The following is a 101,263-nucleotide window of genomic DNA, read 5'->3' as shown; positions in this document are numbered from 1 at the left end:
GATGGAAATTTAAAGGTACGTAGACCTAAAGGTAAACGCTTAGATCCTAAATACACAAGAGGAACAATCAAGCATGATGATGGAAAAAGTCCAATGATTTGGGGTTGTTTTTCTGGTTTTAGTGGAGTTGGACCTATTTACCGAATAAATGTCGTTATGGATCAGTATGTTTATCGTAATATTCTCAAGGAAAAAGTGGTTCCTCATACTGATAATAGCATGCCTCTTTTATGGACATTTCAACAAGACAACGACCCCAAACACACCTCTAAACTCGTTAAAGAATGGTTTGAAACAAATCAAATTAAAGTAATCAAATGGCTAGCTCATTCACCTGATCTCAATCCAATTGAAAATTTATGGTACCAAGTTGAACTCTCCCTAAAACACAAAGGACCCTTTAAAAACGTCGATGAGCTATGTAAAGCTATTGAAACCACATGGAATGAGATTACACAAGAAAAAGTTAATAAACTCGTAAAGTCTATGCCGAGAAGATGTTCCTTGATCCTAAAAAGTAAAGGATATGCCATTAACTATTGATATTAACATTTTTTAGGGTAGTTTTAAAAAAGTTGCTAATGTTTTGGAGGACCACGTTTTTGCGTTAAAATACCAATTCAAACAAAAATTCACGTTTATTTTTTTTCAAGTAGTCTTAATATGTTAAAATCTTTTTTCTCATATGTAACATTAACCATTTTTTTCATTTAAAGCGTGATTAAAAAAAGAAAATTGCTGTTATAAGTAATCAAAGTAGAAATTTTTTTAAACTTTATTTGGTTGCTAATGTTTTGGAGAACAGTGTATATATATATATATATATATATATATATATATATATATATATATATATATATATATATATATATATATATATATATATATATATATATATATATATATATATATATATATATATATATATATATATATATATATATTAGGGCCCTGCGAATCGCTTCGATTCGATTCGATTTGCGAATCAAATGCCGCTTCGATTCGAGATTCGATTCGAAAAAAATGATTCGAGTTTTTCGAATCATTTTTTTATTTAAATTACTTTATGTTTTCATACAAACGGCGTTAAAAAGTTTTCAAAATATCAATATTTATGTTATCAGAAAATTCAGCGGTAGAGTAATTTTGGAACGTAAACATACTTTTCATTACAATTAATTGTCGATTAGGGATTTAAACAGAGCGGAACGCAAATTAGTAACGCAAAAGTTAGGTTTTATTTTTTGCGTCGTTAATGTTTGACTTCGCTTTCACTAAAGTAATTTTAAATTCGATACTTTTTGTTTGTGCTACATCAAGCTATTTTTGCATCAAGCTATAAAATGACTTCTAAAAAATTGGCAGTTAAAGAATTCTTTGAAAAAAAAAGGAGTATTCTGGCAATGCAAACAAGAAAAATGCAACAAAAAGTATTCTGTTTAGAAAACTGGAACTTTATCTCATCTATGGAACCATTTAAAACGTGACCATAAAAAACTACTCGTAGAAGCAACAAAAAAGCGCACATCTGCTACTAAAAGAAAAAAGAATTCCAATAACACAATCGAGCAATCATCAAGTTCCTCGTTAAATTCGAATTTTATTCGACTATATTTATTTCAATAGATACAGTTATTAAAAAAAACTACGACCGTGCAGTGCTTAGACTTGTAATTGAAGATGGAAGATCATTTGAGACAACTTCTGGATCTAGCTTTATTTATCTGTGCTCGGTGCTTACTCAAGGGCAATATCATCCACCACACCCGACCACTTTATCTCGAAATTTAGGTGACATGGTCGATGATTTATATATTAACTTCCAACAAAGTATAAAAAGCCAATTAATCTCCAAACCTAGCATCACTTTTGATCACTTTAAAGCCGACAATGGCGATAACTTTCTTGTTTCTACTTGCCACTTTATTTCATCCTGTTGGTTGTTGATTCTATAGAGATTGCTCTAGCTGAGTGTTCACAAAAAAAAAACTGAATGAAACTGCCACCGACTTGTCTAACTGAAACACAAGTGCAATTGTTAACAACAGTCGCTCCTATTTATAACTAGCCATTTTTTAACTGTGTACATTTTCTTACACCAGTATATGTAAAAAATGTAATAAAGACAACTTGCATTCTTCTACATGGAAGTTCAATAGTACATTACAACAATTTACAGTTTCGAATAATTTCTAAAATCAAAATTAAGAGTTATTACAATATTTTCATAATCTGGGAGTATTTGCAAATATAAATTAGCACCCGTTTAGGCGTTAAGCTCCACAACATATGAGTATAAGCACACCTTTAGTGGCAATGTAACATTTCTTTTCATGCTTTTTAAAATTCGATTCTCTAAGATATTTATTGTAACATTTCAGACAGGTAAATTTAGTTATTAAGCGTTTTTCTGTTTTTTTCAGCATTTTGGTTTCTTCTGCAATCAGCTTCTCTGTAGGAATTGCTGGTGGTATGAGCTCCAATTCAAAATCCTCTGATAACAATTCCGCCAACTCTTCAAGATCTATCTCAATAAAATCATCCACAACTAATTCAATTTGGTTATCAATATTTTCAAGCAAAAAAGAATAATCTTGATTAATAGCAAAGTTTTCTGTCATACTCATTTTATGTATCGATGCTCAGTAAAATACTTTAAAAAATATTTTTATTGGATAGTCGAGACCAACTTTTTCCGACGTCGAAAAAAATAAAAATACTCCCCGGTTTCGCAATTATCACCTATTGTTTCGCTTTTGTTATCTAAACAATACCGTAACACGCATATCTTTTTTATAAAACAATGCGTTGAACGTCCATCTATTAATACGTCCTTGGTAAAACTAAAAAAAAATCTTGAATATCTGACGTTCAATGATATCATTTGGTTACGTTTATTATAACTTTTTAAACGGTTTTATTAGTTCGATCAAGGACGTATTAATAGATGGACGTTCAACGCATTGTTTTATAAAAAAGATATGCGTGTTACGGTATTGTTTAGATAACAAAAGCGAAACAATAGGTGATAATTGCGAAACCGGGGAGTATTTTTATTTTTTTCGACGTCGGAAAAAGTTGGTCTCGACTATCCAATAAAAATATTTTTTAAAGTATTTTACTGAGCATCGATACATAAAATGAGTATGACAGAAAACTTTGCTATTAATCAAGATTATTCTTTTTTGCTTGAAAATATTGATAACCAAATTGAATTAGTTGTGGATGATTTTATTGAGATAGATCTTGAAGAGTTGGCGGAATTGTTATCAGAGGATTTTGAATTGGAGCTCATACCACCAGCAATTCCTACAGAGAAGCTGATTGCAGAAGAAACCAAAATGCTGAAAAAAACAGAAAAACGCTTAATAACTAAATTTACCTGTCTGAAATGTTACAATAAATATCTTAGAGAATCGAATTTTAAAAAGCATGAAAAGAAATGTTACATTGCCACTAAAGGTGTGCTTATACTCATATGTTGTGGAGCTTAACGCCTAAACGGGTGCTAATTTATATTTGCAAATACTCCCAGATTATGAAAATATTGTAATAACTCTTAATTTTGATTTTAGAAATTATTCGAAACTGTAAATTGTTGTAATGTACTATTGAACTTCCATGTAGAAGAATGCAAGTTGTCTTTATTACATTTTTTACATATACTGGTGTAAGAAAATGTACACAGTTAAAAAATGGCTAGTTAAAGGTAATAGATGATTGACATTTCTCTTTAACCTGGGTTCCATTACAGCCAAGTTAGTATGGTAGATGGTGCTAAAATCACAACAGACTTCTAAACATATTAATGAACAACCTTTATGTCTAATAACTTTCAAGTTTTCAACTGTATTACCTTCTCTCGTTTCAATTATTCCAACATCCTCATTTGATGTGCTTCGGAAATTTTTAAAATCAGAAAATTTATTTCTGATTACAAAAAAAGATATTATTTGAAGTCATTATTACATTTACAGATGTTTATGCATGAAATGTTGGAGAATATAATATTAGCAGATTGAAGATTTAGTTGATCTGGAAGAGATTTGTTAATGTTAATGGATAATGGCACTTCACGATTTAAAACAATTAGTCTCCACATACCATTTGATTGGCGATAACTATTGATTTTAACTATTACAAAATAATTTTTATTATTTTCATTGTAACAGTCAAAACCATGTTTTGATGCAAATGCTTTTAAATGTTGATGAATACTTATCGCATGTACTTTTTTATTTCTTCCAACTCTTGTGAGTGTGTTACATACATAACAGGTTTTTGTGTGTTCAGAAAAAGTAAAGAATTTATCATTCCTCTCAACTTCAAAGCCTTTTTTTAATTTTAAATCTAACCTGTATAAGACCATATAACATGGTTTGCATAATTATTCAGGATGAACTTTTTGATAGTCTGAGGTTGTATCCAGCTTGTAAAAGCTAAGAATTGCTTGTTTATAGATAACAACAGGTTTTATTTGATAGTGACTATCCTGCTTTATTATGCAGCCACACTTTCTACATAAATGTTTTAAATATTCCTCATGAAGACTCATTTATCCTGTAATGAGATAATAAATATGAATATAAAATTACTTCTTTTGATATAATATTTAGAAAAGGTTAAAAATAAGGCTATACATCACTTGTAGAAGGCTCAAGAATATGCAACTAAAAGTATGGTCTTATCATTTTTATTATTTCTGTTGTTACTATTAGTAACAACAGTAATAATTAAAAAAATAAGATCATTATAACTTAAAGTAGCTCTACATGACAGTTTAAAAATGCTTAAACAAAAATGCTCATTAAAAATACATACTTTATATATCTTTCCAACTCCTGAAACGAAGAGTATTTTATGAACTTTAAGATGCTTTTAGTTACAATACCTTTAGACAAAATGCAGTTTAGGTATCGAAAGTAAGAAGTTTTTTAACTAGGTCGTTCACGAAAAAAAAATCACAAATTCATGAGAAAAAAAAAAGCGAGGCAAATAAGTTCGACATTTCCGACAAAAATAAGAAATACTCTCTGATTTGAACCTTAAAGTGGGAAGCATAATCTGAGAGTGGGGTAAAAAGAGCATTAAAAATATCTTTTTCGACCTTTAAACTATATCATAGCAGGTTCAATTTAATAAGGAAAATTTGTTTCACTTTACTCTATCCATTCTAGTAAACCAAACATAGCCTTTTTGCAAAAGCCTAGTTTTAGACGTCAAAGTTTAAACACAGCTAAATTTTTATTAAGCAAAGTTCATAGCTCAAATCAACCTTTTTCAGATTTGTGAACTATTCTTGATTAATTTTTTTGTCTTTTATAACCATAAGCTTCAGTAAATGCATAATTAAAATGGGTTTACTGAGGAAGGTTTTTTGACGGAAATTTGACGAGTAGAAGTCGGAGTATCTGTATCATGAATTTAGAAAATTGACGGTAACAAGCATAGTTTTTGGCTAATTGGCGGCACCTTTGATCTATAACAATGCGTTGAAAGTCCATCTATTATACGTCCTTGGTTTTACAAAAAACGGTTTCCAATGGTGAGTCATCACCAAATTGCCATTGTCGCGAACTAAAATGTTTTCTCTAGGTTTTGTGCTTTGTATACGTTGTATTTCAATGGCCTCGCGAATTTTCCTAGTGTAGTTGTTTGAAGCTATAGAAAGTGTTTTAGGGTTCTCCCAGTTTATTTTACCATTACAATGTTGTGAATGTTCCATTATTCCAGATGTTTCCCAGTTGGCTTTTGTAACGTTATTTTTGTGTTCTTGAACTCGTGTAGAAATCTTTTTTCTTGTTTCCCCAATATAACATGCGCCACATGTGCAATTAAGTTGGTACACTCCTGGATAACGATTCGGAGGCAGTTTAGATTTGTTTCGGCAAAGTATATTGACTAAGGGATTACCAAAACGAAAGACCGTTTTAATAGTCTTTGGTTACGTTTATCATAATTTTTTAAACGGTTTTTTTAATGATTTTATTAGTTTGATAATGGCTCTCACCATATGAGCCGAAATATTACATAAAAAAGAAAAAGAAATAATAGTATGATACCGTATATGATGTTTTAATAATTATAATACTTTTACACGTAGTATTAAAGATGTCACTTAAATAATATATATATATATATTATTTAAGTGACATCTTTAATACTATTATATATATATATATATATATATATATATATAAATAATATATATATATATATATATATATATATATATATATATATATATATATATATATATATATATATATATATTCAATTTGCCTTAAATTTAAGAGAAAAATGATTTTAATGATTTTTAAGTGAATTTTTGATCGATTTTGATAAAAAATGCGGGGTTTAAATTTTGATGATAAAAAGTTCATATTGCTTACAGCAAAAAAATTCTTATTTTCCAATGGCTGGTTAAGGAAAAAACACTGAATACTTGAATCTACTGCAGTCAATTTATATCGTAAAAAACTTATTGAACAATTCCGTTTCATATCTTTGTTAAAACTTAAAATCTTGTTATCCAAATACAACCTATCCCAACATAGTGAATTATTATTTATTCGTTACAAGTCCTCTTTTTTAAAGATCAACTTAAAACAAATAAAGCTCTTGATTCTTATAATCAATTCATCTCAGATAAACTTTAAAGGTGGAGTAAAAGTATTTCAGAAGTATGTTTTTATTAACTGCAGAAACGATAGATGTAATTTTTATTTCCAAATTAAAGTTAGAGAGCTTTTTTATGCTATTTCTTGAAGTTTAAATGTTTTAGGTGAGGTATTTACAAAGCATAGATAATATTCTGCAGAGCTGGGCAACCGCTACTTTTTTTTGAGTCCGATATCTGATAATCTGATAGTTTGAGTTCCTAATCCGCTATCGATAGTCCGGTAGTTGTCCTATATAGCCCGTACGATGATCGATATTCTGATACTCCGATATCTTAAAAAAAATTTAAATGCTTTTTTTGATTTTCTTTACCAGCTTGCCACAGGCAACTTGCACAGGCTGACTACGTTGCTGACTGAGTTCGAGGCCTTATAGTGCTATCATAGGAAGACTGGCCATCTCCCTGGCTGGAGGTATCCAGCATAATTATCTCTCTTTATCACTCCTCTGGCTCATTTCACTATTAGGCCGGCTTGACATATCACTGTGGCTTATAGCGCTAGATGTCCGACTTGACGTAAATGTTAAATACTTGTCCATTTTAACTTGGCATGATATTTAGCTGTAATTGTTTACAGAAATTTTTTTAAAAGGTATAAAACCCATCAATGATTGTTTTTTAAGTAATTAATGATTTATTAATACTTAAATATTGCTTAGTCGCAAAACTGGAACTGGGGGTAAATAACAAGTTGCGGTTGCTACAGTTTTTTGAGAGGAAGTATTTTGTTTTTCGAATTTACTGTAGTAGATTTTACAGCTATCATAGAGCTTCATTGTAGCGCAACTTGTAACTTAGGCAACTGAGCTCAATGTGTTTTGGGACTCTAAGGATAAAGAGGATAACGATCTTATCCGAAATCTTACAGAGCTGTTGAGATAAGAATCTAACAGAGCTGACGGACACTTTGACTTAATGCAGCAGTTAAAGTAGAGAATGACGTGTCCCCGGTCGGGTAGGCGAAGAGCAACACTTAAAAAAAAAATATGGAGATATGCGCGATCATGAATTTGAATCTGCACTTGTTCAAAAAAAAAATTATTTATTTCATATATAAAAAACCAAGAAGACGGAAATACAAAATTCGGACGGTCCGATAGTCCACTACTGCTTAGTCCGTTAGTTATTGGAATATCAGATATCTAATATCGCCGATCCGAAAGTCGAAGTCCGTTACATATATTAGTCCGATAATCTGTACGATACTAGCGGAATATAGGAACTTTTATTGGAAGTGCCCACCTCTGGTAAATACCTCTTATTATGTAATAAACATATAATCTATACATTTACTTACTAATACTTTAATACTTACTAATATGCATGCACTATATTATGACAGATTGTAGTTGATATTTACTAAACTTTTACATATTTTAGGGCTCTTTGTCTAAAAGCAGTTGCCTACATGTTGATGATAAAATTATACAGCTTAACCCAGCGGATAAGACAGATATCAATTTAGAAATACTTCAGTTGATGTTTTAAAGTAACTTGTTACAAATTACAAAACAGCAAGCAATATGTTTCACAAAATAGCTTTTGGTAAAATCAATCAATAATTATTTTTAATGTAATTATACACGTTTTGTATGTCCTTCTACTGAACCAGACATTCTCATGCTTAAGAAATTCACTGATAAAAAGTCTGAAGTGAACCGAGATAAGCCAAAAGAATGCCAGGCTTAATTGATGAATATATCAAAAAAACTAAAAGAATTGAATGCAAACCACTTTCTGCTCAATTATGCAAGAAATGACTATAATGAGTTTTTTCTCCTGGAATCTTTTACTGTTGGTCTAGAAACAAACATGATCCAAAAGCCTGATGTCCTGCATTGAGCTTGTTGGATGACATAGGCCCTTTACTCGCTGAAGATAGAATTAGCTGATGATGTCATTGAAAACAAACTTAATGAAGCTTAATGTTTATAAATTAAAAGGAATTTAAAGATTTGTTGTCTGTGTTTACATCTATTCACAAATTACTAGTAGATCAGAGCACAGATGCTCCCATAAATGATACTCTGCTGATCCAGCAAATTCGAGAGTGTAAAGTCAGCTGGCTTAATTATGATGACTTTATATGGTTAAATGTAGTGATATATTAGTCCGGAATTGGCAGCTCTTGTTTTGTTTTTACCACTATCTTCAAGTAATAAAACACAGCTTGTAATTTCAGCCTAATCTGATTGAGGGAATATTTATTGAAAGCACTGCCTTACAATTTGGTAGAATCAACCATACCATGCACTTGCTTTCACACTATAGGTTGTGCAGAGCTAAGCACGTTGATCAATGCAGTTTGATCAATGCCACATTTACTTATGATGAAGTCAGAAACAACATCTGCAGCAAGTTGTAGAGCAATATTGGAAACTGTTTAGTTATGCCTTGTAGATACAGTTGTTTCTTGATATCTTTAATACTTGATATCTTGAACTTTTTTTTGTGTCCCTTGGACACTACTTACTCCTTTGAGCCAAAATCCTTTTGATATTTCAGACGCAAAAATATGTCAGTCATTAATCGAAAACTGAGAAACAAATCTGTAATTTATTTTGTTGAAAAATTGTGCGCCTGTGTATCAACAAAAACAAAACAATAAACTGTCAAGCTTTCAACAAAAACAAACCAATGCTAAAAATTTCTATCCTTCAAGCAATGAATCCTTTGCACTGAATCTTGAAGATCTAATGAAGATGGAAAAGATTTTTTAAACAATGCCAGGTTACAGATTTTTCCCAAAAATTATTTCCTGATGTTGCTTATTAGACAAAATGTTCATTTGTCACGAATCCGAATGTTACAAAAATAATGCACTTATTCATTTGTCTGGGATCAACAACACGGTCTTCTTCCTTCCATATTTCGTAACTACTTTAACAGTAGGACGTGTGGGCATAACCTAAGATCAGTCACTTTTAACAACTTAACCATCCCACAAAAACAGACAACTATACATGGAATAAAATCCATTACATATCAGTGTATCCTATCTTGGAACACCCTTCCGTACACCCTAAAAACAGATTTTATCCTTAGATCCAAGAATCTGTTCTTAAAGTCACTCCATCATTTTTATCTAAAAAGTTACGCTTAACTTTATTCTTAACCTCTAACTTTTTTCTTTATGTTTATGTACATTTCATAATTTCTTATTTGTGTATATGCGTATATATGTATGTATATGTGAATACATTATAATAACTATTTGACCTATATTTTAATTCTTTTAAAAGTCTGTTTTATAAGTGTTACTTATAAATTTTTGTAAAGTTCTATTTTTACTGTGACTAGTTTATTTCTTATGTTTTTCTCTTATCTTTTCTTTATATTATTTAGGTCATTGCGTTTTATTAGTGAATTACTATTTGCAATGACCTGTGTTTTTTTGTAACATCCTTAACAAGAATTATATATATTGATTGATATTGATTGATTGTTACACACTGATATTAGAGAGCTTACGATCTGAATACTGCAACGGCAACGGAGACGACAAAGGTCTGGATCGAGCGGTTGCGGTATTCCAAAAAAAATAGTTACGAATTTCCGCTTCAAAAAAAAGAAAACATCTCACGCTGGTAAATCTGAGTTAAAAATCTCCCACATAGTCCAAAAGAACGTACTTTCCGCAAAAATTTGCTTGAATTTAGTAAAAACAAGTACACTTTAAAACGTTATTTATGCAAAAGAATAACGTATTTTGTTGTGGATTTTTTAGAAGATTTTCAGGAAAGAGATAAAAAAAACATTTTAATTAAAAAACACATAATAAAAAGTGTTTTTAAGCGTAAATTTTACTTTTCAATTGTGCTGTATCAATTTTGGAATCAAAAGTGGTATTCGTTGAGGAGATTGCTTCAACGAAAAAGTTAAAAAACTAGATATTGCAATGATTGCTATAAAGTTACGTGTTTTGAGTTTGCAACTTTTGTTTTAAAATGTTAGTAAGAAGCTAAAAGTTTGTTCGTAAGAAGCTAAAAGTTTGTTTGAAAGAAGCTAAAAGTTTGTTTGAAAATGTGTCAAAAAAGCAAGTATTTTTTGAGCTTTTAATGTTAAAATATGCAATTTGAAAGCAATAAAAAAAGTTGTAAAGACAAAATGTAGTTTTAAGTATATACAAGTCATTCCCTAAGTATTTAAGGAAATGGTTGAAAGCCTATCTACTACGAATATGCATTTTGATTCTCACTATTTGTGTTTCATGTTAATTTGACTTTGCGCCCATTATGGATTTTCGTATCTTTTTATATAAACAATAACAACGATTTTTGTTAACAAATCAAAATAAAAAACTCTATAGTTTAATAACTAAGAGTTTAATATTTTTAAATGCAATTTTTGAGAATGGCTCAAGCATCAAATCAACAAACGACTAGTGCAAAGTATGTATTATGTTTAATAATTTTTTTTTAATATATTGGTTATTTATTTGTTGAAAAAAATGTGTATACAAACTAAGCTTTAGGTTATGTATAAAGAAAAAGAACTGCTCTAAATTTCACATGCATTCTGGGTCATGTGATAAACATCGACCCCCGTTCATGTTTTTGGAAAACCTCCTCTGCTCAAAGATTTCATCAGAAAAAAAATGTTGATGTTAAAAAAAACAAACTTAAATAAACACTCTGCCTTTGAAAGTAAGGCGTTTAATTTTTTTTTTGTGATATACTATGTCATATATAGGTTATTTTATTTATATAGATTACTTTATAATAGTAATAATATAATATAATATATATAAAAAATAAATTAAATTAGTTTAAAAAAATTTACTATATTTTATTCATATTGGTTAGTTGATGTTTTATAAAATTCAAAAATTATTAATATTGACATATGAACTTATTTATTTCTATGGAAGTTTTAAACAAGTTCACATATATATGAATATGTGAACTTACGTAAAACTTTCATAGAAAATCCATTTCTCGAACTGAATTTCAGCTTGCGCTATGTTTTTTTTTGAAGTTATTTTCCTCTTTATTTCAGAAAGTAAGAACAGAAGAACCAAGAGGGGATCACTTCAGCATAATTAGTAAATTTAAATGATGCTTCATAAAAACAGTTATTTTCATAGCCACAAATCTTAATAAAAACATATTATGATATAAGAACATTTAACCAGTTAAGAAGAAAAAGAATTCAAAAATGCATTATTTTATACCTCGAAGAATTGGTTAAGTATATTTTTATTTATTTTTGCTTTAAATTATTTTGTTAATCATCAAAATAAAATTTATATAAATTTATTTGCTCATCAAAATAACAAATTACTTTCACATAAAAATATAATTACCTCAATATCCACATTCGCATCCACACAATTTTGAAATTGCTTTTTTCATATTATTATTTATTTTATGCCTATTAATGCTTTTAAAAGCTTTTGTGACTATGAAAATAACCGTTTTTGAATCACCATTCAGGTATTATTGAACTCTTTGTTGACAAGAGATTGAACAGCAGTATCAACAACAAAGCCTTCAGCAGTATATCTTTGTATATAAAAGGAAACTTTGAGATGATTTATATTATGAAAGTATTTCATACGTATTGGGGTATTTATGCTGACAACAACATTTGATTCCCCAACATAAGATAATTTTGTTTTTGATATACCATGATCTTTTATTTTAGAATAATTTCTTTTTTTAAGGTAATTTATTCCATTAAATCTTGATGGATTAAACAGTTGAACTGCTGTATCTTGTTTTTCTATTAAAAAAAGAAGGTTTTTCATGTTATTTCTTGGTGTTAGTAACTCTATGCGTCCTCCATAGCTCTCTAAAATAGCTGCCATAAACCTCATTATTTGCCATGGAATTTATAATTTAATTGATGAAACAAGACCTGTTAAATGACTTCTGGTGAGTTTGGAGAGCATTGCAATTCCTATTTCTTTTAAATAGCCATCTAGCATCGGCCCAACCAATACCAGGTGATTTCCAACATTCTTTTCAATTTCTGAGTCCATTTCACTTCCCATTGAGTAGTCTTTCGGAAATTTTATTTCGTTTTGCAACCACGGTCGCTCAAATAATGAAAGTCTCAGCTCAGTCTTTATCCAGAATTTACTACTTCTTTCAGTTTGGGAGGACGCCATTTTGAATGAAAAACTATGATGGTGTTGCGTTAAAAAAGTTAGTCGTTAAAAAAGTTAACAAATAGTTCTGCGCATGCTTTACGCATGCGCAGTATGGTCAAAGAAGGTTCGTTAGGGAATGAAATTAGACGTTAAAAAAGTTGCATTGTTTCATTAGGGTATGTAAAATAATAAAAATTAGTGTATACTTTATATTAAAAATGGCTGTCCATGTTTACTCAGTATATGAAATTATTTTATACTTTATGTTAAAAATGGCTGTCCATGTTTACTCAGTTGCTGAATTTATAAGCTTTACTACTGATATATGGACCAGTAGTTCAAATGAAAGCTTCATGAGCCTGACAGGTCACTGTTTAGACAATACATTTAATCAGAAAACTGTTGTACTTAGAGTAGTTCCATTTCCTGAGAGGCATACAGCAGCAAATATTGCTGAATTGATTGAAGATATTATGGCTAAATTTAAAATATCACCTTCAAAAATTCATTTAATAGCTAGAGATAATGGTACAAATATTGTTAAGGCTATTAAAGATAGCCCATATGATAGTATGCCTTGTTTTTTACACACACTGCAACTAGTAATTAATGAGTGTATTTTTGAACAAACAGTTGTCAAGAATGTCATTGCAAACTGGCATTCAATTGTTGGGCATTTTAGCCATTCTCCCCAAGCCTGCCCTAAACTTAAAGCTCTTCAAGAAGCAAACAATGTTCCTAAGCACAAACTTATTCAAAATGTTCCAACAAGGTGGAATAGTACCTGTCATATGTTAGAACTAATTTATGAACAAAGGAAACCTCTAACCATATATGCACTTGAAAATGGTAAGCTTCCTTTATTAAATGCAAACAAATGGATGATTATTGGACAGTTTTGTGTTTTGCTAAAAGATTTTCCCAAAACAAGAGTTCGCTTGAGTGAAAGAAATTCTATTGTCTCAGATATTATACCACAAACACAGTTTTTGAAACATTTCATTAATAAAGCTTTAATTGATGACAACTAATTCAATGGAGAATAGTTTCAAACAATATACTAATAACTATAACATCATCTTGTCAATATTTCTTGATCCCAGATTCAAATTAAAAATGTTCAAAAATGAAAACACCTTTTCAGCTGCTAAAACAAGTACTGAGAACATAACCATTCAGCTTATTAAAACCCATGAAAATATAAAAAACATCAAAGTTACTGAAAATGATCAGTCTGCAGCTTGTGACATTGAAAATATTGACTCAAAATATGAAAATAATGGTACAGTACTAAATGAATAGAAAGATATAGTAGAAATGGATTTTGACAATTGCTTCGAAGAACTTGTAGGATTTAATTCTAAATAAATCGGTCAACCACAAACTTTAATTTCAAATGAAACTTTATTAAACAAAATTCAGCTCTACTCAAATGAAGACCTTATTGATAAAGAAAGCAATCTTTTGTTGTGGTGGAAATCACAGAAAACCAAAATGCGACTATTAGCAAAGCTTGCTTTAAAGTATTTAAGCTGCCCACTATCTTCTGTGGAGAGTGAAAGACTTTTTAGTATTGGTGAAAATGTATATACTGCAAAGAGAAATAGCTTAACAGGAGCTCACGGTGAAATGTTTTTAGAATTAGAAAATTTCGGGGAAAAAAATTTGGAAAAAATAATTGAAACTTTCTTTGAGAGCTTTTGCTCAAAAATAAAAAAAAATCCCTCCCAATGTCTTAATCAAAATTTCAAAGCATATTCTGTTGTGGATTTGAGGGTTGCGCAAATAAAGAGTATCGTCAGCCAGGGTAACTTTGGTCAGTTTTGGCAGTTTTTCTTAAACATCTCTGAATCTTATTAATTTTTTACAGTTTTCTCTTGTGGTAATAACATTATAGGTCTTGGCTATAGGCCTCTATATTTATTTTTTTAATTTTTTTATTACAAATATTTATTTTTAAACGCCGAAAAGTGACCAATGTTACCCCAGGTTTTTATCATGTTTGATCAATAATACCCCTGGTATGGGGTAACATTGGTCACTTTTTGGAGTTTTAAAAAATCATCAGTCTTTAAACACTTAGAGAAACATGAAAAGAACATTTAAATAGACAAAAAATTTTGCAACTAGCTCCCTGTTATTGTGCAAAAGTCATTAAAAGTCATTTTCTAGTAGGTCATTACCGTAATCTGAGGATGATGACACTTGTTCAACTCTTGCCCTTTTCTTGTTATTCTTGGTGTTACTGTTGTTCTTGGTGTTATTGTTATTCTTTGATGTGGTAGGAGTTGTGTTATTCACCAGATCTTGCGGTGTTATCGCTTTGCCAGGTGTGATCTATTTCCCTCTGGTGCGATTTGTTTTCCCATCCTGTCCACAATGTTTCACTAATAGACCTTCTATATCTTCATTGAATACTTCCTTAACAGTACTACCGGTACCTCCTCCAATGCCTTTGTTAACCTGTGGCAAACGCTTCATGACCATTTCTTTATCGAAGGGAAATATTCCACTAGCCTTGAAGTCAGATCTCAAATTATCGCTTTTCAATTGACGTTGCAGTAGAGCAAGAAGACCGAGGAACTGATTTTTTGGTATTGATTTTTTGATGCGCGTTTCTATCTTTAGCGAACGGAAAACAGCAACGTCCAGCGGTTGAAGCAAATGGGAAGCGTATATTCCGAACTGTCGACTAGCCTTTCTCACGCTTATTCTTCCAGTTAAACATTCTTTTATAGTATTGGACAACGTTTCTTGACTGTATGAAGTTGCATATGCTCTTGAACCACGCTTTCGCTTATATTTCCACGGCATTTTCACCGGCTAAGAATTCAAATGGTTCAATAAATGTATCAGAAGTTTCAAAAAATGCCAAAATAAACTCAATGTAGTCTACGAAGTAACTGTGCTATATTCACAAAAACTGTTGATATACCAAAATTGTTGATAAAATAGTCGATATATATTGTTGGTATTTCTAACAAAATTAAAACATGTTATCTTTGTTAAATTTTAGGAATTTAAAAAAAATCAACAATTGACCCCGGTCAACAAAGTCACCCCGGCGACCAAAGTTACCCCGGTTGACGGTACCATTTTGAATACTTTTTTAACGGGCAAACTTTTTTAACGCCGTAAGGCGTTAAAAAAGTTTTAATGATTTTGCGCATGCGCAGATTTCACATTTAATAAACTTTTTTAACGACTAACTTTTTTAACGCAACAATGGCATAAATATGCGGGAATTTTTTTTAACCCAAATTGCTAATTTCCATATTCTTAAACTACCAAATACTAAAATTGACGGAAACGATATAATTATTTTATATCAAATGTTTAGCTAAATTTAAATGCTAGATTATCGACAACCGGTTCTTTTTTCAAATAAATCCGCAAGTGGGAGAAATCAGCTGTACAACTTCAAAACACAGTATCTGTATTTTTCATAATCAATGATATATTATATATACTAGATGTCTAACTTGCGGGATTTTATTGGACAAAAAGTGAATCCGCTTTTTTTGTTTACAAATTGAATCCGCCATTTGTAATAAGGGCAAAAACTATATCCGCCATTTGTAATAAGGGCAAAAACTATATCCGACGTGCGAAATAAAAGTTAAAAATGCACGTTTTTGCCCGAATTAGAAATGACTCCCACGGCTTCACATTTCGGATCGAAGTTAGACATCTAGTATATATAATATATCATTGTTCATAATAGACATTTCTCTAATTCGATTGCGCAACTAATTTCTCAGCTTGAAAAAGAGGTCAGTAAGGACAAAAATGTAAACAAATGTAAAAAAATAGCGGCAAACTATTTTTTCTTTTTCAAAATTTTGATAGCTAAAAATATTATTTTTTAGCTGGTCGTTTATTATTTTTAAAGTTTTATATTCTTAAAGCAAGCTTCTGTAACTTTCATGACATACTTCTATTTTTTTTTCTATGAGTGTTTTTTCGGATGATAAAAGTTCACAATCTACGTTTTTGGTAGAATCGATTATTGTATGGGTTTCAGTATCAATATTAGTTGTAAACTCTAGATATTTCAACATTTTGCATGGAGATTTTCTAGGTAACTTATCTTGTGGTGTCTTGAATGAAAAAATGCTAGGAACTTCATTCCATGATTTTAAAGTTTTTTTACCGCATCCTGAACTAACTTTTATTTCCTTAGGCCTAAAATGAAATTCACACACTTTAGTATGTTTCATTACTTCAAATTTATCAGCACCTCCTTTACGTTTATAATTAAATATTTCGCTACACCAAGCTCTGTAAACATCAAGTTTTTTTTTCTTAATTGGGAAAGAAAATAGAGCAATGTTAGTCTTTTCCATATTGTTATTATAAAACGAACTTTCGCACAGTGGAATACAGCAATACATCCCTCTTCCACCTTTTTTCACTTCGTTTGGTCTGAAAATGCTTGAGTTGGAATGAGGCATCTTTTGGAGCGAAATTATATTTTTAATTTTATAATTTCGATAAAGAGTTTTTATCTGTTTACATTTTTGTCCTTACTGGCCTCTTTTTCAAGCTGAGAAATTAGTTGCGCAATCGAATTAGAGAAATGTCTATTGGATATGAAAATGATTTTGTAAAATACGTTGGGCTGCCTCCTTAACTTCATACTAATCACTTGAAGCTTCATAGTATGAAGTTTCAAGTGATAAGTATGAAGTTAAGTTGGCGGCCCAACGTACTTTACAAAATCATTTTCATATCCAATTATGAAAAATACAGATACTGTGTTTTGACGTTGTACAGCTGAAATTACATAAGATAATTACCAGAGTGTCTTGAAATAAACAAAAATAATTTTAAAATGGCTTCTTTAAAAAATGTTAGAAATAGTTTATTACTTGCATTAGAATAAAATATCATGACGAGGAGGAATTTTTACTACTGTACAAATTAAATTTGTCTAAGAATCCAGATTTACTGTTTCAAAGTTATAAGCAATTTTGTTTAGAAACCATGTCTGATGATGAATGCAAAAGTGAATTTAGATTTCTACGTAGTGATATATATCGCTTACTCAATGTACTTCCACTACCTCAAGAGTTTGTATGTTATAACGGGTTAAAAGTTACTCCTGTAGAAGCACTGTGTGTTTTTTTAAAACGGTTTTCCTACCCATTTAGACTACTCGATATGATACTCGATATATATATATATATATATATATATATATATGTATGTATGTATGTATGTATGTATGTATGTATGTATGTATGTATGTATGTATGTATGTATGTATGTATGTATGTATGTATGTATGTATGTATGTATGTATGTATGTATGTATGTATGTATGTATGTATGTATGTATGTATGTATGTATGTATGTATGTATGTATGTATGTATGTATGTATGTATGTATGTATGTATGTATGTATGTATGTATGTATGTATGTATGTATGTATGTATGTATGTATGTATGTATGTATGTATGTATGTATGTATGTATGTATGTATGTATGTATGTATGTATGTATGTATGTATGTATGTATGTATGTATGTATGTATGTATGTATGTATGTATGTATGTATGTATGTATGTATGTATGTATGTATGTATGTATGTATGTATGTATGTATGTATGTATGTATGTATGTATGTATGTATGTATGTATGTATGTATGTATGTATGTATGTATGTATGTATGTATGTATGTATGTATGTATGTATGTATGTATGTATGTATGTATGTATGTATGTATGTATGTATGTATGTATGTATGTATGTATGTATGTATGTATGTATGTATGTATGTATGTATGTATGTATGTATGTATGTATGTATGTATGTATGTATTTATACTTATGTATTTATCCTAAATTTTTATCAGAAATTAAATAATTACTTTGTTACACTTTTGGAGCAAGTACTATTTTGGTCCATTTATAAGCCGTTCTCAGAAAACACGAATTTCAATTTTTTGACGTTGCGTAAAAAGTTTTAAAACGGCATTTCAGGGAATCCCATCCATTGCGCATGCCTAGTGTGAAATATTTATCATAAATTGTAGATGCTGCCGTTGCAGTTTTCTTATCGTAAGCTCTCAAATATCGACTTTACGAAATCAAAACGCCAACTGCAAATGCAACGTACTGCAACTCCAACGTACAACTGTACAAAATATTGGTTATGCGCATGCGTGTGCTCAGGGTAAATCCCTACTCGGGTTTTAAAGTTCTAGGCCGGACGTGAAAATTAAAGTTTTGGCGTTGTGTTGAAAACGTGAAGTAATTTATAAAACGTTAACATTTTTCATAGTAATTTTCGTAACGATATTTTACTAAAAATGGCTATGACGACGACTTAATAAATCCTAACTTTTACTTTTACGTCGCAGTTGGCGTTTCGATTTCGTAAAATCGGTATTTGTAGGTACGTTACGGACAGTTATAAAGCATGGAAAAAGCAACGAAATTTGAAATATTTTTCCATAGAATCCTGTGCTGAACAAATCAAAGCAAAGCCTTTCGGTAACTATGCATTTTTTTGTGCTGTTCTGATTTTTCAATTTCAAGGAAAAAAAGAGATGAAATTATACAATTTTGTTTTTACTTTTTGTTAATGTTACATTTTATCATGTGAACATGAACTTAAGTTTACTAATTTTAAAGAATGATTAAAATAAATATTTTTTTGACTTTTGCGACAAAGAATTTAACTCTGAATTATGATATGATTTAGACTGCATAATGTCTTTGAACCAAAGCTGATGTAATAAAAGCTGATTACAACCTTTACCTAAAAAAATACTCAAAATATCTATTTAGTAGCATAGAGAAATGCAATATAAACTTGAATCAACTTTTTGAGAAATATTTGTAATTCGCGAGGTTAGAATTATTTTGTTCTATCTCCAATTTTAAAAGTTGGGAGAAAATGAGTTATTAATTTTAGTTAGTAATAATAACTTTTAAAATACGCATTATTTTATAATTTTTTTTCTAAATAATTTGCTTAAACATAAATTGATTAAAGCATAAGTTATTATTTCTTTAAAAATAAAAGCTAAAACTTTAAACAATTTTTACTTTTAGAAAAATCAAAAACTTTCTCCCAACATTTAAACTTGGAGATAGAACAAAATAATTCTAACCTCGCGAATTAGCAATTTTAAATGGTCTTATTATAAATTGTCAAACCTTAAAGAATTTAAATGACCATATGTAGCAAAATTATTGCTGACGAATCTAATAAGCCATCCCAAAAAGTTCTAGAAAACCACTTCTGCTTGATAAAAATGAACTTAAAAATGAAATTTATTGTAATATTTATATGCTGTGAGAACTATTCAAATGTCTTCAACCAGAATGTATTGAAGCAACTAGTTACATTTTGTAAAAAATTGAGAAAGTTATGACTATCAACCAACTTGAACAAATCAAGCTATTTTTTAATTGCAATCATAACAATAAACTTAAAAAATATGAAAATAGGTTATGCAAGGTACATGCTATTGTTAATATATTAAAACACTCCTTTTCAAAACTGAAATAAGAAAAAATGTTATGCCTTTATAAAGAGATTGTTCCTCATAAAGGAAAATCGTCTATGATTCAGTGCAACCCAGTAAAACCCAAAGTCGGCTAAAAAAAAATGTTTTCTTTGGGACACTGGTGGGTGTGCGTGTGCGTGCGTAATTTCATAAAATTTTATATCGCCGTTAGGCAAAAATAACTTTTAGCTAATGTGGATCTTGAACTTCTTTTAGAAAAACAGAAAAAATCAACAATTTCAATACCATTTACACTTTCGTAAAAACCAGTGTAAAAAAAAGTTCAATAATAAACAGAAACTTTATCGAAGAATCTCTAATTATAAAGCCTTTTGTAAAAATGACAGCATCCCAAACCTTTCCATTTTATAGAATAAATACAAAGTTATTTGTTTTTTGAGAATGTTTTTTTTTTCTGAGAATATTAAATAGAAGAGTTTCATACTTTATTTCTACATTATTTATTTTAATCTAAAAAACATATTGGAAATCCAGAAGTAAAATATACATTTTATAGTTTTAAAAGTGATTTACATCAAAGAGGTCAAAAATAGTTTTTTTAAAAGAAGCTTATGAATTAAGCAAGAAAATATCTTTGCAAATTCAAATAACGAATTAAATTACTTTCTTTAAGCAGACTTATAAAGTATCAACAAATACTGGAATGGGTATTAAAACAGCTCAATGTTTAATTCTTCTAATGATAACGAAAAAACATGGAAATAACATGGAAAAAAGTTCCTGGCGAATGGCAATCTCGGTAAATTTCAATTTATTGATGATGGATTGTGCAAATTACAATTAAATTCGCATTTTACCAAATACACATAAAACCATTCAATATAAAATAAGAAATAGACCAGGATATAACAAAAATATAACAAAACAGAAAAAATTTGTGATAACACAAGAAAAAATTTCATATATATAATATATTTCAATTAGAGAAATCAGCATTCATAATCTGAATGACCCAAAGATCAAAATTAATGAAATACCCAGCTGACTTAAATTCAAAAAGTCTAAAGCGCTATCTTAGCGAATACGGAATTGTGTTAAACCTTGTACGAGGCAGTTCTCCAAACATAGCTGTTGAATCTTGTACACTCTTTGCTAAAGCCTTAATTGATTCGGCAATATGATTGGGGGATGGTGAAAGCTCCTTAAAAAAAAAAAAAATTACTGTTGCAAGACTTCTAAAATTTTTTAAAGAGTTAAAATTCAAAAACTTAACAGTTACATTTAAGTCGTTTTCGTCATCCGGTTCATATGAATGCTTTCTGTTGTTAAACAGTTGTATGGATACAGGTACTGAAGTGGCATAAACCCGATTACTAGAATTTATTCCTTGACTAGTTACTTGCATGTTAAATCCACCACTGCTCTCTAAACTTGCTGTGTCACCTGCAAAAATAATTTTTGGAATTGAAATAATGGAACTCAACCAAGAAAAATCTTTCAAAGCAAAGAATCAAAGTTTGCACACCACTGCTGTCATCATCTGATTCAAAGAATGGTTCATAACTTTTGCTTTCTTGAAATCCTTCAAAGTCAAACAAACTTTCTTCATTATTTGAGTCTGACTGTTTGAGAGGAGAACAATCTTTACTTGTTTGCATTAAATGATTTCTAGATCTTGAATCTGGAAACTGAGATGTAGGTGAGATGTTAGATGCATCCAAATGGTTTGTTCCAACAGAATAAACTAAAATAATAAATTTAAAAAGGAAGAAATTTGAATATTTAACATATTTAATTAAAAAAAAAAAAAAAAAAAACATTTTTTAATAACTGATTTGTATATAAAAAACAAGGTTCAACTTCTTATATTCATAGCAGACTAATATTAATGGAAATATATATATTTATGAAAATCCTCACTATCTGTAAAATGTTATATACAGAAGAATAGTAGAATAAGGTTACTTTATTCATTAGGTGACTTACAAACTTACTTTTTTTATTAGGTGAATTTGTAAAATTGTCTTTAGATTCGCCAACAATATTTTTATTTTGTGTAATTAAGTCAAATGAACTTTCATATTGATCAGGATCTTCAAATTTTTTAATAGTCCTAAAAGTTAAGATTACATGATTTTCAAAAACGAGAGCCCTATGCAATTTGCACAAATGATAACAACTTGATGACAAAAATGTTTTAAAAGTTTTGGCAAAAAATTTAATTATCTTAAAAGTTATTTCACAGATTTCATACACTTGACTTTAAAAATGAAATGAGTCTAATTTTCATAATTAATCCTATAATTTCAAGTGGAATACTTATATCAAGATTAAGATGATAAGATCAATATGCTACTTCTTTAAAGTATCTTTGTCTTTACTTGCTTTAAGTTTATAATCATGAAATTCCTGTAATTGATGAGCAGTGAACACCCTAAAAGTATTGAAAATAAATTAATGGAAGAACTTTGCTACAACACCTTTGCAAAAGTATTACTTACAATTTTTTTTTCCTGGCTTTTTTTTTTTTTTTTTAAAAAAAAGTATATGCTTAAAAAAAACCTGATCCTTTCTCTCATTGCTTCTTCTTCAGAGGACACTGCATTTTTAAATAACTTTTCTATTTGCTCATAGGCTTTAGTTAAGTCTTTAAAGTTAATCTTGAGTGCTAAAAGTCAAAAAGATGACAAAATATATAAAAGCAAACAAACAAAAAAAATAATTTTCAGTTATAAATAATGAAAATAAAAACAAGACACTAAAATTATTAGGTATGCATTCAAAACAAATTATTTAGTTAAAAAGTTACCTGTGTAAGGTTCATCATTCCTCACAAATTTGAACTTAAAGATTTTGGAATAGCTCTGAGAGTTCTGAATTTCATTATACTTTGACATCCCATGCTATAAAAAATTAATTCCAGAAAATTCCTCTGTTTTTTCAGTGGATATAGATAACTATATTCACTGAAAAAATATTTATTTTAATCAATAATCACTGAGGAAATATTAAAATAGATATTTCAAATTGTATATTGTTTTTAAATGAGCTAAATCAAGATTTTGTGTGTTTGTAGCTGAGATTTATAAGTATGTGTTTTTTTAATTTCTAAATAGATCAAATATGTTTAACAAAAATTAGTAAACCAAATAAGTCTTTTACATCTAGATTTTCATCTATAAGAACTCTATCAGTTCCATGTGTGGCATGGGTATAGCAGCCACAGTTTAGACACAGTGAAACTAACCAGTCACTAACTGATCTCTGTAACAACAGAATGCTTTGAGCCTAAAAAAAGATAAGAAATGTTTTTATTGCAAGAGCTAAAATACATGGTTACTCTAAACTCATTTAAATAAATTTGCTTAAATTTATTGATTGTTTTTAGCAGCAAAAATAAAATTTGAATGAAAAATTTCCTTATTGTTTAAAGTATAATTTACATTATAGCAAAAACATAAATAGCTGAGAAATAAGTTAAAATCCTAATTACTTCTTTATCAAGATAATTGAAAGTTGATTTAATGCTTCAAACACTATAATGGAAAACCTTTGAGCACTATAGAACCATTATAGAATTATTGATGGAGAAAATTATAAGGGTGTATTTTTGATATAAAGTAATATTCACAAAAACATGTTGCGTGCAAATAGCTTACTTGCATATTTTTTTCCTATATTTTGCATAGAGCCACAGTTGAGGCCTATAGATTACTGGTTGGGTTGTTTAAAAATTTTATAAACTTTAGTGTCCTACATGTGTCTCTTACTGATCTGTGACCTGTTATAAACCTGTTCTAAATATGTATACTACTGCTCTGAACTGCTTCACACTGACTAATTCAGTTCAAGTTGAATAGAATAAAATGTAAATTTAAAAAATACTACATACTTGATGGATATAACATTTTTTAGGGAGAAAAAAAAAATCTTTACCTGAAAAAAACTAGTGTAGTGACAATTTATAGGTTGCTATGAAAGTAGAAAGTGTGAATGAAATATTTGTTACTATACCAGGATGGTAAAAGAAACCCATCTTATCAACTAATAAGCACACTTCACTAAGGTAAAGAACAGGACGGGGAACTTAGTCATGAAAACAAATATGGCTGCCTTCTATAATCTGGATGTTTTTGCATGTTTGTATTAGAGTGAAAAACATTATTTAGGATTGTTAACATAGTTACTTTCTATGTTTGCAGGGCTATTTTAAAAAGCTACCTGTCATACCTGCAGATACCTAGTGAAGTGTCACAATTGTCAGGAGTACACTTTATGATATTTACTGTGAAAGGTTTGGATGGAAGGCTACCATCCACTCAAAGTTGTTACAGAATATCCCACATTGACATAACTATAGAATGCTAATCCATTCCATATCTACCTCAACATTAAACTCAAAACAATTAACTGGACCATGTAAAAATTGTTCTCTGAGAAAAGAAACTGTATGCTTAGGCACAATACTTGTGTTTACTAAAGTTGGATGTGTCAAACCCATAAAATAGAATAATGTCTTCGCTGTTTTGCAGCCTATTTTTAATTAGACTGTAAATTGCTTGTGTAGATTGAATGTAACATTATAATTGATTATAATCAATATAATCAATTATAAATTGGTTCTATTTTTTAATAACTTTTTTCTAGATGGTATTTAATTTTAGCAAGTGTTTTAACAGTTGAGCTCATAAGACTTAACTATCAGTTGAAAATAATAAATTAGTTTGTCATCATTGAAAGAGAGCTAAAGCTTTCTTAATTATGAAAATAAGTTTAGAAACCTTGTAAAATGCAAAATGTTGTAAATGCAAACAAATAGCAGGGGAAATTTAAAACAAAAAATACTAATTCTGCCTATAAACAAAACCTAACTAATCTAAAAATACATTTCCATAAAAAAAATTCCCAGTTTATTCTGTTTACATAAAAAGGAACATAAAGTAAAAAAAACTTTTAAAACTTAACACTTTAACATTATTTTTCATTATAAATTTGTCTGTTACCTAGTAAGAAATAACACTAACTTAGTAAAACAGAAACATGTTCTCAGATAATAATAATACTATTAAAGGGTAAATACTTTTAAGAAATTTTTGTGATTTCTGGGCATGCTTAAGTAATGTATGTATTTCTGTATGCAGGCATACATTTCTCTATGTATGTATGTATGTATGTATGTATGTATGTATGTATGTATGTATGTATGTATGTATGTATGTATGTATGTATGTATGTATGTGTGATAAAGTTAAGATAAAGTTTCTTTAGACTTGTTACTCATTAGCTTACAATTTAAAAAATAATTTCAGCTCAGGAAACTTAAGGGTTTAATATTAAGCTTACCACTTCTATTCCACTAACTGCAAGGTTTACTTCTATGAGCCTATTTTTAAAGAACGGGCGCATCATATCTTCCATATCTTCAATATGTAAAAGATCCTTTCCCTCAATACTTGTATTTTTTATAGAAGTTATATTTATTGTAACATTTGCACATTTGCAAAAGTATTTTTCCATTTTTGTTAACAGAAAAATCTAACTTGATTTACGTATATATAAAGTTATATATATATATATATATATATATATATATATATATATATATATATATATATATATATATATATATATATATGTATATAGCTTTTGTAGATTTTATCTTGTTTAGAAAAAAAGAACAATTTTTGTTTACTTGATTGCACGAGTTCGTAAATGGTAATAAATCTAAGCTTAGCACTAAACTTATGTTAATGGAGATAATGTTACTTTTATTGATATAATATTGCATCTTCTTATCTATATCCTTAGTGGTGTAAACAAACCTTTTTATCATGTGATAATCAACATGTGCCGATATAAATCGAACAATTGTTGTAACTTAGGGGGAAATCCCAAAATAATAAAGTACGCCACTTTCCTTCCAAAATAATATCAAGAACAACATAAACTATCTTTTTTTGTAAAAAGATTATTATGGCATATTATTAATGCAACCACGAAACAAGACGAGTATTTAAACACTATTTAACAAAAAACAGGTAATCATAATGATGTAATGATAAAAGTAAAATCCTATAAAAAAATAATACAAGTAACCAAAATCTTCTCCACTGCTTCGTAACCCTTTTTTTTACACAGATTAGCTTTTAAGCAGATTTTGCATTGAATGAATCTATGCATTATTACAATAAAAATTAAATGGTAGGTTCTAGAAAGAAAGTTTTGTCAGAAATGTGCCGACAGCTGTCTACTGATGCCAACTTAAAGTGATGCTGAATGATATTTGACAAAGATTTATACGTCTGAGTTTACATGGGGATACAAATAAAATCCAAAGAACAAAGCAGATTCCGAGATATAAAGACAATCAAATTTTATTTGGTAGCAAAAAAATTGAAATGATAGAAATTAATTTTAAAATTAACGATTTTTTGTTATTTGAAACCAAGCAAAAATTCAACTATGTTGATGAAAGTATACTTTAAAGATATGAAAGATATGAAAGATATAATATATTTGAAAGGCAAAAGTATTTGTAGTAAAACAAATTCCTTACAATTGCAGATTACCAGTCATACTACTTACATTTAACATGGTAGGTCTGACAAATACCTTTTAGTAATATGACAAATATCTTTGAGAAGTCAAATCAGTGAGTTTATTATGTAACACCTTGGACGGATTATATGGACAACATTTTAATTATTAAAAAAGTAGTATGATTTATTTGAAATAAAATTGAAAAATTGAGTTAAAAAAGGTTTGAAACTTGTAAAGCGATTTCGTTTATTTGTTGCTCTATGTTTGCAAGTGTGGAGATAACAGCCATCATTGCGCTAAACTCATCAGATTTTTATAAACACTGAATAGTTTTTTCTATTTTGATTCAGGACACATAGCTCAATATGAATACTTTTTTTAACAGAATGGTTTTGTTTTGAAATTCATCTCCATTTCTTTTGTACAGCTTAGCATTCGTTTATGACAAGAAAGTAGGATGGAGGAGTTTTTTACAAATCAGAGTTATATTTTTTGTTCGAAAATAATTTCAAAACATTAAAAAAAAAACAACAACTGATTCAGCTGTTCACTTCCACTGAAACATGTTTTTCTACAACAAATTAATGTCCATGTTTGTCTAGTTTTTCTATTGTTAAATTTGGTTTGGGCCATTACTACATTTGTTCATTCTTAAAAATCACCAAAATTTATACTAATGCTTTTTCAGCCCTATCTATAGGTTTAATATCATTTTTCGGGATAAACTCTAATATGTCTATGATTATGCAAAATAGAAAAACTAATCAAATAATACCACAATATTTATTTCATTCAAACCGGACATATATTCTAAACTTCAATTAAACGTTTATTGAACTCCTTTATTTGACGAAGTTTCAAAAAAAAAAACGTTACGAATGACGATATTTTAAATGTTTACGTTACGTTTAAAACATCGTTATTCAATCTGAATATAAATATACTGGCAAAAGTTTTTTAAATTCTACACTTGTTGATCGAATTAACATATAAATTAACAACTAAGTAATCATATTTCTAATGGTTTTGTAAAGTATCTTGTAATTTTTAAGTTTATTTGAAAATGTTGCCCCAAAGAGACAACGCATCGTTACAAAATTTAGAAAAAAACTCAGCCCGTCTTTCCCGAGTATATACATTCTTGATTCCAAAAATCTAAAAACTGAAATCAAAGCATTACGTCCGAGAAAAAAAAATGTGCTCGAAATTTATTATTTTATAAGTATATGGTACTGAAACGATAGTGCATGTTGTTTTTGCATTTTTACCGCATTAAAACAAAAAGATTGGTTTTAAGATGAATGCTTCAAATTATGTGACAAAGCATGGTATCAAACTGATCAAAATAAAATAAATAGCATGATATTGTGCTAAATTGAAAATCAGGTTTGGTTGCTCTCTACTTCTGTCAAAAATTAAATGTAAAAGAATTTGACATTCAACGAAACTAGAAATTTATTTGACTCAATTACAACACAACGCAGCCCTAATCTTATTAAAATGCTGGGAAATTGCTTGTTCAAAATAAAGATAAAAAATACTTTTGTTTGATGAATCATAAAAATACTTAGATTTTTAAAAATGCCTAACTCCACAAGGTTATACGAGACATAGAAAAGTTGTCTGCTTCTTATGTTTTCAAAAGTGTGATGCACAAGTAACAACATTCAACGTTGAAAAAATTCAAACCATTCTAGATACAGCAATTAATTTCTCTGATTCTCAAGTGCCAAAGGGAGTATGTGAGATTTGCAGAGTGAAATTGAGGAAAAAGGATACTGGCCAGCCTTTCATCTTGCCACCTAACTTTTACTACAAAAGCATTCTAGTCAGACCAAAGACTCGAGAACAAAAATCTGACTGTTTTATTTGCAAAGTTGGATGGCTGAAATTGAATGCGAAGGACCCATTTGTACTGATTCAAATCCATCAAAGCAAAATCTCCACAGAAGATGCTCAGAAGTCTTGCTCTAGTGAGAAGAGGCCTTCCTCTTGAGTGCAAATAGCCAACCTTTTGGAAAAGTATGCAAACTCTTGCGACAAAATACCAAACATAGGCAGAATAGATTACATCGTCAGTCATTTCTTCAAAAGATGCATCTCCGCATGGAACAATCAGGGTTGCACAACATAATGGAGAACCTTTTCCTATCACAAAAGTTAAATTATTTATACTCTTTTAACATTCAAATAACATTTGAATGTTAAAAGAACATAAATAGCAGATTAAAATAATTCAACTTCTTTCACACCAAAGAATTGATTGAGATAAAGCTTACTGCACTTGGATTGTTAGCAGTCAACAGAATCTCTTTACCACGAATTTGCTACACACTGGCAAAAGTTCAAAAAGTCCTGACATCCTGATCAAAGTCCTGACATCCTGAGTCCTGACATCCTGACAATGGTAGCAAATTGAAGATGTGCATTGTGAAGTACAATAGCTAACACATGTAAAGATCGGCAACCAAGACTAGAATTCATGGTGTTTTTCATTATGTTTTCAGAATAAGTCATTTCTCAATCCCAAAGGAAGTCAACTTTACTTCTTTATTCTAATTTGAATTTAATTTCTAATTTAAGTATGCTGTAAAGATGCAAATAAAGTGCTTGCTGTCATTTCTGTTTCATGTGCTTAAAGGAATAAAATTTTGAACGCATTTTTTTTTTTTTTTTAATTTAATTTTTAGATTTTTGAAATCAGGAATGTATGTAGGGGAAACCGGGGCTAGTTGCAACAAGGGTAAATTGCAACATTGCGGTTTAAAGAATGGTTTTTATATATTTTTCCTATATTTTTCTTAAATAATATAACTATAGCTTTAACACGTCAGCTGTAAAAAACTTACAGTTATTAAATAAAAATTTCAAAAGTTGTTGATATTTTTTTTTTCGATATAAAATTCTAAATTTCGTTTTTGATGTTTTTTTGGGTTTTACTTTAAACTTTGAGGTATATGACCATAATAAAGTAATGGTAAGTTAAAAAAATCTTTTTCAAACACGAAAAGCTAAAAAAAATTAATTTTTTTAATATAGATGATTATATAAAATGATTAGAGTGATTATAATGCCTGTGGGGTAAGTTACATCAAATTGCTTGGGGTAAGCTGAATCATAAATTAGCTACGAGTTTTGTTAATTTAATGCACTTTTCTAGTTTTTTCTAAAATAATGGACGTTTATTTTATATAACAGCGTAACAATAGACGAAAACAAAAGTTTTATGATAAAGATAAGTTTGCATAAGTTGTATATGTATATAATATATATGAGGCATATGTATATATATGTATATATATTTATGTATTACATATTATATATCTATACATGTATCTTATATGTATATTATGTATAAATTTTTATATATAAGTTTACGCATATTATACATATAACAAACATGTATATATACATAATATATAATACATAAATATATACACATATGCTTCATATATATTATGTACATATACAACTTATATAAACTTATCTTCATCATAAAATTTTTGTTTTAAATTTAGGGGACGTCCATAAAGTACGTACGCAGTAAAACCAATGCTTTTGGACCCCCCCCCTCCCCCCTTGTACGCACTTGTACGCTTTTAATACCCCCTCCCCCTCTGCGTACGTACGCGTTATTTATTAAAAAAGTATGACCTCCCCCCCCACCCAAAAAAAAAAAGTTTTCAAATCATTAAATGCAAAAAAGATCAATTTAGCTATTTATATTTCCACAAATGGTGACTTAAATAAATTGAAAATGTTATGGAAAACAGGCATGAACTCTGCTTCTAATCTTTCATTAGTAATCTCCTTACTGACTTCTTCACTTTCACTTAAATCACTCTCCATATCATTCTTTATTTTTTGTTTTTTATGTGCTTTCTTGTACCGTTTAATTGCTGCCTCGCTCGGCCAGTATTTATTGCATTTGACGCAAATTCCGTTTAAAAGCTTTTTTTCCGATGAAGGACAATATAGATCAAATGATATAATTTTGTACTTTAAGCCTTCTGCAGGTATATCTTGCAGCAAAAGCCTATGCGTCAGAGGTGCAAAGTTTGAATAGTTTGATATGTTTTTAAAATATCGAGACGGTTCCATCGCTTTGTAACCATTCTCGCAGTACTCGTAGATGGTCGGAAATGGAATGAAACGTTGGGGGATGGTTTTCAGCCAATTTGTTTCAAACGATGAACAACATAACTTGTCCTGGCAATTCACAACTTGTAGACAGTATCGCGATTGCTGGCAATGTTTCTCTACCCAAGCAGGATCAGGATTCGGTGATTTATATGCTTTTCCAACTGGTACTGCCCGGCAATTAACAAGGTAACCGTCGATGACGGTTTTCTCCCAAACTTGGGATAAAACATCAGCCGCTTTTTGGAAATTTTCTACCTCCAGTTCTTGGTTGATTGTCTTCCCAAAAGAACCAAGGTGATTGCTAAAATAATCATGGGGAAAAACTATTCCAGCCAAATCACGAGAAAGAGGTGCCATTCTTCTTTCAATGAGGTTGAAGGCTGAAAGCCCAGCTGCATTCACACCGTGAAGCAAGACATCTAAATCCAGCTAGCGGAAGAGATCAACAGCAGTTGCTAACGTTTTAGGGAAGCGTGGTGCCTCATCTTGAGCTCCATCAGTCTCCATTAACATAATTGGTTTACGTCTAACCATCTTGATTAGCTCCCTAACATCAAAAGCATGTGTAAAAGCATTCGATGTATAGTGTTTCCCACTTCTTATGCGTATGAAAAAATTTTTGTTGAAAAAATTATTGCTAACTTCGCATATGCCATTCACCGATGGGATTAACTTGTGCTGTGGGCCAACGACAAAGTCATGATCCATAAGTTTGACCTTGTATTCCATATGCATCAGCAACGGCGCTTGAAGGCTTGCAGCAGTAAGACCCAACGGTACCCTGGCTTTATCATCATTGGACATGAAAAGCACAGCTTTTGGTCCAAACAATTTGCAAACTTCAAACATGTCATCAATAAAAGATTTGGCAAACATTCTTTCATCGTTTCTTTTTCGCAGTGAATTTTCTGGACGTAGTAGCTTCACAGGAACTGTTTTTACATGCTTTTTTTCTTCATGAGTGTTTTCACGTCGTGGTAAAAGACGAAGGTACAAACCACTTCTTCTCAAGTTAAAGCCTATTTTCGTCAGCTCTTTCTGAAGATCATCCAAAGTGGAGACACTGCGAAGACATTCTGTTCTTCGACGCTCATCTGCTGCTGATGAACTTTGCACAATTTTTATGACTGTTGATAAAAGTTCTGGCTGATAAATTTCGAGCCGTGGTCGTCCAGGATGGTTTCGCATAAACTGTTTTAAAGCACTTGATACTTCAGGGTTGTTTTGACAAAATGTTTCGATGCCCTCTTTAAGTTTTTGTCTCCGTTTTCTTTGACGTGCCGATTCACGAATCAATCTGAAAGCAAAATATTACACAAATCTTTGATTCCGTAATAAAACCTTCTATATTTAAGGTTTCCTCGATTCTGCGAACTTTGTAAATCCTCAATTAGAAGTTCTTATTGACAATTTGAAAAACAAAATTTTGAAAGTTACTGCCTGCTTAAAAGTTTGGTTTTTATGGCCAAGAGGTCTGTCTATACTTCTTAGCTCTATTCGATATATCGCTTAACATTTACCTGTCCAAGTTTGTTTTTTCTCTTCTTATGCTTTCTTTCACATTGTCTAATTGTTTCCTCGTTACAATAGACAAACCAGAATCGCGTAATTATCGCGTAATTATTAAGGATGAAAGCTGTGATTCAAGATCTGAGATTTTCTTCCGACTTTTAACTTGCGCCGGATTTGCTCTTTCCTTCTCGTTTGATGTTAAATCTAAATTAGGAAATACCCAAAAATAAACTATTATAAATTCTTGACAGCTATAGAGATTGGATGGAGAGAAAATGGTCAAGTTGTCCAATTATGATGAATAAAACTATGCAATTGCAATATAGTCGTACAATGTAGTTTAATTAGCAATTCGGTTGAATTCAATATATAGAAAATCACGAGAGAAAAAGTTTGTAAATTATTGCAAAAAATGGCTTACTAAGTTCAATCCTTTCAGGTTCTGTCGTAGTTGCGTTCGGAAAACTTTGTATTTTATTTGACGAAGACGGCACTGGATGGATATCTTTTTTCTTTTTGCTAGGCGGTGATAAAGCATTTCCCCAGAATGACATGATTGATCCTTTTGACTTTTTTGCTTTCACTTTTAATTCGTTTACTTTTTTTCATACAAAGACTGATCATATTTTACTATTTTCCACAACTCCTGTGCGTGCTGATACTGCTTTTGTTTTTCAAGTGTTGAATTTGCTTTCTTATATAACTCAAGGAGTTGAAGATACTTTTTCTTGTTCTCAACAAATTCGTTCGACATCTTGGGAGTAAGCAGTTTTTTTTTGTTGAAACGTATTCAGTTATTCGAATAGAAAGATAAAAGTTTTTGTTTATTTGGAAATAAACGATTTAATCATAAGATTCAGTGTCGGGTTATTTTTTTACGTTCTTCAAGCGAAGAACGTAAAAAAATAACCCGACTCAAATTAATTGCAGTTACATCTCGCAATGAAAGGTGTTGGTCTCTATTAGCATTAAAATTGTTGTTTTTAAAAATAGTTGTTTTGTATAATCAGAAAAAATACATTTAAACTTTAATAATAATTTGAAGTAGTACATTGTTAATAAAAAGTTAATAATAAGATATTAATTTAAAATAATAAAAAATTAACTTGTTGTAATGTTTTAATTGAAAATATAAAAACCAGAATGCGTAATTTAAAAAAAAGATTTTTTACATTCGAAAAGTTCATTGCTTTTTATACAGATCAAGTTTTAAAAATAATTCCTCAGAAAGATAGTCAAACCGCGTACGTACTCGCTGTCTTAAACACTCCCCCTCCCCTTGTACGCATTTGTGCGTTTTTTGGTAACCCCCCCTCCCCCCATACCTGCGTACGTACTTTATGGATGCTCCCTTATATATATATATATATATATATATATATAAAGAATTTTTTTTTTTTTCAAAAACAGTTTTTAGTTTACTAAACAAATCAGGTATATGTGAAGCCTAGCATAATAAATTTATTGCTGCTCTAGGAAAATACTACATTTTTTTAATTGTAATTATAAAGTTTTTGTTGCCAAATAGAAATTAAAGATTAACCAGTAATTTTTCTGTGAACTTTTCAAGGCTTATACTTTTAGAGTATTATCCCACCCAGCAAACATGCTTTCAGCAGACCGTGATACGTAAAGCCGCCGCCGGTATGCCACTGCTGGCCCACTGTGATGCCTAATGCGGATTGCCGCTGCTGGCTAACCGATGATGGACCGTTATCTCGTTTTGTGTTGGCTTACCGCCTTTGGCTGAAAAACGGCAAAACGCTTCGTTGTGGATACGTTTTTAAATCGGCCTGCCAGCTTCGGTAAACACATGGCGATACATTACAGTTTTGCCAACACAAATCCAGAGTTAGCTTTTGGATAGCGGTAAGCTGTCGTTATAACACCAAAAACAGGCAGTTCAATTGAAATGCCTGCTTTTGGTGAGACTTAGATTGATCGATGTTTAAATTGTGACTGTTTTATAAAAAATTCACTGATTATAACTTATTAGTGTTTAAATATATGCTCAAAATTGTTATTACATTTATTTTTTAACAATAGTTTACTTGATATTTATAACTCTGATAAAATTATATACTAAGTAAAACAGTAAGTATTAAATAAATAAGTTGTAAAAAAAATCAAATTAGTTTTTAGTCTTAAAATATAAATTATATATATAAATTTATATTGAATCTATATCCATACTTTATATTATAAAATATAGCTAAAATTATTGCTTATAAATATTAAAAGTTATATGATTTTAACATTCTTATAATTTTATAGCTATACTTATAGCTATACTTATAGCAATACTTTATAATATTAAGTTTAGATATTGATATAAAGTACGGATATAGATTCAATATATATTTATAAGACTCAAAATTAAAAAGACTAATTATATATATATATATATATATACAGTCAGTCACAAAGGTTTTCGTACACCTTACAATTTAGAGAAAACACTTAATAAAAACCATTTTAAATGCAAAAAAATAATTTTATATCAAAGTAACAAGAATATATTGTACAAGAAATAAAAAATAATTAACTAAATAAAAATATTTAACTAAATAAGAATATTTATTTGTAAAACTGAAAAAGTTTAATTTTTGAATTTATAATGTCACAAAAGTTTTCCTACTCTAAATAAAACTTGTAAAAAAAACAAGAATATGAAAAATTAAAAAATCTTTATTATTTTGTTGAGCATCCATTGGCATTTACACAAGCTTTTAATCTTCTGTTCATCAGTGACTCTAATTTTTTGGTATAAGAAGACGGAATTTTATTCCATTCTTCTAGTAAGATATTTTTTAGCATATTAACATTATTCTGTTTCCTGCTTGTCTGTCTAAATAATCCCACACATTCTCTATTTGGTTAAAGTCTGGTGATTGGGGAGGTGAATGCAGTTGTTTTGGAATATTGTAGAGCAACCATGATTTTACAACATAAGCAGTGTGTTTTGGATCTTGATCCTGTTGAAATATCCAATTATTTCCTAACTTTAATTTAGCAGCATCTGATTTCAAATTATTTTTTATAATGTCCAAATATACCCAGCGATTTATATTATATGTATTTTTTAATATATACCAGCTTTAGTAAATAAAACAATTTATGTAAATTTATATAAGTTTCAATAATAAGCTTTTGGACAAAATAGCCAAGAAAAAACTGATGCCTACATCAAGTTTTCCAATGCCATTAAATAAAGAGGCATATTTTAGTTCAGAAGATGAATAACATTTTTAAATAAAATAAACATCTTTATTTACAAATTTGTTATCTTTATTTACAAATTTTTTATCTTTATTTACAAAGTTGTTGTCTTTATTTACAAATTTGTTATCTTTATTTTACAATATTTAATATATTTTTAAATATTTTATATTTTAAACTCACTGGAGTAAAGTATTTGTGCAATAAATATTACTGTTTCCATGTTTTTCATTTTCATTCCCTTTTACTGTAACCTCTTGTATATGAGATTGTTAATGAGAATTTAAATTGATCGGGATATTAAATGTTACCAGTGAATAAAGTAAGATTTTATTATTTTAATGTTATTTGTTTCAATGTTGTTTTTGAAAGAAATCCAAAATATAAGTTCTGGAGTCTGTCTACTGTTTGAAAAAATTATATACTTATTTACTAAACCATTTTATTTCATTCAACTATTTGGCTTTCTTTATATTTTTTCAAGGTATTTTCATAGTATATTATATTGTGCTATGTTTTTGTTTGCATGGTGAAAACTATGTTCAATGTGCAAAGTATATTTTAGTTCATCAAATTATATTTTTATTGATGTGTTCTGTCTTTGATTCATTCTTTTTCAGATCTGCACTTGTGTCTTAGGCCTATTGTTTGAAAAAGGTTCACCATTGCCCTTAAGTTGCTGTGGGTTTTACAGTTTGATTTCCAACCTGGCATATAAGTATATCATTTTTAAATACTATTTTATTTGTTAACTTAAAATTAAAAGTAAAGATAATTTTTTTTAATGAAATAACAATTTTTTTTTTATTGTTCATTAGCCCCTCTAGCGTATTGATAGGAATTGGTATACCAGGTAGAGTATTTAAGGTTACTGTATATGAAGTTTTATTTTTAAAAAAAGGCACGCAATATGACTTTACTTTTATATAGTTTTTTTTAAAGATGTTTCCTTAGTTAAGACAATGTAGCAATATAATTAAGCAATGTTTTTGTTGTTTTTATGTTTTAAATTATGCTTAAATAATAAAATTAAATTTATATTTATTCAATGTAGATAAACTTAGTATCTGGAGTTATTTGTCAATAACTGATGATCAGACTATTTTAAACAAAAACGTTTTTAAGGGCTGAGAAGGTAAGTTTATTATCTTTGTTGTAATAGCTCTAAACTTAACTGTTTCAATATTTTCATTATATATCATTGTCTGCTTTCAGGTAAAAGTTAGAAGTCTGCAGACTGCAACGTAAATCGATTTTCAACATATTATGGCTTTCCGAGTATATTTAGTTTTCGATTGAAATGAGAATAAACTAAACTTAAAGATGTGTTTAAAATTAACTATTTATTTTATATTTTATACTTTAAACGTTCGCTAAATGCAAGTTAAGCAATAATCTATAGATAAAAATATTTTATATATTCTGTTTTAAATTAAAAAAAAAATATTGTGACTTTAATATTCATATTGTAATTGAAAGTTGCAACCTTAAAATGATTTTTATTATAACTTCTGATTATTCTTTTTGTTCACCGAGCTTAAGCGTTGCCACGTATGACCTAATGATTTACAGTTGGGGTTAGTGTTTTTTGGTGCAAGGAGAATTTTAGTATGATAAATTCGTATTTAATGGCTATATACCTATGCACAAAGTCAAAAGGTATTTGATGTGCCTTCCAGGCATCGGCAGGATTTGCCATTCTTTTATGAGTAAAAATTGCGCTGAAAGATATACACAATTTTGCTAACGATAAGTGCGTTCTATTCAAACAAAAACACAAAAATAATATGTATATCAATGCATTCAAATCTTAGTGAAAACTTATTATAGGTCCTATGCTATTCCGCTATCGCTTTATCATCGGTTTGCCGCTGACGGACCGTTGTTCAAAAGTTGTCGATTTGCCGCCATCGGTCCGCTGCCGAACCGCCTGCAGCTTTCCGCTAATCGTATTTACATCGGTCCGTTAGCGGAAAGCTGCAGGCGGTTCGGCAGCGGACCGATGGCGGCAAATCGACAACTTTTGAACAACGGTCCGTCAGCGGCAAACCGATGATAAAGCGATAGCGGAATAGCATAGGACCTATAATAAGTTTTCACTAAGATTTGAATGCATTGATATACATATAAAATTTTGTATATCTTTCAGCGCAATTTTTACTCATAAAAGAATGGCAAATCCTGCCGATGCCTGGAAGGCACATCAAATACCTTTTGACTTTGTGCATAGGTATATAGCCATTAAATACGAATTTATCATACTAAAATTCTCCTTGCACCAAAAAACACTAACCCCAACTGTAAATCATTAGGTCATACGTGGCAACGCTTAAGCTCGGTGAACAAAAAGAATAATCAGAAGTTATAATAAAAATCATTTTAAGGTTGCAACTTTCAATTACAATATGAATATTAAAGTCACAATATTTTTTTTTTAATTTAAAACAGAATATATAAAATATTTTTATCTATAGATTATTGCTTAACTTGCATTTAGCGAACGTTTAAAGTATAAAATATAAAATAAATAGTTAATTTTAAACACATCTTTAAGTTTAGTTTATTCTCATTTCAATCGAAAACTAAATATACTCGGAAAGCCATAATATGTTGAAAATCGATTTACGTTGCAGTCTGCAGACTTCTAACTTTTACCTGAAAGCAGACAATGATATATAATGAAAATATTGAAACAGTTAAGTTTAGAGCTATTACAACAAAGATAATAAACTTACCTTCTCAGCCCTTAAAAACGTTTTTGTTTAAAATAGTCTGATCATCAGTTATTGACAAATAACTCCAGATACTAAGTTTATCTACATTGAATAAATATAAATTTAATTTTATTATTTAAGCATAATTTAAAACATAAAAACAACAAAAACATTGCTTAATTATATTGCTACATTGTCTTAACTAAGGAAACATCTTTAAAAAAAACTATATAAAAGTAAAGTCATATTGCGTGCCTTTTTTTAAAAATAAAACTTCATATACAGTAACCTTAAATACTCTACCTGGTATACCGATTCCTACCAATACGCTTGAGGGGCTAATGAACAATAAAAAAAAATTGTTATTTCATTAAAAAAAATTATCTTTACTTTTAATTTTAAGTTAACAAATAAAATAGTATTTAAAAATGATATACTTATATGCCAGGTTGGAAATCAAACTGTGAAACCCACAGCAACTTAAGGGCAATGGTGAACCTTTTTCAAACCATAGGCCTAAGACACAAGTGCAGATCTGAAAGAGAAAGAATCAGAGACAGAACACATCAATAAAAATATAATTTGATGAACTAGAATATAGTTTGCACATAAGTTATAATCAGTGAATTTTTTATAAAACAGTCACAATATAAACATCGATCAATCTAAGTCTCATCAAAAGCAGGCATTTCAGTTGAAATGCCTGCTTTTGGTGTTAAAACGACAGCTTACCGCTATCCGAAAGCCAACTCTGGATTTGTGTTGGCAAAACTGTAATGTATCGCCATGTGTTTACCGAAGCTGGCATGCCGATTTAAAAACGTATCCACAACGAAGTGTTTTGCCGTTTTTCAGCCAACGGCGGTAAGCCAACACAAAACGAGATAACGGTCCATCATCGGTTAGCCAGCAGCGGCAATCCGCATTAGGCATCATAGTGGGCCTGCAGCGGCATACCGGCGGCGGCTTTACGCATCACGGTCCGCTGACAGCATATTTGCTGGGATGTTGCAACTTACCCCGTTCACTGTTACAACTTGCCCCGATGCGGGGTAAGTTGCAACATCTTTTTTTTCATTTTTGTTTCACTATTGCGGAATAACTAAGTTTTATATTACATTTATCAATGTTGGATTAATATGTCACTAAGATCTATTTTATAACCCTAAAAAAAAAATTTCAAAAGTGTTAAAGTTTAAGGAGATAAATGCAGTTTTTAAAATTTTGTTGCAACTAGCCCCGGTCTCCCGTACTTTCATTCTTCCCGATATTTTTTTCGGGAAAGACGGGCTGAAATTTCTTTCTAAATTTCGTAATGGTGAACGTGTATGAATAAGTTGTACATCTTTCCAATATTCTAACTCCTAGTTTTTTGCTGAAAGAAGTAAAAAAACACAGATGATGAATTAGTGATCCAAATATCGTTAATTAATGATCTTATTTACTAGTTATCAATTTTAACGTGATAACATGTACAATACAAAGATGCTTCTGTAAATGTTTTTACTTGAAGAAGTTATTGTAGTTGAAATTAATTGCAATTCTGGTGTTGGTTGCAAATGTTTCAAGTTTTATTTAACAAATGTATCCAATCAAAAGCCTGTTCTAATGAGTGTTAGTATTAGCTCCTTCTTCAAATCGTTTTTAATATTTGCAAAATTAGTTATATTTTGAAAAAACTGGCAGTTAATAATATTTTGCAGAAATAGGTTTTCAACAGCGATTTTAAGAAACTTAACGATAATTTGACCGATTTAGTTATCACTTTCACTACTTCGTGACGTAGTCCAATTGCTAAGTAGTTAATAAGAAGTTGAAAATTACGTAAAAAAAAAAAACACGAGAGAGTAAGAGAAAGTACAAGAAGAGAAATTTGAAAGTTATAGTAAGTATCCAGGTGGATTAATAGTAAATTCACGCAGCATCTGTATTGATGTTTTTAAAGGTTAAACATGAATACAGACATGTGTAAATTCGTACAGCACTAAACTTCCCGAAAAAAAATCTGGTCTGCATGACCAAAAATCTTGTCAATCAGATAGTTAATAGTAGGCACTTCAATTTTAATTTTATTGCATTCAAAATGTTAATCTTGTTTTAAAATGGGTTTAACCAACTTTGTAGCACTTCTGGTTGTCAAGAAATTTGCATTTTTATACTACCTAGTTTGACATTTTTTTAGACAAAAAAATGCGTTTTTTTATTTTAGTTTTTCTATTAACACGGACTGTAAGGAAGAAGAGGACGGGATTTAGCAGGTTTTAACTTAAATTTAAAAATTAAGCTGAATAACCCGAATATTAGCAAAAAACTTAATCATTTTACTTTTCGTAAAACGTTTTACTATGGCATAATAGATTAAAAAAATCGGTCTAAATTTAATCTAAGATAGTCTTCTTTATATATAAAAAACTTCGCAAACTTTGTCTACGGAATTTGTCACGTGACTGAAGTGCCTATTAATAGAAAGAAAAAAGAAAATGTTTGCGCGCAGCTCTTAGTGCGATCTCAAGCTAATTTTTAAAATTTATCTAAAAAAAAAAAAATGCGTATTAATATTTTTATAATATTATTATATACTATATAATTACCTCATATAATACTATATAATTACCTCATATGTTATATAACTTTTAACATTATTAAACATTTCCAAACCTTTTAACTCTTTTTTTTTAATTTAAGATAAATTTTACTTAACCATAAAATGTATATCAATATTCTCATTATCATTAGATTTACATAAAAACATGAGTCAATATAATATCAAAGAAAATATTAAAAATGTAAATCAAGAAAAAATAGGGGATGTAGAGGTAGAATGCCTCATTTGTTCATTCTTAAAAATCATCAAATTTATTATTTAACTAGTTGGATACTTGTATCCATGTTAATACATCTGAAATAATATGGCTAAGTTGACAGTTTGATGTGCTGTTTGTTGTAGTTTTGATAGTTGTCTCTCTACTTTTTCAATGTTGCAACTCTACCGGAAACATTTTTTAATTGGTCAGGAGTATTTAAAACTTGATAGTGGAAATTCTGGTTTGTATAATATTTTTTTGAATTCAGCATATTGTAGAAGAATATCAAAGGATTTTGAGGAAACTCCTTCTGACAATGTATATTATTATGCATGATCTGTAGGAAACAGCATTTTTTTAAAGCATCCTTTCCCTCAAATCATATTTCGATAATGTAGTTTCAGTTAAACTGATAAAAAGTCGGTTGTAATTTTCAGTGTAAATTTGACTGACACGCTTTAAATAAGCCAAGTTTGATGAACTCTCTTATCTTGTACAAAAAAACAAACAAAAAAAAACAAACAAAAAAAAAATAAAATAAAAAAAGTAAAAAAAATTTTCCTTTTCAAATTATATACTTAATACAACTATTTAAATTGCGATGTTACCTAAAGAAAATAAAACTTTAGGCGCCAAATTTCAATAGCGACATAAAATATGCCGCGAAATATAACTTCCTTCTGGTAGCCAATAAATATCTTATTTTAGTATCTCTTGTTTTTATAGATTCTAATTCAAATCCAATACATCAACAAGCAATCCTATTAACAATAGTAGATTTAGATGAAATTAACAGTAAAGTAGATTAAAAGAAAAAAAAATTCAAAACAAATACTGTTTCCTATAATTTACACCTTAAAGGTGAAAAACATTTTTATGCAGAAGAATTACATGAGTGAATTACAGAAATGATAAACTACAAAGTAAAATATAATTATTCTAAGAAACGATTTTAAAATGGATTATAAGCTATATGCTAAAATGGCAGAATATGTACTACCACGAGTGAATAAATAAGCGTTTGGCGCTTAAGACTAGCCAACAAAAAAGTTCTATAACACCTTAAAAACTAGGAAATGTAGATTAAAGCAGGTAAAATTTAAACGTAAAATTTTACTATTTCTTAAAGCACTTTGAAAAAAGATTAACAGTTATAACTCTAAACTTGAGATAGGAAGCGCCGCCCCTCTGAACTTGATCTTAAACAGTGGAGTTGTTGGTTTTATTGACTCGAGTTAAAGTTTCACTGAACGATGAATGAACCGAACTAAAATTTACAAAAAAAAAATTATTAAAAGCATATAAAAAATGACATTAAACCGGTAGTCAGCTTCCAAGCTAAAAAAATTTATCTTCAAAAAGCTAAAACAGAATTACATTTCATTCATCTCCATGTAGTCGGGTTCTTCTTGCGGAACATTCAAATAAGGATTATTATTAGCTGGTCTGAACTTATATCTAAAAACGCATTTAAACAGAAAATAACTAAATGACAAAAATCACACCATGATTTTAATTCAAATAGAATTACTCATTTGTCAATTTTTTTTTGGTAATGCGTTTTACAAGTAATGAGGTGCCAAAGTAATTAACTCACCCAGTCATGCCGTAAAAAAGAAGAGTAGCTGTTTCGGTGAAGAACTATGTAAAGGAAAATATTTTTAAAAATCGAGCTTTTATCGTTATTTTAAATTATTTACAGTTGATAGTTTAAAACAAACCTCGTCCAACCATGTATATTGATACGGAACCGTTATCTATGAAACAAAAATTAAATTTACGATAATATCGCAGCTTTACAATAATTTAATTAAAAATGTGAACATAAATCAGAAAATATTTTACAAGCAAAATTTCATAGATTGACAAGCAAAATTTCATAGAATTGCAAACGATCGTTTCTATATTGTATCAGGTAACTATATATTTTTTTTTTTTATAGATAAAAACGCTTAAAATCATATTTATGGAGTCATAAAAATCGATATTTGGCATACAATCGGAATTCAGATTTTTTAAATCAAAACTAAAATAAAAAATTTGATTTTTTTTCCCAATCTAGAATATATTTATTTCAAAAAAATAGTTTTTTACAAATAACTTCTAACTTGAATAAAATATTTATTATATATAAGTAAAAAACCGATAACCAAATATGCTAACGGTTGTTCTTAAAAATATGTAGAAGTTTTTACATTTAATATCCCTTTATTGCTTTCTTCCTATCCTAAATTTTACTGCAAAAGCATTGGTATCTCTACATTCTTGCATCTTATTCAAAAATAATCCTGACTGTATTCACTAGGATTTAATATTGGAATGTTACATATGTCAATAAATCCCTGAACAATTTTGTATCTCTTTATCATTTCTTTCTTGTCTTTTGGCAAGTACAATAAAAAGTATAAAAAATGCTTTGAAATACTATTTCAAGATATATTTGACCAATCATGTCTGAAACAATTCCAAATAAATTCGAACTTGTGGTTAAATATTGATGTAGATAAAATAAACTTATATACAAAGTGAATCTGTGAACTTCATACTAACAGGTGTGATACCTGGTGTAGTTTAGATGTAAAGAATTAGAGGAAACCAACAAGATAGTATAACTGAGTCCTTGACGTGGAAAATTTGTTTCAGCTGTGCATTCTCAGAGGTAATATTCAATCACTAATACTCATTTAATCTAGGTGAAACTTATTCTTTTAAGAAATTTATTCCTTTTTTTTCTTGTTTGGTGTAAATTATAGCTTTTTGTAGAGCAATATCTCTTTTTTTACAGGGTAATTGCGCCAGTAAGACTGTTAATTTTAGATGCAGCTTCCACACAACTTTTTTACCATGCATCTGCAAAAACATACAATTACAGCGCCACAATGAGTGTATTTATCAAAAATTTTAAATTCTATATTTTTTCAGTAAGAAGTTAACAAAGTCACACTACATAAAATTAACCAGTTCAGCAGCCTTGACTTCTCCTAACATGAAAGTATAACATAATATCTTTGTTATTAAATTTCTTCTGTTATCAACTGCAGTTGAACACGAATTTTAAAGGATGTTAAAAGAATGATAATTATACTCACCTTTATCAAGTAAACAATTATACGTGTGAAGTAAATATAGCAAACAATCTAAAACAAAGATCATACTTTTAGTTGCCTATTAATATGATGATGATGATGATGATAATAATAATAATAATAATAATAATAATAATAATAATAATAATAATAATAATAATAATAATAATAATAATAATAATAATAATAATAATAATAATAATAGTAATAATAATAATAATAATAATAATAATAATAATAATAATAATAATAATAATAATAATAATAATAGTAGTAATAATAATAATAATAATAATAATAATAATAATAATAATAATAATAATAATAATAATAATAATAATAATAATAATAATAATAATAATAATAATAATTGTAATAATGATAATAATAATAATAATAATAATTGTAATAATGATAATAATAGTAATAAAAATGATAATAACCTGAAAAATGTTTAAAGACTATATTAGGAAATTAAGAAGGAAAATATGTTACCATAACATAAAAATGACGAAATAGCTTCAACTTTTGAAGACTGATTGCAGCTATAAGAATGAGTAGAGATAAAGGATGGCAGTTTCACAACAGTAAAATTAAGCAAAGCATAATCATTTGAGTTATGTTAAAGGTTTTTCCTTTAAAAACGCTCCCATTATTGAAAATAAATGGTATTTTTGTTATCTCCATAATTTTTTATATTTTATAATAAACATATACAGCATTCAAGATTATTAAAAGATTGAAAAAATAGTAGAAAAATGGTAATATTTCTAGAGTCTTACATAAATTAATTGTATTACATAAATTTGCAAGGCTAGTGTATATGTGATTTGATATGAAATCGATGGCTTTTGGCAAATAACATGATTATGGTAAATTATAAATCCTTTCACTTTTTTACTCAAATTCAACAAATTTAAATGTGAACTTTGATGAATGATCTGTGTAAAACTAAAATATAGCACTCATGCATATTCTTAGATAATACAGGCAAGGTAATTGTAAATCTAAAACTTTTACAAATCAATAAATAACGCCAAAAGTTTACTACTTTATTTCTATTCTTTTGACTTTTTTGATTTTTTCTTCTACTGATGCATTAACTGGTGCATAATCAAAAAGAATCAGGAAGTTTTTGGTTTTCTAAAACTCAGAAGTTGGGAGTTCATCTTCTGAACTCCCTGCAGAAAACAAAGATTAGGAAATTTTCCATCCAATCAGAACTGAGATATCAACTCACTTAGTGAAACTCTAAGATTTAACTTCGGATTCAAAACTTGAAAAAAACAGTTTTTAAAATTGTTGGCTCTTCAGAAATAAATCACATAATATAGATTAGAGCCTAAATAAACCTCATAAAACAATCCATTTTTTGGAGATGCCATTGAACTACCATTTTTTATCTTGAATATTCAAGACACTGATCTCAAAATATAACTGGATAGCGTATACGAAAAATTTTTGGCAGCGGAATTAAGGAATGGTGATATGAAAATTAAGAAACTGATGATAATCAAGTTTTATATCTTGAGCTCAAATATTGATAAATATATAATTTTCTAATAAAAATCTAGTTTTTTTGTTTAATATAAATTTTTTTCATAAAAATAACAGAATATTACATATTTATATAAATTTCAAATATAAATATTTTTTTATTCAACAAAACATATTCTTACAATAAGTTGCTCTATATTAACTTTCTGTTTTTCGTTTTTTAGAATAAATATAATAATATAAAAATTCTCAGTAAAACTAAGTACAAATTTTAATTTAAATTTGCTTAAATTTAGTTTGTTTAATAAAAGTAAAGAAAAAGTATTTGTTTGCTTGTGCAGAAATCTCAAGTTTCAAATAGTTAGCATTTGTTATATAATTTATGTACCTTTTAGTTCTTTACTACCCAATGCTGTGTGCTAGAAGGTTAATAACACAACAGCATGGTAGGCAGCTGATTTTACTTTTAAGATAAAATGTTTTTTAGGCATTAGTTCATCAGAAAGGCACTAAAAAATTATAAATGCTGCATGAACTATTAGCTGAGCGCTGTGATTACACACAACTCAGAGGTTCCTTCTAGAGTTATTATATATATATATAGGGTAAAGTAGGGTAATTTCGGCAGGGAGATAATTTCGGCACCCCTTCAAAAAACACCTAAAAATATTTATTTATTGGAATAATTAAATCATAGTTGGGTATTGTAGCAAGATAAACAATTTTCCTAAAAATATTGCTTTAAACTTTTATTTTTACATTATAGGTGCATTAATTTATGATTATTAGCTTTTTCTTAACATTTTTACCTATTTGAAAATGTTGGATAAATGATTTTTTCTCGAAAATTTTTACCAAAAGTTGTTATTTATTTTATTCAAAAATATAAACTGAATAAAATGTGAGCAGCAATAAGATAAAAATCAAAGTATGTTACAAGATATAAAAGTTTCTCCAAGGACTGCTCTAAGGAGATAATTTCGGCTTATTAATAGTTTTTAATTTCGGCTTATTAATAGTTTTTAATTTCGGCAGTGCCGAATTTGCCGACCTGTGCTTTCTCTGAAACCAAAATGTAAATAACCGTTTGAAATATTATGTATAGAAGAAGTTGATTTTAGTAATTCAGATAGTAATAAGATAATAACGAGTTAGGAAAAACTTGAATTCGTTAGTGTCTCTGTGAAACTTAATAAAATAATAGTTCCCCACCATATAAATTAAATTTATGTCATACAATAAATTAATAGTTCATTAATTATATATATATATATATATATATATATATATATATATATATATATATATATATATATATATATATATATATATATATATATATATATATATATATATATATATATATATATATATATATATATATATATATATTATTGTGTGTTAGCATTATATAATGGATTCAAAACGTGTAAAATATGGTAATTGGTCAAATGAATCATTAAAACTAGCAGTAAATGCAGTTTTAGTTGATGGATGCTCGAAATATTCTGCTGCTAAACAATATAAAATACCAAGGCAAACGCTACATGACTATATAAAACGAGTTTCTGTTGATAATTGTGTTAAAAAGTTAAGAGCAGGGCACCCAATAACACTCTCAGCTTTTCAAGAAAAAGAACTTGTTGAAGTTCTTCTGACTATGTCACAGAGATTATTTGGTCTGTCTCCAAAAGATGTAAAACAAATGGTATTCCAGTTTTGTGAAGAAAATGGGATTATTCATAAGTTTAATTGTGCAACTAAGTCAGCAGGAAAAGAATGGTTTAGGGGTTTTTTGAAACGTCATAATAAACTCTCTGTAAGAGTTGCTGAATCAACGTCATTGCATCGAGCCATTGGTTTTAATAGAATAAAAGTTAATCGTTTTTATGATGAACTAGAAAAAATAATGTTTAATGCTGATGAAATGCAGATTATTCCACCAGCAAACTTATTCAACGTAGACGAATCTGGATTGTCTATATGCCATAAACCAGGAAAAGTTGTTGCCCTGAAGGGAAAACATAGTGTTGGTGGCTTAACAAGCTCTGAAAGAGGAAAAACAATCACAATAGTTTGTTGCCAATCAGCAAGCGGATTTTTTGTCCCTCCAATGTTGATTTATCCACGTATTCGAGTGAGACCTGAATTTTTAGATAAAGCCCCAATCGGTTCTATTTCTGGTGGCAGCAAAAATGGGTGGATAACAACTGATTTGTTTGAAAAATGGTTTGATCATTTTTTAAAAGCAGTCCAGCCACAGTCAAGAGACCAACCAGTTCTTCTAATTTTAGATGGACATTCAAGTCATAAAAAAAATCTTAGTGTTATTATAAAAGCTCGCAAGACAAATGTTATTATACTATCACTTCCGTCTCACTGCACGCACAAACTGCAACCACTTGATGTTTCATTTTTTAAAAGTCTCAAAATATTCTATGATCAAGAAGTTGGTACTTGGCTTCGTCACCATCCAGCTCGTCCTGTAACTGAATTAGAGGTTAGTGAATTATTTGGAATAGCTTATGGGAAAGCTGCAACTGTTCAAAATTGTCAGTCAGGGTTTAAAAAATGTGGAATATATCCATTTGATAGAAATGTGTTTACTGAAGAAGACTTTGCTGCAGCTAAGGCTACTGATCACTCGTATATTGTATCAAAAATTTCAAAACCAAATATTACCTCTGAAATGCACCCTACTCTCGACAATGGGTTAGACTCTGCTAAAGATTTAGATCATGTTGATTTTGTCACAGAATGTGTAATTGCTTCTCAAAAAGGTAAATCATTTTAAAAGATGTATTATTTTTACTATCTTCCACCATTTATTTAAAACACAAATGTAATTTTTTTAAAATCAAGCAAAATAATAACTTATCTGTTGTTTTATTAACCTAAAAAAAAGTTTCTTAAACAAATAGTTCAAATTTTTTATAATTTATATGTTGCCTAATTTTATTCACCTTTTTTAGTTAAATATTTTTATTTAGAATCTGCTTCACCAAACTCATCATTTACACTTCAGAAGTCATTAGAATTAGCCACCTCTGATGAAACCTCACAACCTCATGGTGTTACATTCGGATCACTAGCTGGACTTGACATTAAAAATAAAAAACGAACAGGTATAAAAAGGAGGGTAAATCATGCTGAAAAAATTACTGGATCACCATATAAATCTCAGCTAGAGGAATCTTTAACTTTGAAATATAAGAACAGGCAGCCACGTAAAAAGTGCATTAAAGAAAATATATCTACACATCAAAAGACGTGTTTGAGTAACCTTGATGCTAAAAGTGCAATTAATAAACAACTTTGTGCAATGTGTCAATACAGTTATGGGGATCCTGTCGATCCATACTTAAAGGATAATTGGGATAAATGCCATAAATGCTGTAGATGGTGGCATGAGACATGTGCTGCTATATGTGGTGTTTATGCTAAAAAAGTATTTACTTGTGATGACTGTATGAAACACTGATTCTTTAAGCTGTTTTTTAACTTTCTTAAATAAATCTCTTTTTATAAAGTTTTCTTTGTATTTTATTTTTTTATGTTTAACTATTGTAGTTATGTAAAATATTATTTTATGAACTACTTATGAGCTTATAAACATGAATTCTTATTTAAACAGAATTTAGAAATAATCATCGAAATCATAGAAATTAGTAATCATTTTATTTACAATTTTACTTTACAGGCACATTTTTCTAATAAGGTTTCTGTTTTGGGTGATGTATTCATACTTTACTAAAATAGGTGGTTCAAAAAATATGAATCTTTGCAATTGCAACGCCCTTAATTAAATGTCAATTAGGTGTAACAAATTCCATTTAAGAGACAATTACTTTATACAATGCAGATTTATAGCTGTTTATAATATTTTAATTATATTAATGCGTTTTCAACGAACATCTTAATTTTCTTAAGTATGCCGAATTTACCGTATCATTGTGCCGAAATTACCATACTAGGTCGCTAATTTCGTCATTTTTGAGTATTTTGTAAAACAAATTTTACATAAAACTTTGTAAGTTTGAAACAATTTTTTAACTATTACTTAATAGATATATCTGCAGGACATCGATATGCATGATTTTTTAACGTTATTAAAGCAACCATTGTCTATAAACAACAAAATAGCTTAATACGCCGAAATTACCCTACTTTACCCTATATATATATATATATATATATATATATATATATATATATATATATATATATATATATATATATATCATATCATATCATAAAAATATTTTTGATTGGTTTTTGAATAGGATAAGTTTTGTTAATTGCTTTCTAAGCTTTTTTCCAGTTATTTTGGCAGTTTGTTTTTTACCCAGGTGATAAAGATATATTTTTGCATAGTTTTCTGAAATAAGTTTAATCAGTGCAAATAAATGGTTATCAGTTATAGCTGAGTCAAATATATGAGAAGTTTGTTCATTAAATAGTTTTGAGTAATCAACTGATCTCAAAACAGCACTAGAAATGGCATTTTGAATTCCTATTTCATTTGGAAGGTTGCCATTTATTGAGGCAAGCGACCTTTGGAAACATCTTTCAGTTTCTTCGCATATGATAGCAACAATTTTGGTTGGTTTAACTAAACCTTCTCTGTCTTTGAATTTTAATAAACTGGTTTGTTCGAAATGATAAGAAAGTACTAATGCATTCCAACATTTAATGCAGATGGTTTATTGTAAATTTACGTATCATACATTTTTTGATAAGATACATAATGTTGATAATGTTTGATAACATACAAAATATGTTATCAAAACATTCCCTTAATGATTTGTTTTGAATAACAAGTTAAAAACAATTGACTCAAATATTGAGAGCTGAAATATTACAAAAAATAATATATAAGTAAAATAACATATATTAAAAAATAATATTTTGTACTTAATATTTTTATTAAATACTATATCCATTAATTACATATATGTATTAAATAATCCTAGAAGGAACCCCTGAGTTGTGTGTACTCACAGCACTCAGCTAATAGTTCATGCAGCATGTACATATCTGGTATCTTGCTACAAAAATTGAAAATATAAAATTTGTCAAAATTGTAAGTAGACACCACTGCTGCTTACGATACAGTCATATTATCAACCTTCTAGCACACTGCATTGGGTAACTAAGAACTAAAAGGTACATAGATTATACATAAATATCATTTAATCGTAAATTGCACTTAAAAAGTATATCGAATATTTTGTACCTTAGTATCTAAATAATTACTTTAATTGTATGATTTTTTTAGAAATCATTTCATTTCTTTAAAGTCATTAAAACTTTATTTCATAGTCTAGTTTTTCTTTCAAAACTCTATTTATTTTCTTTAATATTTCTGTAAAAAGCCTTATAAAATGTACATTGATCACCGCTAACAGCTCCGATCGCCGCCATCTTGGGAGGCCAATTTTGGCTTCAATTTTTTTTGAAAAAGGCAATTGAATATGCTATCCAGTTATATTTTGAGATCAGTGATTCAAGAGAACAAAAAATTGAATTAACTTGTTCATCAAGTTTTGGTGGTGTCAAAAGAAGATTAAATAAAACAGAACAACTTTTGCTCTTAAGTTGCTCTATTTTATTTAAACTAAGAATAATAGTATAAATAATTTTTGATTAAAAAGTGTGTTGTTCAGGATGGTAAAACGATAAATTTTCACATAAGTAAACAAACCGACATAATGGTATTGACTTTTTCTTAAAATATATATAGTTCAATTTTATAATACATCACTGACAAAAGAAACACAAAATTGTTTCTAATAAATAATTGCTTAAATAAAAAATAAAAATATATTGATACTCTGTTGACATTTTTTACTATGCAACTAAATATATTTTTCAAAAAGATAATATTTAAAATGAGAAAAAACAACTATTGTCAAAAAAATAACTGATCACAAATTTTGTTTCACAAGTTAAACTTGTTGAGTTGTAGGGAAAAGTGAGCCCTAAATTCCACTTGATACATGAGAGAAGTATAATGAAAAAACTTAAGACACTTTTTAAAAGAATTTTGCTTGCTGAGCACAAAAAAAGAAGAGGGAACAAATCCAGCATTGTTAATTTTGAAAAAAAAAATTTGATTCATTGTTTGATTTATCTGCACATAAATGTGAACTGCAAGTAGCTTAATGTAATGTAAATATAAATATAAAACATAGTAATAACTTTTTCCTCAAGTTTTGAATTTTTTAAAAATTATTTGTCACCTTAACTTTCTTTGAGAAAATATTTTGGAAAATTTATTCTTTTATATGTAAGTAATACTTAATAAATCAAAAACAACATTCCTGCAGACTGGTTAGATGTAATCTTAAAAACTGCAGAAAAAAACAAGGTATTTAACAATCTAGTTTTTAGACAATATTAAAATTTAGTTTTATTTTGTAATAGTACTCATTAAGTACTCCTCCTCTACTGGTACTTAATGTGGATTTACCAGCAGTATTGTAGGTTAACAGAATAAATGGGGTAAGCAATTTTTTAAATTTAACTCTTTTTAAATCTATTTCATTTTTGTTTGGTGTGATTAATCTTCTGATGACAATATTTACGATGATAGTGGTAAAAATATTGAAAACAGCTATGATCCAGAGTTTTATGAAGAAATGCCTATTTCATTAAATTACAAATCCTTGCCTAACTTTGCAAAAGTAGCAGTGCATTATGAAATTAGTAATAATGCTGCTGCTCATTTAGCTACAAAATTACTCATAAACTGTGACATACTAACAGTTATATTATTACAGAATATTATAACAGTTATATTATTACATAAAGTTGTTAATGAGAAGTTTTGAATGTGAGAACAACTTGTCATCGAACATAAAAAAGAGATTTTTCAATTAAAAGCTATTGGAGTTGATAATAAAAAAGATAAAGAAATGTTTGTTCACAAGATTGATTAGAATTTTGAAAGGCAAAGTTACATTCAATTACTATGGCATTAAAGCTAGTGATTACTTTGGTAAAGTGTGAGATGGAAAACAATTTTTCGTTGTAAATGTGAGTAGTTTTCTTCAATATGAATTATAAAACATGTGGTACAGATGAATGGTGCAAAATGATCACCAAACACTGTTGAAGTTGAAGAACAAAGAATTCCTGTATTGAACACAGTCTGTACAGGTTCCATAAACTTCTTCATAAAAAGTTTTTGATAGTGTTTAAAATAGCTCTTAAACAGTTCATATCTTTTGGTATCCTAAAGAATGGACACTTCATCTTTGGCCTTCACATAACATAATAGTGGTCCCAGTATATAGTTCAATATTATGGAAAATCAAAAGGATTTCTGAAACTGATGGTATTTTAAAACAAAGTACTTCTTGCAAGAGTTGCAAAATACCCATTTAACACATGAATAGCAGATTTAGGAAAAAATTCCTTTACCATGAAAACCCTACTTTTTTATATTATTCTAGAAGCAGCATTTACTTCCTATAACCCATTTTTCTGTTTAAAAGCCACTTTATAAAATTTTTCTAGAGGCAGCATTTACTTTGAAAAATTTCAGAACTTTTAGCAGCTTCTCTATGAACAATCTTCTAAATAATTTTTCACAAGCCAAGAAAAATTGTGATAATTCTATGAACTAGGATTATTGCTAATCAATACAAATTTTGCAAAAAAAATAATTTAATTTCTGTTGGAAAGGTATGAAGTGAAAGTTATGTAAAAACTCATTCAAAATTTGTATTTATTATTTATACCACAAACACCTACTCCTGATTATACAGTTGATCAATAATTTTTAAAAACAGGTCACAGAGGTTTGATAAGAGATGTTAAGTATTTTAAGCTATTGCTAATAGTTGCATTTTGTTGATGTTAGGTATTTTAAGTATTGTTTAGATGCTAAGTTATTGTTTAAGATGTTAAGTATTTTAAGCTAATGGTAATAGTTGCAATTAAAAATTGCAAATACTTAAGCCACAAGTAAAATATTTTGAGACAATCAATTTTTAGTCTGCAGTTTATGATAACTTGATGGATTGGTTATAAAAGTTATTAGGCATTTATGTTTTCATATTTATTGAGTACCTGGAGAAAAACTAGCATGAAGTATGAATAACTGTTTAGCATTGAGGTTGTTTTTAAATCTTGTTTCATTTTTATTTTTTCTATACGCAATCTATTTATGCACATTATTTCATTTATGCACATTACTTTATTTAAACAATTTTTTTTTACATCCTGATCACTAAAATATAACTTTAAATTGCATTCAAATAAGAGCAATCTAAAATGCTATCAAATTATGTATATGTAATTAGTGAGTTTTTTACACAAAATTTGACTATTTTTAAATTAAAAATAAAAAAACCTTTGCCATCAGTTTTAGCTGCCTCAGTCAGATGTCTTATAGACCTAAAGTTTAAATAGACAAGCTTATTTCTTTAGACAATCTTTTTTGAGAAATTTAACTCTAAAATAATACATTTATCTAACTTAAAATATTTACCAAACAACAGGAAGCAATATGGCTCCACAGCAAACCAAATCAACAAAGATTGTTATTCTTGAGTAAGCATGCAGAGTCAAGAAGATAATCAAAAATTAATGAGAAATATTTTAAAGAAAAAAACCTGCTAAGCATAAATTGAAAAAAAGATCTGCATATCTGAATATACTAATCTAGAAAGTCAATTTGAAAAGATATCCAGTTTTGGTATGATGCATTTCCTTCTTCAGAGGAGTCAATAATAATCTGAGCAACATTAGTTACTACCTGAAGTAAAAGTCACAAATTTTTTTTGCTATTAAAAAAAAAAAACTTAAAAAAATGTATTATATATCTGTGACACTGCTAATTTTTACCTCTACAACAAAATCATTTATGGAAATCAGATTGTAATAGTTGTATACTTTGAAAGCTTTCAACAAACCTGCAATGGAATAATTATAACAAAAAGTTTCTTCTCTTTACTTGAAAGAACATGTTTTATAAAGAAATATCCAGTGCCAATCAAAACTATTGTAGTGAACATTAGAGCTCCTTTCAATCTTAAATGAAAATAAATAATTAAAGAAAAGAATTTTTACTTAAACAAAAGTTTACAAGAAATATTTAAAGCAAAAATGTTGCAAGGAATTTACTAACAAATGAATAATGTAATAAAGTATAGCCCAAGTTTGAACATGAAATCCTTCTTTTCCAGTTTTAAAGAAATTTATCTGAAACAATAGCAAAAAAGTGAATATCAAAAACAGATATAATTTCAAAAAATTAATTATGAAGCAATACTAATTAAAGAATGGCTATGTAAAATTTGAGCACTTTTTACTGGGAAATTTTTAAAATAAAACATCAGCCTAAAATTTTGGTTTATGCCTTATATTAAAGTTATGTCTCTTTATCAACTACATAACAAAAAATTACAATTGGAGGTTTCCTTGGAGGTATGCACAAATCTTTGTCTTGATACTGCTCATTATCTCGCATACAACAGATTCTGGTAGTTTTTCATACACTTTCTCCCATGATTTCAACATAGCATCGGCAGTTTTAATTACCTGTGATTTCTTAGACATGTATCCCTTAATAATCGCCCAGAAATTCTTGATCAGTCGGATCAGTTCTTATTAAGGAATCCTTGTTTTTTCCTGAACCTTTCTTCCATTGAATAATTCCAGACTCCCAGAATCTAGAAATCACATATTGGATTATTGATCGAGATACTTTGGTTGCCTTTGCGATTAAAAAATGTGGAACGCTTGGAATAAAAATAAATTTATGCAGAACTTTTTCGCAAGCTTTTTCTTGTTTCAATGGCATTTTAAAAAGTATGAGTAATTTCTTTTACAATGTTTTATTTTTTCAATAGCTGAGACACATAGTTTTAATTTAAGACATGAACTGAATTTTTAGACTGATGTTTGATTTTAAAAATTTCCTGTTAAAAAATGCTCAAATTTTATGTAGCCAGTCTTTAATAGTAATAACAACCACAAAAATAACAAATGCAGTAACAAAAACATCAAGTAAAAGAAGGGAAAAAATGTTTACAGCATGAAAAGCCACAGCAACAGCTTTCAAATATATAACCATTGCCATCAACCAATGAATTTTGAAAGTCCACTTTCTAAATTCAAAATACAACTTTATGCAAAATAACATTAAAACAGTAACTAACTCTAAAAACTCTAAACTTCTAAACCAAGAGCAGAGAAATAAGCAAAATTACTACTAACATTAAAAAAGTATTTGCCCCTTTGGTAATCAGGACAAGTTATGAAGACTGGATTTCATGTTCTAATGAATTATCAATTAAAGAGAAGTCTTAAAAAAAAAGAAAAAAAAAAAAGGAAAAACTCTTAGTTATTCCTGTGATTTTGAAAACGTCAATGATGTTTTTCATTATTACTTCCAAAAATCTTGATAAAAACTTTTCATTAAAGAAATTGTTTAAACTTAATTTAAAGAAAAATTAATTTATTTAGTTTTAAAAAGCTTAATTTTAAAAAAGCATGATTTAATCTCACCCAAAGTTAGACATTAAAAGCAATATTTTGCAAGGTGTTTTGTATGCTAAGGGCTTCCTCTGTGGGAAGGTTCAACTAAGTATTTATAGGTTTTAAATCTTTAGAAGAATTATTTTGTTAAGTGAGAAATCAGTTTCCTTTACAGATATAGTGGTCTTAACATGTAAAGCATCATTTGAAAATAACAAGTGAAGCGTCTTTTTGAATCATTTAATGATTCAAATAAAATAATGAGTAATTGTTTATATGTTGTGGCATATTGAGTTTTTGTGGTTACATGCTATTGAAAAAAGTATGCAAAGATGTCAGATTTAAGTTGCAAAAATGATAATTAAATGCAGAAAAAAGTACTTTAAGTTCTTTTAGTTTTAGTAATAACTTTTACATAATAAAGAACTTTGAAAATAATCATATATGATAAATGTAATTAATAAATAAATATAAAAAATTTTACATAAATATTATTTTTAACAATAAATAGCTTTTTAGTTATCAATAATGCAAAAAAGTATTTATGTTCTTTTTTAATATCATAATTAATCAACCTGTATGTTCTCAAGTAGATACTCCATATTAAAGCAAATATAAAAAACAAGAAGCTCATTAATCCAAACATTATAGGTAGAGGAATCTAAACAAAAAAAAAATATTTTTAATCTTTATATATTACACACAGGCTAGCACATAAATTGCTTTACCATTTTAAAATGCATTACCTTTTTTTGTTACTACTTTTTTTTTCTTTTAAAGATTGCAAAATAAAATTTTTATAAATTTAACCATGAATAAATTTACAACCAAAGAAAGAGTGAAGATAATTTAATTCTATTTTGAAAAAAAAAAACTCAATCATTTTAACACAGAAGTCCTTTATGTACCATTTCAATGTTAGGCACCCAATTAAGATTACAGTATGGTGTGGAGTAACCTCAAAAAGAATTATGAGCCTTACTTCTTTGAGGGTCCTGGTGAAAATGAAGTAACTGTAACTGTTGAGTGATGTAGAGAAAGGCTAGTAATATTTGTTCAGCCTGAGATAGCAAATATGACAGGGTATTTGTGGAAGCAAGATGGTACAGCTGCACATACAGCTAGAGCCACTATGCAAATTTTAACTGTGATGTTTTAAAATCAAATAATTTCTCAAAATTCCAATTTTTTATGGCCTCCACAATCACCTGATTTGACAGCACCAGACTTTTTCGTTTAGGGATATTTTAAAGAAAAAGTGTATATAAAGTCTTGAACTATCCAACAATTTAAAGCAAACATACAGGAGGAAATTTGTTTCATACAGCCTCAGATGCTAAGAACTGTCATGGAAAATGCCTTACAATGAGCTGAAAGTGGAGACCATTAATGTGACATCATTTTTCATACATAAATTTGCAATTATTAAGCTTTGTAAACAAAAAAGAATTAATAAAGTACATTAACTTACAAAAAAGATAAAATTACTTATGTGCCATACAGTATATATGTATGTACAGCTGCGGACAAAACTACGTGAACGATTGCAAATAGTTTTTTTTAATGAAATTTTCAATGTCTTAAAATAAGTTTATAGTTTAATACTATATATGGTTGGATAGAGCGTTTTTTGCTCTATAAGACTGTGTAAAGTGTATTCTCTAATAATTTGTTTAAAATTAAACATATCTAAATGTTCAAAAAGCATCAAATATTTTGCGCAACAAAATCACGTGAACGATTATACAAACGTAAAAGAATAATTTTACTAACATCAACAAATAATAGATTCTAAAAAAAAAAAACATTAATATTTAGTTGCATAGCCTTTAGAATCGATAACGGCCTTGCACCGTCTTGGCATAGATTCTACAAGAGTTTCTAGTAACTGTTTTGGTAATGCCTCCCATTCATACTGTACGGCTCGAAAAAGTTCATCCGGTTTTTGAAATTTGCGACCTCCCAAGCGTCGCTCAACTTCAATCCATAAATTTTCGATTGGATTTAAGTCGGGAGATTGGGCAGGCCACTTCAAAACCGTTATGCTATTATTTATGAGCCAATTTTTTACAGTCAAAGCTGTATGTTTAGGGTCATTATCATGTTGATAAACCCAATTGTGAGGCATTTTTTCTAAAGCGTGTGGCAACATTTGATTAGATAATGTTTCCCTGTAGTTGGTCCATTATACCGTTTACACGGTACAACGAACCAATTCCAGCCCAGGAGAAACACCCCCAAACCATTATATTGCCACCCCCAAATTTTAAAGTTCCTATTGTATACTCTTTTGCAAATCTTTTACCTACTGGACGCCTAACATAACCTCGACCGTCGCTGCAAACCATGTTAAATTTACTTTCATCCGACCACAAAACTGTTTTCCAATTTTCAACCGTCCAGTTTAAGTGATCTTTAGCGAACTGTAGGCGATCTTTGACGTGCCTGGGCTTAAGGAATGGTTTCTTTGCAGGTCTGCGCCCATAAAGACCTCCTTCGTTTAAACGCCTTTGAATCGTTCGTGTGCTTACGTTTTCCATGCCTGTTTGCAGACGAATTTCAGGGGCTGTCAAATGTGGATTCTCAAGAGATTTTCGCACAATTTTTCGATCAGTACTAAAAAATAAAATGTTAAACATTAAAATTAACATTAACATTAATATTATTAAGATTAAATATTAAAAAAAATAAAATTAAAGGAATATTACCGCTTATCCGTAATACGTGGACGACCACCTTTCTTAACGATCTTTTTGCTCTTTTCTCGGTGTATAATTTTATGTATTCCACCTTTTGACATCTTCACATGAGCTGCAATTTGCCCAATGGACCATTTTTCTTCTTTGCGCAAACGCAAAACCAAGCTTTCAATTTTTGAATCAGTTTGACGAACCATTATAGTTTAATTTTTTTAATTTTTTGATGTTAAACAGAATAATCTTGAGAAATTTAAATGATTGTAAGTTCTTAGAATACCAAAACCACATGAACGATTTTTAAAAGCACTGATTTCGATGTGAATATAATATAATTTGCATCAAAAATGACGCTTTTATAAATCGCTCATGTGGTTTTGTCGCGCAAAATATTTGATGCTTTTTGAACATTTAGATATGTTTAATTTTAAACAAATTATTAGAGAATACACTTTACACAGTCTTATAGAGCAAAAAACGCTCTATCCAACCATATAAAGTATTAAACTATAAACTTATTTTAAGACATTGAAAATTTCATTAAAAAAAACTATTTGCAATCGTTCACGTAGTTTTGTCCGCAGCTGTATATATAAATGTATGTGTGTATGTATATTAGGGGTACACCGATGCCTACTTTTGGCTGATGCCGATGGGAACAGGCCGATGCTGATGCATCGACATCAGCCCTGAAATCAAATAAGTAGTATATATTGGATATAGGATGGATTTATATACTGGAATGGAAATGCTAGATTCCGTTTCAGTGACAATGAAAACAACATTTTTTAAGTTTTATTGTTGATTTTTATTACCCACCTTTTCTCTTATTAATTAGAGCTAATGCTTTTAATGAAAAGCTTGTTTTCTAAATGTCATTCTGTTTGATTTATCATTCATTTAAAGTAAAATTACACAAAAAAATTTCTTTCTCTTTTATTCTACGCTTCTAGCGCGTAATGGAATAAGACTTTTCATTTTTAACATAGAATTTTCATTTTTAGCTTAAATATAATAATAATTAAAAACAAATCAACAATGAGCAAAGCAACTAAAAGTCTAATCTGGGACTATTTTGATATTGATGAAAAAAATCGTTCAAAGGCAATTTTTAAATTTTGCAAAATGAAAATATCAAGAGGAGGCTCATCTGGCAAAAAAAATGACAACATCCAATTTAAGAGGATATATGAAAGCAAAACATGTAAAAGTTTTTCAGAAAATAGAAGATCTAAATGGTTTCAAAAAAATTAACACAGAAAAAAAAAGCTATGTCATTGGATCTACTTCAACCAGTAAAGAGAATGATAACAACAAAGATTCCTTTAGCAATAGTGTTACAGTTACTCTAGACCAAAAACATCAACCTAAGCTTGAAGATATTATTAATAAGCATAAGAAATGGACATCAAGTGATCAAAGAGCTCAAAAAATAACTCTGCTTATCAGAGAAATGATATGCGTAGACATTCAGCCATATTCTTTAGTTAAAGATCAAGGATTTAGCAAACTAATTATGCATCTTGAACCTAGGTATACCATGCCCTCTAGAAAACATATGGCCGAAACAGTTGTTCCTCTAATTTATGAAAAAATGAAAATACAAATTATGAATGGTTTAGCAAAAGCAGATTTTTTGAGTTTCACCACTGACGGGTGGACTACACATCACAATATTCTAAGCTTTTATTCTTTAACAGCACACTGGATAAACTCAGAGTTTAATTCTATGACAGCGGTGCTTCAACTTAAAAAAATAACAGGCTCTCATACAGGTGTAAAAATATCAAAATTTCTAAAGGATTCTTTAAATGAATGGAAAATACCAACTAACAAAGTGTACTTTGTCCTCTCAGATAATGCTGCTAATATGAAATTAGCCATAAAAGAAGCTGGTTTAGAAAAAAATTCTCTAAGTTGCGTAATCCACACTCTTCAATTTTGTATAACCGATAAGCTTTTTAAGCAGCAAACAATTGTGAATGATCTTATAGCTAAGGCTAGAAAAATTGCCACACACTTTCACCATTCTTCGTCCTCCATGGACATGCTACATGAAAGTCAACAACAGCTAAAGTTACCCCTACATTCACTTATACAAGATGTAATTACGAGATGGAACTCAACATTTTACATGCTAGAAAGGTTAGTTGAACAAAAAACCTCACTGACATTATTTTTTATTAGAAATCCAAAGTGCAATGCCTCTAATCTTACAGAAGACCAATGGTTATTAGCTGAGACACTTATCTTAGTTTTAAAGCATTTTGAGGCGGCTACACTAGAGATGAGTGAAAACAGGGCATCAGTGTCTCAAATAATCCATTTATAGTTTCAATGGAAGCGTACTTAGCCTATGCTTCAGAAAATGCAGGTGAAATAAAAACTATAATGGAAGAGTTAAAAAAAGATTTTATTTCAAGGTTTTCCAGCTATAAATTTAATAAAAGCCTGAACATTTCTACAGTTTTAGATCCAAGATTCAAACTGAGTTATGTCATATCAGATGAGGAGAAAGAGGTTATAAAATCAAATATTCTAGAACAATACATGAAGCTAAATAAAACGGATATTACAGAGAGCCTTATAACTACCAACAACTTAACTATATCAGATGATGAAACAAACGCTTCATCTGAAGCAACCCAAGTATCTAGCTCTCCACTCAAAAAATTAAAAATGGCAGAAAGCATATAAATTTTTATCAAGTTTCAAAAACACCACCTAAATTAAAAAAATCAACGAAAGCGAAGAACTGTAAAAAACTTTCAACAGAGACACAAATTTATTTTGAGAAAAAGGAAAAAAATGTAAGTTGTAATAATTTTAAAATAAAAACTTTGCTAACAATTTGTTCTCGCCTAATTTAATTTAAATTATTTTTAAAAAAATGTTATTCCAAATTATTATGAATTATTATATAAATAATAGTTATGAAAATAAAATAATATTGATAATATTCATTAATGGTTAATATTTTGAACAATAAAAATTAGGATTTTTTATTATAGTTTAATTTTTTTATTTACTTACATTTCTTATAGAGTTGATGAAATAAACTTTTACTTATCACTGCCTAATCTGCATCAAAAAGAATGTCCTTATAAATGGTGGGGAAATTACAAAGAAATATGAATAAAGAAACACTCTAGCAGCAATAGTATTTTAGACCTCTCATACCTAGCAAAAAAATATTTAGGAGCTCCGCCTTCTTCTGTGTTCAGCGAAAGATTGTTTAGTACTGCGGGAAATATTTATGAATTGACACAGTCCCGACTAACTGCAGAACACAGAGAACATCTAGCTTTTGTGCATGCGAATTGGAATTTTTTTGGAGAAATGGAAACAAAAAAAAATAGATTCCTAGCTTTATATAACATATTTTATTACTTTTCGTAACATTATAAAAGTTTGTATTTCTTTCTAGCATAACACAAATTGTTCGATTATGCTTAAAATATGTTATACTTTATGTTTATATTTTTTAAAATTTGCATTTCTTGTTTTTGAACTTCTCTCTTTGTATAGTTTGGATCTTTAAGTTATATAGTTAAATAAAATTTAAAAAATTTCAAAACAATTGGCATCGGCCGATGGTTATCATGGTTGATGCCGATGCATTGGCTAAATGGCAGATGAATTGGCTAAATGGCCGATGCCGATGCATCGGTGCACCCCTAATGTATGTATGTATATATATATATATATAAAACTAAAATTGAAATATTGATATTTTAAACATATTTGTACACAAACACTAAACATTAAATTGTTAATACCTCTCCTGCAGCAAGAAATGTTCCAACATTATACTCAATCATATGAACCTATAAAAATAGTTTTAAATTTTAGGCACTTAGAAAAAAAAAATTTAAAACCTGACATTCCATAACCTTAGACCTGTAAAAAGGTTTTGGTAAAGCAAAAAAAAAAAAAAAAAAAAAAAAAAAAACTTTTCAACTTTCCTTCTATGATGTAAACTATTTTTTATAGTCTAAAAAAAGTCCACCATTCTAATCCTCTTCAGAAAAACCTTGAAAAGTCTCCAGTAAACTACTGCATTTTGGCAAATATAATGAATCTTAATGGATTTACTGAATTAACTAATCAAAATTCAGTAATAATCTTTATAATTTAGTTAAAAGATACTCAGAACTCAAAGAACATGAAAAAATCTGCTACAGACTTAGTAGAACATTTTCAAATTTATCTGAAAAAAATTAGGTCTGCATGCTTGATGTAAAAAATATGATTAAAAAAGGCAAATAGAGACAGACAAATTCAAGAATTATGAGTTTAATGAAGAATGCAAAGGAACTTTTTTTATCAGGTCAGAGGACAATAATTACCACAAGATGATTTTTTAATTCTTAATTATCCCAATGACTTTCTTATCTTTTGTTTCTTTAGGCAGCAAAAAGTTGCAGAAAAGGAAATGTACCAAAGGTTTTAAAGAATTAGAGACAACATATGTAGTTGAAATTAGTACAAATACAAATATTAAACTCTTATAATTGTAAGCCAAGTGAGAGTTTCTTTTTGGAATCTCTCACTTGGCTTGCAATCAGCATAATGGCAATGACCAAAAACATATCACCAAGTGTTTTATCAAAAATTAGAAACGCACTTCTAACTTGGATCCATCCCAAAGCGATTTATAGTTAATTTGGATACCAAAAGATTCAACTTGGATCATCCCTAAAGCCATCTATAGTTAATTTGGATGCCAAAATATTAACTTCATCAAATAGAGAAGGAAAAGATTTAAATCTTTGACTGCCATTGGAAACTTTTTTAAAAGTATTTTTCAAGTAATTTGGTAAAATAAAGGTACTAGACACTGTACTTTTGTTTTTTGATTCTTTATGATTAATAACGATAAAAATAAAAATTTCTATATAAGTTATCTAAAATAATTTTAATTTAAAATAATTTTTATATTCAGGCATACAAATTTACAGGATTTCAGAAAAAAAGTGTAATACCTTGCAAAGCTTATGTTATTTCTAGATATTACACAGAGTTGCTATTTGATAAAACAAATTTTAACCAACAATTTTATGTATGAATGTAAACATCACCAAAAACCTGGCTGTTTTAAATGCATAAAGAGTGTTATTTTAATAAACTTCAGTAAATGAGACTTACTTTAAATAACTTATACAAAAAATATTTTTTTAAATTGTTAATAATCGTAAAGAATCAAGAACCCAAAGTCTGATGCCTAAAAAAGGTACTATAACTATCCAATAAGCTTAACAAATACTTTTTGCTAATTTGCAAAGGTAGGCACCAAATAACTGAGTTAAGAATGGCCCACTTTTGTGAACTGGTTACGTATGAAAAATCCATAGAGCGAAAAAACAAAATTTAAAAGCTTTTAAAAAAATGTTTGAATTTAATTTTGATCCAATTGACAAAGTTTAAGGAGAACCTTCCCTAAAAAAGGCTGGTTTACAGTCACTTGATTTTTAAATGAAAAAAACATAAGAACAGTTTTTGTGTGATAATTAGAAGGAACTTGCAGAAAAAGTGAAGACTCTTTCTCTACTGCTACAGTCAAACAAAGGAATACTGGTGCAATTTACCATGCAAGGTTTCTAAAATCTTAATATAGCATTTAAAGCTTACCTTCAATCTAACCAATCTAAGTTAGTTATCAGAATTTTTTTTTTTATTTTTTTAATTTTTCACACATTCACACTTCGATATGCTATATTGATACCACATAGAAAATATTCCTGACAAAAAAAGACAAAAAAAGCAGATAAATAGTATTAACAGATAAATAGTATTAACTTTAAAACTGACCTCCATATCAACAGAAAATGGATATCTACTATAATACTGTGGACAACTGTGGAAGTATAAATTATATAAACCAGCTTGTTCTGAACAGTTGATTCCAACTGTAAACTAAAAGTTAAAAACAAAATAAAGAGCAAAATGAATTCCAAAAATGATGTTTACCTATATTTCTTATATATCTTTTATATATCAGGTACAACTCATGAGCTAATTAAAAAAAAATGCTTAAAAAAACTTAAATTTTTTGACAACAGTTTATAAGTATTATTGATTTATTCTTTCAAATAACTGAACTTCTAACAAAAAACTTTGGTTAAAAGTGTATAAAAGAGGAATTAGAATACCTGTCCTGAAAATGAAATTCTTTTTTTAACTTTAGAACTTTTAAACAAAATTTTATTATCTTTTGTTGTATTATCACATTTTCTAGAGTTTCTAATTGGTGTAAAAGCTGTATGTGATAGAATCCATTGATTTAGACTCCATGAAATATTCTTTCCATTTATACCATTTGTAATTTGAATCAATTTAAAATTTGTATTTCCATATTTTGTAATGTTAATTCTATGAAAAAGCAATAAAAACATTAATGTATGTAACCAAAACAACTTATCTAAACACATGAAATTAAAATTATTTGCTTTTACCTTTGGTTAGCCAAATCAAAAGGAAAAAGAACAATTTTCATATCACTGGTGGATGTTAAAGTCTTATCTTCTAACATACAACTCCTAGTAACTTTTTCCTAAAAAAAATGTTGAAAAAAGTAAATAGTTCAGTAATTAAAAAAACAAATTCATGAGTAACAAACAGCTTTCATCAACAAATTCATGCTACTGTTTTAAAATAAACTCACTTATACCATATATGAAGAAACACCATCATTGGTTGTCCTTTGAAGAGATAGACCAACCTAAAAAAATTTGTAATATTTATACATGTCTTGCTTCCTTTTCAATTATAAGCTTTTTCAAAATTCTAAACTTACTAGAATATCTTCAAGCATCACCCTATCAGGTATATCAAAAGAAAACTTCTTTATATCAATAATCATTCTTCCACCTTCGAAGAATCCAAATGTACTCAATGGAAAATGAGTTCGACTTTCATCCTAGAGTAAAAATAACAAAATGTAATGTATATATATCTATATCTATATCTATATCTATATATATATCTATATCTATATATCTATATCTATATATATATATATATATATATATATATATATATATATATATATATATATATATATATATATATATATATATATATATATATATATATATATATAGCAATAAGAATTTTATAATAATGAAACTTTTATAAATTATAAAATTCTATATAAAATAAAAATCATAAAACTTGAGGAATAAGTAAAATAACTTTAACCAACATATAAAAGAGTGGTAGAATATTGTTAAGAAATAAAAAGAAAAAATATTGAGACTGCAGTAATTTTTTTTATAAAAATTTTTGGTACACAATGAGTATCAGTAATCATTTAAATACAGATAAATAAATAGTGCAGTGATAGAGACAAAAGTTAACTTAACAGCCGATCGATCAGCATCTTTTGTCTGAATGTATGCAATATAGGCTATGAACATTTTCTAAAACTCAAGGAATTCAGATAAAATAATTGTCCATTGTCCCATAATTGTAATGCTATTTAGGACTATTTTTTTTATTGCAGTCAAGGTTTTATCACAAAAAATTGATATGAAAAAAGGAAAATTGGCTTTGCACTGTTGTTAAAGATATCTAAATTAATGGAATTTCCATTAATTTAGATATCTTCAACAACATGGTTTAACTCAATTTTGTATAAACTAACAATATCAACTCCTGTACTATTTTTTATCCCCATAAACATTTGACTCTTTTTCTGAGTTTCTCAGTAATCCAGAAATATATTTTCTTTAGTATTGCATTAATTTCTTTCTTTCAAACATTTTGATTTGCCATCACAGATTTATATAGTCAACAACTCCAAATATTTTCATTTATCAGTAATTAAAAAAAAAAAAATCTGAAGTAAAAAAACTGTATTCCATTCATTCCAAAAGAAGAATTTTCTTCTAATGACTCATATTTGCACACATTCACAATCTACTATATACATGCCTGGGTTTTATTCTACATACTTGAGCTAAATAATTAAAACTGTTGAATCCAAGCTAAATTGTTTTATAGAGGAATGTAAACTATGGTCATTTATGTTTTAGTAATTGGGATTTATGGGATTTTTCATTGTCATTGTACAGTGGAAAATCCCATAAATTCCAAATTATATTTTGTTATTGTTAAAAAAAAATCAAAACTTTCTTTTTCCAAGAACTCCTTTTGATGCTGAAATGTTTAACATTTTAAGCACAATATGAGGTATTGTGTTTAGGATGTGCACAGAACATCTACATCAGTGGACAAATAGGGAAAGAAAGTGCATGAAATTTAGTATCCTGATGGTGTGGAGAGAGCAACGAAACCACAGTGATGATTGCTACTTCTGTTCAGTTAATATTCAGGGCATCAACAGAAGCAACCGTTGTAAATGGATATATCCTGATCTGGATTTGGCTAGATGACCTGTTCCACATTGTAATGAGATGCCAGAGTCAACTTGTACAAATCTAACAGATTTGTAAAAGTTGACTCCGAAAAAAAAATTTGTACAAGTTGACTCACAAAAAAAAACTGTCTGTTACCAGATACAAAAATTGCAGTGTATAGCAAAAGAGAAAAGGATTTTCTTGTTTATTTCACAGAAGAGAGTGAACTCGTTTTTTTTAACAATGTTAGTAAATTGCTGATAGAACTAGGTGTACTCAAATAGACACCTTGTGACTGGCGGTTATTTATAGACTGTTCAAAATGCAGTCTTAAGTGTGTGCTTCTAAACAACTGCAACAAATATAGGTCAGTACCGATTGGCCATTCAGTTGGAATGAAGGAAGATCACGCAACAATACCCACTGTACTAGATAAGATGTTGTACCACAATCATCATTTGTGTGGATTTGAAAATGGTTAATTTTCTTCTTGATCAGCAATGCGGATATACCAAATTCCCATGTTTTATATGTCTTTGGGACAGTCGAAATAAACAACAACATTAGATGAGAAGACAGTGGCCATTGAGAGAAACCATGGCAACAGGCCAAAAAAAAATTATTACAGAGCCATTGGTTGACTGAGAAAAGATAATACTACCACCACTGCACATTAAACTGGGTTTGATGGAGCAATTCTTTAAAGCATTGAACAAATATTATGCCTGTTTCAGGTACATATGTAAAAGGTTTCCATTACTGACCATGGAGAGGCTGAAAACAGTTATGCTCAATGGACTGCAAATCCAAAAACTCCTGAAGGATCAACAACTTGAGGATTTCATGGAGATAATGGAGGCAGCACCTTGGTCTTTATTTTGTTTGGTTGTCAGTAATCTTCTTGTGAACCATAAAGTGCCTAAATACATGGAACTTGTGATGGATATGCTCACATCATTTTCTGCTCTTGATTGCAGTACAAGCATCAAATTCATTATCTCCACAGTCACTTGGATTGGTTTCCAACTTGCTTCAGTGATGTTAGTGATGAGCAGGATGAGAGATTTCACCAAGAAATAAGGGTGATGGAAGAAAGGTACCGTGGACAATCGGATACATATATGATGGCAGACTACTGTTGGAGTATAGATTGTGAATGTCCATAAGCATTTCATCACAGGAAATCTGAAAAATGTGGTCTCAGAGACATGAGTGATTGAATTTGGTGTATTACATGTATTACATGTATTACATGTATGTATGTATGTATGTATGTATGTATGTATGTATGTATGTATGTATGTATGTATGTATGTATGTATGTATGTATGTATGTGCCTATATATATATATATATATATATATATATATATATATATATATATATATATATATATATATATATATATATATATATATATATATATACCATGTAAGTGGTGCATTAACTTTGTGGTTAAGTGTATTTTATTCTTCTATGTGATTATAATCACTATCACTTGTAATCTATAAATGAATGTCTTTCTTTCTTTTTTTCTTCAAATATTAATATCTTTCTATTGTAAATATTTTGTTGTTGCATATTAATCCAGATTTGCTAAATGCTTTGAAAAATGACTTTCCTCTCCATAATTTTTAAAAACTCTTGTTTGATTATAACCAAACTCAAAGAATTCTATATTTTGTCCGCATTTTGTCTATGTTTAACTTTTTTCTAATCTTTTTGCTTTTTAGAAACTTTTTTTCTTTCCATTTTTTGATTCGGACTTTATCACCATCTGAATTATTTTAGGGGAAGATTAAGCCCACATACATATGCTTTCCCTTGGTATTTTTTTTATTTTAGATGCAATTGAACTGATTGCAAATCTGGAGGTTGTAGATTAAATCAATTGCTAAATTGCCTATTATTAAAGAAATTTTAGCTTTAAGTCAAAGATGTATTACGATGTTATAATAATCAATTTTAGGTTATTCTGATTTAAGTGTACAGATAATCCTGTCAACAAAATAAGTAAAAATATATTTTAAAACAAGATTTGATTAACTTAAAAAAATTTTGCTGAAAAAACTTTTGCTAACATATTTTGTGAACTCAAAGAAACCTTTAGATAAAATGTGCAGAATATTGGGCCTATAATGAAATGGGATTTTAGTTGTATCTTAGAATATTTGTTTCAGTATTGGATTTGTCTTTGGCTGTCAACATAGTTATTGAAGTGTCTAAAAAGATAAGTATTTTAAAGTGACTTAAATTTAATAATAAACAATTCAACAATTTATTTATAGGGAAATAAAATCAGAAATACAAAGTAGTGAATGAAATAATGAACCCTAAGTTTCTTTCAAACCTTTGTTATTTGATGGATGGTTGACTGGGAGTTTTTAAGAGCTACAGAACATCTTTATATAACAAGTTCTTTTTTTCTTTCCAGATTAAAGTTTTTTAACAGAAAATAGCATTGAAGATTATATGAATACTGATATGCTTTTAAGCGATGAATAAAATTAGCAATGAATAAAATTAACAATATAAAAGTAATTGTAACTATTTTTATTTTTATCATTTTTATAATAAAAAGTAAGTTAATTGTTATCATGACTATTTATGCTTAACCTTTCCGTGTAAAAGTAGTTTGCTAAAATTTTTAGCTGCAGAAAAACTTAAGCAAAAAACAAAAAAGATACCTAAAGTAACTATTTCGCGGTAAAAATATGTGATATATCTCTACCTACCTGTAGTCTTATACTATGAATAGCAGCATCAGCCAAATAAAATATATATGTTAAAAGTATGTAAACTTTCCTCTCTGTATTATTCATGACAACATGTAGCAGATCTTTTATGAATAAAAGTTTCCTCTCATGTATTATATTTTTGTAAAAGCTATAGTGAGCAAGGAAACGGGGACAAAATTTTAATAGATAGCAGACTTTTTCTTTGATTTTAGTGCTTCTAATATTTAAATTTTAGGACGTTGTAACAGGATTTTGAACAACACTAAGCGGTATTGTCATGTATTTTAAACTTTAATATTTGCGTACACGGATAGAGAGTAAGCAACTCAAGCTCAAATGTTTTTTTACTCAAGTTTCGAGTAGTTGCTCCTATATTTTATAACGTTTGAAGTTTTTTCCTCATTTCGACTAATTTTTTATTTGAGCCGAGCCGAGTTAATCAGCACAAGTTTGGATTAACTTGAAATTTTAGGATTCGATTGGCATTGTTTATGAAATGCAAGTTAAAGAACTATGGCTTTAAAAAATTTGTGTTTAAAAAATATACCGTCAGCTTGTAACTGATTTCACTTTATATTTAACCTTAAATGTCCACCACCAGTAGCATAGCCTTAAGCTGATTTGGATGATCAGAAACATAAATAACGGTAACACTGCTCGATGAGCCTTTTCAAATGAAAAAGCATATGTCAAAATTACAGGAATAAACAAAGAACTAATTTTAAATCATCATAACTTGTATATTTATAAGTGGGCTTGAAGTTAATTCTAGCGTATTCACAAGATCTTAATTTATCTTCGCAAGAACTTACTTCATGGACCAGATATAAAAAAAAGTTCAGTTTTACCAATAGACCTATAGCAATAAATATACAAGATCTGCGTTTGATACTTTTTTTTACAGTATGTATTCTTAAATTTCAACAATTCTAATAACAAAAACTGATAAATTAATTTTGGTACAAAAAACTATATTGTCCCACTGTGATGTGGAAAATTTCAATCTCTACATCCTTACATGAAAATAATACGATATGCTGCATCATAGCAAAGATAAGAAGCCATTTTCTTTTTTGATAAAATAGAAGAATATCTTAGAAATAAAACATGAACTTCTACTTTACTTGTATGGGATTATGGATTTAAATCGAATTTTTGTAAAGCAACAAAACTTTACAGAGTAAAAGATGGTCATTTTATTAGAAAAAAACGGTTATCAAGACAAAAAAGAGCGCCAAAAGGAAAATAATCAGTATTCTTTTTGCTAATCGCGTTAGTCGACATTCTTCTACAAAGTTTTCTCCATTCATGCTAATGTATAACCGCCAGCTAGTTTCACCAATTGATGGGAAGCATAACTAGGACAAAGATGAAAACATATAACGAGAACAGGTTGGCAGACGATCCCATGGCTCAGAATCAGGTCAAGTTTTTCGTTTGCCGTAATTTGCGTATCAACACAAAATTTAATGCAATTGAATAAAAATGGCCGTCCGTTCATGCTTATTACACTTACAATAACCAAAGTTGTAAACAAGAACAAGTAATAATTTGTTTATTTACCTTAATCAATCTTACAATAATAAATAAAAATTGTATAGATTTAAATAAATATATTTATAAATATTTAACTTATTTTTCATAGTTAACAAAGTGTTTTAGATAGTTTACAAAGTGTCTTATTTTGATAGCATTCCGCTAGCTTTGACTTTTTTTAAAAGTAATTTGACTAATTTTTTGAACGTAGCCGTTCAAGCACCCATGTAAGTTCATAATTAAGTTTTTATTGAATTTTTTAATAAATTTGATTAAAATAAAAAGATATTATTTTGCGGTTTGTTTTCACTGGCTTTCATTGAATTTATTTTTTATCAAACAATAAAAACCCTGTTGAAAATATTTGGTTCAATCAAAAACAATTTAGAAGTCATGTTCTTTTGTGCTTGAAAAAAAATGTATTGCAATCTTTTCCACTTTCACATCTTGCAGGTCGTCGATGCCAGTTAAAAGAATTCATGCTAAAAATCATCTGACATTTTATTATGGTTTAGACTGTTTCTTGGATTAACTACATTTGCAAAGTATGTTTTTATGCATATTTTAATATGATATGCATATTTTAATCTCTCTCTCTCATATATGTATATATATATATATATATATATATATATATATATATATATATATATATATATATATATATATATATATATATATATATAGATATATATAGATATATATAGATATAGATATATAGATATATAAAGATATATAGATATATAGATATATATAGATATATATAGATATAGATATATATAGATATATCTATATATATGTGTTAGTGTATTCTTCAAATAGAGTGCTCAATGTTCTTAAAGAACAGAGCAATAATAAATTAGTAAAAACACTTATCTAATTTTTAATTGTCTTCAACAGCATGTTCCTCCATTAGTAGGTTCATCACGAAGCTTCCTGATGAACCTACTGATGGAGAAACAAGCTGTTGAAGAGAGCTAAAAATTAGATAAGTGTTTTTACTAATTTATATATATATATATATATATATATATATATATATATATATATATATATATATATATATATATATATATATATATATATATATATATATATATATATATATATATATATATATATATATATACTCTTGCTTGGTAGTTTTTAATTTTACCATTGTCAGGTCAGTTTTAGGTTTTTTTGATTTTTGACCAAAAACAAACAAAAATAATTGTTAAATTACAGTTTAACCAAATTGGGGTTGGAAATGAACCTCACTCACCCACTTTTCTTGTTGTATTTATAAATTTGAACATTATTAATATTATATAATTTGAATTTTTTAATTTTATTTCAGAAATAAAAGTATCATGGTGAGTTTTGATACAATGGTGTAAAGTGAAGAATCTCCGATAGTGATGATGAGAACTGCTTCCAAAAAACGGTTATTTTCATAACCACATATTATTAAAAATGTAATGTCATAGAATTTATTTTACATTTCAAGTTGAGAATATATTCTCACCCTATTTATTTTTATAATTAGGGCTGTTTCAAGGTGATGGTGACAAATATAATATTATTCTATTGGGCTATACCCCCAAGAGATATCCATTTTGTCGGCATGTAAATTTATTAAAAGTTTTTGCAAATGAAAGCCTCAGATAACAAACTTATAATAGGGCGTGCAGTAAATTGCCTACACCAAGCTAGGACAAAAAATTTTTCCTTCAATGCAATCAATAATATTTTTGTCAATCATTGATTAGTTATGCATTAGTTGATTTTTTTTAATCTTAAGGGAATTATAGTATTAACAAATTTAAATACGTAATAAAAATAAATACTTAATTTCAACACCTCATAAATTATATTATAAAAATTTGTGGTAAAAAAAAAATATTACTAATTTCATTAACTAAAATGGAGCTGTTGATGCAATGCAAAAATATATATATTCCTGACGATCATTATTATATTCACCGTCCGATGAATGACAACCATTATTATATTCACCGTCCGATGAATCATTATTATATCCGACAAATCAGACTATAAGTAATCTTTATTATCGCACATAGTTTTATTGCCATTCTGATGTGGTGGGACAATTGAATTTAAAGCTCCAAATGGTAAAACCATTTAATGACCAATCTTCACGGCTTAAGTATTCAGATTTTTTAATTGTCCTAAAGCATCGGCAGTTCATTTAGACTAAACTGGCCCTCGGATTGGCGAAGGAGAAAAACCTGTTTAATAATATAATCTGTACTACGTATTTTCAGTTTGAAAATATCAGACTATTATTAAACTACGAGGTTCATTTCTTTAAAAAAAAACCATAATCTAATCTGGACAAGCGATCGTGATTTTAGAGAGATAAGATAAAAATAGTCTAGGTCTATATTTTTTTATGTAAAATATTCTGCACAAACTATTTGGCATTAAAACTGAAAATAATATGTTTATAATTAACTTCCAGGCATAAATAACTTCTTCAAAAACTTCTATTATTTAAATTCAACTTATGGGATAATTTAGAGACCAGATCGTTTCACGGAGTTGTCTTGGTCAGCAAAATATTTTTAAAGACTTGATAATAATTAAGTCGACAACAATCTCAACCTCCACCGGACAAATTATTAAAATTTATTTATACTATTAAAAATTTCAAATTTTTGAAAATAAACCAATGCATTAAGTTTTAAAACTGTCAAATTGCAACAAAAAAAAAAGAAAAAAATTATTGTTGTATATAAAAAATAACTTAACCAAATTGAATGGTTCGCTATCCTTCTTCTTACAATCTTTAAATAAAGTCACAGACAAATCGCACAATTGCATATATTAAAGCCCTTTTCATAATCATCAATTTACCACATAACCGAGTAGAAGTTGATCGAACTCGTGTAATCCAAACAGTTTAAATATGCTTTCTATAACTTCTAGCATACTTGTAAGCTATACGCTTTATAGTATTTTGGCACTTGTAGTATTTGCCAAAAATTTAAATTCAAATTAAACTTTCATTTTACCTTTGAGATAATGAAAAATCTTTTTTTTTTTCCTTATGTTAATTAACTTAAACAAATTATAATGGTACAATTTATTTTTAATTTAACCTTCAACGTTTTCAAAATTTTCAATTACTTAATTCATGTGCTATATATGAATATTGTAGCATTGATCACTAAGTATTTTAATTCCAGCACATATACTGTCCATTTCACCAAAATTCTTTCTCACATCACATTTAGACTTTACGAAGCTAATTGAAGATGAAGATAAAACAAGTAGTATTTTATTATCTTCTTTTGAGATGTACGCTGATGTAGGTTAATGATTAATTTCTGTTTTATTTTAAGCTAAAAATGATATGCATAACATTGTCTAAAGAAGTCTTTAAGCTAATAAATAAAATACTAAAATACTAAAATATAATAAAATACTAATAAATTACACTATTTTCTATATAAAAAAAAAAAAAGAAATTCAAATCACATGCAAGTATTGTAATTTTAATGCTTCACTTTGTTGAACATGCTTCAACAGAAACCATGTTTCAACAGAAAGCAAACTAATCAAATCATGACAAAGAAAACTAAAAAAAAAAAGAACATAATTATGTTTGAAATTGTAAAAAAATTTAAAACCATTTATGTTATTGTTTGTTTATAAATTGTGGTTATAAACTGTTATTATTCTAAATATTACTATAAATATATATACTATAAAATTGAAAATAATGAAACTAATGAAATTACGTAATCACAAACATTACAAACATAATAAACTCTTATAATAAACACTGTAAAGTAAAAACTAATTATACGCAGTAAAGTAAATAAAACTATAGGTAATATTGGGATAATAGTTTAATTTATTGTGTATAAACTATAACATAGTTTATAATATAGTCTGTATACACAATAAATTAAATTGTCCTAATAATATCCACATCTGTTACAAATAGGAGCCATGGCTCAAAGGAGTGGCTATTTTTAAGACCTATTCGAAATCTTAGATTTTAGGTTATATTTATGCTTCTGTCTATTGTATACTGACTAACAAAACAGTTTGCACAATAATATTAAAGTAACATAACAGATCAAAATATACCAAAAACCTGTAACTTAAAGAATATTGTTTAAAATGTGTCTCAAAGTTGCTTGAAAAAAACCAAATATTACTACTGACGGTATAAAATATTTACTTAAATTAACTTTGACAAAAATAAGATTTTATAAAAGTCAGTTAGAACTACTTCATCCAACATTAAGTTTATATTTACTGGTGATAGGTATCTACCTCGTTTTCCTAATTTATATAAACAAAGAAAAGTCTATTTTACACTACTTTGAAATGTTTACACAAATAATATAGTTATATAATTATAAAAATAATCTAAATATTTGTATAAAATTTTGCAAAACATAACATTTTGGTGATACTAGTCAGCAAAATAATATCTTTTTATTTTAATCAAATTTATTAAAAAATTCAATAAAAACTTAATTATGAACTTACATGGGTGCTTGAACGGCTACGTTCAAAAAATTAGTCAAATTACTTTTAAAAAAAGTCAAAGCTAGCGGAATGCTATCAAAATAAGACACTTTGTAAACTATCTAAAACACTTTGTTAACTATGAAAAATAAGTTAAATATTTATAAATATATTTATTTAAATCTATACAATTTTTATTTATTATTGTAAGATTGATTAAGGTAAATAAACAAATTATTACTTGTTCTTGTTTACAACTTTGGTTATTGTAAGTGTAATAAGCATGAACGGACGGCCATTTTTATTCAATTGCATTAAATTTTGTGTTGATACGCAAATTACGGCAAACGAAAAACTTGACCTGATTCTGACCACTGATCTCTATAATAACTGGATAGCGCAACTCTAATATCAAAATTGACGCCAAAATCGCCATATTGGAAAGCCCCAGAACAATGAAATCTGATATGTGCGATAAAGCGATAAGCCGAAAAACAGAACTTAAAGCTTACGGGATTAAAATTTTTGGGGCTTTCCAATATGGCGATTTTGGCGTCAAAAAATATAAAGTTTTGCTCGGAGTTGCGCTATCCAGCTATTATAGAGATCAGTGATTCTGACACTGATCTCTATAATAACTGGATAGCGCATCTCTAATATCAAAATTCACGCCAAAATCGCCATATTGGAAAGCCCCAGAACAATTAAATCTGATATGTGCGATAAAGCGATAAAGCGATAAGCCGAAAAACAGAACTTAAAGCTTACGGGATTAAAATTTTTGGGGCTTTCCAATATGGCGATTTTGGCGTCAAAAAATAAGAAGTTTTGCTCGGAGTTGCGCTATCCAGTTATTATAGAGATCAGTGCTCAGAATCCACTGATCTCTATAATAACTGGATAGCGCAACTCCGAGCAAAACTTCTTATTTTTTGACGCCAAAATCGCCATATTGGAAAGCCCCAAAAATTTTAATCCCGTAAGCTTTAAGTTCTGTTTTTCGGCTTATCGCTTTATCGCTTTATCGCACATATCAGATTTCATTGTTCTGGGGCTTTCCAATATGGCGATTTTGGCGTGAATTTTGATATTAGAGATGCGCTATCCAGTTATTATAGAGATCAGTGATTCTGAGCCATGGGATCGTCTGCCAACCACTTTTTTAACGGGCTACTTATTTTACGTGACAACGGGCTACTTATTTTACGTGACACCGGTAGTTTATAATTGGGAAGCTGAACAGGCTTCAACACTCCTGCCATCTTTGACGAGTAAAGGAATAGTTTTCTCATTAACGAAGATGATAGTTATTATCTTCGGTTTGTTAGAACATTTAATAGGATATAGCTTACTAATAGTTCGACTAACTAAACACGATTTTCCGCTTTCTTGTATGTAATTAACTTTAGCAACTCGAGTTAACATACTGTTTATTATATACACACCTTGCTTTATCTTATCACTTGAACTTAAACTTGATTCAAAACGGAGCTTATGACCAAAGACTAAGTGATTGGGAGTGAGTGCTTCATCGCCCTGGTTGTTATACAAATAAGTTAATGATCGGTTGTTTAATACCATTTCAATTTCAGAAAGCAATGGTCGTTCTTCTTCATATGAAGATTTCGAGGATTTTAACGCCTTTTTTAAACATCTTTTTGTAATTCGAACCAGTCGCACAAACATCCCTCCCCACCAAGGTGCAGAAGGCGCATTAAATTTCCATTTTATAGAATGGTTAGCAGCAAAGGATTGAGTTTCAGATGACACAAACTGAGAACCATTGTCAGAATAAATTATATCAGGAACTCCCCGTCTCCCAATAAATCTACGAATACCCATAATGTATGCATTTGATGAACAGTCAGCTACTAAGTCTAACAAAATCGAACAACTACTGCAACATGTAAACAAAAAAATCCATGCCTTATTTGATGTACTACCATCGTAAACATCTTTAACATAAAGTGGGCCTGCATAATCTAAAGCAACAGACTTGAAAGCGAAATCAGGGTTTAAACGACTTTCAGGTAGAGGAGGAGCAGGTGGGTAACAATAAAGTTTACTCTATGGACGTCGACAAGTTGTACATTCTCGTATTACACTTTTTGCTAGTTTTCTACAACAAGGTATCCAATACTGGGATCTCAACGCATTAACTGTTTCTATCACCCCATTATGCTCGACAAGTTTATGAAATTGTAAAATTAACAACTTAGCAAAATAACAGATATTGAAAATAAAAATAGGAAACATAGTGTCATATTCTAGGTCAGCATTCTCGATTCTGCCACGATATCGACTTATTCCATCTTCAGTGAATAAATGAAGATTTTTTCGTAACTGTTTGAAACTATTTTCATCAGTTAGATTTAATTGTGAAAATTTAATTCACAATCGCTTTGAGTTATCTATTTCTTCAGATGTAATTGGACCAATCATCATACTGTTCTTTCTTTTACCTTTTACATTATTGAGAAATCGCGGAACCCATGATGTCACTCGAAGTAAGCACCTATAATCACTAAATTTAGTAATATTAATAAAGTCAAGATTAAGATTACATACAGAATGTGCGACATTACATAAAACTTCCAGTGATTCATCTGAATGAATGTCATGTTCATAATATGGCCACTTTATATTAACATCATTTAAAAAGTTGGGTCTAGAAACCCAGAGCTCATTCCCATGTAACTTTTTAAGTGATGATTCTCGAGAAATTATATCAGCAGGATTTCTATAGGATTCAATATAGTTTCAATTACAAATTAAAGTTAATTCTCTTATTTCAGTTAATCGATTTTGTATGAACTGTTCATAGGTATTGTTTGTGTTAAAAATCCAATGCAAGCAAATGGTTGAGTCAGTCCAATATACTACATTTGAAATGTTATAAATTGGTATCAATTGATGGTAAATAGATACTAACAATTTTGCTAAAAGTAAAGTCCCAGAAAGTTCCAATCGAGGCATTGTGTTTTTGCCTAATGGGGCAACCCTAGATCTCGAGGCTATCAAAGAGGCGCGACTAAAACTAGCATTAAAAAATCTAAGATAATCACAACACCCAAAAGACTTAACACTTGCATCAGAAAACCCATGTAATTCGAACTTAACATCATTCATAGTACCCAACCCAGGGTTCATATACCATCGCGGCATTGCTGTTTGGGAAACAGACTTGAAATCATTTAAAATAAGGTTCCAATCTGACAATAAATCTCCAAATAACTTTTCATTCCAACCTAGTTTAGCAATACAAATTCTTTGAAATAAATTCTTACATGTTTCAACTACTGGATTTATAAGACCTATTAGATCATAAATACTGGCAATGAAACTCATTACTTCTCTTTTAGTTGGAATTATTACAGCTAAATTCAACAACTCCTCAAATAAATAAATTATGGAATCTTCTTCCTTATTCCACCTAAGACCTAAAACATTTGTATTTTCTTTCAAAATTGTAACCATTAATTTGTTTTTCAAATTCGGAAGAGTTAGACTCAAATTTTCTCAGGTGGAAACCACCTTCTTTTAATATGTCCTTACATTTATTTAAAAAAAAACTTTCTTTGATTGTTCTACAGCTTGAGTTTAAGTCATCTATATGTAAGGATTGCAAAAGTTTTGTGACAAAATTGACATCAGAGAGGTAATACTTCTCTGCATGATAAATCAATGTGGTATAAATCAATATCATCAAACCATATGAAACGTAAATAATTTCTGTCATTTTTATCAAGAGCAATTTGTAAAAAGGCTTTCTCTATATCTTCTAAAAAAGGCATATTTATTTGCAGGAAAACGTAATAATATATTAAATAAAGATGTTGCTAAGCTTGGTCCAACATGCAAATAATCATTTAAAGATAGACCAGATAAAGAAGAACTGGCATCAAAAACCATTCTCACTTTTGTTGTAACTTTGTCTTTACGACAGACTGGACAATGTGGCAAGAAATGCACACCTCCAATATTTAAATTATAGTTATTTACTTTTTCTATGACAGCAGACTTTAACTGGTCTATGATTTTTTCATTATATTCATTTAAGGATCATTCTTTAAACTTTTAAGAACTGTTTTCAAACGTTTTGTACATAAACTATAGTTATCACCTAATAATGGATGGTTCTCTTTAAATGACAATTTAACTGTATATAGACATTTTTTATTATCAAAATGAATATTATTCTTAAAGTGTTTGACAACAATATTTTTAATTCCTGAATTCTCTAATTCCCAAAACTTTTTGACATTATTATTAAACTTAGAAATTTCATTAATAAATTCAGCTTCGACTTTTAAAGTATGTGTGGAAAAAACACTTCAATTCTTTCCAGATGTGGTATTGACACAACCACTTAATACATAACCAACTGCTGATTGTAAAGCAACAGGACCTGTATCGCCACGAATTAATTTACCATTAAAAAATGACCAGTAATAATCAGCACCAATTAATACATCTACTTCTAAGGACCTACAATCAACATTATTATCACTTAAAGTGAGACCTTTAAGATGCTCAAAAGAATCGACAGCCTCTTCTATAAAATGACCACTAAGAGGAGCACATATGGGCTTAACGAAACATGTTAAAGGTATTATAGAATTGTTTATGGTTACTATTGAAAACTAAACCATATCTAAAGTTTGTGTTTGGGTTTGATTACCAAAGATTTAAATACTTATTTGCTTCCTACCAATTGTGGGAAGAAAAAGCTTTTTACGTAATGATGGCGAAATATAACTGAGTTGAGAGCAACTGTCAAGTAGAAGTCGACATTTCTGTGTATTTTCCTTATTCTTCACAATGACAATAGCTGTTTGCAATAAAACATACTTAGATTTTAATAACTCACTCTTGCAACAGATGTCAATTTACTGTTTGACTCCTTTTCATCATCAACATGAAAAGGAGAATTTTTAAAACACATAGACACATTATGCTTCCTGGAGCATTCAAAACAGCTGATTTTAGAGCGACAATTATCAGACATATGACCTGGCTTTAAACAATTAAAGCAATGCCTCTTCTCTCTTAAAATATTTTTCCTAGAACTTATATTAGTCACAGTTTTTCAATTTTCACTTCTGTGACTATTGCTACAAAAAACACATTTTAGATCATATTATCGCTTAAAGTGAGCACTAGAATATAGCACCTCTGCAGTGGAATGATTAATTTTACCTTCTCTGTCCGACTGAGCTTTCTCCCTAGCTTGTAGTTCACATTTTAAAGCTTTTAAAACACCCTTTATATTCCAATTATCATAAGAATCAAACTGTCTAGTAATAATTAAATTTAATTCTTCTGGAGTTTTTTGCATTATGATAGGAATTAGTAAAGGTCCATATATAGTAGAATGTATACCTAAATTTTCTAAACTTCTAATTTGAACTTCAAGATTGTCATGTATTCGACGTAACAAAGAAATATTGTTTATGCTTTGCACTCTCTCTAAAGCAAGGAGTGACTTCATGTGCGATGATATTAAAAGTTGTTTATTATTAAACCTTTCTTTAAGCAGTTCTAATGAGGTGTTATAATTATCATTCGTTAAAGCTAAACCCAAAATAGCACATTCAAAGTTTTCATAAAACGTCTGCCATTCCTCAGGCTTTCCATCAAAGGTACATAATTTTAAAGATGGAAATCTAATACTATTCTTTCCAAAAGTAGATGTAAAACCTTGTACACTCCCAGATTGTAACTCATTGTTATTCTTACAATAACTATCATTAAACCTTTCAATTATTTTGATATTTTTCTTAAAAAACAAAGAGAATTTATTGGCTAAGTTCTCTTCATTTTGTAAGTCCTCATCATTTTCAATTAAATTTATTAATTCATCATCAATGGCTTTAATCTTATTATATTTTTCAATCAAAATTTCCTTGAAACTGGATAATTCCTCTACTGAGTCCTTACCTTGACTGAAATTAGTCATGCAAATATTAGCCTTTTCAAGTATGTTTTTTATAGCAATGATGGTAATGGTGCGAATACGTTTTTTTCCAGCAACACCTGCCATTATTACAAACCCCAAGAATGCCAGCAACAACAAATGATGTTTACTCAAAAAAAATTATGGCCAATTCTGATACAACCACAAACGCAAATTACACACACACTAGGGGCTACTGCAGTTTCTCCTCCCCCCCCCCCCCCTTTTTTTTTTTATTTTTATAATAATGAATTATGATAGAGAATTTTGTGCTGATTCAGAAAAATATAAAAACATAAGCCTGAAAATCAACGGAAAGTGCTCTAATTCGAAGTCAAAGTTGTAAAAAATCCCATTAAAAACCCTAATATTCGCCATTTTGAAAATAATAAGTTAATGATCTTTTTGCTGACAAAAGCAATTTATTAATTGCATGGTTTTTACGTTAAAAAAGTCGTAAAAGTATATTTATCTAGCGCAATTTTTCGTGGCAATGAAAATAGCCGTTTTTTGATTTATTACAGAATAAACTATATTGCAAGTAATGTACTTTTGTAATAAATTTTAAAAAAGAATTCAACAGTTTTGTTTCCTAAAAGAAGAAATTTTGAAGCTTAGTTCATAGTTGTTTTATCACATGTAAAATTTAGAAAATGTAACCTTCAAACCGTTTTTTTTTTTATAAAGAAAACCAGCGTACGATACAATAATGATTATTCATCAATTTGTCTACATTCTCACATTCAACGTTCAACCTTTATTTGAAATCTTCCATTAATTTCATTTTGTTATAACACTTTCGTTATAATACTTTAAAATAATAATTCAAAGACTAATTGAAACCAGGTCTGCTTATTTCGCAATGTAACGGTAATTAATTTTCTTTAAAAATGAAAGCGTTTTGAAAAAAAATAGCGAATATCAGGGTTTTTAGTGGGATTTTTTACAACTTTGACTTCAAATTAGAGCACTTTCCGTTAATTTTCAGGTCTATGTTCTCATATTTTTCTGAATCTATCATAATCAATTATATAGAAAAAAAAAAAAAAAAAAAGGGGGGGGGGGGGAGAAGAAACTGCAGTAACGCCTATAAGTTTATATCTTTAAATGTTAATAATTATCCCTTAAAGTTTAACAATAATCCCTTCTAGTTTAAGACATAAATGCATGTAAGAAGACCTTAAATTTTTTCATAACGTATTACATAATAAACATCTAAATAAAGAAATATTTAAATCATCTAATATACTTTTTTATTAATATTATATACTGTTATACTTACTATTATTTGAAATTTAAGATTTCTGCAAAGCATATAATAAATTATTATGTTGGCAGCTTCCAACAGTTATAAGTTGATTAGCAATTATCATTTTAGACCTATATAATAACTAGGTTTCTTTGGTCTAAATTTAAAACTTTGACTTTTTCTTCACTGCTATTTAACAAAATAAATTTAAACTAACTAAAAATAAAAATTATACTAAGTCTTACTGAGAACTTGTACCTTATTTTATCATATTTATTCTAAAAATTGAAAAAAAGAGAAGGTAACATGCAACAAGTTATTGTAAGAATATGTTATGCTAACCAAAAAATATATATATTTATATTTGAAATTTATGTAAATATTTTTGCGAAAAAAATGTTATGTTAAACAGAAAAAACAGTTTTTTTATTTGAAACTTATATATTTATCAATATTTGAACTCAAGATGTAAAACTTCATTATAATCAGTTTTACAATTTTCACATAAGCGTTCGTTGATTCCATCGCCATCTTCAGAGTCCAAAACTTGCTTCAAAAAAATTGCCGTAAACGCTATTTAATTATGTTTTAGAGCAGTGGTCCAGTTGTGGCTAGCCAGCTCTGGCGTGCCATCTGTGTAAATATATTGGCCCGTTATTGGATAACCAGGACTGGCGTGCCACAAACGGACCACAAGGCAGTTGCTATCTGGCAAACCAGCTCTGGTGAATCTTTCGCGGTACAACAATAGCTGATATCGGCTCCGGCATGCCATTCATAGAACTTTTATGGCCCGTAAATGGATTGCCAGAGTTGGCGTAGCCGGCACTGGCCCAAACGAGCGCTGCTACTTGGGTTCTTGGGATGAGTAGTAGAGAAATGATCTAACGATTTAAAGAGATTATAATTTCCTAGTAAACCTAAAATCAAAAGGTTCTTGTTTTCCAAAAAGATCAGACTTCAAGTCTTATTTCATGGATCCTATTTTACCAGAAGTGATAAACGGCAGTAACCTTCTCGCCTCCACGTTTCTTCCGTAGCTTTTGGCGGCCGCCTCCAAAACATTCTGCCTCCAAAAATAAATTATGGTAGCTGCTACCAATCGAGATGTGTATATAAGAAACAGTCTCTAAATCAACTTGCCTCCAAAATATCTTCTGGCGGCGCACAGTGACTCAAAACAGCAAAAAAATGGTATAAACCCCTCACAACTTTTCTATAAGTTAAGTGCCCTTTTTTAAATAATATTAAATTGCAATAATTTTTTATTTCAAAAGTATAAATAATTGTTTCATAAAACTTTTATTTTGTATTTTATAGTTAAAAGAAGTAAAAAAATTTGATATTATTTTCAAAGAAATCTGAAAAATGTGAGATTTTTATTTAACTAAAATAGAGTATTTTTAATTTAAATAAAAGTGCATATTTATTTTAAAGATAATCTTTTGGCTCTATATATTTCAACTTTACTCAAAAGTAAAAAAAAGTCTAATTTTTTTGTTAAAATTTAAAGACTTTTCTAAAAAAAAGGTTGCAAGTAATTGTATTTTTTCTGTTTATATATCAGCTAAAAAAATGTTCCACCGAGTTCCAAAAATATATACATTTTTTCTAGTTAATTAACATTTCTACTTTTAAATTATAAAGGGATTACTGCGGTCTCCTGCGGTATTGGAAGTTATTAAAGAAATAAAAATGTTGATAAACACTTAAAAACCTCGTTTTCCGCCATTTTTAAAAGTATTTATTATTTGAAAGGTACAACATGTTTGAAAAAGCTTGACTGAACAACTTTAGTATTTCCTGTAATATAAAGTTAACTTAGTAAAATAGTGTTATTACAGGATGTAACAATGTGACAATTGTTAAAGCCATTACAAAATAAAATTTTAAACAGTGTAAAGTAAAAAAATATATAATGTAATTTAAAATGTTTCTGATTTATTAGTTTTATTATATTGATGGTTCTTAAAAACAATAACAATGAAAAGATTAGATCTTATCCCAAAGATACGTGAACTAGGAGTGGATAAATTAAGATTATGGAAGGATTTACTTAATGAAATAAAAAATACTGAAGAAATTCGCAAAGAAAACTTAAATAAAGTAAAGGTTGCTTTAGTTATATTTATTTCAAAGGTGAAGAGAAAACTAACACAATGTGGACGAAATTATGATACATTTATACAAAAAGAAAATCGTTGGCTTCAAAGAAACCTTATGAACAATAAAAATTGTCATTTTGGTTCTGGAAGGCCCCATAAGCAATGGAATGTTCTTGGAGAGCAAAGCAAAAGAAAAAAAAAATAAAAGAACTCGCCACTGAACATCATGAAGCTCTATTTTTAGCTTCTGCAAAAAGTGCAAATGCTGCTGGAGAAAAAAAAAAAGCTTCTTTTTTAAAAAACAATATCTCAAATCTTTTAGAGATAGAAAAAGTTGATAAAACTTTGGATAAAACCTTTCCCATCATTATGAGTGTAGAGGAAGCTCTTGCATTAAAAATGAACACTGATCTCAGCGATAAACAATATCAAATGATCAGAAACTCAGCTCTTGTTCACAATGTACATATTTATCCTACCTTGCACGATATTTTGGTGGAAAAATTGAAATGTTATCCTGAGAATATACATTTTTCTGAAATTTCTGCAAAGTGTACTCTTCAAAGCATGTTAGATCACACTGTGAGTAGAATAACTGAAATGATTGATATGCCTAATTGTGGTCAAGGTAACGAAATATTTAGAGTTTTATATGGAAAGATTGGTTTTGATGGAGCATCAAGCCAAAGTGTTTATAAACAGAAATACTTTGAAACAAGCATCACAAGTATAGAGTGAAGAGTATAGAGAAGAAGCATCACTTAAGAGTGAAGAAAATCTTTTTAGTACAGCTTTTGTGCCTTTATTGCTCAAAGTAAAAGATGGCGAAATTTGGAAAAATGCAAATCCTTCAAGTTGTCACTTTTGTAGACCTCTTCATCTACAATATAAAAAAGAGAGTCCAATTTTATCCAGAGAAGAAGAATCAGATCTAAAAAATCAAATAAATACCTTAAAGACGTTTTGCAAAGTTTTTGATATTGCAGGAAGAAAGGTGACCTTTAATATCAGCTATAGAGTTGATCTTACAATGTTTGATAATAAAGTAGTTAATGCACTTACAGAGACAAAATCCACTCAATCCTGCAATGTTTGCAATGCTAAACCCAACGAAATGAACAATATTGATTTATTAAAAGCAAAAACTGAGAATGAGTCAGCCTTGGGGCTTGGAATTTCAGCTTTGCATTGCTGGATAAAATGCTTGGAATTTATTCTTCATTTGAGTTATAAAATTGAAATTAAAAAGTATAAGCCAAAAACAATTGAGGAAAAATTATCTGTAGACTTAAAAAAAAAACAGATTCAGGAACTCTTCAGGGAACGGTTAAGCTTATATGTTGACATGCCTAAAACTGGGTCTGGAAATACCAATGACGGCAATACTGCCAGAAGAGCATTTAAAAATAGTAAAGCTTTTTCTGAAATTACTAAAGTTGATTGTGATATAATTGAAAGATTGCATAATATTCTCATAACCATATCTTGTGGATATTCTATTAATATCAATGAATTAGATTTATACTGCACTGAAACAGCTAAACGTATAGTGAGTTTGTACAACTGGTATGTTATGCCTCCCACTGTACATAAACTGCTGCTTCATAGTTCTTCCATATCACATAAATTACCTTTACCAGTCGGGGTATATTCGGAAGATGCACTGGAGAGTTTAAATAAACAGATAAGAAATTCTAGACTTAAGCACACGGCAAAAATTTCAAGGTTAAATACAATGATGAATCAGATGCACTACCTTCTAGTAAGATCAGATCCAAAAGTATCAAGCATATCTTTTAGAAAACATAAGAGCTATCGAGGAAAACCGTTACCAGATGAAGTTATTAAATTAATTGTAATGTAAATAATAAAATGAATGTAATAAATTCAGTTTTTTTTCTCTATGTATCAACCTCCTTTAAAAACCATTTTTATAAAAATATCAAGTAGAGTAATATATCAAGATAATGTGTTTGTCTTGAAGATTCTAAAACTTGAAAAAAAAAATTTTTGTACGCGTATAGTCACCTTAAACGCGCGTATACGCGCATAAGCGCGCGTTATACGCGTCGAAGCTACGCATAAAAAAAAAATTTATTAATAAATTTGAAATCTTTGACCCAAAAATTATTATTTTGATATATAACATTATTGATTTACGATTTATGTCAAATTTTATTTAATTTTTACCGTTTTTTGATCGTTCTGAGTCACTGTGCGGCGGCCGCCAGTGGCTTTCGTCTCTAAAAAAAGTCGGCCTTTCGGCAGTAAGTTACTTTGCCGCCGGGAGGCCTCCCGGCGTAGATAACGCCTCGAGGCGTTATCAACTCTGTCTCATACATTAAACTTTTGCGGATGTAAGGAAGTTAGAAGAGCCCAAACTGTTAGAAAAATGGCTGCTAGACTCACGAAGCTAATACTGAAGTCTAATGAATCTCTGCAGTGTATTAATCTGCTTTCTTTTCGAAATCACTCGATTTCTTTTGATAAAATACCTCCACTAAATATATCTTTTTTTAACGAAAGTCACATTCCAAAAAATGTGCTAAAAGTGAACAAATCAAAAAAAGTTAAAATAACGACGCTTTCAAATGGCCTCAAAATTGCATCTGAGGATTCTTTTGGGCAGTTTTGTACTGTAGGAGGTATTATCTTCTAACATATATTAACTGATTATAAGAATGATGTTTTTATGTTCTACAATATATCTTACGTCTAAAAACATAACCTGGATAGTAGATTTTTTGCAAATCATTTAACATAATTACGTGGCTAGTTTTGAAGTGAAATGTTTATCTTATGTTATACTTCACAATTTTAAACTAGCCATTAAATTAGCACACTAACATTTTTTCTTATTATTTTAAAAATAATATACTGTGGGTTTTTTTTTTTTTTTTGCACCTCCCTGTATATTAGGGTGGTCATTATTTGTGAAATTGCAAAAAAGTCAAAGTTTTAAAGCCTAAGATAATTCATTTTGACATAAAAACACATATGGTGAAAAGAAACTGCAATTAAACAACATTTAGGGGTAGCTCAGCTTCTAAAGTCTCATACATATTATAATTTAATAGCTCCGATGGGTTACTTCAACAGTTAATGTTAGTGTAAACTTGTATATATAGCAAATCTGTTTTCTATACTAGCAGCAGTGAACATTAGGGCATACTTATTTACTGATTTTTGGCATATGATTCAATATCTGCTATTCTTTGCTGGCTGCCATGTTGTATTTTTCTGCTAAAATTGAGTTTTTGTTGAGTTCTTTTTTTCAGTGATTTCAAGACGCAGCAAAGAGATTGGGATTTTCATTCTTTATTCATTTTATTTGTCATGTTTTACTATAAATTGTGTTAGAATACTACAGGTTGCAGAGAATACACCTCATTCCAGACTTCATATACTGTTTGCTGAATTGAAGTAGCGTGGTAGTAAATAAGCACCAAAAGCAAGCATACATCTAAATGTTTAACCTGTATATAACTAAAAAATATTTACTCAATAAAACAGCCACTGGTTGATATACATCTGGTACATTAATTCTTATTTTTTTCAGTTTCAAATAGAAAATTTCTTCTTGCACAAAGAGAAAAAAGACACAGGTTGTATCATAGGATGTAATAGCAAGTTGAAAGAAAGAGAGACCACTCTGAACAGGAGAAATTGGTGCATGGAGGAAAGAAGCAATGAAGTAGTGACTCTAGAATCTTTTTCTAGTTCAGAATCAAGTAGCAATGACAGCAGTTATGACAGTGATGAATGTGTAGTTGCAGAAGCAGAAATAAACCTTTCTTGTGAAAAAGAAAGGAAGGATGATTGCTATAACTCCAAGTTTGGCTGCTGCTCTTGATAGATCAAAGTTATCTGATCACTGTGCTATGTATGTACTAGCAGAAACAGCATGGATCTAGGAATAAGCAGTCTAGCATATAATTGAAGCTTCATCCGTGTTCAGCATCAGCAGTTATGATCTGAGATGGCAGTTCATGAGGAAGCAAATTTCAAGCCCAATGTCCCATTAGTAGGCCATTGGGATGGCAAGCTGCTGCAGGATCTGAGTGGTAAAGAACATGTTGACAGACTTCTGGTGCTGGTCTCTGGACAGAATATTGCAGAGCTGCTATCTGTTGCTAAGATAATTTTGTCTGTTTATGAGACACTGGTAGACTGGGACGTAGTTCAAAATGTGTGTGGCATGTGTTTCGACACAAGGTTGATATTCCTGCAGTTGATTGGCAGCATAGTTCAAAATTGAATGATTATGCTGAGTGCAGAGTTGCTCTTGGATAAGAGCAACTCTGCACTTAGCATAAAGATTCACTGCTTTGATATCAAATGCCGTGAAATACCAATTGGCATTGAAATGAAGAGTGGTATGATAGAACAGATTACCAAGAAGCATCAGCTGTTGTCCACAGTCTCAAAGCTGTTAATGATTATACTGAGCACAGAATTGCTCTTATCAGCTCAGCATAATCATTTCATGGCTTTAATTTGCATGAGAAATTGAAGTTGATCTTCATCTAGAGTCAGCAACCCATCGCTGACTTGAGATGAAGATCAACTTCAATTTCTCATGCAAATTATTAAGCAACATCAGAAAAAATATTCAGACTGAGGATAAAAGTACTCTCAACAGTGATAATTCCCTTGTAAGATTTACAGTGCTTTATAATTCTCCATGTAACAGCAGATGTAAAGCTTGCTTCTTTTATTTTCCGTACCTTTTTTGATAGTTTGATATTGTTCTTATGTTTTTCTATATTAAAAGATTTTAAGTGGTTGGCGTATCTTAATTTGAAGAATGTTTTGCTAATGTCATAATAGGTCTTTTCTTTTAATTTTGGGTTATTGGAGGTGGCAATGGCATGGTATAATTTGTTTCTTATAAGGCATTACTGATGTAAAGGACAGTTTGTTTTATCTATGCAGTTACAGCTTCTATCTCTAAAGTTAGGGTATTCTTGTATAATGTGGTGGTTGTGTGATGTCCTTCATACTTGACATGTAGCTGTAGCTTACTTTGATGGAGTTTATATTAAATATTTTTTGGAGATTGTGGTATATGTAAGGCTATACTGAGTCAATTAGTTTAAATCTACTATTGGGTTCAGAGTTCAAAATACTGTATTATTTAGCTTTCTTTAAGAATGTTTTTAAAGAACTAGTCAAATATGCTTAAACAGATACTGACTATTTTTTGTATAAAAGTTCTTTACCATATAATTTTTAGAAAATTTTTTTTTTACAGTGCTAGTTGATGCAGGATCTAGATATGAAATTGACTATGAAAGCGGTATTTCTCATATTTTGGAAAAACTTGCTTTTCATGTAAGTATGCAAATAGCTTTTACAGAAAACTAAAATGTTTTATTTAATTTTTCAATTAATGTTTGTTTTTAGGTTTAATTGGGATTCTACAATTTAAAAAACTAAATGATATTTACATCTTTATGTATGTATATAATAGGGTAATCCAAAAATATTCTTTGATTTTCCCTCATTTTAAACTCAGCTATGTGACAACCCACTTCAAAAATGAATACTTTGGACAAATTTTGATGCAAGTTAATCAATATTTAAAGGTTGCCCAACATTGACAAAATCAATTCTATGATAAAATTATGTGCTGAACACCATATGCAGCAGCTAAATTAGTCTACAACACAGTCAGTTATGACACAATACCAAAAAACCCAAAATTTATTACAGGTATATAAATGCCATGCATAAATTTGTGTATACTTCATATTTGCAGTCATTGCAGATATAACAGTAGAAAAAAAGGTTAGACCTTAAAGATATCTCCATTTGCTTTATAGCATACATCAAGATGCCTCCATCTCCTGCCTCCAATGATTCTTTGACTAATGCTATACTTTTTTTGTAAGGTTTCAGTATTTCTAAAAGCCATTTTCATTGCAATCTGATTAATGAACCAATAGTCTGCATGGTTATTTAAAATGAATCTTTGTTGTAGGTATGAGAATGAATGCAATGATAAAACAAACTGATTTCAGTTCCTCATACTTTTTCACCTGTTGAGAAAATAATGGGTATTCATTATTTGAAGATGTATTACCAAGTTCTTTGGTCCACCAGCTGGAGAAGTGTTTCCAGAATGTTATGTTGACTAATAATACATTTTGGTTTGTAAAACCCTTCTCTGAGAACATTTTTTGCAATTTGACAACTCTATTCTTTTTCCTAGTGTTGATGTTGGTTGTATTAACAATGGTCATCTTTATTGCAGTACATTAGTTTTATTCAAGAGCTTTGGACTATATAGTTTTATTTTTGGACCATTTAAATTTAATCTTTGCACTATTTAATTTTAAGGTTCTTTTGAATTTCTTAAATAATATATCTTTTATCTCTTTCAGACTATAAGAACTTTCTTCCAGTGTTGAACCAGTTTCAATTAGTTTCTACACCACTTCACTAATTATTGAATTGCATAAAGCTTAAAACCTTAAACATGTTTAATCCTTACTATTAAGATATTCTAAAAATGTTTCAATTTTCATCAAAGACAGATAAGTTCATGTAGAAAAGTTTAAAAAGATGTAAAAAAAAAAAAAAGCAACAAATAATTTGTCATAAATTCTTCAAATAAGGTAACTTTTTAATAACAGGCAATACAAATATGTTAAGATATGCTTTAGAATCCTTTCAAATCAAATTTTGTTTGACTTGAAATCCTGGTAGTGTTTTTCAGTTCTAGGATTCATAATTTTGTTTAAAAATGTATTTTATTAATCTAGTTAATTTTATGTGGATCATATATATTATATTATCCACAAATTTTTATACTAAATATTCTGGCAAGAGAAAATGCATGCTCCAAACTGACCTTAAAATTGGATAAACTCTTTTTGAATAACCATCACATGTTTTCAATAGTTTCACTTCTTTTTGTATTTTTGATAATACTGTCTCATCTGACAAGCTGTATTAAGAATGGTCCTTCTTTAATAAAAGGATTGAGTTAATGTTTAATACTTAAAGGATTACTTATGGACTCTGATACCATTTCAGATGTCTAGGTTAAATCCTGAATATTTTTATTTGAGATTGTTCAAGCATTGATAGCACCCAGAACAATAAATCTTGCAAATCTCAATAAGATTTCTTAAAAAGAATCTTAGTAAGATTAGTAAGTTTTGCAAGATGTGCAAGAAAACTTGTAAGACTTAACTAAGATTTGCAAGTAAGACTTTATTAAGATTTGTAAGTTAGAGTTTATTAAGATTTGTAAGACTTTATTAAGATTTGTAAGTAAGAGTTTGTTAAGATTTGTAAGACTTTTTATAAGATTTGTAAGGAAGACTTTATTAAGATTTGTAAGTAAGAGTTTATTAAGATTTGTAAGTAAGACTTTATTAAGTTTTCGTACGATTTCTTAGTAAGGTTTGTAAGATCTTAATAAGATTAATTAAGTTGTGTGAAATGTGTTATATTTAAATGTGTAAAGAAAGTGTGATAAGATAGCTAGTGATGGTGTCAGGATAAGAATACTAAAAAATCAGTGTCCTGATCTATGAAGCATGCTAGATCATCAGGATAGGTATCTGATTGTAAAACTTTGGTCCTAAAATTCCTGTATCAAGTTTGCATAATGGGATACCATTCAATCTGTGATAATTAATTTTAGTTAAAGCATATTGTCTTTTTTTTCTATTACTGTAGTCCAGTAAAAATCTTCCTCAATTTCCTCTTCTACAAACAAGTAACTGTCAAAAAATTCATGTTTAAATTCTTACTGATTTGCAGGGTAAGAGAAACAAATTCAATCAGGATAGGTTTTCACAGACATTTTACAAAAAAAAGGACCAATTTTCCCAAAGTGTTTCATTTTTAAGTTTTAGTATGCAACCCAACAATCTGAATGAATGGTGGTTGCAGGATTGCAGGTTGCAGGATCTATTGTTGAATTGTGGACCTATTGTTGAATTAAAAACTTCAATTTAAAAGAAGATCAATTTGTAAAAATATACTTTTTGTTTTCAAAATATAAGCCCTAAAGATCCATTATTCTATAACATCACCCATGCATTTAATGTTTAAACATAGCAACTCATCTAACTTAACACCACTGATTAATGGTAGCAATATTTACCATTTTAAAAGTAAAGATGTACCTAAAATACTGATACCACTGAATTGAAGTTTTTTTGTGTCTTCATGTTATTACAGTAGCAGTTCTAACAGAGACTTTAGCAACTCATAAAAACATAAAAGTCAATTACCATGAAGTTCATTTTACAATCCAAATTTCCCTTTTTATCTTTTTCTTACATTAGTAAGGATTGCCATGTTAAAACATCCTTAAATAAAAAGAAGTATACTTAACACTGTTAATACACTATGAATAGTGAAAGAAGTAAATAAATAAACATTCAGTTTCTAAGTACTGTTTTTATAAAACATTATAGGTTTTACTAAAGTTTTTTAAAAAACTGCTTATAAAGGTACTACAAGCTTTTGATCCAAATAAACAAAAACTTTTGGGTGGTTAAAACATTTAACATTTCTAGTATGGCTACAGTCAAATATTTGTTCAATTACCATTAAACTATGTTGTGTGCAATTCCACAACAAACAGTACACCTCTTAACTAAATCCCTGAGTTTTAATCAGTAGAACTGAGATTGAAATGAATTTAACAAAAAACTATGGTTTACCTGCTAAAAATCATGATTTGCCTGCTAACTGTTTAATTTGCTTTTTGATATGAGTATGCAAAAAAGTTTAACATTTAGAAAAAAAGCTGACTAAACAATGTTACTTAATTTTAATACTTAAATTTTGAAAAATTTTAAGAAACTTCATTGTAAAATGAACACCTGCACAACTTCCATATTATTAGAAAGATGTTACAAAATAGCTAACAAGTAAGGTATTGCTGCCAACAACATTTATTTTTATCAATTATTTTGTGATCAAAATGTATTTAAGGCTTCCAAAAAAATAAAAACACAGTTTTGAACCTAAAGTAACAAAAATGAAATTGTATTTTAAGTTTTGTTATCTTTATAAGAAGTGACCTTAAAAAATTGTTCTATGGCTGTACTACAATTAACATTCCTTTAATAATAGCAATTTGATTATGGTTTTGCTGCTAATGCAGCTAATGGTGATGGTAATCGTTATGAACTATAGTTAATAGAAAGATAGTTATATCAATTTTGTTATTTATTTTTAAACTACTTAATGGATAGTTTTTAAATTCATTTCACATGAAATATTTTAAGATAAAAGCACTCTTGATTAGAGCTTTTTTTAATTTGATATCTTTTAGAGCACAGAAAAGTTTGAAAGTAATGAAGTTATAGTTAAAGAATTGGAAAAGCTTGGAGGTCATGCAGACTGTCAAATATTTCGGTATGAATTCTTCTCATTTATATCTATAATGTTTCAGAAGTTTCATAATTTTAATAAAGAATCTGCAAATTGGAGTTTGCATATAAATATGTCTCAAAATTATGTAACAAAAGTCACAACAAAACAAGTATTTGTATATTTTCCTATATATAAATTTTTATTTTTGATGCGTAAATTATGTAGGCAAAGTTGTAAAAAAGATATTCTCTTATGATTAAAATATATTTTATTTGGTGTTAACATTTCATATTATATTTTGACTACATATGATGAAAACATCTCAAATATTATTTATTTTAGCTTATATTTTAATTTGGTTGTCATAAGTTTAACATTTTGAAATTAACATTTAGTTTTACTATTACTCTTTATATTCAATTTCTTTTTGTCAAAAGCATCTTCTTGTATTATTTTGAAGAACTTTTAAAAGATAAAAATAAAAAAAAAAAAAGAAGCAATTCTTTCTTGGTTGTTTAGATGTCATTCTTTTTATTTAGGGATTGTTCAATTTATGCTGCTTCAGCGTTTAAGTACAATATTGAAGGTGTAGTGGATATACTTTCAGAAACTGTATTACGACCTATTCTTAAAGATAATGAGGTCTTCTTCTTGTTATAATTTTTTTGTGCTGTTAGTATTTCTCTTTTTTTCTTTTAATTACTGACTTACATTTCATGTTAGCATGATTTGTGCTTTAGAAAATCTGTCAGATCAAGTATGCAAAAGTTTATTGGATAAGATCCTAATTTAAAAGATAAATTGCTTATTGCTTAACTTAAAAGATTTCTAAAATGAATTGAGTTTATTTTTATGATTTTATTTCAGGTGAACGAGCAAAAGCAAACCATACTTTTTGAACTGGATTCACTAAATTACAGACCTGACTTAGAACCACAATTAACAGACCTTATACATGCGGTGAGGTTTTAAATTGGGTTCTTTTGTCTATTTTTATGCCCTTCATAGTACTAAATGCTACCTAAGTTATATACACATTTAATGCAGACCTCATTCTTTTACATGATTCCTGTGTATTTTATAGACATATTATTATGTTACAACTTAACATTTAATGTTTTAAATGTTATGAAGACTTAAATGTAGGAATTACTTTATGTTGTTACTCTTGTAATATCTTTCTTAAACCAAACAAGACATTTCACAATTTAGTTTAAGTAACTTTTCGTTAGTCAACAAGATTTGCTGTCAGAGGTTCAAAGTTTAAGAAAAGATTAGATAAGGAAAAAAAAAAGAACATAGAAAGAAAATATTGAAAAGAATATGATTTTATAAACATGTGCTGACAAAATTTAGATGTATACTATTCTATCTGTGATAAAAAAAAATTCTTTAAAAGCAAGTTGTTTTTTAAGTATATATTTAGCTAGTCTTTATTAATAGTATTTTTTTGATAGGCTGCCTTCAATGGAAATACACTGGGTTTACCAAAATTGTGTCCACAGAGTAGTATATCAAAGCTTTCTGCAAATATGTTAAAAGATTATATGAGTCGCTATTACAGACCAGAAAGAATGACTATATCTGGGGTTAATGTTGATCATGAGGAACTTGTTCAGTATTGCAATAAATATTTTTTACTAAATGCTCCTATATCAAAGAACAGTCTTGACCCAGATCGCTCTATTGCACAGTATACAGGGGGCTTTGTAAAGGTATTTCAGTATTATTGGTATTGTTTAAATAGGAGTCTTTATTTTATAGCCAAATACCCAGTTTGTTTTGTGGGAATCATCTGTTTAGTAACTCATTTTATTTCAGGAACATCGGTCAGAACCACGACTTCAACCTGGTATTACACAACTTCCAGAATTGGTTCATGTTGCAATTGCTTTTGAAAGTGCAAATTATACAGATAAAGATATGTTTACCTTTGCCGTGCTTAATACTTTACTAGGTGGAGGAGGATCATTTTCTGCTGGAGGTCCAGGAAAAGGGATGTATTCTCGTCTTTATACAAATGTACTCAATCGAAGACATTGGATGTTTTCTTCTGCTGCGTTCAATCATTCGTATGCTGATGCTGGACTCTTTTGTATACACTCAAGTGCACATCCCAGAGAAGTAATTTATTAAATTCCCAGCAAGGTTTAAAATTGCTTTAAGTTTTTTTACAAAATTAATTTTTTACTGTTAATTGAGATTTAAAATGAGTCCAATCAATTTTTTTTAGGCTAAAGACTTAGTCAAAGTTATTATTCAAGAGTATATGAGACTGATTACTGAACCATTTCACGAAGTATTTTTTTAAGTATTTTATCTATTTTTTGCTATAGTTTTGCATTTATCGAAAAAAAAGTATTACTTAATTTTATGCATAAACTTCCTCATTAAAACATTAATTTAAACATAACAAAACCATGTCACTTAAATTTAAAATAAAGATTTTTAGGAACAATATTAATTTTTAAAAAAATCCATTCTAAAGGTGGAAGTAGCTCGAGCAAAAAAACAAACACAATCAATGTTGATGATGAATCTAGAATCTCGTGTTGTTCGTTTTGAAGATATTGGAAGGTAAAAATTTTACTTGCTGGATTTTCTTGTTGCTTTAAACAAGTATGGAATTTTTCTCAGAATAATAATTATTATTATTATTATTTTTTTCAAAAAAGACAGTGGCTTGTATTTACTATGTAACACAGTTCGCTTTAATACCTTTCTTTAAGCAGCATTTATTCAAAAGTTAAAATATTGAGTAAATTGTTTTGTTTTTTGTAAAAGAAACTTAAGATTTAAGAATTTATCTTTTAAACTCACTGTAAAACTGTTTGAGTTGAAACAAGTCATTTAACTAAGAAAATAGTGTTGCCTTAAGTGAGTTACAGAAACTTTTTTGATTGCTTTCATTCCTTCGTAAAACATTCTTTTCAGCTAATAAAAATAAATTATCACATTAAGTTGGTTTGATAGAGCCAACGGTACCTGAGAATTAAACCTTTAATGTGAAATAATGTAAACTTTCAAAAGTTTTTTTTAAACCTTTAATACGTAAATTTTAAAAGTTTTCCGGTTTGAGTTTTTTGAATTAATTCTCGGAGACAGATGATCTGACATGGATGGCTATCCTGTTGATATTGCTATAGAATGGAAAATATGATTAAGAGAAGATATAATTTGAAAGTCTTTATACGTGAAATTTCGGGAAAAATTTCTCAAGATTGGTTGGAATCCCGGGAAATAAGTACTGGCGTTACCGCAGTGCGTAAAAATGCATATATCTGAAATGCTTTACAAATGCTTGCGCAATTATACTATTATTTTTGGGTGAATTTAAATTTCTTTACGCTTTCTACTATAAAGCGAAAATAAAAATTCTTCACAGCAGCTCTGTGTAAATTTGCGTAAAAGTAAAAATTTTTTACTATTTATTTTGTATTATAGATTGTTACCACATTTTACCGCAATTTTTCTTACTGTCGGTGCGGTAACGCCGTTGCTTGCTGGTAAACATCAGTGTTTTCAGTTTGTGGCTTCTCAATTGGAAAACTATTTCTTCATAGTAATTAAAAATTAGAGGCAAAATATTACGTTTTTCGTTTAAAAACTCACATTTGATTTTAAAAAAATCACATTTGATCAGGCTTGAGAGCTCATCAAAGGATTTCAACTATTGAAAAATCCTCCGCAATAAAGCAGCTCCGTCAAGATTTAACGCGATGCGCTAAACATGAAAAGCGTCAAACCTTAAATGTTATGCAGTTGCAGCCTTGTTATATTTAATGTTGTATACATTGTTGCACTCGTATGGCTTTATTTTCCTTAGCGCTTATTTTTTCCAGGATTTTTTAATTTTCGCAAATTTTTAAATTTATGCTTATTGTTGCTATATATTTTCTTTGTCGGTCAAAGGCAAATTCTTGGTCTTGGTTTCCACAAATCTCCTCAGGAATTATATGAATCTATAGGTATGTGAAATGTTGGAGTTTCTTGATTTGTTTTTAAAAAATTTATATTTTCTTTTTTTGTTAGCTGTAGAATTTTTTTGAAGTTGTTGTTTTCGAAAAGGTTTGGATTCATGCAAAAAGTACGTACGTAAAGACATAAAACCCCTCTCCTCTTTCTTCGAAACTTATGATTTCAATTAAGAACTTTTGCAACATCAGCATCAGTGCGAAAAGTTTTGACACTGAATTAAAAAATTAAAATCAAAAGTTAGTTAAAACTAAACCTTTATTAAGTTTTATTTTTTAACTATTTTTGTTATTTCCTAAATTTGTTTCTTTGATAATTACAAAATTAATTTCGTTTTTTTTTTTTTGTAGAACAACAATCATAAATTTAAAAGAAAGAAATTGTTATTGATTATAAAGAATGCACATTTTCAAGTCTTCGACGCATCAAGTTCGCGTCTTTGAGGCCACCATCAACAACACCACTACTAAAATCTTTTTTAATTAACACCCCTTTCTGTCCTTATGTACTTTTTGCATGTCCTTAAATGATTCTATTAAACATAGACTTGCAGGTTGTTAGAGACTATATTGTTTGTTTTTTTCATATTGCAGAAGCGGTGACATCCGATGATTTAAAAAGAGTTTCCGAAAAGATGTTGTCTACCAAGCCTTCTGTTGCAGCTGTCGGTAATTTAGAAAACTTACCTTCTTATGAAGAAATACAAAAAGCTCTTTTAAAAAAGCCGTTTACATCTAAGTTATTTGCGAGGAGTTATTAACCTTCTTTCGTCACATTGGTAACATTTCTATCTCAATGAGGAACAGTAGCAGTAGTGGTTTAGAAAAAAAGAACACTGATAGATTTAAACATGTCAAGTATTTTTTAAAAAAAAAAACAGATTTCTTTGGTTGATTCTTTCTTCCTAATGTTTTTTTTCTTCTCTATTCTCAATACATTCTCTATTCCTAATATAAGCGCTTGTTAGTATTACAGAATATAATACGAATTTTTCGTTTATTCATAAACCATGTTTACAAAAATTTCTTTAATAGTCAAAATGTAAAATTATTTCCTCGATTTTTTCCCGAAGTTACGATACATTGTGGTATATAGATATATATTATATACATGTATATAGATATATATTATAAACATCACAATATATTTATGTATATAGATATATACTATATACATTACAATGTATTTATGTATATAGATATATATTCTATACATCACAATGTATTTATGTAAATAAAGTAGTAAAACTTTTTCACTGAGCTCAAAATAAAATTTATTACGTAAGAATATGTTTGTTCAAATCTATGAATTTTCTTGAAATAACACCAGCATCGGCCAATAACACTAACATAGCGCAAATAACACATCACCCCGACATCGGCGCGACATCCGTATTTAATTGACTACAGATGTAAATTGGATGTATTTTTGACAGGCGGCTGCTCTGCAAAGGAATACTATAACAGTTTCAGCATAATCAGATTATAATTAGTCAGACCAAAACACAATTTTAAATTGTTATGAATGCCAGAATGGAATTAAATGATGCTTAAACTCTTTCAGGTGAACATGTTGATTTTTCACCATTTTTCATCATCTTAGTGCATTTTTTAATCAATATTCTGATGTGAAAACACTTTAACTTTTTAACCGTCTGTTTTTGACTTTTTCCACTATGATTGAAATATTTTTTAATAGCATACGTTCTTTTAGTGTCTGTTTCTATAGGACGACCGTTTCCAATTTGTTTCTCTCTTGTCTCGCCTTTGTTTAGCAAACCTGACTTTTGACCATTTTGACTTTGAAATATTTTCATCAAGGAAATTCTTCATCAACAAAGTTTCTGCCTATATGTGAATTTTCTCTCCAAAGTTTTACAATGAAATTTTTGAACTTCATATTATCATTTAAGTCTAAAATATAAAATACTATAACAAATTTATATTTATAATAATATAATTAAGATAAAGTAATTTTTTTACAGAGTATTTGGGCACCCACTTTAGTGGTGCCCGTACTCTAAAATATACAATAGCATAATTTCTATTATAAGTAATTTTAAAATAAATGCAGCACTTTTAAATAAAGATAATTACATAAATAACAATATAGCAATCATATTACAAACTATATATAATGGTATAATATACAGTATGTAGTATGAGAATAATTTTTTTTGCAGTTAAATTACCCATTAAATATAAAATACTTATTAAATAATATAATATAATATAAAAAAGTAAAATTTTATTAATTATAATGTAAATTCAAAATATAATTTAAATTATAATAATGCAAATAATAATTATAAATATTGCTTAAAAAAATATTTATAAAAGGATTTAAAACACTGAAAACTTTCACAATCATCTTTTCAGTTAATACAAACCCATTCAGAATGTAAAAAAAACAAACTCGATAATATAACGTTTTAATAGTAAGAAATTAATAGGATTTCAGTAAGAACAAAAAATATTTGAAACTTTCGTTTTGGTATAAAAATTTACAACAAACTTGATAATTTTTGAAAACACAGTTTTCAAAAA

At 28.8% G+C, this 101,263-nt stretch overlaps 5 protein-coding genes, 4 long non-coding RNA genes and 2 pseudogenes across 25 annotated transcripts; 5 read left to right on the top strand and 6 right to left on the bottom strand.

Annotated features, from left to right (window-relative positions):
- Positions 1-3,656: 3,656 nt before the first annotated feature.
- LOC149882979 (uncharacterized) lies at positions 3,657-4,942 on the bottom strand (annotated as a pseudogene). Its single transcript, XR_016444691.1, has 2 exons — positions 4,822-4,942; positions 3,657-4,560 (listed from the first exon to the last, which is right to left on the bottom strand). The product of XR_016444691.1 is annotated as an uncharacterized LOC149882979 (transcript).
- Positions 4,943-13,048: 8,106 nt separating this feature from the next.
- LOC149882978 (zinc finger BED domain-containing protein 4-like) lies at positions 13,049-13,807 on the top strand. Its single transcript, XM_090100984.1, has one exon. The coding sequence runs from the start codon at positions 13,049-13,051 to the stop codon at positions 13,805-13,807; it is 759 nt and encodes a 252-aa protein (XP_089957110.1).
- Positions 13,808-21,054: 7,247 nt separating this feature from the next.
- LOC145181848 (uncharacterized) lies at positions 21,055-25,845 on the bottom strand. Its single transcript, XM_090065443.1, has 9 exons — positions 25,610-25,845; positions 23,429-23,554; positions 23,076-23,169; positions 22,829-22,934; positions 22,623-22,700; positions 22,261-22,379; positions 21,792-22,010; positions 21,546-21,709; positions 21,055-21,467 (listed from the first exon to the last, which is right to left on the bottom strand). Exons 1-9 carry the CDS (start codon positions 25,781-25,783, stop codon positions 21,336-21,338), a joined length of 1,212 nt encoding a protein of 403 aa, XP_089921569.1. The 5' UTR covers positions 25,784-25,845; the 3' UTR covers positions 21,055-21,335.
- A 6,713-nt stretch (positions 25,846-32,558) lies between these two features.
- LOC149882977 (uncharacterized) lies at positions 32,559-33,142 on the bottom strand. Its single transcript, XR_016456579.1, has 2 exons — positions 32,883-33,142; positions 32,559-32,665 (listed from the first exon to the last, which is right to left on the bottom strand). It is a non-coding gene; the product is annotated as an uncharacterized LOC149882977 (long non-coding RNA).
- A 747-nt stretch (positions 33,143-33,889) lies between these two features.
- Positions 33,890-37,105, top strand: LOC149882976 (uncharacterized). 5 transcript variants are annotated; one of them, XR_016444716.1, is made up of 5 exons: positions 33,890-34,330; positions 36,301-36,398; positions 36,499-36,533; positions 36,735-36,815; positions 36,896-37,093. It is a non-coding gene; the product is annotated as an uncharacterized LOC149882976 (long non-coding RNA). The 5 variants fall into 5 exon arrangements; XR_016444715.1 differs by having other exon boundaries at positions 35,345-36,398; positions 36,896-37,092; XR_016444714.1 differs by lacking the exon at positions 33,890-34,330 and adding an exon at positions 34,780-35,259 and having other exon boundaries at positions 35,345-36,398.
- Positions 37,106-37,640: 535 nt separating this feature from the next.
- Positions 37,641-38,935, bottom strand: LOC149882975 (uncharacterized). Of its 2 annotated transcripts, none has more exons than XR_016456669.1 (4): positions 38,832-38,935; positions 38,698-38,732; positions 38,416-38,496; positions 37,641-37,763 (listed from the first exon to the last, which is right to left on the bottom strand). It is a non-coding gene; the product is annotated as an uncharacterized LOC149882975 (long non-coding RNA). The 2 variants fall into 2 exon arrangements; XR_016456668.1 differs by lacking the exon at positions 37,641-37,763 and adding an exon at positions 38,129-38,335.
- Positions 38,936-42,035: 3,100 nt separating this feature from the next.
- Positions 42,036-70,800, bottom strand: LOC145182098 (protein GPR107-like). 3 transcript variants are annotated; one of them, XM_090099942.1, is made up of 20 exons: positions 70,061-70,800; positions 65,762-65,884; positions 65,636-65,686; positions 65,421-65,518; positions 65,118-65,337; positions 64,777-64,881; positions 62,745-62,792; positions 56,845-56,930; positions 55,824-55,899; positions 54,918-54,991; positions 54,703-54,820; positions 54,477-54,545; positions 54,279-54,340; positions 54,141-54,184; positions 44,780-44,829; positions 44,288-44,335; positions 42,920-42,955; positions 42,796-42,839; positions 42,576-42,656; positions 42,036-42,465 (listed from the first exon to the last, which is right to left on the bottom strand). In XM_090099942.1, exons 1-20 carry the CDS (start codon positions 70,145-70,147, stop codon positions 42,399-42,401), a joined length of 1,587 nt encoding a protein of 528 aa, XP_089956068.1. In that variant the 5' UTR covers positions 70,148-70,800; the 3' UTR covers positions 42,036-42,398. The 3 variants fall into 3 exon arrangements, with proteins under 3 accessions (XP_089956068.1, XP_089956069.1, XP_089956070.1); XM_090099943.1 differs by having other exon boundaries at positions 70,611-70,738; XM_090099944.1 differs by lacking the exon at positions 70,061-70,800 and adding an exon at positions 69,676-69,738.
- Positions 59,896-62,392, top strand: LOC149882974 (zinc finger BED domain-containing protein 4-like; annotated as a pseudogene). The gene is made up of 2 exons (XR_016456272.1): positions 59,896-61,779; positions 62,012-62,392. The product of XR_016456272.1 is annotated as a zinc finger BED domain-containing protein 4-like (transcript).
- Positions 70,801-71,500: 700 nt separating the features above from the next.
- Positions 71,501-73,076, top strand: LOC149882973 (uncharacterized). Its single transcript, XR_016456273.1, has 3 exons — positions 71,501-71,606; positions 72,053-72,144; positions 72,939-73,076. It is a non-coding gene; the product is annotated as an uncharacterized LOC149882973 (long non-coding RNA).
- Positions 73,077-77,308: 4,232 nt separating this feature from the next.
- On the bottom strand, positions 77,309-79,564 carry LOC149882972 (uncharacterized). The gene is made up of 4 exons (XM_090100983.1): positions 79,020-79,564; positions 78,483-78,827; positions 78,260-78,440; positions 77,309-78,154 (listed from the first exon to the last, which is right to left on the bottom strand). Exons 1-4 carry the CDS (start codon positions 79,562-79,564, stop codon positions 77,309-77,311), a joined length of 1,917 nt encoding a protein of 638 aa, XP_089957109.1.
- A 7,802-nt stretch (positions 79,565-87,366) lies between these two features.
- On the top strand, positions 87,367-99,620 carry LOC145181538 (mitochondrial-processing peptidase subunit alpha-like). Of its 8 annotated transcripts, none has more exons than XR_016456080.1 (12): positions 87,367-88,042; positions 90,652-90,731; positions 94,702-94,784; positions 95,282-95,384; positions 95,610-95,702; positions 96,200-96,457; positions 96,564-96,866; positions 96,976-97,041; positions 97,231-97,319; positions 98,655-98,710; positions 98,811-98,956; positions 99,068-99,620. XR_016456080.1 is itself a non-coding variant. In XM_090099322.1 (12 exons), the coding sequence occupies exons 1-12, from the start codon at positions 87,790-87,792 to the stop codon at positions 99,105-99,107; spliced, it is 1,443 nt and encodes a 480-aa protein (XP_089955448.1). In that variant the 5' UTR covers positions 87,367-87,789; the 3' UTR covers positions 99,108-99,224. The 8 variants fall into 8 exon arrangements, 5 of the variants coding, with proteins under 5 accessions (XP_089955448.1, XP_089955450.1, XP_089955447.1 ...); XR_016456081.1 differs by having other exon boundaries at positions 98,794-98,956; XM_090099322.1 differs by having other exon boundaries at positions 98,811-98,829; positions 99,068-99,224.
- Positions 99,621-101,263: the final 1,643 nt, after the last annotated feature.

This window comes from Hydra viridissima, unplaced genomic scaffold (genome assembly GCF_058129835.1).
Source record: "Hydra viridissima isolate aposymbiotic clone 2 unplaced genomic scaffold, HvirCarnegie_v1 scaffold_10, whole genome shotgun sequence".
In the NCBI taxonomy this organism is placed as follows: Eukaryota; Metazoa; Cnidaria; class Hydrozoa; order Anthoathecata; family Hydridae; genus Hydra; species Hydra viridissima.
This window is presented reverse-complemented; position numbering and strand designations above follow the sequence as displayed.

What these genes read in the sequence shown, in the direction of transcription:
- LOC149882972 (XM_090100983.1), bottom strand. Translation starts at nt 79,564, where the DNA reads ATGGTTACAATTTTGAAAGAAAATACAAATGTTTTAGGTCTTAGGTGG. An exon ending in ATAGATAACTCAAAGCGATT is followed by an intron (nt 78,441 to 78,482) that starts GTGAATTAAATT and finishes TGATGAAAATAG; the next exon opens with TTTCAAACAGTTACGAAAAA. An exon ending in AACTTGTCGAGCATAATGGG is followed by an intron (nt 78,155 to 78,259) that starts GTGATAGAAACA and finishes CGACGTCCATAG; the next exon opens with AGTAAACTTTATTGTTACCC.
- LOC145181848 (XM_090065443.1), bottom strand. Translation starts at nt 25,783, where the DNA reads ATGGAAAAATACTTTTGCAAATGTGCAAATGTTACAATAAATATAACT. An exon ending in CAGTTAGTGGAATAGAAGTG is followed by an intron (nt 23,555 to 25,609) that starts GTAAGCTTAATA and finishes ATCTTTTTTTAG; the next exon opens with GCTCAAAGCATTCTGTTGTT. An exon ending in AAATTCACCTAATAAAAAAA is followed by an intron (nt 22,011 to 22,260) that starts GTAAGTTTGTAA and finishes TTATTATTTTAG; the next exon opens with TTTATTCTGTTGGAACAAAC.
- LOC145181538 (XM_090099320.1), top strand. Translation starts at nt 87,790, where the DNA reads ATGGCTGCTAGACTCACGAAGCTAATACTGAAGTCTAATGAATCTCTG. An exon ending in TGGAAAAACTTGCTTTTCAT is followed by an intron (nt 90,732 to 94,701) that starts GTAAGTATGCAA and finishes GATATCTTTTAG; the next exon opens with AGCACAGAAAAGTTTGAAAG. An exon ending in CTATTCTTAAAGATAATGAG is followed by an intron (nt 95,385 to 95,609) that starts GTCTTCTTCTTG and finishes ATTTTATTTCAG; the next exon opens with GTGAACGAGCAAAAGCAAAC.
- LOC145182098 (XM_090099942.1), bottom strand. Translation starts at nt 70,147, where the DNA reads ATGAATAATACAGAGAGGAAAGTTTACATACTTTTAACATATATATTT. An exon ending in ATGCATCATACCAAAACTGG is followed by an intron (nt 54,341 to 54,476) that starts ATATCTTTTCAA and finishes CTGCATGCTTAC; the next exon opens with TCAAGAATAACAATCTTTGT. An exon ending in AGCTAAAACTGATGGCAAAG is followed by an intron (nt 44,830 to 54,140) that starts GTTTTTTTATTT and finishes TCATTCTTATAG; the next exon opens with CTGCAATCAGTCTTCAAAAG.
- LOC149882978 (XM_090100984.1), top strand. Translation starts at nt 13,049, where the DNA reads ATGGCTGTCCATGTTTACTCAGTTGCTGAATTTATAAGCTTTACTACT.